The sequence below is a fragment of the Panthera tigris genome, chromosome C1 (assembly GCF_018350195.1).
Source record: "Panthera tigris isolate Pti1 chromosome C1, P.tigris_Pti1_mat1.1, whole genome shotgun sequence".
Taxonomy (NCBI): Eukaryota; Metazoa; Chordata; class Mammalia; order Carnivora; family Felidae; genus Panthera; species Panthera tigris.
Window position 1 is genome coordinate 151,099,375 of NC_056667.1, and position 144,179 is coordinate 151,243,553.

At 35.8% G+C, this 144,179-nt stretch overlaps 1 long non-coding RNA gene across 3 annotated transcripts; it reads left to right on the plus strand.

Moving 5' to 3' along the window:
• Positions 1-7,160: 7,160 nt before the first annotated feature.
• LOC122241360 lies at positions 7,161-64,994 on the plus strand. 3 transcript variants are annotated; one of them, XR_006221450.1, is made up of 6 exons: positions 7,170-7,237; positions 28,443-28,554; positions 28,692-28,865; positions 31,631-31,743; positions 61,340-61,497; positions 64,893-64,994. It is a non-coding gene; the product is annotated as an uncharacterized LOC122241360 (long non-coding RNA). The 3 variants fall into 3 exon arrangements; XR_006221449.1 differs by lacking the exons at positions 61,340-61,497; positions 64,893-64,994 and adding exons at positions 37,514-37,578; positions 41,200-41,606; XR_006221452.1 differs by lacking the exon at positions 28,443-28,554 and having other exon boundaries at positions 7,161-7,237.
• The last annotated feature ends 79,185 nt before the right edge of the window (positions 64,995-144,179 follow it).

The following is a 144,179-nucleotide window of genomic DNA, read 5'->3' on the forward strand; positions in this document are numbered from 1 at the left end:
TGCTGTGGACATTCATTCAAAGACTCATTCAAACACAAAGAAAATGGATAGTATGTTTATATGTCACCAGTTGGCCAATGAATTACATGCTGTGTTTCTCAACTTTCTGAAGTTGGCAGGGCACATAGGTACAATCTTATTTTCTCCCATAGATAGCTCAAAATAAAGCTGAGGTTCAAGGAGATGACCTGACTGCCACAAGGATGTACAGGTTGTAATTGGCATAGTCAGACTTGAATTCAGGTGTGTTTCTCCCAGGTTTCTGGAGAGTATGTAAATGCTGTTTTATTCCTAGAATGTGAACATGCCTCTGAAGAAAGCTGGCCTACATTGAGCTGTTCCCTATAGCTAAGCTGTTATCTTGCAGTTGTTATAAGTGTCATTGTTTTATTCTGTGGCTAGGAAACCAAAATCTTCTTCTTTATTCCACATAATGCAGAAGAGAGCGTCCCCGGATTTATGGTATTTCTGAGTAGTGACACAGGGCCTGCCATGACCTTTCAGTGAACTTGAGCCTGTGCAGCAGGTTGGGGAGCCCCAGAGTGGTCAGGTGACCACATTGCCATCTGCAGTTCTGGACTGGTCATCTGGCCAGTGCTGACCTTTCGGAACATGATCCAGTGAAATCCAAACCCTGAGAACGGCTGGCAGGCAAAATCTGCTCCTCAATGTCAGTTTCACTGCTGAGTTGTTTAATTGTCCACTACAACTTGTAAAGGGCCCATCAGGCTCAGGTCATGAACCTCCCATTTAGCATTAATGGATAATCAAATCCTATTTGATTGGAAATGCTTTTGTCTTAATTGTATTTCCTTCATAATTATAAATACCTAACACTGTACTAACATAAACTTTAATATAATGACACTGCTTTATAAGACTGCCTTTAAGAGGCAACACCTATTGTTGAAGCTGCTCCATCAAGATAATATAATTTTATTAAAATTATATCCTAAAACTACATAACAATGATAACAATGGTGTTCTAGTCGATTAACATAGTGGATTCTAGTAATTTGTTATCTGGCAACTTTTTAAAAGGCAAAGCTTAAATTCTTTTTCTTACATGACATTGATCTCCTTCTATGTCAAATAACCTGCAAGTTTACCAGCTCTTTGCCCAGTGATCATTCATTCATTCAGTCACCAAAAACTTTATCAAACATCTGCCAAGCGCTATACCATGCTATCTAGCAGGACAACAAAGATGAATAAGACCGTGTTCATGAGGAACTTGCAGCTTAGCTGGGATAAAAGACCTATATGGATATAATTATAAAACAATATGGAAAAGAAACTAGGCTTTTTATGCATATGGGAATCACAGAGTATATGCGGCTGATACCTTCAAGAGTAAAAAGCTAAGGAAAGCTTAGGACATGTTGCATTTGAGCTGCTAATGAAAACCCAGAAGGAAATGGCTAGAAGGCAAATAAATCTCAGGAGTAAGGTTAAGCTAGTGTTATACATGTTGGAAAGAGCTTCATATAAGTAATAATTGAGCCATGGAAGTTTATGTCAGAAAGAAAAGAAGAAGTTCAAGGAGAGACTGTTAAGGAAAACTTCCATTTAAGGTTTAGAAGAAATTAGAAATGGAGAAATAACATGAAAACCCTAACAGCATAATTGTTATTACCACTAAGGAAGGGAAGAGTTTGAAGGTAGTGAAATACAGTTATCATGATACTTGAATAGCTAACAACAACACTAACATTAACCAGAAACCATACAAGTTGGAAAACCCATTGTTCTGGAATCGAATTTGAATAGCCTAGGTTCAAAGCCCTGTCAAATACTAATTTCCTTTGGATCCAGAAGCAGTAATTTATTCAGTCTAGACCTCATTTTACCTAAACCTAAAATAAAGATAGGATGTGAGGGTTCTAAATACCTCCCTTTTCATGAGGTCTTTAAGTATGAGAAAACTGGAGTTTGTTTAAGAAAAGCTATTCTGTGCGTTTAAGATGTATCATTGTTCCAAGGAGCTTATACCTATTTATAAGACTAAGACTATTGAAAGTGAGAACCTTCACCTAAGTAGGCGGCAATTATTTAATTATGTGACAGTCATAAGTTATATATATCTGCACATAACAGGTTCTTTAAAAACGTGTACCACATAACTCTAAGGTAATTCTCCAAAGAGGCTATTAGTCTGTTGTGTCACAGGATATTATGTTATTAATAATACACAGATGAAAGAAAATTGTCCAGTTAATGTGGTTAGCTAGAGACACAAATTGAGAGGCAAGATTCATTGGTTCTATTTTGAGCTCTGCCACTGACTCGGAGCTTTCAGAAGTCACATATTCTTCAAAATAATATTGATCCCTCACAAGTGTACAGGATTTTAAAATCAGATAATTTTGAAATTCTCTGAGATCTCCTGAGCAGCAGCATATATATTTTTTTTTCAATTAGCAAAGGATCTTACAAGTTTCAAAAGTGTATGTCAGGTATGTTCTATTATGCACACACATTACAGAGAAGAGCTTTGAAATATTTTACATTTAGAGAGAGGCATTCTCAACAGATAAATTTGCTAAATGAGCCATGAACATGATCTCATCTGCAAAGGAGTGGGATCTGAAGTAGATATTTAAGCAATAGTTCTAATAAAAGGTGATAAGGAAATAGGTAACAAATATGTTTTAAAATAAATGTAGACCCTAAATGCAAACTTTTGTGAAATATTTAACTGTTATTTTAATTTGGAGATACATCACAGTATCAGATGATGTCTGTGTTTTCAAAGTTCATCAGAAAATACAGTCTGGGGAACTGGAAAGACTGACGAATTCCCTATGAAGGCTGCCAATTAGAGTCATGTATGGGTGGGCTAAGGCTCCAGGAGTTTTCATTTTACTTCTGTTTCTCTGTTGGAGTTCCTTTCAAGCTGTCAGAGCTTGGGAAGAACCTGGGCTTTGGTTTTTTTTTTTAATACCTTTCATTTTCCTACATGTAGCCAAGTTTTGAAAATTTAAACATGATAAAACTCCATGGGACATGACATGATTCAGTTAACATTTTGACTGTGTAATGATCCACAACTTAATACCAATAAGAGATTAAGATAGAAAAGGTGGTTATTACCGGGAAAAAATTATTATGTGAGGTGTGGAGAGACAAAAATGTCATGTTTCCCTTAAGTTGCATTAGGGTTCCTTAAAATTGCTTTCAGGAATTGGAGGACAATTCATGCTGTGATTTATATTGAGGGAGAGGGATATTATCGACAGCAATAATATATATCAAGTTTAAAATTATATATTATATTTAAAATATAGCAGAGAATATATAATTGTACATATAAATATGCACATAAAATTGTGTATATATATGATATATATACACATATATTGTGGAAGAATGTTTTGGATTTTTTAAGCAATTAGTACTAAATTTATGTTGTTCATTTTTTAAATTTATTTTCCTTTATATTTTATAGTCAACCATGGCAGGATTTTTAGTTTTCACAATTGGATAATATTTTAATTTCAGAACGATAGCTCCTGTGGGAAGGGAAATAATGCTGTAATAATAGGCAGCATTCAGAGCAGGGCCTGTCCATTCTTACACTTCCTTTCCTTTACCACCTCTCTTCTCCTCTCTTACTTTTTACTCTGCAGCCCCATTCCTAACCTTCTTTTCTCTTGAACCAGTGGTAATTTTTGTGTTATTAGAGTATTAGAATCTATTGAGGGAGTTTGGTGAGAAAAGACAAGGAATATGAACACTCATTCACAAGATTATTGTTGGAGCAATGTTAGTTCTGTTGATATTAACAAGAGACTGGATATAACCTGTATCCATCTAGAGGGGATGGGTTAAACAATGGCATAATCACAGAGTGGAATATTGTTTGATTGTATAGGAGACTTTAATAAAACTGAAAGTAAGGTAAAGACCAGTGTTTACATGGGGCGCCTGTGTGGCACAGTTGGTTAAGCGACCAACTCTTGATTTCAACTCAGGTCATGATCTCACTGGTCATGAGTGAGTTCAAGCCCCACCTTGGGGTTCTCTATCTCCCTTTTTCTTCTCCCCCCCTCAAAAATAAATAAACACTAAAAAAAGACTAATGCTTACAATATTGCTATCTTTTGTATATTAAAGGGGTTAAACTACTAAATCACATTAATATTTTCTTGCATTTGCAAAAATAGTCTATAAGGATAAGAAAAAACAATAAAAATGATCGTTTATGGAAATATATGAGGATGAGGGAGTAGTGAGACTTCTTACTACATTTTTAAAAAATTTCTGAGCCATATGAATTCATTACCTTTTAATAAAAATGCAGAAAGCACTTAACAAATGTTTGTTGAATGAATAAATGATTGAATGAATTAGAAGTCTTGAACCTAGTTAGCTATGCTGACAATTTAAAAATAGCTTGTTTAATTTCCTTAGCAACTGCCACTGTACTCTGAATCTTTAATTCCCTAAAACTTTGTGGACCAAGTTCTCATCAAAATGCACAATTCATTTGGAATCCTACTTTGTTCCAAGGCATCTTTATGCCTGTACTTTGTTTGTATTTTTAAAATAGAGTTGAAGCTACTCTAGAGTGGAAATGATCTTTTGTGTTTATTTTTATTCTTTCTCCATCATCTCAATATAGGGCAATAATCAGAGCTAATGTTCAATAAATCATCAACCTCTATAAATTCTATTAATGTGTCATATAAGTGATGCTTATTATAGGACATAAAATTTAGATATCTTTTATCCTCATTCAAATTAATTGAGTCATATCATTTTACAATGATATGAGTCCTGGTGATATGTCGTATATTCAGAAATAGTGGCTTTTGGATGCATTCCAGGTTACAATAAATCCCGAATTTCCTTCGGATGACCAATTCGAATATGTGGAGATAATTGATAGTGCTTTGGTGTGCCTCAGTCCTCATGCTAATATTAGGGATCTCCTCTCAGTGTAATATGCTTTTATTTTCCTTCCTTTCTCTTCAGGGAATTTGAAGTGTTGCCCTGTCACTTAGAAACCTTACTCTATCACTCATCACAACTAAAATAATCAAGCAAAAAACGAACAAAAATTGAACTTTGGCCAATTTTTAGAACTTTTTTTCTAGTGTAAGGCATAGTGTTTATTTCATAAAAAGTTTCTGGGTTTCTGTATAAAGTCTTTTACTTTGTCATATGCCCCAGAGACTTTCTTTCATATTGTCTTAGGATCCAGGCTCATGAGAACACTTCATCGTAAAGCTTTTCAATTTGCTTATTGGGAAAAGTCTTCATTTAGTTATTTTCAAAATTCTTTCTCTTGCTTTAGAACGAAGACAGATCTTCACAGTGGTTGTTGTTGTTGTTGTTTCTAAGTTTATTTGTTTTGAGAGGGAGAGACAGCATGAGCGGGAAAGGGGCAGAAAGAGAGGAGAGAGAATCCCAACCAGGCTCCAGTTTGTGAGCACAAAGCCCAACTCAGGGTTCTATACGATGTGAGATCACGACCTGAGTCAAAATCAAGAGTTGGATGCTTAACTGACTGAGCCACCCAAGTGCCCCTCACAGTATTTGTTTTTAATCAGGGTAATGTTAAGCAAGCAATAGGCACTCAATAATGAATAAATAATAAGCTTCCAGCGTTGAAATTTATATGTAAAGGCTAATTGTATGCAATACACTTAGTCACTGGTGAAAAATTATTGTTGGAAATATTATCTTCCCTTGTTTTAGCTAAAGCCTATAGTAGATAGTTTATGTGAAGATGAATAATACCTATCATAATATTTGTTAAATAATAGACTTGGTTAAGATATTTGGGCATAATACTTGTGATGAGTGCATTTGCAAGAGTTTAGAGAGTGCAGTTCCAAAATGTTTTATGGAGGAAACAACGTTTCAACAATTTTATAAGAATTTGAAACAATATGACAACAGAAAAGATAGAATGGCCATTCTATGTGGGGTTTTCTGTAAGTTCGTCTGGCTGGTTAAACACACATTAGACTGAAAAATGCAGTGGAGCTGAAAAAGAGAGAAGTGTGATGTAGAGGGCACAATGAGAATTGGATCTCAAATAGAGAATATAAACTTGAAGCCACAAATGTGTTTCATTTAGCTCACATTGAATTAGTTCCAACTCCTACAAATTGGAGATTTCACGTAAGAATCCTATTTTCATCTTCTTTTAACAAAACACAGGGCAACCCTGGGAAGCTTGCCTCTTGGCACCCACTAGAGCTAATTAAAGGCTATCTACTTTACATGGGGCATGTTCTCTAGAGTTCTCCGTAATTCCTACTTGGCTGTTCCCCGCCCACCCCCCCCCCCGCCCCAGTTAAGTTACTTGTGTGAGCCCTGTATACACTTCAGTTGAAAAGGGGTTTATCTTTTATCAACTAGATGGTATCAGTTTCCCTTTCTGTCTGAATTTATATGGTTTCTGGGTTGGGATAGTAAGTAGTACCCAAACCAATATAACCACCATTATCATCAGGAGAGCTTGTTAAAAATATGGCTTCCAGTCATCTCCCTTCAGTAGATTTAGTGGGGCGCACGAGAGACATATATTTAACAAGTGTTCAGATAATTCTAATGAATCTGTTCTCTAACAGACTTTGGAAATTACTGAATGGGGATAGAGCAGCAGGTACATTTAGTCGGCTCTTGAGTGTGAGAAACTGAACCTAAGCTGTTTCTAATTTATTCACAAATGTGACTGTAATAGCTTTGGCTCCTTGCCAGTGGTCCTGGGAATCTTGAGTTATCCCATTGGGTACTCTGATAATGGATGTTACATGAATACTGAATATAAATTTGAAGAAGCCTTATTATCATTTTTAAAAATACCTATCCTCTATGCACCAAAAGCCAAATATCAGAGGAGAGCTATGTCATTGTAATTAACCATCACTGTCTATTAAGTCCCTGTCATTAAGAATTTTCAAGATGGAGGGTATCTAGTCTAAATCATTCCAATGAGAAAATTGAGGCCCAAGGAATTAAAAGACTGATGCAGGGTCACAAAATTCAGCAGTGGTAGAGTTTGTCTGGAATTCCAATCTCCTTCTCCTTCCCCGTCTTCTTTATCTTTGTTGCATCACAGTGATTCACAGCATGTAGGTACAAAGGATGGATTTTGACATATATGTTCTAGAAGACCAACATTGTTTAGGGAGTATTGCATTCAGTTACAGTGTTATGGATTACAGATCCTGTTAACGTCTTCTTCCACCTTCTACTCCTTTTAGGTCTAAGAAGAACTCAGGTCTATAATTTAGCCTACTTTTACTAACTAACTCAATGTATTTAAGACTTTTGAATATTAGAAAATAATACATATAGGATAATATTAATATTCTCAGTAAGAGATGAAGCAAATATTTTGAATAATTAGTACTAGTTTAGGACTCAGAGGGGAAGATGGTGGCATAGGAGGAGGCGGGCTCACCTCGTCCTGCTGATCACTTAGATTCCACCCACACCTGCCTAAATAACCCAGAAAACCACCAGAAGACTAGCAGAATGGACTCTCCGGAGCCAAGTGTAGACGAGAGTACACAGAAGCAGGTAGGAAGGGTGGAGAGGAGGTGTGCGCTACCGGACTGGCTGGGGGGAGCCTGGTGGTGGAGGGGCAGCCCGACCAGCAAGGCAGAGCCCCTTGCAAAAGCTGAGGGGCCGGATGCCATATGTTCTGACATCCAGAGGGACTTAACATCGGGAATGTTAAAAGTCAACGGCTCTGCTCTTGGAGAGCGGGGAGGGCGAGAGAACACTGGGAGGGAGAGTTGTTGAGCCCTAGCAGACAGAGCTCAGCTCGGCGGGGGGTTGGGGGGTGGGGGGGTGTGGACAAAGGTGCTGGCAAGCGCCATCTCCCTCTCCCATCCCCCAGCCGAAATTCCAAAGGGAACCAGTTCCTGTCACCAAACTTGCTTGCACCATGCAAACACCCAATGCTGTGCTTCGGTGGATGCATCCCTCCAACGGGTCTGCCTCCCTCCTGGTGCCACAGAGCCCCTCCCGCAGGGAACCACCAAAGGCAAAGCGAGCTAAGCCTGCCCCTCCCACCCCTGTGCACTTGGTGGATCCACCCCGGCTAACACACCTTTGGACAGATCCCGTCGAAGCAGCACCACAAGCCTGGAAGTGTGCAAGTAGCCCAGACAGGGCCCACACCACTCCACAGTGAGTCCTGCCCCTGGGAGAGGGGAAGACAAGGTACACACCAGTCTGACTGTGGCCCCAGCGGTGGGCTGGGGAGACATCGGGTCTGACTGCAGCCCCACCCACCAACACAAGTTACTCCAGACAGCACAGGGGACGTGCCCTGCAGTTTGGAACCACTGCAGGGACTACCCAAAATGACGAGAGAATTAGAGAACTAAGTGATGCAATAAAACAGAAAAATATCCATATCATAGGAATTCCAGAAGAAGAAGAGAGAGAGAAAGGAGCTGAAGGTGTACTTGAACAAATCATAGCCGAGAACTTCCCTGACCTGGGGCAGGAAAAAGGCATTGAAATCCAAGAGGCACAGAGAACTCCCTTCAGATGTAACTTGAATCGATCTTCTGTAGGACATATCATAGTGAAACTGGCAAAAAACAAGGATAAAGAGAAAATTCTGAAAGCAGCTAGGGATAAACATGCTCTAACTTACAAAGGTAGACACATAAGAGTAGCTGCAGACCTATCTACTGAAACTTGGCAGACCAGAAAAGAATGGCAGGAAATCTTCAATGTGATGAACAGAAAAAAATATGCAGCCGAGAATCCTTTATCCAACAAGTCTGTCATTCAGAATAGGAGAGATAAAGGTTTTCCCAAACAAACAAAACCTGAAGGAATTCATCACCACTAACCCAGCCCTACAAGAGATCCTAAGAGGGATTCTGTGAGTGAAATGTTGCAAGGACCACAAAGTACCAGAGACATCACTACAAGCATGAAACCTACAGACATCACAATGACTCTAAACCCATATCTTTCTATAATAACACTGAACGTGAATGGACTAAATGCTCCAACCAAAAGACATAGGGTATCAGAATGGATAAAAAAAAAAAACAAGACCCATCTATTTGCTGTCTACAAGAGACTCTTTTTAGACCTGAGGACCCCTTCAGATTGAACGTGAGGGGATAGAGAACTATCTATCATGCTACTGGAAGTCAAAAGAAAGCTGGAGTAGCCATACTTATATCAGATAACCTAGACTTTAAATTAAAGGCTGTAACAAGAGATGAAGAAGGGAATTATATAATAATTACAGGGTCTATCCATCAGGAAGAGCTAATAATTATAAATGTCTATGCGCTGAATACAGGAGCCCCCAGATATATAAAACAATTACTCACAAACATAAGCCACCTTATTGATAAGAATGTGCTAATTGCAGGGGACTTTAATACCCCACTTACAACAATGGATAGATCATCTAGACACAGGATCAATAAAGAATCAAGGGTCCTGAATGATACATTGGATCAGATGGACTTGACAGATATATTTAGAACTCTGCATCCCAAAGCAACAGAATATACTTTCTTCTCGAGTGCACGTGGAACATTCTCCAAGATAGATCACATACTGGGTCACAAAACAGCCCTTCATAAGTATACAAGTACTAGTTTACATGGACAAAGGCAGCTGTCTTACTAAATGGAAACACATTTAGAAATTAAAATTGGTAAATTAATGTAACTTTTCCTATGAGCCACCAGATGTCACTATTATAGGCATTTTGTGTCACCTTATATTAAGATTATTAGAGATTTTAGCCTCAAACAATGTTAATAATTTTGAGTTCATGAGCATGGTGTATACTTTGCAGAACATTTTATATTTTTATAAAACATTTTCTATTACTGATTTTTTTTATAAATCTTGATGTAAAGGAAAAAATGAAATCGAGAAATAAGAAAGATTGATTTCAGCCTAGAAATATTTGAGAAATATGAAACACTTGTGAAAGTCTAGTCCATCCCCCAAATCTGACAGTTTAAAAAATCATCTTTGTTCAGAATTGGAACTTTAATGCAATAAGTTATTTTACAACAATTAATTCGATTCCATTAGTTATTTATTTTTACCATTTATTCATTTTTTAGAGATGGAGGAAGACAGAACATGAGTGGGGGAGGGGCAGAAAGAGAGGGAGACACAGAGTCCAAAGCAGGCTCCGGGCTCTGAGCTGTCAGCACAGATCCGATGTGAGGCTCAAACCCACAGACTGCAAGATCATGACTTAAGCTGAAGTTGGACGCTTAACCAACTGAGCCACCCAGGCGCCCCAATTCAATTCGTTTAAAAACCAGTAACTACAATTTGGAGACACTTAAGTGGATGCTAAAGGAATAAATATCAATAAGACATAAAAATTCTTGTCAAGGAACTTAAAATCCATTTGAGATACAAAAGCTAAACAAAGGTAAAATTGTAAATACATGGAAAGGGAATGGAAGGAGAGTGTGTCATTTAAATTGAATATTGAGGGGTGCCTGGGTGGCTCAGTCGGTTGAGCGACCGACTTCAGCTCAGGTCATGATCTCACGGTTTGTGAGTTCGAGCCCTGCATCAGGCTCTGTGCTGACAGGTCAGAGCCTGGAGCCTACTTCGGATTCTGTATCTCCCTCTATCTCTGCCCCTCCCCCACTCATGCTCTGTCTCTCTCTGTCTCAGAAATAAATAAACATTAAGTTGAATATTGAATAAGTAGAGTTTTTTTTTAAAAGGATGAAGGAAGGAAGAAGAAACATAAAAAAAAAAAGACACAGTTGTGCAAGTACCTAGTATATTCAGGCAGGCAATTGCATGACTAAAGAGTCGGAATGACGGTGGACAGTAGTATGTCTTGAGTCTAGGAGCTAAGTTGGGTCTAATTGATGAGGGATGTCAAATGACATGCTGTCCTTTAATTTTCAAATTATAAAGATACACCTTAATAATTTTTGATCAAGGGAGTCATGTGATCTAATTACTGATTTGTAGTCACTGGCCCCATGAGTGTTGATGCATGAATTGGAGGTGCAAGAGGAAGGAGTTAGGGGGGCTTTTGCAATACTGAAATGCTTTGGATGGGAAAATGAAGGGTATAATATAAAGAAAGTCAATCCTAATGAGAGTTACAGAGGCTATGAAATTATTGTGCAAATTTTAGTCTTTTAAAAAGTATTACCACTAGCCTTTTTGGGGAAGGCCTTTTTAGGAAGTCTGATAAATTGTCACTGATGGAATTGTGGGCTTTTTTTTTTTTTTTCCAATAAACAAAATGCCAGGTATTGAAAGGGCCTAAATTCTCTAAAGATTCATGTGATTATTACTAGTACCATTACTACGGTTATTATTAACAAATATCTGCAGTTTAAGAACATCTATACCTATCCTACAGAGATAGTATTAGAGCACTGTAATTCTTATAAACTAATGACTTCAAATGCCAGAAATAAATTAGAATAAACATTTGAATAGAAACAAAAACGTTGACAAGAAATCTTAAGACAATACTGAAATAACTTCTTCCTCAAAAATCTATCCCCAGCTGTTCTCCCACAATGGCTAAAATACCCACTTCCCAAACCATTAAAGATTTGGTCTCCTTAATTAAGGTATTACGTTTCTAGAACGGCATTCATCCGTGCAACAAACATTGATTGCCTACCATGTGTCAGGACTTTGTAGGTTTTGGGGGATACAAAGACTAATGAAATGAGATCCCTGTGTTCAAGGACTTCATAGCTTTAGGAGATAAGTATGTAAATATTTTTCATACAATGTGAAGTATACTCCTCTTTCTTCGAGAAAGAATGCACTAACTGGAGGAATGAAGGAATTGGAAAAGGATGCCCAGGAAAAGTTATGGTTGAGGTGTCTTAAAAAATGAGAAAATCCTCAAGGCTAGAACAAGCCTAGTGAGCTGACACCATATGGAATAAAAGGACCATAGGAAGCTATTAAAGCAGCCCATTAATTTATTGCTAAAATCAACAAGTAGAGGGACTATCTATCCCATTTTCCCTGAAGTAGTCCCAGTTTTGACTTACTGCTGCCCTCCTTTACTCTTAAAAAAGTGCTAGTTTAGACAATAATTGTATTTATATGATAAAACATACAAATAAAGCTACAGTAAATACAGCTGTGAGCCAACTGTCACCAAGACCAGTAGTGTAGGTAGATCTGAAGGGCAAGAGTTGATTATGATGGCAGAATTGGCAAGGAATCAGTGGCCGGGAAAGCCAAGAGAAATGGAATGAGGATCAAGATACTGAAAAATACTGTGCACCTGAAACATGAAGGGAGAGTTGGCCTATTTTTCTAGTGGGATGTGAGGGAAAAAAAGATTTGGAAGGGATACAATGCAGTGTTTAGGGAGTTTTAGGAAAACATGAAAACTTTATATATCTTCTTAAGAACTATAAAATAACAGCTAATATTTATACTGTATTTACTGTACTATATGTATAATAGTAACCACTTCATAAGAGATAGCCTCATTAAACCTTACAACAGTTATGTGAGGCATATGGTACCCATTAAGCATGTTCACTGAGTATTTCAAGCTCTTCAACTTCTGGGCGCTTAGGGAGATTTTCCTTTGTGACCTTGGGGGGTTGAGTAGGGTCCTAGGACCAAGAACTTGTAAGCAGAAGTATGGTTGTTACCTGTGGTCTGAACAATCCTCTATGTGAGAGTCCAGAGCTCTCTTTTCCCACTATCTCAGCAGCCAAAAATCTATATGGTGGTTTCTCCATCAACCAAGATCCTGCAGTAAGGATGAAAGCAACATGGAACAGAGCCCCCAGCCAACCCTGATAGACCTGTAACATGAGCAAGAAATCGCTTCTGTGGTCTTAATCCCTTGAGATTTGCAGGTAGTTTGTTATAGCAACATTATATAGCCTTCCTGGATTGGTACAAGAAATATATTATTTTTGTATCCATATTACAGATGAGGAAACTGATGCCTAAAAAGTCAAGTAACTTATTCTCAGGTTACAGAGTTGGTGAGTAGATGAGCCAAGGTTGGCATCCAGCAAGTCTGAACAGATGTAAGCCGTACAATATTGAATCTAAAACATCTAAACCTCAATCCTACTTATTCTAAACGACCCATAATTCTAATTCACATCCTTTCTCCTTTTTTCCATCCTTGAATTAGATCATTATATCCTTTCACCCAGCACTGGCACAGAAAATACTCTAAGAGCAAGAAAAAAACTTAAGGCTATGGGTCTGTTTTTCCTTACTCTGAAGTCAAGTTCAGACCTCTAATGAACAGGCAAAATGTGGGTAGGTACACAGCGTGAGCATTGGGAGCTGTTACAAGCAATAAACTAGTAATATACCTAACAACAGGGATGGGTACTAAAACATACAAGGTGAAAGTAGGACACAGAAAGAGTTATAGAAAAATATCATTTATGGGAAAATAAATGCACATAATACCTTGCACACTTTACAAGAACGCAATATAGTAAAATGCTACACATGCAAATGGTTGCCCAATCAGGGAATGACGAGTGTGGTTAAGCAACAAACAGGGATTAAAAGGAATTTTAAAACTTAAGCAGATGAGCAACCCACATACTCACCAAGATCAGTGACTTACAGAGACCCAGAATGATTATGTTTTATGAACTGATAATATGAATAGCTCAATTTTGTGTAAACCTCAGTGTTAAAAACAGAGGCAAAACCCAAACTTCCCAAGAGCTAGAGTACTAGCTCTTCCCCCCCCCCCCATAAGTTTCATTTTCAAACAGTCATCATTTTGGAATAATTCCAAAGGAGCATACTATTTGAAAAATGAAGAATTTTTATAAAGAGCAAGAATCATGGATGCACACAATGAGGTGTGAAAAATCTTGGCAATTGCACATTACCTATCCCACTACTCAAACTGGCTCAGACCCTAGTCGTCTACTGACAGATCAGACCCTTCGAAAAGCATAAAAATCTCCACAGAAACTCTTAATTATCCCATGCACAGATACATCCATTCGTTCTGCCTAGTGCATCATTCATGCCCATAATTTGTTTTTCTTTAGATGTTAATTATTTGTAGGTTATGTAGAGCTTTGTAGGAGTCTGGCAAACTTAAACACCAGGGAATTTAAGTTACAGTCAGATGCATCTCAATGGCATTGGGGAGTTTTTGCTCCAAGGTGATGTATGAAATTGTGACAGGAGCTGTATCTCAAGCTGTTTGTCTGGCTAGACCTGGAGATTTGGGAGGCTGGTACCTGCTTTTATTTATTTATATGGAGGGTTACGGAATACAGATGCCAATGCCGACTGAGAGTTAAAGAGAAGAGAGGATAAGAGCTTAGGCTTAACCTACAGGGGACCTGAGGAATAAAGAGCCCCAGAGTCCAGCGTGGAGAAGAGAGAAGAAAGGGGAGGAAGAAAAAAGACTAAGCGAGATCAGGCCTAATGAACCTTTTCCTGAAGTCAATGAAAACGGGGAAGTGGAGCCTCAGAGGCAAGACCATGCCCAAACAAAGCAGGGATAAAGTGGATCAGCCACAGTGTCACCAAATTTGTCAAGAGTTCAAAAACCAGCAAATCAAAATGTGCAGCGAGAGAAACCCTCGTGCAGAGCCACACGCTATTGTTATTATCAAGGTGAAGACACGACAGGAAACACACGACGCGCGCGTACACAAACACAGATGCGCTCACACGCACTTAGTTTTGATGCTCAGAGAAAGGTGAGTATAGATTTTATTATAGTCGGTGGTGATATTCTAACTTCATCCAACAGAAGATGTGGCTAAATACTTTTTGCTTCTATGACTGAGCATGATGAAAAGGCTGTTTTCCACTGTGAAGGAGTTAATAATAAAACTGGAAGCTCATTGATACCTTTCTGTCCTAGAAACTGCTGAGAAATCAAGTTACAGAAAATGCCGGGCTCCAACGTTACCTCAGGAGAGCAGAAACTGAAGGGAGCCTGAGCAATGCAAGTGAAAAATCTCAGTATTTGCTGTAAGTGGGAAGTAAATGGATGTGTTCACTGGGAGCCAGCTAAAACAGCCTTACTTCCTGTGCAATTTTGATCATTGGGAATTGCCAGGATATCAAGCAATTTTAATTAACAGAAACTTATCTACTTGTCATATTTGATTTGCAAGAAAAAGTTGTTTTGGATTTGTTTTATGAATATAGCATTATAATGAATACATTATCTCCCAGTTACATTTGTATGGTAAAAAAAAAAAAAATGACATTTGACTCTCCAGACTCTTACTGTTCAAAGCATGACTCATTGTGGAAATAAAATGCTTTTCTTTTTTTTATGATCTCCCTTTCCTAAATCGTTTCTCTAGGTCTTTACGTCTGACTAAACATCAAGCTGGCCAAGAATGACACATTTTCTTGCATAAACTAGATTTAAATTTTTTCTCTTAGAAACTTCTTAATACCAAAGAGGCACACTCCAAATACTCACACACCATGTTGCATCATAAATGTCACGTGTGAATCTGCTGGGAGACAAGATAAAAATAGAGGTTGGAAAACACTGAGTAACGTATGGAAGTGTTGACTCACTATATTGTACACCTGAAACGAATAGAACATTATTTTAACTATCCTGGAATTAAATAAAAAGAAAAAAACTAACAAAAACGTAGAAGCTAAAAGAGACCTCACAGATGGCCAGACCTGAGCTGGGCTTCTCTCGCACTCAAGAGACTTACTGGCTGCCTCAAGTCACCATATTTCTGAAGGGCAATGAGCCTTGCTTTTTTTTTTTTAATTTTTTTTTAACGTTTATTTATTTTTGAGACAGAGACAGGCAGAGCATGAACGTGGGAGGGCCAGAGAGAGAGGGAGACACAGAATCTGAAACAGGCTCCAGGCTCTGAGCTGTCAGCACAGAGCCCGACGCGGGGCTCTATCTCACGGACCGCGAGATCATGACCTGAGCCAAAGTCGGACGCTTAACCGACCAAGCCACCCAGGCGCCCCAAGCCTTACTTTCTTTTCCACAGGCACATGCTTAAATACAGTGTAGTTGAAGACACCCAACACAGTACATAGAAAGAACCTAACTCTCGTCCTGAAGTCACCATTCTTAATTAGCAAATCTGCTGAAGGAAATCGTCTAATCCCTTGAGAATTGTTTTCTCACCTATAAAATGATTGCTAAGAGTGGTCATTTTTAGATTTAATATGCTATGATTTTAGTTTCTATTCTGTCTCTTTGCATGACTTACACTAATTTTGGAAGTTTGTGTCCAACTTTTATTAAGACATTCTCAAGGTGCCTGGGTGGCTCAGTCAGCACCTGACTCTTGATTTTGGCTCAGGTCAGGTCATGATCTCACCGTTTTTGAGTTTGAGCCCCGCGTTGGGCTCTGTGCTGATAGCGCAGAGCCTGCTTGGGATTCTCTCTCTCCCTCTTTCTCTGCCCTTCCACTGAGCACTTTCTCTCTCTCTCAAAATAAATAAATGAACATTTTTTTAAAAAGGCATTGTCATAAAAACCATATTCAAGGTAATAATATGTCCCCTGTGATTCTGCAAATTAGAGAATGGAAGACTGTGATCACATTAGTATCCTGGACATGGTACATTTTGAATTAAATACTTGTAGATTGATGCTTAGAAAATACCACCTTTCTGCTGTGCCCCGTTCCTTCTCACCCCATGATAACATTTTCCTGATATAAGAGGTACCTGTGCCAGACTTCAAGGGACTAGAGAACAGAGGAGAGAGGAAATTTCCCATTACAGGCAGACACACTCAGGAAAATGGCTGGTTGAGTCTTCCGCAAGTACTCTTTAGTCTACATGAAAATACTTTAGTGTATGGAGACTAAGAGCGGTGATAGTGTCCCAAGAAGCCTCTGCCTCCATCACAAGGGCTAAAAGAATCTCAGTAACTTAGGGAAATGATCTTTTTGTAGCTTCTATTGCATAGTATTTAAATAGGATCTGAAATAATTGAACTAGAAAATAGAAAAAGGGGTTGATAATCAATTTTGAGATTTGGCTAGTAAGAATTATGATGAGGGGCGCCTGGGTAGCTCGGTCGGTTAAGCGTCTGACTCTTGATTTCAGCTCAGGTCATGGCCTCACACTTCGTGAGACTGAGCTCTGTGTTGGGCTCTGCGCTCACAGTGCAGAGCTTATTTGGGATTCTCTTTCTCCATCTCTCTTTGCCCCTACCCCACTCTCTGTCTCATTAAATAAATAAATAAACAAACTTAAAAAAAGAATTATGATGACAATAGCTACTATTAATTTGACAGCTTGTGTGTGCAAAGTCCAGGTATCTTACATATATTATTTCTATTTATAATTAAGATCCTATTAAGACAGATATTTTGCCCCTATTTTATAGAAGGCAAACCTGAAGCTCAGAAAGTCTAATAATTAGCCCAATTTTCTAGATCTTATAGAAATTAAACCTGTTTAAACCTGCTTTTTGTGACTCTAGAGTCCATGTTTTTTCCTCTACTCCATATTGCCTCCTTGCCATTAAGTTACAACTATGTTTTATGAATAATGCTTTCATGGCAGAACCTTAATCTATTTAATATGATAGATCCTACTTCACCATTTTTTACTAATAAAGATTCATTGTCCTCAAAATAGTACCAAGTGAATTTCATTTCTTTCTTTACTTACTTAGTGTATACTGACTCTGTGCAACGTGCTACTGTGCCATAGTGAGAATATTAGAAAGTGAGCCGGGCCTAGAGTATTGTAATAAAAACTCAACATTATTATACTAGTTGTGAAGAATATATACTAGAATTATATACTAGTTGTGAAGAATACATGTAGAACTTCATAAAAATAAGCAAACAAAAAAATCAACATAGGAATTTAGAGCGAAAATACTTTAGTACAGAGACAGTTCAGAAGTGAAAACCAGTGTTCTGAGAACAGGTAAACTACTAAAATGGATTTACTGAAATAAACCAAATACTCACTTTCAATTAAATATTAAAAACTATGCTGTGAGATAAGAAAAGAACACTTTGAGAAGAAAATGTTGAGAAATAAAGACACTACCCAAAACATAGTAGATCAATTAAAACCACGATGGAAACAATAACTAGATGACTTATTTTTCCTAGGTGTGATGTTAACGACCCTCTTACATCAAAAATAATTTTATACTCATTGCCAATTTATTTTCCATAAAAGCTGATGAAAGAGTAATAGAAAAACTAAAAACAATGTTTTTTTTTTCTAGCATCATTATATTTGGGTAGATTGAAATGCACCCCTCTTTCTTTCTTTGGAGTATTCTAATGGTATGTGGAAAACTTTCTAATTCTTTTACATAAGACACAAATATTAAATCTAAATATCATAATCAAGAGGTATTAAATATTTTCCAATAAGAACTATATATTCCTGTATTATTGGTTAGAGAGGGGAAAGTTTTTATAACCAACCACTATTCTTGGCCATCTCTGCACTTTTATTTTGTGAATGCCATTTGTAACCATTAATTATTATGAATGAGAGCAAATGGAATGATTATTTGCAAAAGGGATACATGAGTACTTGGGACTTGGTTTCAGAGCACAAGGCATTTCTTTTGCTGCATGCAGTTTTGGATAGAAAGACTGTTTATTTCAAAATTCAGAAGATAAAATAGTACCAAAACCCAGAAATTGATTTTAGAAAGCTGTCAGAACGCAGGCATATGGGTAGAAAAGGCTTTGCCTGCATTTTAGGTTACAACGTTCTGACACCTACAAGCATCTGACTTAGCAGACTTTTTTTTTTTAAGTGGTGCTTAAAAGTGTTGGTATGGAACATAAGTAGATAATGCAAATATGTTACCGACCCCTACCAATAGTTGCAATTATGCAAATTTAAAAACCTTCATCTTTTATAATTAGGTGTAGTGGGCTTATGTCGTTAAATTCTCCACTGGCTAGCTCAAATTCCCTAATCTGTTGAGCAGCTTTCTCCTAAAAATAATGCACCTCAGCTAGACAAAAAATATGCATTCTGCAAAGGAATGACAGAATATTTATGATGAAAGGGAAAGACATGACATCCAGAATAATTGTTAGTGACAAATTCCTTGTTTGTCATTTAAGAAATGTGTTTTTATGAAGAGTTGAGATTCTTTGACAATAATTAAGCGTATAGTTGAATTGGTCTTAAGAGTATGAAATTTTAATGAACATAAACTGTAAAAATGAAAATTTTTGACTTAAGTGCTAGACAGGAAGAAGGTTGCCTACAGTAAAATTCATGTAGAATCTAAAATTATCCTTAATACGTAATTTACTTTAGTTATTTACTATCGACACTTAAAGAAATCTCATCATCCAGGGGCGCCTGGGGGGCTCAGTCGATTAAACGTGGCTGGGTGGCTCAGGTCATGATCTCACAGTTTGTGAGTTTGAGCTCGCGTCGGGCTCTACGCTGACATCTCAGAGCCTGGAGCCTGCTTCGGATTCTGTCTCCTTCTCTCTCTGACCCTCCCCACTTGTGCTCTCTCTGTCTCTCAAAAATAAATAAATGAAAAAAAATTTTTTTAAATAAAAAAAAAAATCTCATTATCCATTATAAGCACATCGCATAACCATAGGAAATACTGTTTTCAGTGGAGTTGTACATATATTATAATTAAAACTTATATATTAAAGTTTACATATAATAATAAATATCTACATGTAAAACACACTAAATCTTTTGTTTCATAATAGTAAATAAAGACTCTAGAGGCATGTTGGTATGTCTAACTTTATCATTAAGAAATTATACTAGCTTGAGTAAGAATCTGTGGATTTTACTTTTATTTCAGGGATAGTTCTAGTATCTTGGTAGGCTACACTCTAAATAAATTGCATATGCTATCTTTATTTTCTAATTTAATACCTATATTTAAGGATCTAGAAGTTATTTGACAGTGGGAAAAGGAAAGTAGAAAAAAGCCAATTCAAGCTTATTTTCCCTTAAATGAATCAATCATTGATAGGAGATGGTAAGGATGAAGGGAAGGATGATAGGAGAGGAACAGCTATGGTGATTTTTAAGGAGGAAAAAGTATTCAGTTGAAAACATCCAGAGACTTGTGGGCCATGAGACAATTTTGGATAGTAACTTTCAAAATAAGGTTTGTGGTTTATTGTCTAGATTATTTTCCCCAAGCATTTTTTCTACTAGCTCTCCAGGGATTAATGGAAGGAGATCCAATTTGGCTGGTGATTAGAAATAGTAATCCACTGTTAGTTCAAATAATGAGGGCTTAGATATAATAGAAAGACTTGGTAAAGGTAGATTTGATCAGTTCCTATTTCAATCATTCCCAGAACAGTGAATTCACAAAAACTTTCCACTAAAATGTCAGTAATTTGTACCCATTTAAAAAATAGTTGGAAAACATAGATTACCCAATGCCAGTTAATTGTGGTGTTATATTACAATGCACATACCTGGTCATGTACTTTCTTTGATTATAATTACTCCAAAACAACATGCTTTATTTAGTTCTACCCTTAGATTCAGTACAGAATCCACCTGTTCCTAATACTCCTTTGCATGGCCCCAGTAGATTGACCACATTTTAGTTTTAAAAAAAGAAAAAAAAAACACAATAATTTGCAACAGAGTGAGCAGAAAAAATGACTAGTGAACAAGAATTATTTAAAAGTATTTATTTGTTACTTAATTCAGGGATTCACCAATATGAAATTAGGGCAAAATCACCCATATTTGCTTCTGTATCTGGTTTAACACAAGGAAATGAGTCTTTGAAAACCAAACCAAACCAAACCAAACCAAACCAAACCAAACCAAACCAAAAACCCATATCATCAACACAAGGTGGCGCTATGGACCAGTCTCTTAGGAGGAAGAGTTTGTGTTCAAGCATTTCTCTCTTAACTCTGAGACTGATTTATATAAATCCACCCCATCCCTATTTTTTTTTAATCTATTTTGTTTCTTAAAAATCTGATAATGCAGTGGGGAATTTAGTTTTCTTAATTTAAAGAAAAATGCAAATCTGAAGCTCACTAGTAAATGTTTTTATATAATTAGTAATCACAAATTAAACTTCTAGGTTTCCTACCATATTGACAATTTATGTATATATTTATATATTGTCCCCACTTTTCTCCAAGAAGGACACCATGATTGTATTCTTATTATCTCATGAATGGACTCCTTCTCTATGTTGACATAGCCATCCATCTTTCTGTTCGGATTTGCCTAGAATCTGATCCATTCCTGCTTTAGTTCATCACATATAGTTACAAAGATCATTTTACTGAAGGGCCATTTCATATCACCACTATTTCTATAAAATATTTTCTTTCAATCAAGCATCTTCAGTGGACATCCCGTTATGTATCTGTCTAAATATAAATTCTTTTTTTTTTTTAATTTTTTTTCAACGTTTTTTATTTATTTTTGGGACAGAGAGAGACAGAGCATGAACGGGGGAGGGGCAGAGAGAGAGGGAGACACAGAATCGGAAACAGGCTCCAGGCTCTGAGCCATCAGCCCAGAGCCTGACGCGGGGCTCTAACCCACAGACCGCGAGATCGTGACCTGGCTGAAGTCGGACGCTTAACCGACTGCGCCACCCAGGCGCCCCTAAATATAAATTCTTAATTTGATATTCAACTCCATCTCACTTTAATTCCAGGACACTGCTCCTCTCTCTCGCTCTCTCTCCCTCTCTTTCATCTCTCCAGCCATACAAGCCCTATTTTGTATCACTTAAAAGTATTGTGAGAATTCCTGTCATTTGTTAGAGCTTTTTCCTCATTTCCTTGTGATATGAGCCCCCCTGGGACCATCGTTCATTGGTGTCAATCAATTTCCTTAAATTCTGTCATAAGGCTCATCTTCTTGAACATGTCTAAAGCCACATTCCTCCAAAACATAATTCTTCATTTTGCTCCACAAACACTAGTCTTATGTGAAATACTTATAAAATATTTAAAGAGAGACTATTATTTACAAAGCATAGTCTACAGTTGTTGGAGCCTGTTTTTCTTTTCTTAAGAACATTATAGCTTTATTATTTTGTGTTTCCCAATCATTTCAAGAATAGGGTATGTACATTTAATTAGTACTTGTCACAAGTTCAGAGAATAAATGTGTGAACCCAATCTTCTAATAACTTAAAACTTAGTATTGACAGATACACACACACACACACACACATATTTGGGCAACAACATTGTTTAAATTATGAAATATGTATATACTAATAAAAAAAGTACATATATTCAGTACAAGATTTGAGGGTAAGTATATTTAAAAGGAGAGTACAAGAGTCAATATTGTCATTTAAAATTTATTGAGGTTCTTAATCATGAGCAGTATTCAACAGAATACAGAATTGGATAAAGATCTAGTGAGGCAGTCCTCCTCATCCCATTTCTGCTGTTCAAACAATGAAGATAGCAGCCAAAGAAAATAACCCAACATTAAAAAAAATTTTTTTGAGAAAGAGAGAGGGTGAAAGCATTTGAGCGCGGAAGGGGGGGTGGAGAGAGAGAGAGAGCAAGAGAGAGAGAGAGAGAGAGGGAGATAGAAAGAGAGACAATATTTGGCAGGGTCCATTCTGGGCTGGGGGTGAATCTCACCACCATGAGATCATGACTTGAGTGACAATCAAGGGTCGGACATTTAATTGACTGAGCCACCCGAGTGTCCTGAAAATAACTCAACTTCTAAGTATGAAACACTTAAGATCATACACATTTAAGATTTTTATATCATAAACTACATGCTTAGCACATATAACCACAAAAAATTTTGGATATAAACTTTTAAGATTGTAAGGGGAAAGGTCAAGTGTCTCTTCAGTGCCTCTTTTAAAATTTAGTTGCAGTATGAGTTCATGTCACGTGCTGAAAATGATATTTTAATTTAGAACCATTTTTCACTCACATTGTATGAAATAATATTATTTAAATGCTTTTTATACATATTCAACATCAATTTCCTCGTTATCAATTGAGTTGTACCTTTGTCATTTAGAAAGATTTCCTGGAAAGCTTTATCTTCTAGTTTACACAGTTTATTTGACACAGAAAGTTTTTGAATCAATATACGATGCTGTCATGGAACTTTTATCCCAATTTATAAGTTCCTATTTGATTAACATTAGGAAAGTTTGAGATTTTTGTTGTCGTCTTTATTATTTTTGCCTATTTTTTAGTAATGAAACTTTTATAGTATGTGAGCTCTGTAATATAATCATTTACTGTCTTGCTTTTTAAAATGATCTCTACAAGATTTATGTAAAATGGCATCTAACACAATTGAAAGGTTTTAGTCCCAAAGATAATAAGTAGATCTGTGTTTGGCCCCTTAAAAAAAGTAGAGAGATTATAGGTAACCTCTATGATCGTCCAAAAATGACATTGTTGATGGTTATTTCTAATTTGCCTTATCAAGAAAACCTTGAAACAATTCAATTTTAAGGTAATATTCTCCCTAAGAGAAAATTGGGGGCGAGGGAGAGGTACTCTTTGTCTTTAGACACAGTATGATTTTATTCTACCAGTGGAACCGCATTTTCTCAATTGTGTTTGGAGAACACATTAAAAAAGAAAAAGATTAGTATGCAATTTATGTTGGCTAAAATTGGAGTTCAGTTAGTATATATATACCATTTGTAACCATTTGCAAATATAAAGATAGATGGGGCAATAAATGTAGACAGAGCAGTTGCTACTTGTTGAGTTACTACAGAGGTAAGGAAGCATAGTGGTTCTGTGCACTTACCCTGGAATGAGCCTGCCTGTGTTTGAATATCACCTCCACCATTTACTGCTGTGTGATCCCGGGCAAATTGTTACCTGCTCTGTGCATTAGTAGTAATGTCAATGCCTACCTGTCAGAATTGCTTGGAAGATGATACAAGTTGATAAAGTAACTAACTAGTGGCTAGTGTCTAGTTACAATGAGTGCTACACAAGTGTGTGTTAAAAACAAAAAGCAAATAGTAAATTAAACCGGCAATGCAATCATCAATTTCCACGTGCTTTTTTTCCCTTTCTTTTTAAATTGCATACAGTAGAAAAAATGTCTATGTTTGGAGACTTTTAGAGTGGACCTTTTTACTCTGGTATACACTGTATCTAATCACTTTGTGTATTTTAGGTCTTGCTTCTTTTCATGTCTTCATTTCTAATGTTTTCACTCTTTTCTATCACATGGCCATTTTTCTAATGTGACTTTATGTTGACTTTGTTCTTTGGGATATTTTACGTCTTCCTGTGTCTACATTTAATTCTAAGTTGCAAGTTTCTCACTTTAAATTTTAATATACAGTTTTATTGAAAAAGTGGATCATGTGGCCATGTTTTGTACTTTAACAAAAATTAGTAAATTTTAATCCAAATGAATAAAATTGAATTAGATCATAATTCTGATTCCGTTCGACTTAAATAATCATTGATGGCATATTTTTAAATTCTGCTTATACTTAAATTCACTTTAAGGGCATTTTTACATATGAAAGAAAGTAATTTCATCTTTCTCAGGCTCAAGCTAAATTTCAAACATTTTCTAAAAATATATTGTGGCAGGAAATTCCTACTGAGAATCCTTCATGCTCTGGTACATTCTAAAACTCATCAAATTTATTTTCCAAATAGTTAAAATGATAGAACAGATTTGAGCCGAAGAGAAAAATACTATTTTAGAGCCTTGAAAGTGGTTTGACACATCCTTGTTAAAATAAATTTAGCATATGGACAACGAATAATGTTTCTTCTTTTGATGTAACAAAAACATGAAATTTTTTTTTATCTGTATTATAATCACTACTATCCCATTTAAGCAAACAACTAATCAGGACAATACATACTTCAGACACTCAGAGAAAGAAGATCACCTTTGCTTATTTCCACTATGATCTAACATCCTTTCTAACTAGCTTCTCCAAAGCACTTCACAATAACTATCTATTTCTGCTATTTCCTACTGGAGCTTTTGTTCATAATGTTGTTTGGATTCCACAGATTTAAAAAAAAAACAATGGCACTTTTGGCTTATTATCTGCCAACAAACATGCCTGTCAAACAACTAGGCAAACCAGTGACATTCTCCTCTGACATGCTTAGATTCAAATTGTTTGATATGGTTTATAACAAAGCCACTAAATATTCAATGTTGGATTACATTTGTAAATGGCCTATTAAAGTGACAGGAACATTCAATAAATAAAACCAATGAATTAGTAATATCCAATCTTCCAGTTCCTTTTCAAGTAATTCAAAGTGTTTACTTTGTCTAGTATTACTTACATGCTAAGAACTTCCTTTTATTCCATCCTTTGTTACAGACTAAGTATCCAGACACCTAGAGCAAGAGGACTGCATCAGGATTGTTCTGCACTTGAAGTCCATCAGCCCTCTCAAGGCAATGAGGCCACAAAAGGGGCCCATACCGTATGAAGCTTCCGGGAGGAAACTAAAGTGGCAGCGATGTGTCCCTGAGCCCACAGTAATGCAGTTGATTGGTTGCCATTGCTACTTTAGCCTATCTTTCTAGGCCTTGTCCTCCGATGGGCCAATGTAGCCACCGGGATGCATAGATATCCTGCTAACAAGTGTTCGAGTATCTAACTCAGTCATAATTAAACCCTTAATGGCAATCATGAAAATCTCCTTTCACTGGTTAGGTAATTGCAGACACAGAGAATCAAAGCTTAACTATAATTGTAGGCCTTGTTGCCAGCTGAATATTGAAATGTGTTAGTATCGTGATTACTTAATGTCCCAACGTGGCTTGTGGCCAATGCTTAAAGCACACTCTAGAAAACTATAACAAAAAGCATAAACAAAGCTTAATTCTCTAATAGCATCTTAATTCTGCTTACACTGAGCATATGTAAGCTTTGATATTCTGAACTTAAGCCATGGCACAGGGTAGATGCCTACAGAAACTAAGTTTGAACTAGAAATGATGTTATAAAGATTGCCCATCCGGAAATAAAATTGTCTGATTATATATATCCTGGCTTTTGCCTTTGGCAAATAATTTTCATCGTAGTTCATTCTGTTACCTGTTAAAGACTCTATCACTCCATGATTTCCACTTAAGAAAACATCTCAAAACTCAGTAACTTGAAACAGCCATCATTTATTCTTGTACGTGTATCTGCCATTTGGTTAGGATTTGGATGATCCTGGCTAGGCTCAGCTGGGCCGAGATAGCCTTGGTTCCAAGACGGAACGTGGGTCAAATTCTTCTCGTCCTTCTTGGAGTGGTGCGTTTCCTGGGGCATGTTTTTCTCACAGGAAATGCAAGAAGGACGATGGTAACCGCACCAACCATGCACATTTCAAGTCTTTGCTTCCTTCACATCTACTAAAATCCATTGGCCAAAGTCATTCATATGGCTGTACCTAATGTCAAGGCATGAAGAAATATATTTTGTCTCTAGCTGCAGGAACTACAAACTTACATGGAAATGAATATGAATTCAGGGATGTGTAAAGAATGAGAACCAACAACTGTCTACCATAAGCGCTTCCTTAGTGATTTTCAAATTGTATCTGTGTAGCTCTAGAGCTTTCTCAAACAATCCCTCTCTGTAGGCAGAGTTACACACATTCCAGAGAATATATGCTGTCATTTCTTAAATTAAGTCTCAATTTCCCACAGACTGACTATCCACTTTTCAGGTTCATTGTGGTGAAAATAATAAATGCACCCTTCTAAAAAAATTGAAAAAAATAAATGACAATAACTCAGTATCTAATGTAAGGATTCATGCATTGTACGGAACTGCAGTGTAACCAATAGTTGCCCTGTGGTGTCTGTGGCAACGTACAACTACCTCTTTCTCTGAACAAATGTATAAGCTGTTCCAAGTAATAATATCACCTCCCTCTGCCGACGCTTTACTTTGACAACAAAGTATGGCTCATGTCAAACAAAGGAGAGCTCAAGTGTTTCCAGATTCCAGGAACGTGATACTTGAACAATTAAATGTGGAAGGAATTTCTAGGAAAGTGGAGAGATGGAAGCATATCGCTGCTGCACTCCTTTTTGTTCCAGCCTAATATTAGAAGGGACTAGTGTGTTAGAAACAGGTGATAGGAACACACAACTTTTAACACATTTTTATCCTTTTGACACTCAATGTTTATCCTTTGTTGTTGTTGTTGTTAAGTTGTTTGTAGGTTCGTGATAAAGCGGCAGTGTTCTTCTTCTTCTTGGGAACACATGTAGAACACAGTCCCCCGACTCTATTCTACATGTGTTCGGTTGGTGTAATGGGGGTGATGGCTTTCTGGCCAGTAGATTGTGAGCAGAGGGGTTATGTATCACTTTTTAGACAAAGACAATTAAAATGTGTGTACTTTCTACTCACTTTCTCTTTCCTCATTCAGCTTCTTAATGTAGAAGAAAACAAAGTTCTAGAAAATGGTTGAGCCACATAAGAAAAAAACCTATTTCTGTGAAGTAGAGCTCCATTGCCGACCATACAAGACTTGGATGTCTGAAAAATAAATCTTTATTGATTTAACATACCAAGAATTTGGAGTTGTTCATTCTAGCCATTAACAGATGCTGACCAAAAGATAAAATGATGCTGAGAAAGGGATGTTAATGTAAAAATATCCCAAAATATTCAGCAGGAGGCTAAGTAAGTGGGCCTTGTGTAATGAAGAACCAATCAATATTGGAGGCCAGTAGGCTGGAGGCTTTTGATAATCTTTGGCAAAATGTTTAGTAAAAATGCTGGCATGATACTTTGAAAGGCAGATCTTGTGCCATTGAGCAGGCAGCTTTAGAAAAGGTGGAAAGAAGCGTTGCGTGAGCATATGTTAGAGGACTATTGGTGACTTTGGCAAGTTATTAAATGAAGTAGATGAGCTGGTTAACAAAAATAAATGAAACTGAACTAAGAAGATCAAAAGTTCTGGAACCCGCTTCTAGACATTAAATAGTAAGAGATGGTATGGAAAAAGATTGAGGGATGGGGCCTTAAGGATAACTATCACTAAGCCAAGTGGCAAAGGTGAGAGTTTTGTTCTAGATGGCCTCAAGTTAGCACCATTAATTTGAGGCAGAGAAGCGGGGGGGGGGGGGGGAAGAAGCAAAAAATAAATCAAGCTTAAGAATTGTCTAGGTTACTGGCACATGGATTTTATTAAGGGTAGATATGTCTTATGCCTGTGATGTTTTTGCCAGTCTTTCAAAATATCATGAGCCCAGGCTTAACAAACACTTTCTTTGTTCAAGCTGTAAGCAAAGTTTGGGTCCTCGAGTTTACTTCATTAGAAGCAGTCTGCAATATATGCATGGCCTCCAAGGAGGAAACAATCCCCAATGTCTACCTCAGATATGGTATAGAGAATAATTGACAGAAACAATGGGCAAATGAGTCCCTTCCAGAGAGCATCACTAGTGTCCAACTAAAGCAATTTTCTCAAATGCCTGGACAGATGACATTCAGTATGTATGCCTATTGATTATGAGAATATCAGGAAATGTGTCTATTTATTTCATAGGTCCCCGTGCAATAAGGAGCCACAACTAGACGGACAGAGTACTATCCATTATTTGGATAGCATAGGCTTACACTGAATGCAAAGATTGGATTGAGTTCTTTCCTGGGGAGAGGTATGCGTGTGTTCTATACGTGGAGAAAAAGAAATAATATTTCATGACAAAAATGACTAACTGTGGTAGATGTTGCTAATTTTCACATGAAATAGATCCTCTTCTTCTTGGCATATCACTAGACTCTCTTTTTCCAGATTCCCTTGCAGTTCTTTAGAACTACGCAACTGAGGCCAAGGAAGAAGAAGTGAAATGTTATCCCAAGATTTAGGTGGTTAAGAGAGAATGTGCCTTCTCCCTCATCTCTTTGCTCATCCATACCACTGAATGCAGAGAAAAATGAGGCCTTAGGAGATGTTGGATTACAGGAGGTAAGGGCCCTGAATCTCTCAATAATACCATGTGGCAAATCCAGATTGAACGATGACATGAGAGAACAATATATTTTAATTGTATTAAGACACTGAGAGTGTGGTTTCTAGTGTTAGGGTGGCTTGCCCCTCCTGCTTTAGTGCTTATAATCCATTATTTTTTATATTTTAGGTTGATATATTTAAAACTATATTAGAAGGCAGATATAATTTTTCATGCACAATAATTTCCATAAAATTCTGTGGAATATATTTTTAGCTAGGGAAGGAGTGCTAAAATTGAAGGGAGAGTGGTTAAACTAAGATGTTAAGTAGCCAGTGGGCAAAAATAATTATTTTTAATAACATCATTGCATTCACAATTTGGAATGGAACTCATTGACTAATCTAATGCCTTATGTGGTACAGCCTTTTTATTATTCAAATAAAAAAACTGAGCCATAGAGCAGTAAATTAATTTGCCCAGGTTCATAAAGGTAGAAAACTGAGACCCAGACCTGGGAACCAAACCTCCTACTACCTAACCCAGTGTTCTTTCCACTATAACACACTTTTCAATCCATTAGACATTGTATATCAGAGAAACTTACCAATTTTGACTTTTGTGAGATATGTTTATTAAAATAAAATATAATTTTCTTCCAAAATTAATATATATATTTAATGAAAATCCAATAAAAATCCCAAAGAGATTATTTTAGAATCTGATCTATTTTATTAGAAAGATTAAATAGACATCAATATTTAGGAAATGGTAAAAAAAAAAAAAAAGACTAATAACAGGGTATCTGCCATACAAGATTTTAAACTTTACTATAAAATTACACAATTGAAACTGTGTGGTGGTACTATTAAGATAAACATCAGCTAAATAAGATAGTATAACATAACCTAGACACAGATTCTACAAAGAAGTCCATATATTGCAAGAACTGGCAGTATAAATAGGATGAAATAAACAGTCTGTGACTATCTTCTGCTTTTCATAAGCAAGTCCAGCCAAGCCCTAGATGCTCCTTTTCTAGGTGATAGACTTAAATGAGGGAGGAGCAAACAACCTCTACAAAATCTTGCATTCAAATCTCTTTGTGTAGAAGTGCAAGTTATTCTCTTTGATTCTCTTAGCGGCTACAGGAAACTGATTGCACTCTACCGAGAAGTTCGGAATTTTCGTGAAATGTTACAACAGATTCCCCTTTTTGCTGTGACAGAGGTTCACATAAGAAGATCAGAATACTCCTCCCTCCAAAACATTGCTAAGGAATAAAGGAACAATAAAACCTGCTTACTAGTCCTTAAGTGGGAGTTCAAAATATTCTCTCACAAGTACAATAGCCTAGAGAGAGAATTCATCCTTAATTTGCATAAGTCCTAAGACAAAGAAGTAGATATACTAAGCTTACAAGGAAATGAAGAAATCACTGTAGAAATATCAATAGTTTTTAGAATATGATCACCAATCTTCTATTTACGAAAATGACATAAAAAGCAAACAATATAAAAATACCAATATTTTTATTTAATACGCAAAGTAAATGGTTAATATGAAAAAAGTTCATATAAAATCAACTAGAAAATATACATAGGCCAATAGGTGAGTAAAAAGGATGTGAAGGAGAAATTTACAAATGAATAAATATAAAGGTTTTGTTACAGTAGAGAATGCACATGTTTTCAAGATTTTAACAAAATATTTGAAATATGTATTGCAAGTTTTTAAAAGGTTGAAACACCTGACTATTAATTTGTTTTGGAATCTATCCCAAAGTAAAAATGCCTTAAAGAAAAAAAGATGTGCATAAAGAAAGAAAGAAAAAGAAAAAAGATATACACACATCATATTTTATCAGTAAAATTGAAATTTTAAATTAATTCAGACAGAAATCAGCCTGAATTAACCTGTATAGGAGAAATGTTAAATAAATTTCAATGAAATATTATGTAATTAATAATATGGGAATTGGAAAAAGTTTTGAATAATCTTTATTTGTTTCAATTATATGGAATATATGGGAATATTGACAAAATATAGCACAGGTAAAAGCTGGAAAAATCATGTATTAGTATCTGAATTCTATAAAAGGATACATACATCTAGGAAAATATATCTGCCAACTATAACAAAGTCAATATTGCTAAACACTGTAATTATGAGTGGGTGGTAATTTCTTTTCTCTGTTTCTCCAAATTTTCAAAATATACATTGATTACTTTCAAATTCTGAACACTTTAATATCCTTGCCTTCCCCCATACAAGTCTATGCATAAATACTATCAGAGTTGAAAGCTACTTGACTAAATAAAGATAGCATGGAACTATATTCTAGTGGCCATCTATTTTCAGAGTTATTAAGGAGATATCATAAAATTTATGAGTGATTTTCTACTTTTATGTCCTTAAATAATCTTTTTTAGATTAAACCAATTATTTGATTTTATAATTAAAATCCTTTTCTCTTTCTTTTCTTCTCCCATTAAACTAGCAGAACTCCTATTAAGATAGTGTTAATTGCCATCTTTTACATCTCACTGAAATAAAAAATTTGAATGTTTCACTTTGTGTGTCAAACTATGTATCTCAGAATACCGGTGTTTTATTACCCCATGGCAAAGCAGTACCAAAATTCAGTTAGAGTCGTACAGGAGATATGAAACATGTGTTTATCCAATCCCTGTTGATCTCTTCAATCTTTATCACATTGTTTCAAAGATGTTAAGATAACTGTATTTACCCATTATACTTATTGCTCTTCCAATTTTCTCAGGTTAGAAAGCTGATATGCAAAATCTCTAAATTGCACTGGCAACCCTCCAAGGAAATCTACTACAGACAACCAAAAGCTGGATGAGAAGAAACAGAAAGAAATTTTTCAAATAGGTATTTACAGAACTTTTAATAGCCAACTTACCTTCGGTATTATTCCTAAGACCTCTTGCATGACATTGGGAGCAGTAAGAATTTCGAAGTCTAGAATAATTCACAGCTCAGTACAATCTCAAGGGCAGCTATCCTTTGTAAGATGTAATGTGGTTTTTACATACGTAAATTAAAGTTTTAAAAACTGCGTACCATAGAAAAAATAATTTGGTGAGATATGATCTGTTGCTTTGATGCAATGAAAAGGTGTTTTCTTTTGCTAGGTTAAACAAGAGTAGTAGTTGTTGCTAATTGCAAGAGTTTACAGAAATTTTAATAAGCTAATGCACATCCTAAACCTTTCCCAGACTTAACACATCATCCTCATCCTAAATTCTAATTAAAAAAAAAAATGCCCCCATGTGTGTCCCCCTGAAAACGGTTAGGAAATACTTATCCTTGGCAATTCTTTTACTACCACTTTTAATGTAAAGAATCTTTTTTTTTTTTTTTTTCCGAATTTACAACTTTTTTCAACAGTATGACTGCAAGTGATCTAGCCTGGACGACATCTACTCCCTCCACCAAAAATGATCAAAAGTATATATGGTGCGAGTTTTTCTATCTCCTAAGAGTCCTATACATTCTGGCTCTGGTTTCCTGAGACGAGAAATGGGGAAATGCCCACAAGCAAAGTGAGGCCTAACTTAAGTCACAGAGATGGAAATAACTTTCAGCATATACCCACAAGGACACAGCCAGCCACCATGAAGAAGTGGATGATTGTTTAGAGTAAAAACAGTTCTAGAGAACCGAGTTGTGCCCTCAGCACACGTCACCTCCTCCTCTCTGCTTTAGTGTTCCACATGACGCCAACTCAGTCACTCTCTCTCTGCATCTACAGCTCCTGCTGTCACTTGCAAGCTGGTCCTCATTATTCTCTTCTCTATTGAGGCGTTTTCTTAACCCTGAGTCCTACATCCCCATAGTTTCTGCTTACTGCTTCCTTTCTGTGTATCTCTCAGCAACTTTAACCACCCTATTGTCTTCAGCCTTTCTTTGAATGTCCCATTCAAACTTCACAAAGGACATGAAAATCTGATTGGGTCTGTCAGTCTCATCCATTTTAAGGCAGCTGAGTTGGCGAAAGTGCTCTCGCCAGGAAAATGTACACTCTGCTGGCCAGACGCCATGTGGGTGCCTTTGTGTCTAGCACGCACTCTGGGACCAATTGTATATGGTAAGAGTGGTGATGTCCCCCACATAAGGAGCCCCTCTGAGGGAATTTGGGAACAACAGACACCTTGGAATCTCCAAGGAAAACCACGAAACTGACAGATGGCTTAGGATGCCCCCTTTTGGTATTATTTATGTCCTCTTTTGTACTGTCTTTAGTACATCCCTTAAACGTTTATGTTGTTCTGTGTATATCCTCATGAGGAATTAAAAAGAAAAGTTCCCGCTTAAATGTGTATAGAGTATTGGTAAATGCCTAAGAGGAGAATGAGCACAGTAGATGAAATCCTCATTGAAGCCTTAGTAAAAAATGTGCAACTAATTTGAGACACCTCCTGTAAAAGAAATTAAAGGTGTTTCTGAGGAAGATCCAGCTTAGTGAACAAACGTGAGCCATGAAATTGGATGATCAACCAGTTGCTTGAAATAATGCATTGATTAGGTACTCTTATTAATAAGGCAGGAGGTCTCATACCTCCAGTAGTATTTTTGCTGCTACGAATTGGAGATGTGGAAAGCAACGTCTGGGACTGAGGAAGATCATTTCTTTCCTTAATCCTTACAGAAGAGTAGACCAGAGATGTTGAGGCTGAGAAGATACATTACCCTCCAACGCAGGACGTCAATAAGGCGTATGCACTGAAATGGGTTGGAAACCATCTAAGGCCAAGAAAATGACAAGCAGGGAATGTTAAGAGCCTTGTGCTCTGTCATCAATAGTTTGAATGCTCGAGAGAGGTCAAGACCCATAAGATTAGCCCCTTCTTCTGTCACACAAAAATTGAAAGGCTGGTTTAAACTGTGCTTTTATAATAGCACTATAAAGTAAGGTCATTCTTCCATGTATGCCAATAAGAACATTCGCATCTGCAGCAATTTGTGCTATGGTAAGCCATAAAAGCAAAAGAGCACTTGGCCATATATATTCTGAGAGAACCCGAGTGCCTGGAATCAATGAAACAGGAAAGTCACCGAGTGAGCAAGAACGCATCTTGAAAAAGTGGCCGTGGCACGGGAATCGTGTTAATTGAGTTCCTTCTCAGGCTCAATTTGTACCACTGGTGGCAACATTTCCTCTGAGGGGGCCGGTGATCGATAACGTGACTGACAATGGTAAAGTAAAAGGAAGGAAGTGTTCTCTTCCAAGGGCAGTACAGGTGTGTCCATGGTGTTGATGTTTACAGAGCCCATTTCTCTTACGCCAGCCAATCCCACACAGCCTCTGTCCTGAACATCTGGGCACTATACATACCCTGATCTGAACTTAAAAAGGTAAAGATTCACACCAGTCTACCATCTTCACCCACCGAGATCAAATCAATATTCATGGAAAACGAAAAGTGAACGTTAATGCAACTCTAAGCAATCATAGTTCCAAATGCAATCACCTTGGTTTCTAAATTTGGCAATTTATTTACACGTCAGCCAATGGAGGAATGGACTTGAATATTTCTCAAAACATTTAATACTTCTCAATATCAGGCTTATTTGGTTTTATTCCGTATTTGTGACATACCTGACAGACTGTTCAGTGCCTAAATTAACTAACATGTGTTCAGATGCCAAGACTTCTTACACATAAACCTAGGATGAAAGACACAAAATATTCTTTCAGGGGCTGAGAAGGAGTTTTCCACAAATTTATGTAAGACATAAAAAGTCTTTGATAAGATCTTTAACTTAAGACAACTTATCTGAAACGGCTTCCACGTGAGGAATATATGAGAAACGTTAGAAGCCTAACAAGTTATTCTCATTACATTTGCTCATATGGGAGTCATAGTAGAGTGAAGTTTATAAAGGAAGCAAAAAGGTGACATTTTCAAATTGTTTTCCAGATGACTCTTTATAAAGTGAGTTGGCAGCTTTAGCATAATTTGAGCTCAACAGGTATGAAGAGCACAACACAATCCCAAACAAGCAGCATTGTTCCCTGGGATAACAGTCTTTTAACAAAGTAAAAGCGGTTCTGAATGAATTGTAAAGAAAAAAAAAATCTGTCCAGTGATCAGAACACAGAGGGTTGTGGTTCACTGGCTCTGTCTCAAAGGACCCAGGAAACTGGGAGGGGCAACCACTTTCCACACTCCACAGGCCACATGGAAGCTTGGCGGATGAAGAAAAAATCCCCAGGGCTGGTGACTGGTCAATTACGAATTGTAATTCAACTGTCCCTACAGTTGCCAGAGAAACCAACTTGGGAACTGTGGTACCTTTTGAGACACGACTAAAGAATGGCCATGGCTGGTTAGAATACAGTACTAACAACAGTGTTTGATCCATGTGCTGAACAGTACAATACAGGCAATTCCTTGCACTTACCAACTGCCTTATTAGTAAAAAAGGGAGCAAAAACATGTGGCTATATCAACATGCCATGGTTCCCTCGTCCACAAATGACTGCATCTGGTGTTAAACTGAAAAACTGATACTTCAGAGACATGAATCTGCCACATTTCAAGGATATGACATCAATGAGAACAAAAATGTGAAAACAAAAAACAATTCCATAGAGCAGGTAAACACCTTGACAAATATGAAGACTTTCAATCATGTCAAACTGTTTTAAAAATGCCCACTTTGCCATCCCTCTCCAGATACTTAACGCTTCCTAACACAAGAATAGAATAAATACAGGAGAGAAATCAATACTCTGCACGTCTAAACTGTTCAAGCCTGCCAGTGCAATCAAACTTTCTTCTTTTTCTCTGCAAAGAGCTCAGAGGTAGTTTCTCAGTTCAAGGATGAAACATTCTCACTGCTCCTTCTCTAAATATAAATATAGATAACAGAGACATTAATTTCCTGAGAATTTAGCTGAAGAATTGTTTTTAGTTGTGTTCTCAGCAGCAGTTTTCTCTGGCTAGATTGAATGATTCTTTTACAAATGACCTTGTCAGTAAAGCTCCTAATAATTGCTAACTTTTTAATACTTTGTAATTGGTAGAAAAGGCTTTTCTCCTGATTTAGTGAGAAATAACTTAATGTTCCTTTTTAAAAAGGGATTATTTTCCTTGAACTTTAATATGGAAGCTGTTAAATTAGCAGCCCTGGAGGCTGGAAACTTCCATTGAGCCACAAAACCCGTAGAGCAGGAAGCTTTCGTACAAGCCTTGGAAATGCCAATGAAGAGCCTGTAATCTCCATCCCCAACTGATATAGGCAGGAGGGTTTTGACAGATCCAGTTGGGGCAATAATTTGAAGTTTGGAAAGGAAACATACCTGTCCAGAATAAGGGCCATCCACTAATGTATTTCCAAGAGACTGTCTAATTATCGTCGGGTACCAAGTAATCTTCTGAATAGACTGGGGCCCTCCTCCTCCAACCTGCTTCCCGAGTCACTGATGTTTCCACATTCGTTGCCTTTCCCGCACTTTAGACAGATTTCATTAAAATCAAGCTGGGTTCTTTTTCTCTCTTTGATGATCAGTGCTTCTTAGCATAATATTCAGGGCCTTTGTCCTCAGACACCCTTGCAGGACCATTCCCTCCCAGAACTCTCATGAATTCCATGGCTGGCTCCAGAAGGCTGGAACTTCTGAAGACAGTCTTCATGGTTGGATGGCCTGAAACTGTTAGTCTTTTTGAAAAGAAATTTCTTAATATTTATGGATTTCTAACAATGTGATATGTGCCAAAAAGTAGGCTAGGGATATCAGCAATTTGGTTTTTGATGGGGAAATAAACCCCAGAATTCAATGTATAAAGACTCAGATTATCAGTTTTTGGTATCAAAAATTGAGAAAATTTTTCTTTGGCTGATTTACAACACGTGGGCATTTTTTCCTGAATATTTATTATTCTGAAGAAATGGATCATGAAATCATATTTTTAGCAAACTTATTAATGTAAGAGGAAAACAACTTTTTATATTATCAGCTATATTAAATAACTCCTTGATTCTGTTTCTGGGGTTATACATGACACATGCAATTTTGAGGTCATAAGACATAATATATATTCTACCATTCTTGAAAAAAAATACTATGTGCCTTCCTATTGCCTTCATTGAGTTAAAGGTTTGGATGTTTTAATTTTCCTTTAAAATATTCTCCACTAAAAACTATTTCTCCTGTAAATAAAGAATATGAAGATTTGTTATTTATTTAAATATTTTTAATGAGTGACTCTATTTAATCAGATTTCTCTAAGAAAATGAAATACAATTGAGGAAAATATGTTGAATTGATTTATTCTGTTGCTCACCTATATCCACATGATATTTTCCAATTTCCATACCAAGATACCAGAAGGCGGGTGTTATTCTTATTTAATTATTTATAATTATACATTTTCTTTGAATACGTAGTCTTCCCCCTCTCTCCCTACCTGTGGTAAAGTCTTGTATGCATATTGCAGGGAGAGTGATGGTGATAATAATTATAAGTAGGACCTAGACAGAACATTTGGTGTAATGAATATTGAAAGGGTTCACACATATTAAGATCTAGGATGGTTATTCTTTCCTTAGTTTGAAAATTACTTTAAAAGCAAAAACAAAACAAAACAAAACAAAACAAAAGCTTTCCCTTTTTTCCTCTATTTTTTTTCAGGTTTATATTGTATATTTAGAATCCCAAATCAAATTTCTTATGAAAAGAACTTAAGATACACTCTGGTAAGTAGTGAGAAGTGGCTGGAGAAGCAGAAGGAACCTAGTATACTGGGTTAAGGGGTTTCTGTTACATCTCATTAGCCATCATGAAATATTGGGCAAAAACCTTGCATATTCACATTTTCACTTTAGAAATATGATTCTTGAGTCAATTTGGAAGGATGATTAGAATGAGAGACAACAGGAAGTAGAAGTTTTTCTACCGCAGAAGGTAATAATCTATATCATACACTGTAGACTATACTAATTATAGACTAATCTAAGCAGGAGATGGTGAAGGTTAGGTATAGAGAGAGAGCATTGAGATATTTGAGAAGAGTCACCAGACTTGATGACCCAACAGATGTGGGGTGGGAATGAATGGATGACCAAAGCTAATCTCAGCTAATCTCAGGTTTTGACTTGAGTGATTGGACAGAGGAACATGCTATGCAGTAAGATGAGGAAACTGGAAAGAGGAGTAGACTCATTTGGGGAAGACAACATCACTATATGGAGGTTTCAGTTGTGAGGTACCAGGTAGGATATCCCGATGAAAGCCAATAAAAGCTATTGAGTGAAGCCTTCCTTCCCTCCTCATTTGAAAATGTACACATTATTAGGAAGTGCTTCACTGAAATGTTTTGCCATGAGAGTTCGATATTCCTCCAGCTTTGTATTGGCAGAGTAAGAACTCAACAAGTGTACATTAAATTGAGAAAATAAATGAATGCGTGAAGGAATGAATATTCTCACTTTGTCATCTCCCACACTAACTGTAATTATTTCCTCATGTTCATATCTCCCAATAGCTGTGAATTTCTAGAGATGACATCCTTATAAGCTCCAAAATTTAGCAAGTGACCAGAAGATAGAGAACATTCAATTAGTGCTTATTTGTTGACAGTATGAATTAATTCGTGAATTACTGAAGGAGTTAATCAGCCAGCTTGTCTCAGAGTTTACTATTTGTAAGGGGGAGTAGTAGACAAAACCATTTAGGGAAGACATTATCTCTTTCCAATCACTGGTGTACTTGACTAGTTTGCTGAAGCTGGCATAACAAAGAATTACCGACTGGATGACTTAAATCAACAGAAATTATTCTCTCAGGATTATGGAAGCTAGAAGTCTGAGATTAAGGTATTGGTAGGGTTGTTTTCTTCTGAGGCCTCTCTTCTTTGCTTACAGATGGCTGTCTCCTTCCTGGGTGTTCACATGGTCTTCCCTTTGTATGTGATTGTGTCCAAATATCCTCTGTTTCTAAGGATACCAGTCATTGAATTAAAGTCCATCCTAACAACTCATTTTAATTTAACTACTTTGTTAAGACCCTATCTCCAAATACAGTCACATTCTGAGGTGGTAAGGGTTAATACAATTCACTCCCTAACAGATACCATTTGGAATTCCTGGAATCTATATGGCCTGTCTAGCAATTTAAAGACAGCTGACTCTATCAGACATTACCAAACAACCTAACTCTAATTCACCTTAATGTTTATATCCTTAAAATACCCTAGTTCCTTGGTATTCTATCAGTATATCAGTCAATTGGAGAACCTAAAATAGTATATTGAGATGACTGCATGAATTTCTAAATACTTTTCTGAGTATAAGTACCTAAAGATGAGAAATGTATATTGTGAATAATGTATATTTGAATATTTTGAAGAATCATAAATATCATGTGGATAATTGGGATTTTTCAGAGTCACTACAATTATTAGACTCGTTTTCTATATTTCAGTAAGGAAATAACTCATACTTTTTAAACAATAAATATAGAGCAATTAAACATATTTCTATGATCAGTGATCTCATTTAGTGATAAATCATGATTGAGGCAGCAAGGGTTTATTCTGAAGAACTCATGCCATTTTTTTAATGCCATTTTTTTTTAACACTGACCTCAGGGCAGACATTTCTAGTTAAGTGCAAGTGTCAGATGCAGAGCTGTTGTACTGATTATAAAACAAAGGTGAGGCAAAGGAGGAAGAGGAAAAGCTCAGTGTACTGGGGGAAGGCAGGAAGCCAAAGGAGGGAGATGCCAGACTGGGTGAGCCTGCTCGTTTCACTAGTCACATCTTGCACTGTGGACAATGTTCCACTTCTCAGCAGAAGCAACCTGTGGGACTCAGGAGAGTCATGAAATTTAATCTGCAATTCCTTAAGTCCCATTTTGTCCTTAGTTGCTGATGATTCTACTTTTTCCCCCCTCAAATTAAGCAGTGTAAGCTCTTGGAACCCAGAATTTTTTTCCTATTAAAGAAATTATTCTACTGTAACATGTAAATTCCTTATATCTCTGTAATGAAGAGCTCAAACTTAATTTTTCGTTAATGTAAGATTTTTTTTTGCATCTAATTTGATGAATAATGTAAGCTTTGGAGACATATTCTCTTATTCTCGTTTAACCCCCTCATTGGGCCGACCTAATTTTTTTTTCCAATCCTTACCCATTTTACATAAACTACACTCCATGTAACAGCAAGATGGATCTAAAATCAGCATGGATGTCAGATAGGAGAATATCCATGTAGAGTAATTTATTCAGAGAGCCAATTTAAATGCCTCATTTAAATTTCATGGAAATGGTCTTGCTTGTCCAGCAACTGGCTGTGGAATAGGTTAGGAGGAGCTTATTTTCTGGCCCCTCATTTTCTCTATCTCTTTGCCACTGTCTAAAATCCAGCTTGTAGGACTCTATCCAAACAACACACACACACACACACACACACAAATCATTTTTAGGCTTGGGTAATTCCTTCAAGCCAATACATTTCCCTTGCAAGTTTGCAAGTTAACTGCCATTTGCTAGAGTAGATCCGGTCTAATATGCCTCAAGTCAACTTGTGTGTGGTTCAAATGGGGGTTCATATTTCTGTTCCGTGTCTACGTGCATTGTCTGTTAGGAATTCTGTCTGCTGGTTGCACAGCAACCTAACCAGCAGAAATTAGGTTGGACACCAAGGCACTGATTAGAGTTATAAAAAGCATGGATTTATTTCTGTTTATCTTAGACTTTATTTGGCTCTAAAAATCCAGTTGACTGAAGCAGAGGTTCATTTAAGTTCCTTCAGTGTGCAAATCTTATCACCAGTTTTACAGCTTAATAACTGACGATTTTCTCCTTTTGTCTTTAAATTTCCCATATTCACACATCTCTTTGAAATGGACATTTTGAAATCTTTCAAAAAGGGTGAAACATAAACCCTCTTAATGACTAACTTTATAAAGCAGAGGACAACCTTGGCTTTGCCCAACATAGATCATAGAGACCTGTGGTATGCAGAGAAGAGGTAGATAACTGGCCTTCAGCTCCTGGGAAAATGGACTCATTGGGAAGTCCCTCTGACTTCTGAGACCCAATCAAAAATGCAACTCACTGCTGAATTGGAAAACCTCAGCCAGGTCATCCTCCTGTTGTAATAAGGAAGTCTTTATATTCTGATGACCATGGTGTTAAACCTTGTTTGTACTTGGTCTTCCTTGCAACATTTTCACAGTTCATCTTATTAAATGGTTGGGCCACATTTAACTCGACACCCACTTTCTCCAGACCACAGTGTTTGATCATAGATTTATAGATCATTTAACACGAGCAACAGCTATTTCACCAACAGTCTTGCTGTCGTTAAGCAGCAGCTACTGTCAAAGTTCAGGAACAGGCCCAGCAGGATGATGAAAAGAATCAAGACACAGTGCCTTTCCAACTGTCACAACAGCAGAGAGAAGCATCTGGTGCCCAGGACAGCCAGTAGAAAGGGCGCCAGCAATGGGGGCTCTGATTCTGCAGGCTTTTAGGAGAAGTTCCCATCTCTATCTCAATGGACAAGGCAAGGAACCCCATCAAATTCCACAAAGGACAGATTAGAAAGTTATTGTGCCAGAAATCCCCTGGAATCATCAATCTCAAAACCAGAGGAGATTTTCCTGAAAACTGAAAATAAACAAACAAAACTTATTAATGAATAGAGACTGAGAGAACAAAAATTGTTCACACACAAAAAATTTACTTTAAAACATCTTTGCTTCTTGGAATCCATATTTATGGCGGAAATTAATAAACCTCTTTTATTACATATTCATGTATTATCTGGTTTGCATCATTTCTTAGTATAGCTGTGTCCTCATCTCTGACATTCTTTCCTATCATTGTGATATTGTGAGAACTAAATTAGAAAGTGCATGGAAAGTGCCTTGACTGGAGCCTAGAACCAAGTAAATTTTCCATAAGTGGGAAGATTTTTGTTTTAAGCTGTTTTAATTCCAAAGAGCAAGGAATTATTTCCCATAAATTTAATTAAATGGTCCTACATTAGCAAGTACTAAACTTCTAGAAAATACAGTAATTATTCCTACCGAAGACATAGATTGGACTCCCAAAATTTGTTTATGAGTCAAATGGAATAGATTATTTCACAAAATGTTATAGGTAGTCATAAAGGCTCGAGGCCAGCCTGTAAAATCATTACTTTTTGTAAATTTAAGCTAGTATAATCTTCCAGGGACAGAAATACATCCCTCTTAAAGATACCACATTTTTAAAATATAATTGATTGAAAGGAAATATTGTTGTTAGTATTATGTATTTTTAATTTTGGTTCTTCAGTAAAGCAAAAAGTTTAATGAAAAGCAACTCAGAAGAAAGTGAGGTCTTCTGTGAAACTTTTACATGAAATGCATTTAAGGGCTTTGGGGATATATTATTTTTATTTTGTTTTATTTTAACAGTGACAAATTATTATCCTGCTTCATATATTTCTTTTGCTTTAATCTAATCCTTGTGTTTCCTCAATAACATAAATGAGTCATTTAATAAAGATAAGAGTCATATCTTGATTATAATGTGTTTTATTTAATTTCTTAATTCCAGCGTTAGCACATAGCTGTAGATGTTATATATATGTATATGTGTATATACATATATATAAAAAGTATACACATTTTATATGTTTTATATATATATGGTTATATGTAATATACACACACATATATGTGGTGATATCTAATAAACTAAATCAATAAAAGAAGCTTTTTTCCCTCTGGAAAGCAGGCAGGGACAAAAGACAATAGAGAAGGAAAGCTAATATTATATGAAAAACTAAGAAATGGAAGTGTAGAATTTATTTTATTTTAATATGAAGAAATTAAAGAAGTATTAAGAGTCAGAGTATCATATATTAGGCAACAGAGACCATAGGACCTTGACAATTTAGCAATTCTATCTTGCAACTGCAAGTAACACCATGACCACCTGACAATGACTTAAACCAGAGCTTCTTAAATTTTGATATTCTTTTTAATTGACTTTATCTTGTTAAAATGCCTATCTGATTGGATAGGTCTCAGGTGAGTCCTGAGATTCCACATTTTTCAACTTCCCAGATGATGCTGATCATGACCACACTTTGAGTAGCAAGGGTTTGAGACACATTGTAGTAGCATTGTATTATTGTAATTAACATTGTATTAGCCAATATTTGACATTTATTGTTGACTAGATGAGAAATCTATAGTCATGGTTAGTGGTTAGTTCATGAACTCAATGTTATCATCAAGAAACTGGAGAATTCTCATTCTCTGCTTTAATATTTCAGCATTTATTGTCATATTAATTATTGATCTCACATGGCTGCTACAATTCCAGTCATTATGTTCTCACACAACCACATCCAAAGGCGGAAGCATGCATAAGAACTTTACAGTAGTATCTCTCTTCTCTTACCATGTTACAAAACTTATTTCAGAAGGTTCAGAACAGGTTCCCCCTAATAGCTCATTGGCAGGAATTGGATCATATGGCCGTTTCTACCTGCAGGAGAGGGAAAGGAAGTGCTAGACTTTTTAGCCCCTGGAGTGAAGGTTGGATGAGGGAGGAGGGGGTTGAGAATGGCTATTAGGTAGCCAAGAAAACAGTCATGTATAGGAGGTTTCATTATGATTGCCTTCTGGGTGGAGTAGATCATCTTCCTTCCTGGAGTGCAGGAAAGAAAGGGAGACCACAAACTAATGGATTCTATAGATACATTTTCATTAGTCCATTCTTCATATTTCAAGAAATGTCTGAAGCATATCTGGCAGAAGGTGTCAGGTTATTTAAAATCATTTATTTTCAATTGCAATGTTTAACGCAGTATAGGTTTAACTGAGGTTTGTATAAAATAAATTGGATCTTTTTGGCTTTTAGCTAATAGGTCTCCATTCCTCCAGCTCACGGCTTATGCATTTGACACAGTTGTACATGTGAGTATGAGCCATCCTATAGCTTTTTATTCACAACACACATAACAAAATTTAAAATCAAAGCATGTTAAAGATGCACAATTGTTAAAGGGGACCTGGGTGGTTCAGTTGGTTAAGCTTCTTACTCTTGATCTCAGCTCAGGTCATGATCTCACAGTTCTTGAGTTGGAGTCCCATGTCTGTGCGGCTCTGCCCTGACAGTGTGGAAGCTGCTTAGGATTCTGTCTGTCTCTCTCTTTCTGCTCTTCCCCGACTTGCTCTCTCTCTCTCTCTCTCTCTCTCTCCAAATGACTAAGTAAACTTAAATTTTTTTTTTAAATGCACAATTGTTGAAATAAATAGAGCAGATGGGTAGAACAAATTACTTGCTATTTCAGGTAATTTTAACTCTTTAGGTATTTTTAAGGGAAAATATACAAAGCCCAAAATGTTTCAAATGGTTTATTTAATTTTGTATTTAATTTTGTGGTAAAAAGGGTAAACTTCAAAGACAATAACTTTATACATGATTGATATATTTCAGGGAGAAGCATAAAGAAAAAAAAACACTAAATGCTCTAAGAAAAAGTGGTAAAAACTTCAACTCATAATAAAGTGTCATTTTTTTACATAAACAATTTAAAATGAATAGTTTCAGATAATAGTTTTACATAACATTGACCCAGATTATTGACCTGTAACATATGCATTTAATACTGTAAACTTCTCTTAGCCCTGTTTTCATTCATCTCACAAATTTTGTTTAGTTGTATTTATTTTTATTTGGTTAAAGATATTTTTTTTGACATTTTTTCATTTGTGAGAGAGACAGGGAGACAGAGTGTGAGCGGGGGAGGGGAAGACAGAGGAAGGAGACACAGAATCCAAAGCCGGTTCCAGGTTCTGAGCTGTCAGCACAGAATCCAATGTGGGGCTCGAACCAACAAACTGTGAGATCATGACCTGAGCCGAAGTTGGAGGCTTAACCGACTGAGCCACCCAGGTGGCCCTGGTTAAAAATATTTTAAAATTCCTTTTCAGATTTCATCTTTGACCCATGTGTTATTTAGAAGTGTGCTATTTAATCTCTATGCATTTTTTAATTTTCCATGTATCTTTCTGTTGTTATCGATTTCTAAGTTAATTCCATTGTGGTGTGAAAGCAGACATTGTACAATTTCTTTATTTTGTTTTTTGTTTGTTTGTTTGTTTTCTTCCATGTTTTTACTTAAATTCCAGTTAACATACAGTGTAGTATTAATTTTAGGCATAGAATTTAGCGATTCATCAGTTACATACAACACCTGGTGCTCATCAAAACAAGTGCACTCTTGGGTTCTGTGTGCACCTGTGGAACCTACTTAAAACACAAACAAACAAACAAACAAACAAACAAGCAAACAAAACAAATGCACTCGTTAATCCTCATCACCTATTTAACCCCGCACCTTGTCCACCTCTCCTCTGGTAACTATCAGCTTGTTCTCTATAGTTAAGAATCTATCTCTTCGTTTTTCTTCTCTTTCATTTGTTTTGTTTCTTAAATTCCACATGTGAGTGAAATCATATGGTAGTTGTCTTTCTCTATGACTATTTCATTTAGCATAATACTCTCTAGCTCCATCCACATCATTGTAAATGCAAATTTGCATTCTTTTTTATGGCTGAGTAATAGTCCATTGTATGTATATGTGTATATACATCTTCTTTATCCATCATCAGTCGATGGACATTTGGGCTCTTTCATAATTTGGCTATTGTTGATAATGCTGCTATAAACTTTGGGGTGCATATAACCCTTTGAATTAGTATTTTTTATCGTTTGGGTAAATACCTAGTGGTGCAATTACTGAGTCATGGGGTACTTCTATTTTTAAATTTTGAGGAACCTTCAGACTTGTTTTCCAGAGTGACTGCTCCAGTTTGCATTCCCACCAACAGTGTAAGATGTTCCCCTTTCCCTACATCGTCATTAACACCTGTCGTTTCCTGTGTTGTTGATTTTAACCATTCTGATTGATGTGAGGTGATATTTCATCATAGTTTTGATCTGTATTTTCTTGATGATGAGAGATGTTGAGCATCTTTTTATGTGTGTGTTGGCCATCTGTATGTCTTTTTTTTGTTTTTCATTTATGAAGATGTGCTTTATGGTCCAGAATGTGGTCTATTTTTTTGAATTTCTATGTGAGTTTGAGAAAAAATATGTAGTCTGCAATTTTCACTACCCACATCTCTCAATTTTCATTGGCCAAAGTGAGTCACAGGGTCATGCTTGAGCTCAGCAGAAAAGGGAAATATAATATTTATATATGAAGGAAATAAATTCTGGTGAATAATATATCCTCAAAATAAACCCTCAAAAAAAAGTTGTTTTAATTCCAAAGAGCAAGGAATTTGAGGATTTTTTAAAAAATTCTTGACTGAAATCTGCCAACAATTTTCTCATTCATTTTATGATTAATTTACTAAATAAATATTGATTAATCATTATTCCAACTACCATGCTGAACATAGGGTTATAGGCTTAGCCTTTAACTTTTTGGAGCATATAGACTATCAACTTGAAATCTTTGCAGCCAAGAGACATAGATGTGGCCACTGCTTCATAACAGAAGAAGTCATATACATAGCACATTACCATTAGTAATCATCAGCATAATAATTTATTAATGTAAGAAATATCAATGGATGATCAATTGGTAAAACTTAAATGTGAAACAAGGTATTTACATAGTTTAATATTATATCCTCACAGCATACTTGTTGATTACAAAGAGAAAAATAATAATTTCACATTGGAGAAATATATCCTTAACCAAATGATCCAAGTTAACATCATAGTAATTGGACAATTAGCATCATATGCCTTCTGACAGGATGCACTAAAGAAAAACATCACTTCTTTGGTATTACGACAAAATTTTATAATATGATTATAGCTATGTGGACATATCAAACAAGCCCAAATTGATGTCACTCTTTAAAATGACTGACTTAGGGGTGCCTGTGTGGCTCACTCAGTTAAGTGTTTGACTCTTGATTTAAGCTCAGGTCATCATCTCATGGTTCATGAGTTTGAGCCCTGCATTGGGCTCTGTACTGACTATGCAGTGCAGAGCCTGTTTGGGATTCTCTCTCTCTCCCTCTCTGTCCCTTCTCCATGTGCTCTCTTTCTCTCAAAATATATGAATAAACTTAAAAAAAAATAAAATGACTGGCTTAAAGTCTTCAAACATGAATAGGTTAAAACATCAAGGAGAGATAGAGACACATTCAGAATGGCAGAGAAAGAACCTTCAAAAATCTGCTCCTCAATGAAGTCAATGAGAAGACTGACAAAAATTGTGAAAATCAAACAGTGGGCACCTGGGTGGCTCAGTCGTTTAAGCATCCGACTTCAGGCTAAAGGTCATGATCTCACGGTTTGTGAGTTCGATCCCCATGTCAGGCTCTGGGCTGACAGCTATGAGCCTGGAGCCCTCTTCAGATTCTGTGTCTTCCTCTCTCTCTGCCCCTCCTCCACTTGCACTCTGTCTCTTTCTCAAAAATAACTAAACTTTAAAATAATTTTTTTAAATATAAAAAAAATCTGTTCCTCAATAGAGTCAATGGGAAGACTGACAAAAACTGTGAAAATCAAACAGAATAAAACTCTAAATGCAAAAGGTAAAACTATAAAATTCTGAGCAAAACAAAATAGGTCCTCACAGCCCTGGATCTGGCAACGGGTAATTAGATATGACACCATAAACAACAGTAACAAAAGAAAAAAATAAATAAACTTTATCAAAATTAAAAAACTTTGTACATCAGAGAGCATAACCAAGAAAGTGAAAAGACAACCATGGAAGAAATATTTGCAAGTCATATCTGACAAAGAACTAGTATCCAAAATATATGAAGAACTCTTAAATTCAACCATAAAAGTCAACCCAATTAATAACTGGGCAAAGAACTTGAATAGATATTGCTCCAAAGGAGATACACAAATAGACATTAAGCACGTGAAAAGACACTCAATATCATTAGTTAGAAAAATGTAAGTCAAAATCACAAGAAAATACCACTTCACACTAATCATAATTCAGAAAATAAAAGGTGTTGGTAAGAATGTAGAAAAATAAGAAATTCTTTACATAACTGGTGGCAATATAAAATGATGCAGCCACTGTGAAAAACATTTTACTGGTTTCTCATATAGTTACACATCGTATACCACCTGACCCAGATATTCCATTCCTATGTATATAAGTAGAATAATTAAAAACAGGGACTCAAAAAACTGCGTTCACATAAAACACAGTACTCAAGTGCACAAGATGATCATAGTAACATATTCATGTTAGCCAAAAGATTGAAAAATCCCAAATGTCCATGAATGGATGAATAGATCAACAGAATATGGTATATACATACAGTGGACTATGATTCAGTCATAAAAAGGAATGAAGTACTAAAAAGGTCTATGACATAAACAAACCTTGAAAACACCATGCTGCATGAAAGAAACCAGACACAAAGGTCACGTATTGTATCATTCCATTTATATGAAATAGGGAAATCAATATAAACACAATACGGATTAGTGATTGTGGGGGGCTAGAAGTGTGGGAAAATAAGTATTAACTACTTAGTGGGAAATAATAGCCTGTAGGCACTATACCATTAGTTGTATGTGATGTTCATGCCGACACATGGTTCCACAAGGCTGCATCCAGCCAGTGACTGAGTAAGGCAACATTACCAGAACCAGACCATTTTTGCTCACTGAAAGATTTTTTACATGAACAAGAACCCACTGACAGAAAAAGTGCCTGGGTATCTAGGAGGAAGGACATTGTAGCAGAGGAACCTTATAAAGGAGGTGTTATTAATACCCCCCATTGTAGAGATGAGGGAACAGTCTTAGAACATCTGATCACCATGCCCTGTAAGTAAGAAGCAGTTTATGGGAATCTGATGCAAAGCCCATATTGGTTGAATACCCTAAATTGATTACAGGCATACCTCACTTTACTGTGCTTCACTTTATTGCAGTTCACAGGTACTGTGATTTTTGCACACTGAAGGATTGTGGCAATCCAGAGTCAAGCAAGTTTTGCGCCATTTTCCCAAGAGCATTTTTTCACCTGTTTCTGTGTCACAGAAACAGTTTGGTAATTCTCACGATATTTCAAAATTTTCATTATTATATTTGTCATGGTGATCTGTGGTCAAGGATCTTTGAGGTTACCGTTGTAGTTATTTTGAGGGTCCCCAAACCAAGCTCGTATGAGATGGAAAACTTAATTGATAAATGTTGCATGTGTTCTCACTGCTCCACGGATCTCTCTCCATCTCCTCGGGCCTTCTGATTCCCTGAGACACATCAATATTGAAATTAGATTAACTAATAATCCTCTGATAACGTTAAAGTGTTCAAGTGAAAGAAAATGTTACAGATCTATTTATATTTTTGTGTGTTTTCTTTAATTTTAAATCCAACATAGTTAACGTACAGTGTTATATTGGTTTCAGGTGTACAATATAGTGATTCAACAATTCCATACATCACCCAATGCTCATTGGGACAAGTGTGCTCCTTCATCCTTATGACCTATTTTACTTATCCCCCCACCCATTTTTCCTCTGGTTACCATCTGCGGTAACCATCCATTTGTTCTTGATAGTTAAGAGTATGTTCTTTGGTTTGTCTCTCTCTCTCTCTTTCCTTTGCTTATTTGTTTCGTTATATATATACCACATATGAGTGAAATCATATGGTGTTTGTTTTTCTCTGACTGATTTATTTTGCTTAGCATTATAGTCTCCAGCTCCATCCGTGTCATTGCAAATGGCAAGATTTCATTCTTTTTTATGGCTGAATAGTATTCCTGTGTGTGTGTGTGTGTGTGTGTGTGTGTGTGTGTGTGAGTGTGTATCACATCTTATTTATTCATTCATCTATCAGTGGAAATTTGGCTATTTTAAATAATGCTGCTGTAGACATAGGGGTGCATGTATCCCTTTGAATTTGTGTTTTTGTGTTTTTTGGGTAAATACCCAGTAGTGCAATTACTGGATCATAGTTCTTTTTTTAATTTTTTTAAAGAAGCCTCCATACTGTTTTCCATGGTGGTTCTTTCAGTTTGCATTTCTACCAACAGTGCAAGAGGGTTCATTTCTCTACACATCTTCACCAACACTTGTTGTTTCTTGAGTTTCTGATTTTAGCCATTCTGACAAGTGTGAGGTGATATCTCATTGTAGTTGTGGTTTGCAGTTCTCTGATGATGAGTGTTGTTGAGCATCTTTTCATATGTCTGTTGGCCTTCTGGATGTCTTGTTTGGAGACATGTCTTCTGCCCATTTTTTAAATTGAGTTATTTGATTTTTGGGTGTTGAGTTGTAGAAGTTCTTTGTATATTTTGGATACTAAGCCTTTATCAGATATGTCATTTGCAAATATCTTCTCCATTGAGTAGGTTTACTTTTAGTTTTATTGATTGTTTCCTTCACTGTGCAGAAGCTGTTTACTTTTATGTAGTCCCAATATTTTATTTTTGCTTTTATTTCCCTTGCGTCAGAAGATATATCTAGAAAACTTTTGCTATAGCTAATGTCAGAGAAATTACTGCCTGTGTTCTCTTCTAATATTTTCATGGTTTCAGGTCTCACATTAGGTCCTTAAAACATCTTGAATTTATTTTTGTGTATGGTGAAGGAAAGTCCAGTTTCTTTCTTTTGCATGTAGGTGTCCAGTTTTCCCAGTTCCATTTGTTGAAAAGATTATCCTTTTCCCATTGAACATTCTTTCTGGCTTTGTCAAAGATTAATTCACCATATAATTATGGGTTTATTTCTGGGATTTCTTTTCTGTTCTATTGATCTATGTGTTTCTTACTGTGCCAGAACTGTGCTGTTTTGATTACTACAGCTTTGAAATATAATGTGAAGTCTGGAATTGTGAACATATCTCTTACTTTAAACCAAAAGCTAGAAATGATTATGCTTAGTGAAGAAGACGTGTTGAAAGCCAAAAGAGTCTGAAAGCTAAGCCTCTTATATAAAGTTAGCTAAATTACAAATGCAAAGGGAAAGATCTTGAAGGAAATTAAAAGTGCTACTCCAGTGAATACACAAATGATAAGAAAGCAAAACAGCCTTATCGCTCATATTTGAAAGAAGTTCTATTATGGATAAAATGATATCAAACATCATTACATGCTACAGAGAAGTTATTTGTGAAAGGAAGAATCGATCAGTGCAGCAAACTTCATTGTTGTATTAAGAAATTGGCACAGCCACCCCATCCTTCAGCAACTACCATCCTGATCAGTCAGCAACTATCAATATCAAAGAGTGACCAGGGGCGCCTGGGTGGGTCAGTCGGTTGAGTGACCAGCTTTGGCTCAGGTCATGATCTCGCAGTCTGTGAGTTCAAGCCCCGCGTCGGGCTCTGTGCTGACAGCACGGAGCCTGGAGCCTGCTTCAGATTCTGTGTCTCCCTCTCTCTCTCTGCCCCTCCCCCACTCATGCTCTGTCTCTCTCTGTCTCAGAAATAAATAAACATTAAATTTTGTTTTTAAAAAAGCATGACCTTCCACCAGCAAAAAAAAAAAAATGATGACTCTGGAAGCTCAGAAGATGGTTAGTATGTTTTAGCATAAAGTATTTTCAAAATAAGATACATATATATTTTTTTAGGTATAAGGCTATCATATACTTAATAGACTACAGTATAATGTAAACATAACTTTTAAATGCACTGGGAAACGAAAAATTCATTTGACTTGCTTTATTGCAACATTTGCTTTTATTGCAGTGGTCTGGAACCAAACCCACAAATTCTCCTAGGTAGGCCTGTACTTCCCACCATTTTAGGCTTCTTGCCAGAAACATTTCTTGATCCATTTCTGAAGAAAAATGGGAGAGGAAAGAAGTAAAGCAAAACTCAGAGTGGCATGGAAAATAGAATGAAAAGTACAAACTTGGGGGCAAACACAGCATTCTTGTAGTAAGGACCACCGGGTAATAGAGGAAACAAGCCAGGAAAAATGTAGTCTTCATTTCTGTTGTGATCAATGCATCCTTTGTTTGGCACCTGCTCACTCATCAGTGTTAGGTCTTCTCAGACTATAGATGCTCATCACCCCATGCAGATACTCATCAGAACCACCTTCTTCCTTCTAACTTCTACTTCCAAACATCACTGTCAGACCACTTTCTATATGATCTTTCATTTACCTATTGAAATCAATGTCTAAATAGCTTGTAAGATACTAGAGGGCAGGCCCTGGGCTGTTGTGAATAGAATCTAAAACTCTACCACAATCTGTACAGACAGACAAACATTTTACATGCACATGCAAATACATAATTACAAATGTAAGTTATATGGATTGTTTTAAAACAATGTCATATACATTGTCGCATTTATCATTGTTACCCAGCATACCTCCAATACTATTTTGTTCTGTTTCCTAAACCCTACACCTTCATTCATAGGATATTAGAAATCCTGACCTTGCAAACATTCAACAACTTAATTATTTCAAAACTTTGTTTATGGTTTTATCTTGGCTTTGAACACCCCACCAGTGTTCTTCAAATTTTATATTTCCACTTATCCTCCAAACTCAGACCTCTAAATCTTTTCTTATCTTCCTCAACCATAATAGTTCAGTCCCTTTCTCCAGAATATCCACATTACTTTGTTTATATTGATTATGGTAACTAACACACTGACTTCCATTGAAGTTACTGCTTTGCCAAATCTTTGTCCTCAGTTTTCTTATTTATTCAACAAATACTGTATGACATTTCTTGAGGGCGGTGACTTTAATTTTACCTAGTTATGTGATTCTTTTCAGCTTTTAGCTCCATGAAACTATGAACTCTTTTTTTTTAACCTTTTTACTACTACCTGACACATTAAAATATTAATTAGAATAACAATATCTGAGATGTTTTAGCAATCTTATTTCAATATTTCTTAAGAAATGTTTGGAGTGATTATTACTAAATTTACTTTATAGGAAAAAAGAGAAGTTCTAGGGTGGATTAATACATCTAAATCCATGCAGGAATTACGTCTCAGATCTGGGATTTGAATCCAGTTATGTTTGAGAGGAAGTTCTCTATTTTTAACCGTTTTGTGCATGGTCTCCCAAAAGCAAGTACTCAGAAAGTGGGGAATTTAACTGAATGTTGACCATTTGATAAACGATAATTTGCTATTAAAGAATTTCATGAATTATGATGAATAAAATACTATTTCTGGTGCTAATGATGGTGGAAGAAATATTCAATTCCATCTAAATTTATTAAGATTTATTACATAAATAGTCAACCTTTAAAACCAAAGCACTTTTTATAAACTAGATATAGTATATTATTATTACTTCTTGACTTTGGAATCACTTTAAGACAATATTCTAAATATTCACTTGGAAATGAGAAGACAAAAAGATAATAATGAAGAAATTGGGGAACAGTAAGTTAAATTGTTAGAAAATAGGTTATACAATCCATACAAAGACCTCATCAAAAGGCAGAGAAACCACTCAAGGATTACATTAAGTAATAGGGTTAAGAAGAATATGGTCTGAAAAAATTGAGTATCTTCTAATAACTGTAAGTACATGAGTTTCTAAAATGCCATACATAATATCCATGAAATTATGTTGCATAATGTAATAACACGTTATGCTACCATTAACGCATTATAACTATGTCATTTGGAAGGCTAATTTTTTTTGTGTAAAACCACTTAACTACATAAAATTGAAAATAATGATTATTGTAACTACTTTCACTTTTCATCTTTAGAAGTTCAGGATTAAATACTCCATACGCAGGTATTTTATGGTGATGTGTATTTTTATGGAGTGGTCATAGAGTATTCTAAGTAATAATTGTCTTAAAATTCCCAAATACATAAATCATAAGATCTTTTTACATATTATCATTATGAAGAGTCAAGGTAAGTCACTTAACACCTACTTAACAATGCATATAGAGTTGAACATAAAATTTGGATAAAATCTAAAAAGAAAACTACAAGTTTTAAGAAGAGGAAGGGAGGTAAAATTTTATGGGCTAAACACTGTATTTTATATACAGGATTTATTCCCAATCCATGTAAAATAGGATATTATTTTCTCCAGTTTTTAAATTTTCTCCATTTTTAGGAATAAGAAGAATGAGGCTCAGAAAGTTAAAAGTCTTTTCAATATCACAGAACTAATATGTAGCCAAGAGAAGTTTCCCAAATATCATGTAACATGTATTCATCCAGTTAACTTTACTTGAACATTTATTAGATATCAAACATGGCTTTAGATGTTGAAAATTATAAAGATGTTTAAGATATGGTTTCTGCCCTTAAGGATCTCACCACATAGTGAAGAGGCACAGATAAATAAACATATACTGTAATGATAAATAGTGTAAAGGATCTATTTGTAAGACACTATAAAAGTTGAATCTATGAAGTGTTCCTGCAATTGGATATCATGACGAGGAGAACAATAGATTATGGAGAATAAGAAAAGAAAGAACTGCGTTTTCATTTAAAGTTTGTCTGCCATTTTTCCTCATCTCCCTTCTAATTTATGGCTATTTAGGTTTGAATATACGATAAAAAACTACTCTTTGTTAGCAAAGAACCTTGAGAGTGTGCCTGATAAATACTACACAATACATTTCACATTCAAAAGGCTAACAAATTAGGATTTTTTTTAAATCCCAATTGTCTGCCTTAAAGAATAGGCAAAGACAATGTAAAGGCTGGCAGTAGAGTTTTCAGATGGAGATTAAGTAGAAGAAAGCTTAAATATGATTTAGTTTGATAAATACTCTTACTCTGGTTATCATATTCATCTCCCCAAATCTCAAACTCCAAGATTTCCTATATCTTTTGTGTTAGGGCTTTATTTTTCTTGAGTAAAATCATTGATTATCCATATGTTTATGATATGAATGCATTACAGATGGCATATTTAAGCTTATAATATTTATATTACCAGCTACAATTTAAATGTTTAAAATTATTTGTTAATATATTCTTTTCATTGATTTATGATTAGGATTCTTTATTCTTTCATTTTCCTCTATCATATTTGTCATTGCTTTCTTGTTTTCTTATAGTCTGAACATATATCAACCCAATCTATTTTTCCTTTTATTATTTCTCTTTCTTTCTTCTTTTTCTCTTTCTTTATTTTTTGCATCAGAGTTGGCAACATTTCCCAATTATTATCAGCTGCAAATTTAATTAACATGCTGTTTATTTCTTCTTCCAGATAATTAATAAAGTTGTTAGAGAAAACTTGGATGAACACCAAACACCCCACCAGACAGCTCCCCTAAGTCGGATGCTCTGCCATTTATAATTACCTTTTTCTTATGGTCCTTAAGCAAATTTTCAGTGCTCATTCCAGAGCCAATTTAAATTAATTTGGAGGGAACTACTTTAAGAAATACACCAACTGTTTCATAAGTCCTTTCTTAGAACTTTGATTCTGTAAAATATTTATACTTTATTACTCATGCCAAAACCATATTAATGAAATTGAACATTTAAGCACAAGGAGAGCAAAGTCTGAAAGTTCTCAATGAGAGAGCGTGGTCTCAATAAACATTTAAGACAAAGCTCTAATTGCATTATTTATGAGTTAAATGAGAACATGAAAGAGGCATTTACTTTTCACCTTTTGTGCCACTGATTTCCCATTTCACTTAATGAAATTACTAGCTGATTTCAACTTTTATTAATCATTTTTGGCATTTAATATATCTATAGTAATACATTGAAAAGTCATTAACTTTTTGCCAAAATTGAAGAAGAGTATTTCAAGAAAGCTTTACATTAATATCATTTCAACAGCTCCCAAGTGTAAAATTTTAGCACTAAACCAGGGTTATTCTCATAATTTTAAACTTATGTAAGTCAACACATCCAAATTTAAATATCTTTCTTAGGTTTTTACATTATGTGTTAATACATAAGTATATTATTATTGTACATGTTACCATCTTTGATTCCTATAATCACGGAATTTTAAAGCTAAGAGGTATGCAAAATAATAATACAATTCTCTTGTTTCATAGGTGAAAAAAAGATACTGAACTTAGAAATGATAACTAGCCCGGGTTGATCAATCTGGTACTGTGATCATAGAACCATTCTCTCTGAACCAAAACTTTAGAGACTCAGATCTCTTAGATATCTAAAAGTTTTCATTTTCTGAACATGTTGATTGTGGCAGCAATCCAGAAGAAAATTGTGTATGTACGTGTGGATTAAGTAATCAACTTACATATTTTCCAGAAGCCAAAGAGACATCACAATCAGAAGATAGCATTGTAAATAAGGGGCAGTAATATAATTAGATTGTTATAACACTACAAATCTATAGTACATGGAGGTATAGAATGCCTGCTCAATTACTGGAAATAGACAGATATGCCAATGGTCATTTGTCATTGTTAAGTTCAAGCTAAGTGTACTTATTAAAAGAGGAAAAGTTCCAGGAACTCAAGAAGCAGGGCCGATAAAGAATCTTAATAGCCAATAATTCCTTCTTGTGTCTAATCACAATAGGCAACCAAACATAATTTAGAAGTTTTAGTTAAGTCTTCTCTTGTCTTAACTCACTAAGCAGTTATAGTTACTTAAATATCCATAATAGACTAAAAGATTTCCAAAGGAAATAGCTTTGATTTTCTATTATTAAATTTAACACACTATGTTTAAAACACATCTATTCCTTCATTTTCCCACATGAGAGCCCAATGTCATACATTTAAATGAACTACATAAGACTTTGATATTAGACAGTTTTCCTTAAGTGTGAGAATCACTTGCCAAACTCTTCTCCTTCATCCCACCTTTCCCAAGAAGGTATTGACTTTGAGGTCATAAGATGTGTTATAGATAATTTTCACTTGCAGCTGTATCCTGGAATATGCATATAATATTATTAGCCACAAATCTGGTAATTCAAACGGTGTTCCTCACAATTACTTAATACCATACCAGAGATCTATTTTTTTAAGTGAGAAATCTTCCCAAAAGTCAGAATTTAAATTGTTTTTGACGAAGTTATTAAGATGCAAACCAACCATAGGATTCAAGACAGAGAGCTAAGCACGCACTGTAATTTCTTTCATTAAGACTCATTGAAATGAATATAAAGTAGTACAGAGATGAAAAACTACTTTAAAATTCTGAGGTATAAGCTATAGAAAAAAGGAGGACAAGAAGATCAGAGGACTAATCATTTTGCATAATTTCTTAAAAGCGAAAGCATACTGAGGCGCCTGGGTGGCTCAGTCGGTTAAGGGTCCGACTTCAGCTCAGGTCACGATCTCGCGGTCCGTGAGTTCGAGCCCCGCGTCGGCTCTGGGCTGATGGCTCAGAGCCTGGAGCCTGCTTCCGATTCTGTGTCTCCCTCTCTCCCTGCCCCTCCCCAATTCATGCTCTGTCTCTCCGTCTCAAAAATAAATAAATGTTAAAAAAAAAATTTTAAAAAAAGTGAAAGCATACAGAATCAAACCTATGATAAAGAAGGTCCAGCTAATTCATAAATATTATTCAAATCTATCTTCTATCTATCTATCTATCTATCTATCCATCCATCTATCTATCATCTCTCTGTATACATCCTAGAATAGAATATTGATTTTCCAGGTTAGAACTTTTTAGAATTGATAGGTAGAATGCAGTGTGGTGTGGCAAGTGGTTTGTCTGCTACACCAAAAAGAAGTCTTCCAGTTATTAACAAGCTATCCCTCACATAGGTTTTGTGGTCAGTACTCTTAAGTCAGGTGAAGGGCCAGTAGTAGTAAGAGAAGCCCACATCAACTATCTATATTAATCAAATTAGTTCTCCACTCATAAATGAAAAATAATCACTAAAGAATCATAAGACCTAGGAATTATCAATAGTTTGAAAGAAGAAGACTGAGATAAAGAAATAGAAATACTAGGATCAGTAGGAGCAGAGAAAATGGAAAGAAAAGGATGTTAAAAGAATTCCAAAGTTACCTCTCGAAGAGCATTGAGATAACATTACATCATTATACAAAAAACTGCTTCTATGGAAGAGGAACAGAGAAGAGGAAATAGTTCTGAAATTGAACTGATGGCTGAAATAATAATAATAATAATAATAATAGTAATAATAATAAATTTACTAAATTTACTGAAAAATTCTCTGAACATAGAATAAAACATCAAAAAGATTGAACACTTAAAAAAAGATTGAATACTAGAACAAAAAATAAAAACTCACATAAAATAAATCTAGAAGGGCAAATGTTCTTCAACAGAATTTAATTAATTTATTAGCCAACTATATATATTGAGTGCTTACTATGTACTACATATTGTCCTCATGGATTTTGTCATGGTAATGAATGAGAATCTTTGCCTTCATGGAGTAACTAAGACTCAAGACATTCTAAAAAGAAAAAAAAAACTATATACAGGAGAACAGAAGAAATACGTAACCAATAGAAAAATGTTTTCCAGAGCTTCTCAATATATAGGGAAAGTAATTTTGAATTGAAAATTCTATACCCAACCTGGTGAGTGAAGTGGTATGCAGAAAAAAGCTTAACAAACAGTACTCTAAATAAATAAATGAATAAATAAATAAGCCCCAAACTTAACAACCAGTACTGTAAATAAATAAATAAGTAAATACATACATACATACATACATACATACATACATAAGCTAAACACTCCTATCATGGGAAATTTCAAGCTACCAAAGTGAGGTCACAGGGTTCGGAAGAGATGCTAAACAGTCAGCATTTGTGAGCTGCTACGAGTCAATTCTGGCATACCACTGGGGGCGCAGTAAAATAAACAACACTTTTTTGGAAACGCAAGTTCCCAGAAATTTACTACTCATCCACTCTTTAAAAAAATATTCCTAGACAATGAAAATGAAATTTAAGAAAGAGGAAGATATGAGATCTGAAATATATTGGTCTTATCTAGGAGTGCTTTGAGTCCCTTAAAGAAGTGTCTTCAAATTTCACCACTCATCCGGTAGTGCAAAGAGTATATATTTCTATTTTTTAAAAATTTTTGAGCTTATTTATTTACTTTGAAATAGAGTAAAACAGAACACATGAGTGGGGAAGGGACAGAGAGAGAAGGAGAGAGAGAGAACCCCAAGCAACCTCCGTGCTATCAATGCAGAGCCCGATGTGGGGCTGAAACTCACAAAACGTGAGATCATGACCTGAGCTGAAGTCAAGAGTCTGATGCTTAACCAACTGAGACACCCAGGCACCCCTATATTTCTATTTTCAATGTTAATGGTAAAACCATAGGATTAAAAACTCTTGCTATCCAGGAAAGTCGTAGCTCCAAAGTTTTGGGGTATAAGAAAATAAAACATGTTTGACTTTGACATTTAGCTTACCCTCTCTAAAAAAATAGATTTAGCTCAAAAAACTGTACCAGCTTCTTTATGGAACCAATATTTACTGTATTCTGTACTCTATAGTACTCCCTATTATTTTAATAATAACAATATTTCAAAAACTATTCATTACCAGATCTCAGAATTAAGTAGATATGAAGTATAGAAAACTAAATTACACTATATAAATATACATAAAATATATTTTTTGTTGTACTATACTATATATATATATATATATATAAATCATGAAATAAATGTACAACTGGCGACATCATACTCATGACAGAGCTAACAAAAATTGGGAGGGGTTAGAGAAACGATGATGGAGAATGAGATGGAGTGTTAATGTCTTCTTATGCATAGGGGAGTTATATATAACACCAAAAAGCTATGGATCAAGAAGTAAAAGTTTAAGTTTTTATGCTGTAATCTATATAGCTAAAAAGAAAAATATTTCACAAACTTTGGAGTTTAAGAAAAAGATAATTTAGCAAGCTAAATTCCTTACCTTTCTTAATGAGAAGATAGTAGAAGTCATTTTTTGTTGATAGATAACTAGAAAGTTTAATATTTAGTTTTATGGAAGAAAGCAGCCGGAGTTAATAGGAAACTCACTTTTATGTGAGTTTAATTTCATGTCTTTCTGTACTTTCAAATATTTCTTTTTGAAGTGTAGATACGTACATAGGAGACACATTTTCAGGGCAAATAAAAGCTACATGGACAAGATGGCAGCCAGTCTCGTGGAATTTTCTACTCATTAGCAGCAGTATCCTATGTTGATGGTTCACTGCATTGTTCCTTTGCAGAATATTACCAATTTCAGCATGTACAATTTGTTGTCTGCATCATGCTGCTTGACAGTTTCAAAAATATTCCATATGCTCAAAATAGCTTGTGTATGGTATATAGAAAGTACATAGTAAAAAACAGATCAAACAATTGATTTCCCCATTTATTAATACTGTATAAAATATTTCTAAAACACAAGCTTCCTACTTTATGTTATCCTGTACACACACACACACACACACACACACACACACACACATTGAGTTTGTTTAAAATAATAGCCCATAACTTGTACCAGGAGTTATACCCAAGAAAACAAAGGAAATAAATTGTGTTTTATTTTGATATATGCTGCTTCATTATTTAACCATTTGGAATTTAGACTACATGATTTAAAAGGAAGAACAAAACATAAGTATTTGGAATCATAGACAAAAAAGAGTTGGAAAAACACAAGTTGAATGCTCAACCTCTAGAGTGTGGTCAAAAATGAGCACTATGAAACAATTACACATCATATAAGTCTGACTTAGTTTTAGAGTTAAACGGTACACGTCATGCTGTTTTTGAAAAAAACAACTTTTAACTTTCTTAAAAAACATTTGATGCACTCAGATAAATTGTATTATCAGGAGTCCAGGAAACTAGGTAAAGAAGATGGCCTTGGGCTAACTACATACACTAAGATATCGAATTGGTCCTTTCACATAATTACTGTTATGCTTAACTTTCAGATATCTCCTCTACAAACCTCTAAGTTCCCAGGAAACAAGCAATGACATCTTATTCATTTTCTAAGAACCTCAATAACTAGCAGATATATACACAAAATACAGTTAATAAATATTTATTAAATAATAATTGAGTTCCACACTATGTTGGGTCATATAGGAAATATAAAAGAAAATTAAACCATTTCCAGAACTTGATACAAATTAGAAAAAAGAGAAATCACATTACATATATTTTAAAATTAGAAAATATTTCTAAGAAAAGAATAGAATATGAGTAAGAATGGCCAGGTATATCTCAGGCTATATTTCAGTATAATAAGAAATTTATATTAGAGAAAAATAATCATCAAATGTGTTACTCTGTTAAGATTTTGTGGAAGAAGGGGACTAGCCTGTATCTTACAGGTGAGCAGAATTGGTTGTGAACGTGTGGGACTGGGGGAAAACCTCATAGAAAAGCCCTCCAGGCAGGAAAAAGTGTATGTGATTGGCTGGGGAGGGGGTTCCATGTCAAGAAACAATGAGAAATCATTTTTAAGACAAAGTTTGTGTATTTTCTATTTTCTTTCCTTATTAAATACAAGGACTCATTTTCTGCAGACTCAGCGTTGCATGGATTCTCATGAAACACAGGACGTAACTTGGTTATAAAACCAAATTGTTGTTGGTCTGTGGAACGATGTGTGCTTACCTGGGAGGTATTGCAGCAAAGTTACATACTGTGTCTTCAATATTTATAACATCTAAACAACATGTTCGTAAGTATACATTTTCTTTGTTCACTTTGAATTATTAAAATCACCTCAAATTTCGGAAGAATAATTTTTAAGATGTTTATTCCAGAAAGGAAGTACATGTTATTGTTTAAAGCTTAGGCTGCTGATCAAAATTCCAGCCACTGGCTATGTGACCTATGGCAAATAAATTATTTGTGCCTCAGTTTCTAATCTAGAAAATAAGAATAATAGTATTCAATTCAAGGGGTGAGTTAATTAAGGTAAAGTACTTAGAACCCTACCTGCCATACAGTATAAGCAAATCATAAGAATAAGCTATTTTAATGTTTATTTTAAAATAATAATTGTACGCAGATAACAAACTATTAGATAGACATTGAAAAATAACTGTCCCATCTCTGAATTGCTTCTCCCAGAGGCAACACTGTTTGAAAATCCACAGGTATCTGTAGTCCTATCCAGGAACCAAGTAGATCTTTCCACTTTTCCAGTTTTCTTTTTTATGTCCTTCAGAACGTGTTACAATATTATAAATATAGGTCTTGCACAATTCTCTTTAGGTTTTATTCTCGGTATTATGTCTTGTTGTAAATATGAAAAAAGATAACTTAGTCATTATTTTCTAATCCAATATATCCTCAGTATGTGAGAAATCTATTGACTTCTATATACCAATTTTATGACCAGCCAATGTACTGAATTCTCCTAATGCTTGTGACCATGTTCATTTATTCAATGCTATTTTTATGTTTGATATGAGTGCTTTAGCCTCAACTAAAATTCTATTCAGACACCTGTCTTCCTAATCATCCCACCCCATCCCGTGGCTGTTCAGAATGGCGGTCTCCAAAGTGGACAAGCCATTCTAAGGATATAGAAAAATATCAAGTCTTGTAATGAAATTTATTTTCATCTAATAAACCAAAGGAAATTACGCTTTTCTAAAGATTAACACTGGTCCAAAGAGAGGGGTTTATTCCTATGCATTCCATCCTGGGGAAAGAATGAGTTTCCACAATGTAGTTGAAAGAGATGGCCTCACACCGCTGTTTGCCTTCAGTGTATTATAACAAATCACAGCTTTCATACTGTAAGATTTTTTTAAAAAATGGAGTTTATTCTCATATAAACAATCCATTTAAAAGGTAGAATCTTTATAGTAATTTTGAATGACATGAAGAATGCCATGAAAATGTTCACTGGTTATCTTATGAAAAAGCTCCTAGAAAAAATGTACTATATGTCTTTATTTTATAAAAGAGGTAAGTATTCCAAATTCATTGATGATGACAAGTGGCTCCAATGGTGTGATAATTAGCTGGCTTTTTTCCCCCAAAAGAATAAAAAACACTCATTTTATCTCTTTTTTTTTTTAAATGTGTATTTATTTATTTGAGCGAGAGTGCAATTGTGGGAGGGGCAGAGAGAAAGAGAAAGAGAATCCCAAGCAGGCTTTGAGCTGCCAGCGCAGAGCTGGATGTAGGGAGCCCCAATCATGAGATCATGAGATCATGACCTGAGAGTCATGAAATCAAGAGTTGGACACTTAACCAACTGAGCCAGCCAGGTGCCCATAATTATATCTTTTAAAATAAAGATGTTTTAATTTTTAAAAATCTTCATTTTTATAAAAATATATAAAAAATAAATTTTGAAAATAGGCATTTGGAGATAATATGTAATTTTGGGATTTTGTGGCCAAAGTGATATATCCTTTCTAAAGATGCATCTTTTTCCACTTGAAAAGAAAATAATCTTAAGAAGAAAATTTGCTAACATGTTTTGAAATTTCCTAAAGCATTTCAGCAATATTGAAGCTATTCATTAAAAATATTAAAGTATGGGGCACCTGGGTGCCTCGGTCAGTTAAGAATCTGATGTAGGCTCAGGTCATGATCTCATGATCTCATGGTTTGTGAATTCAAGCTCACATCGGGCTCTGTGCTGACAGTGCGGAGCCTGCCTGGGATTCTCTCTCCCTCTCTCTGTCCTTCCCTGCCTTGCTCTCTCTCTCTCTCTCTCAAAATAAATAACTAAACTTAAAACAATATGTTAAAAGGCTACTCAATCCAACTAAATGCAAAAGGAATTGTCATCAAACAGATGGAAATTTATTATCAACATTTAAATTAAAATATTGGTGTATTTTGGGATGGAATTTGAAAATCAGTATAACGATTTCATAAAAGCATTTCTTTTATAATAACTTTGTGAGGTATTATTTCCAGCTATAGTAACAATTAAAACCAAGTATCAAAATAAACTGAATCTAGGGCCAGTTTTTGGACTTAGTGTAAACTAAGACTTTAAACAAGATTTCCAAAAATAAGGAAGCATATCCAGTTATGTAAAATTCACTAAAATAGTATAATCAATATCATTACTAGAAGCAAAGTATGTTTTTCCCTGTGAATAAATAAGACATTAATATATTTTCTTTATTTTCTCTCATCCTTAGTATCCTCTTTATGTGTATCTTAGAATATTTTCTGAGTAGAGTAGATACACATATATAGATAGATAGATAGATAGATATAGATATAGATATATAAAATTTATCTATAAATGCAAATATATTAAGGATGCTTGGCCAAGTGGTTTTACTGATAGAAGTGGGAAAAATAAAAATTCAAACTGAGTGGAAAGCACCAGTCAGTGTGATATATATATATATATATATATATATGTATTTAATGGGACCCTAGTGGCTCAAGAGTGAAAGTCTCTTTCCAAGGACCTAACTTACTGTCAGGAAATCCCCTTGCTTAGAGAAGAATACAGCTTATCTATTGATAGGCTAAGATAACATTGTGCTTTACTTGCTTTTCTCCAAAAGCTCAGATTCTGAAGAAAATAAAGAGAAAAGAAGGGAGGTCTTCTTACAGTTTTGGTTTGATAATTCATTTGTTAGACATTTATTTAGGTTCTGAAATATTTGGCCACTGAGTGGCACAGAATATTTTAAGTCAGATTGATCTAAAATAAGAGAAAATTTAAAGAAAATTGGATATATTTTGACAAATGACTGACAATAAAAAAAAAAAAAACAACTTGATGCTAAAACAAAATTTTACATATGAAATGTAGAGTTCCAAAGGACAATGACAATATTATATCCGCCGTGCCCCTGGGTATCTCAGCAAGAGATATAGATACAGAACATTCCATAGTATTTCAAGATCACTTCTTAATAAGAAAATAATATATTAGTTAAGAATTTATTTTTCTATTAGGTGTGAATATACAAGGACAGAATTCCACAAACAGCATGATAAAAAGAGACATTTTATTCAATGTTCTATCACTACAGATAGTAAAATTCTCAAAAGATAACTTTTAACAGTAGCAGGTTATATTCATGATGAGCATGCCATTTATGTTGGTGAGCTTAACTATATTTTTCTCTTTCCTCTTAGATTCTACGTTTCCTGAGAGTAAGAAGGTGATCTTTGCATGTTGGGTAGCTCTCTACTGAGTTGAGATTGACTCAAAAACCTTAATTGGTTAACCCCTACTTTTGCTTTTACTCTTGTGGCAACTTGATTATCAAATAAAGAAATTAAAAAAAAATGTACTTTGGAGTACCAAGTTTGAGAAGATAAGGATTTCTTGGTGACAAAGTTCCAGATCAGACCTGTTATAATACAACTGTTACCTCAAACATTTATTATATTATTTATATTTCTGTTTTTCTTCACTCTTTTTTTAAGAGGTATTTATGTCCAGCCCCCTTTTATGAGAATTCAGAACTTTCCTAACAGGAAACTCCAACTCGCTCCCCGCGTTGTCAGAAACGGGTTCAGAATTCAAGCTCTCTTCTTGCACCATATCCAATAGCAAGAAGGGTTCAGGGGCTGATATGCAGGTAGATGCTCCCCTGATTTGCACTGTGCTAGTTGTGAAGTTAGGCTAATACCTATCTCACGGGGGTATCCAGAGGATTAAAAAAATAGATTTCTATAAAGCTCTTTGGAGATGCTTGGATAAAAGGGGCCGCCGAGGCACACGAGGTTCTTATCTCCCCAGTTGCCACGGAGCTTGCGATTTCCCATGGCATGTTGTATCAACCTGAGAAAAAGCAAGGGTGAGCTGTGGAAAATAGGAACATTGGCAACTGGAAGGGACAGATAGCACTAGCCCATCTGAACTGCATGGGCTGCCTCCTGGGATGCTAGAAGATAGTCAGGATTGTAATTAATGGACAGGGATGTTGATCCTCTTTCTGGGATAACTGTGGCATTGCAAATTGGTGAAATTACACAGTGTGTATTCTGTAATTTTGTTTGACTAAAAAAAAAAAAATTAACTAGTAAAATAGCCTCTAGGAAAACTCAAAGGAAGCATAGCATCAAAACCTGTAATGTGAACAGCTTAGCATTGAACTTGAAAGGTATCCTGCAGTTAACTATTTCATTTATGGGCCAGGAATTTCTATAAACCAAGTTAAGTAAGCGTTCTTTATAAAGATCTTGCTGGGTTTTGCTATGGATAAAGATGTTGAACAGGAATTGCTAGAGAGAGAAAAGTCTTTAAGTTATGCTGTATATTGTTTTAAGTGTCAAAATACATGCCATATTTTGAATCCCTTTAATTCAAATAAGCCATATTTTGGTTTTTAAAAAGCTATTGATTTCAATTGCCTCATTTTATAAATATCACCTCTGAAAAGCACATATTTCTCTCTCCTACAGAAAAATTAATTAGGTATTCCATATTGCTATTATATGACATGATGACATTAATTTCTCATATATATGTGGGTGGGGGAGGAAGGCGATAGAAAGAATAATTCTTATTTTTTTCTCTGATGGTGCTAGAAATCACTGAAGGAAAGTAAAATGCAGGGGCTAAATAAAAATATGGGGGTAGAGAGGGAAAATCAATAAATATCTAAATTATTTAAAGAAAAGCTACTACCGGGTGTCTTACTGTCATGCATCATACCCTGGATCTGAAAGCAGACAGGTGAATTGTCTCCAGCCTGCATTGGTTTGGACACTCTCTCCAGCATGCTCATTAGCAGCTCCAAGTCTAGGCTCCCTGTTAGTAGAAAGGCAGGGATCACAGCAGGGAAGTTATATCTCAGGCTTCTCACATTCCTGCTCTATCTTAGCAAAGCTTTACAAAGCCTTTTCTGGCAGCTCATTAGTAGGTGCACTGATGCATAAGAGACAGTCATTAGAAGTGTTTTTCAACATTGGCTTTTGATCAGGTGACTAGTAGCATCGTGGAGACATTTACTTACATTGTTTTCCATAAGAGATTCTGTTGCTATATTGAGAATGACATACATAAAAATGTTGAAAACTAGCTTGACCTTTCTATGACAAAAGGGGAGAAGAAAAAGAAACTCCATTAGTTCCCTGAATCTTGCCTTTATACTGTCAACTATGACGTAATAGATGCGTGGACAGCTCCCTCAGTAACTGCTGTCTTGTAGCTTTAATAATCTAAGCCAAGTTCAAATCTACCATTTGATTTAGGGTTATGACAAGGGGACACTAGTGTGAGCAAATACAAATAAAATATCACAAGCTTTATAGAGTCTCTTCGAACGCTAGGCATTTGTTTTTTCACCACAAAAGCTGACTTTCCAAATAAGGGCAAAATCCACCATACCGCAGCCTAATACAGCTTTGTAAAAAAAAGTTAGCAGACAAAATTCAGATGGCTGGTTAGTCTCTAAAGAGAGCTTCCATTGTAAAAATTTGTTAAGGCTCCAGGAACCATTTTTCATAAGTAAAAGGATAAGACACCACACGTGGAGAAAGTGTATACGGTCAAGTGAACCCCCCCCTTACAAAATAAGACTGAATTTGCCATTCCTTTAAGAGTGCTCTGTTTATAAAATAAAGCAGGCTATCATGGGTAATTGTACTTTTGCTCATACATTTTCGTTTCATTGATGATTATCTTTTACCATCAATATTGTCTTCCCTTTTCCCCAAAACACTGATTTTGTCAGGCCTTTATTTGGTGACAATTTTTATTTCATCAGCTCACAGAGTACACTTTTGGCCTTTGGTTCCTTATGAACAGAAGAAAATCATGGTAAGTACATACCCCGACATGTAACTCAAAAGGAGGAGAAGCTTTCTTTGTCAAACTTTACTGAAACAAAGTGCATCAGCTTAATCAGGTCTGTTCTTGGCAATGTAGGAACATGACATGCCAATTACATAAACTTTCAAGTAAGTGAAGACTCCTGCTGACTAATTCAGTGTTGATTGTTTTCCGCTACTTGGCTTTGACTGCTTGTTAGGACTTAAGGGAAAAAAAAGAGAGAGAGAGAGGGGGTGGGAGAGAGGGTAAAAATCGTAGGAATTCTCTCCTTCCGTCAAACATTCTTATGATTGCCAGCAATTAGTTAAGCTTCTTGGCGGTAAAATGACAAGATGGAACTTGACCAAATACAATGTGTGGAACTCACAGGCATCTGCCCCAGCTGAAAGACATTACAATGTTTGTTAACCTTACGGGTCATTCCTGATTCACTTCTGCAGACAGAAAACAAGATTTATATAACACAGATCAATACTGCCCTAAGACTTTCACCATTGAGGATGCTGGATTGAGGCACTTCTCTTTATCAGTTTACCATGACACTAATGTATTTTGCCTGTTTTGCCTGGGCAGTGATGAATCTGTTGGCAAGAGAAAACAAATAAGTTTTGTTGTTGAGAGACATGTTGTCCATGATTTGTCTCAGCAGACATGCCAGCTTGCTGGCCAATTCATTTCCTATTTAATTTAAGTGGCGTATCTGTCTTCCCCTTTCAGGTATGTCTTTTGTCTACTGCACAACCACACTGACGGTGCACTCAGAGAGTTTGCAGTAGATCTCTGCAAGTAGATTGACACAGCAGAGCCAGGAACCCAATCTATAATTTTCAGAAGAATCTCTCTGAAATATAGAGCCACCATCTAATCTCGCGTCTGGCGTGAAACCTACCATCTTACTCGGTGTCTGGCATGAAAGAGTATTTTAGCACCATTTTACCAATAGTTCATGAATCTGATGATTCTTCCAAATTGTAAATACACGGCAAGTATTCTTTTAAAAATCGTAGTTTAAGGGGCACCTGGGTGGCTCAGTCCGTTAAGTGTCCCACTTTGGCTCAGGTCATCATCTCATGGTTTGTGAGTTCGAGCCCCTTGTTGGGCTCTGTGCTGATGGCTCGGAGCCTGGAGCCTGCTTCGGATTCTGTCTGTCTGTCTGTCTGTCTCTCTCTCTGTTTCTCCCCCACTTGCTCTCTGTCTCTCTCTCCCTCTCCCTCAAAAAATAAATAAACATTTAAAACAATTTAAAAATCAGAGTTTATTTCCTAATGGAGAAGTATTTTATTTACTTTGAGAGACCACGTAACTTTAATTGTGAAATATATGTGGAAAAATATGAAAATACTCGGGTGTGTTACATGAGGATATGGTTCCTAATTTCTTCATTACCTCAATTAGTTTTACTCAGCGCTCTCACCTTTAAGACATAGGATACTATTTAAACAGCAGAGAAACAAAACACAAGGTCATTCATTTTAAAAGCAATGTTTCTATAGTTTAATTGTAAGTGAAGCTGCTTTGAAAAGGAAGATAACATACCCTATCACCAGACACCCATGACACCTAACTAAACATTAATAGCAAAGCCAAGGAAGAAATGACGTTAAATTTCAAATCATGAAAAAGCTGACGCTCTCGGAAAATGTGTCCGGTGGTGGAACCATAGCACAGGAACTCCTAACTCTGACAGTCCTTAAGCAGTGGAACAGTTAACAGAGCACAGCACGGTCCACAAATGTGCCAGCTAAATCTCTGTGTCAGAACACATTAATTATAGCAGTCAGTTTACCTTTCTCCCTCATAACATTTTTGATTAAAATTTCACACATTACAATGATATGTGTCTTTTCTACAAGCTGTGAAATTTACTCAGCCATCAATAGGTTTGGATTTTGTTCCTAAGAAGCTTATAGTACATAAAAAGTTGACTTATGATCTCTGAATAGTGAAATCAAGGACAGTTTCTTTTGGATAGACTCAGAATTTTATACCAGCAGTGGTGTCGCAGAGCAAAACATTCATTAGTAATATTGTACCCCCAAAAGCAATAACTTCTCTCTTAATATGTTGGCTCAAAATTTATAACTGCAAGGCTTAATTAAGCTGTAGATTATGTTTTGAAAGGTATAGTCAACGTAATGAATCCCTGAAGGTAAAATATAAACAATAAAAGATAATCAAAACATTTATCTATTTAATGGATTTATATAGTTGTGTTGTAAATGTTATTTAACAGATGTGCAAAGATTAGTAAAATAATGCAATGATAATTGTGAACACATTCAAATCATTACTGTCTAAATTGACATGCAATACTTCTGTGTTAACTCTTAAAACTGCAGAATACAAGTTCATAAGTCTGTCAGTTTGAAATCCAATTATTTTTAAAGGTGGAGCACTATAGTTTAGATTCTATACTTGTCCGATTAGTTATCTAACACAAGACTGTTCTCTACTTAAAAATTGAGGATTTAAGAAAGTAACCTTGAATGAAGATTTCTCCAGTGTTCCATCATTTATCAGATCTTAAGATTTCCTCTACATCAATCATGTCCTGGAATTACTCTTCTTATGAGATTCCTTTTTTTTAAAATGTTTATTTATTTTTGAGAGGGAGGGAGAGAGAGAGAGAGAGAAGAGAGAGAGACAGAGTGCGAGTGGGTTAGGAGCAGAGAGAGCAGGAGACACAGAATCCAAAACAGGCTGCAGGCTCTGAGCTGTCAGCACAGAGACCAACACGGGGCTTGAACCCACGAGCTGTGAGATCATGACCTGAGATGAAGTCGGATGCTTAACCGACTGAGCCACCCAAGTGCCCCACGAGATTCTTTTTTTAAAATAATCATTTATATAGGAAATAAGAGCATGCAGTGTGCATTCATAAATACACGTAAACACATACCTAGCCCCCCTCCTGCATACACAGATAATATAATATGTCATACTACCTGGAATTGCTAGAGAAATCGCACGTTAATTTTTTTTCACTTTAAAACACAATAAATGACAAATATTTTTCTTATTGAATGAAATTTCATATTGATGTATTAAACCCCTAACTCCTTTATTATATAAAAAACAGTTGAAATATAAGCACCATATTTCAAATCTTCTCTTGAGTTTAAAAGTTCTATGGATTTGAATGCCAGTGAGGATCTGTAGATCCTCCTCTCAGACATGAATGTTCGAAACCTTTCCTTCATAAGAAGAGCACTTCTTTTGATAAAAGAGCTAATTGGACCCTAATCAGTTTCCTTAGATCTCACTTACAGTTTTACAAAATTCAATAGTTTGGCTTTAAAAAAGGAAAATTTCTCAAAGAGAGAATATACCATATTTCAAATAATCTATATTTGGAAATGGGGTGAATTATACTGGTTAAATTCTTTTAAAAAATGAAGATTTGGCTAACTGTAGGTCATTGATTCTAAGGCTTTGTAAATTATAGACTGTAAATACCTTTTTAGCATCCATGAATAACCGAAGTTGAACCATTTGTGAAGTAAAACTGGTCCCTTCTCATGACACCTCGCCATATTTCTAAGTGTGGGAATCCACAGCAATATTCCCACTCCTGGACCAGGGATGATAAGGCTCTGGCTTCCTTCTCTTCAACTCACTGCCCAATTTTCCACTGAAGAAGTCCAATTCCATTCATGATGAGGCATGTCTGTGTTAATCCTTATTCCAAGAAGGTTGTTCTAGTTAACCTATATCCTACTCACTGTCATTTAAACTTATCCTTTTCATTCTTGCCATTGAAGGGGATAAACTACTAACGACTATTTTTCATAAACTTGAGGGAAAGTGGTAGGCTGCCTTTCAGTCTTTCCTTCTCTAAATTATTTAATCTGAATTTCCTTATTTTTCCTCTATTAGCCTGCTTTGCAATCTTATGGTTATTTCTACTTATTTCCTCCTTCACATCATCTTCAATTTCCCACATTTAGCTTAATGTGAGGATCCCAAATGCTAATGCAGTCCCAAGTTTAATGCCCCAGTGTACAAACATCAAATTGGCCATGGAATGACTGAGTTTAAACATGTTAACTGAGTTTAAACACGTTAACAAACACACTAGTAAATACAAATAAACTTCCATTATATCCAATTTGCATGTACTTTCCAAATAAAATAGAGATTGCTATTTATCTAAGAGTCAATATTTATTAAGAATGTTGGAAGTCACCATTCACAGAGGTCACACCAGGACTTTCACCAAGCAATATAACCAATATCAGGAATAATATAAGTGATGTTCTTTCCCAAGGAAATGATACATTTGAGTATCATTGAGATGGGCTGGGGAAAGAAGCTGTGCATCATCAAGACCTTTCTTTCTCCATCCAGACAGCACTGCAGAGGTCATTTGGGAGAGACCCACTTTCCCCATCACTAACTTAGCTTTGCCCTCCTTGGGAGATGTGTATAGGCTTCCGCTCTTCCTTACCCTCGCTGGGTTATGCAGAACCTGGTGCTTTCCAATGTGCTATTCCTAGAAATCCTGAGTTCCTCCTCCTATTGCTCTGGCACTCAGAAGCTTGGACAATGTAACTCAGATCCTCAATTTTAGATGCTCTAAAAACAGAAATAGGCAGGCTTTGGTACAACAGAAATTTAAAGGCTAGATTAATTCTAGAACTTTCACTTTAAATCAAAAGCATTCTTAGTTTATCCAAAGAGATCACGGTGGGCCAGAGGTTCCAAAACTTTAAATGTCAGAATCACCTGGAAGGTTTGTTAAAATACACATTACTGAGCCCTGAGCGCAGAGCTTCTGATTCAGTAGATGTGTGATGAGGCTTAAGAATTTTTCTTCTTCACAGCAAAGGAAATAATCAGCAAAATGAAAAGGCAACCTCCTGAATGGGAGAAAATATTTGCAAATTACATATCTGATAAGGGGTCATATATCTAAAATATATAAAGAACTCATACAACTCAGTGGCAAAAAACACAATCTGAGTTTTAAAAATGGGCAGAGGATCTGAATAGACATCTTTCCAAAAAAGACAAATTAACCAACAGATAATGAAAAGGGGCTGACTGTCACTAATATCAGGGAAATGAAAATCAAAACTACAATAAGATATCACCTCATCTTAGAATGCTGTTATAAAAAAGACAAGAAATAACAAGTGTTGACAAGATGTGGAGAAAAGGGAACACTGTTGGTGAGAATGTAAATTGGTGCAGCTACTGTGGAAAGCAGTTTGGGGTTTCCTCAAAACATTTTAAAATGGAACTACCATATGTTCTATCAACCCTCTTGTGTATATCTATCCAAAGAAAGTTAAAACACTAATTTGAAACGATATATGCACCCCCATGTTCATTGCAGCGTCTTTTAAGATATCCAAGACATGAAAAATATCCAAGACATCAAAATATCCATTGATGGCAATGGTTAAAGAAGATATATATACATATCTATCTATCTATCTATCTATCTATCTATCTAATGGAATATTATTCAGCCATAGAAAAGAATGAAATCTTGCCAATTATGACAACATGGATGGACCTTGAGGACATTATTCTGAGTGAAATAAGTCATACAGAAAAACATAAATATCATATGATCTCACTTATATGTGAAACCTAAAAACAAAACAAAACAAGCTCATGGATATAGAGAACAGACCATTGGTTGTGTAAAGCAGTGCATTGGGGGGGTCCATGAAATGAGTGAAGGGATCAAAAGGTACAAATTTCCAACTTTAGAATGAGTAAGCCATGGGGATGCAATTCACATCTTGGTGACTATAGTTAACAATACTGTATTGCATATTTGAAAGTAGCTAGATGGGTGGATCTTGAAAGTTCTCATCACAAGAAAAAAAATGGTAACTCTGTATGGTGAGGGATATTAACTGGATCTCTTTGATGATCATTTTGCAATATATATAAACATTGATTTTTTTAAAAAAAGTAATTTCCACTTCTAACAGCTCTCAGATAATGATAATACTTGTGGCTGAGGACCACAAGTTTGAGAGTCACTGGTGTAAGCTATGCTTACACAGGCAAATTCTAGAAGAGATGAAATTTCTAGGACTTCATAAAACTCTCTCTCTCTCTCACACACACACACACACACACACACACACACACACAGTGAAAATACTGGGAATGAACTGAGTCCTTTTTCTCCTTCATTATCTTACTTTTTTTAACCTAGGCTTGGAAAATAATTTGGTCACTAGGGACTCAGAATTTTGTTTGTTTCCTTGTCTTCCTCAGAGCTATGTTTTTGTAGGCAAAGGTTAGTACAGGCAAGGACCTAGTTTTAGCTGATACTATCTGCGCCTTCCACTGCCTTTCCTCCCCTGGTTTCATGTCACACCCTTACTCTCATAGAAACACAGAGGAAGCAAGAGCTCTGTAGCAGCATTGCCCATGTGTGCCTATGAGAACAGTAAACCTGGATTTTAGTTCTGAAAATATTTTACATATCCAAGTAAGCATCAGAGTTCTAACGTTTTTCCACAGACGTTTATTAAATTCCTCCTCTAGTTTATAATACGGCAAATTATAATGGGTACAAAGACAAATTTGGGGGTCTTTGAATAACTTCCACTTGTATCACTTTACTATTAAAAACTATTTTTGCCTGTATTATCAGGTGTGATTCTGTGAGGCAAAGATGAAATTTAAGTAATTCCTGGGATTTGTACATCTTGATTTAGTTTCACCAAATAGACTCCAAGACAAGGATTTGAGAGCAAATAACTTATTCAGAAAGTCATCACGAAAGTACTGTTGAAGGAGTGGAAATGTGAGACAGAGACGGGAGGAAAAGCCAATAAATTAAATGCGCATAGATGAACAAGCTCACAATAAAATCCACAATCTATATATTAATCGGTCAAGGAAAGATGACAAGACTTTATCAGCCAGGAGACATTTGTGTGCTTTAGTGCATTTTTTTTAACCACGACAAAGATTTTGAACATTTCTTAAATGCCTCAATAAGACTACTTTTGAAAATGAATGATAGTTTCCCCTGCCAAGTTTTGCATCAAAGCTGACCATGCTGCTCCTACTTTGGAATTTTAAACAAAATCTAATTAAATCAACAAAGTTCGCGGGATGGGGTTAGGCTGTTTCCTGAGTGCACATGACTCTCCAGCTCTGCCTGGAAGAGCGTTCAGCCTTGTTTTCAGCTGACTTTGTCTTCTGGCTGGCCCTTGATCACTCTTAATGATCCCCAGCTGTACCAGTTCCCTGCCTGCTTTAACCTCAATTGGCCTGGCCTCACATCTCCGCAGCGTCTGGAGGACAAATGAAGCCAAGCTGACCAGCACCTCCTTAATGTAGTCCCAGATAATAGGTGCTAATAGACATTTAAATCATTCCTTTTGTTCTTCTATACGTGCTGTGAAAATTAATATGGGCATTGTTTTTTTTTTTTTAAATCAGGGATAAACGATAATAAGGTGGTGTGCCTGTCAATCTGGTTTCCACCTCTCTCACCTACTTCGTTATTTTAAAGATGTTTACAAACCTGCCAGCATAGCACAGAGGCTATGACTGAAAGGCCATAGAAATGTGTTCAGAACTGGCCACAGATGGGCTACGGCCCTAGGGCCTGAGTGTACCACTGTCTATATCCTACCTCGTTCTAAAACTGACCCTTTCCCCAGGATGCCTTTTTATGAAAATCATAGATCATATAATAATAGTAGTAGTCGACTCTATTGGCTTATTTTAAATTAAAGATTAAGAAAGCATCACAAAATCAAGCGTTAGACATGAAGATTGGCAGGGGGTAAGTTTGTCATATTTGACTATTACCTCATTAACAGAAAGGAATCCGGACCCTCTGTTCTCTACAGAGATATTAACAGATATAACTTAGCTAAAGGCACGGAGGTTATATGCAGTCCAGAAACGATTCCTAATGAGTAGTCAAAATGCACACAGGCACACCTTGAATGCTGTATGTTCCAGGTCATGTCAATCAATTGCCTAACTTTGTTCAAATTACTAGTTTATATGTACACACCCTCCCAGAACCCAGTGTAGGTCCTTATTAGGAATTGTTGTTTTATTTTATTTTTATCTCTTATTTTTGTTGTTATTTTAAGATCCAATTATTTTTCTGAAAACAGCAACAACACAGAAGAAATCAACATCCTCGGTCACTCTCCTCAGCTTGGGAGAGAATTTTGAATTGCCAACAGCTTCTTCGTGGCTACTATCGTCATCAGCCACAAAGTCAGCTTCTTCACGCTGTGCTCTAGACACAGTATTAGAATATATTGACAGAGAAAGGAGAAACCACGGACTTGAAGAGAACTATTATCAAATGTCATCCAGTAATTTTCCTAAGAACTTTTGTCACCATGGACAATGGTAATATAATGAACAAAGCTTTCTTGAAAAAATGTACCTGGCTGTTTTTCTTTAGACAACTGAGGATAAATTGCTTGCAAAGTTGAAGATACATTTGTGTTTGTCAAATTCAAGTTTCACCTACATTTATGCTTTTATTCTACAGGAAGCCATCCTGGTATATATATGTATACACTTTACACATGGGTACATGTGGAGTATATGCATCTCTGTCATTGTGGTGTATTTTGAAAAATGAGTGTGTAGGTATATACATAAATGTATGTAGTATGCAACCACATTATTCTAGTTGAAACTGAGTTCCAAAGTGTTACCTGTTCGTACTCTGAAAAAATTTTAGAGATAATCACCCTGTGAACAATGGTTCCAGATGGATTTACACTGATTTTATAATTTTTCTGTGAATTTATTTTTGGTCTTGTGAGTTGTGTGAAAGAAATATAGAACTGTTAAATAATGTTATTTAATGTGAGTTTAATCATCCCACTCCCTTTCGTATGGCAACCAGGTTTTTATTTCATGTACTTATGCTCCAAACTCAATTCTGCACTTGGACATTCATGCCATGAAACTCCTCGGAGAATCAAACCAAAATCACCAAGAATGTAATTCAAGTTGAAGATTTTACATAGCTGGCTGGCAGAAAATTTGCCTATAATCATATGCTTGTGATATCACAGTTGGCTTCTTGGTGAATAATCTTCCTGTCAACACTGAATGGGTGGTGTGTGTGTGTGTGTGTGCACGCGCGTGTGTGTGTGTGTTTGTGGTGTGGTTAGTACCATGAGTTGCTTTGCCCCAGCCCCTGACATTGTTTACTTCTACCTACTTAAGTCAAGTGTACTATGTAATGCACTTTAAAGCTAAAATGCAAAACACTATGTAAATGCAAGATTTATTCACCTTCCATAAGCTGATGAAGGCAACGTCTGAACTTGCCTTACCGAAAGGATTTTTGCAGCAAATGGTTCAGAAAACCCTTCATTCAGGTCTGCTGGGAATAATGTGTCCAAAGTAAATACCCAAAAGGCCTTCCTTCTACTAAGTTCACCACCTGAATTATCCTTTCTCTGTGAAGGATTAATTTTCTAAATGCCTATGAATTTCAAACTAGAAACTGCATGGTACAAATTAATAAAGAGTTTAGCTGTAGGGCAATCAGTGGCACTTTTTCTAATCAAACACAATATACCCAATGTACTCTTTTAAGATTCTAATAGTTCACCAAATATATTCGAAGTGACATGGGCATGTCATCACACAAATAGCCTTATTAGAAAAACAATTTCCGAATTAATAAAATCCGAGACTATCATTGCCAGGATGTAAGGAGCATTTGACGAGTGAGAACCAGCAGTGTGTCTGTGGAAAGCGTCAGTTAAACTCTCCAAATGCACTGGCATCTGAGAACACTGACTTCACTCTTGCTTTGAGTTTAAGACTTACCTAAAATTACATCCTTAGTGATTCAGGAAGACTAAGATTAGCATGTTTGCTTGAGCCTCTCCTCTTGTCTTTCATCTGCCTCTTCTTTCCTCCTCCTCCATTTTCTTTTCTTGTATAACCTCAGATGCAAAGAACAAGTTAAATCCGTCAGCTCATGGCACCTGATCCTATCCCATTTCTTCAATGTGTGTCGCTGTTTTATTTTGGTTTTAGTGGTTCTCCATCATCCCTATTTTTCTTTCCCTTTTCCTCTTCCTACTATGTACACACTCCCATTAAAAGTAAATTTGTAAGGATATGTAAGAATACTTAGAAAGATCTCTAGGTGTATATTGGAATTTTTACTTTTATGTAATACCTATTATACTGTTGTCCTTGCTTTTTACTTTTCTGGGTTTTGCCTTTTTAAAAAAAATTTAATGTTTATTTTTGAGAGAGAAAAGAGAGACAGAGTGTGAGTGTGGGAGGGGCAGCGAGAGAGGGAGACACAGAATCTGAAGGAGGCTCCAGGCTCTGAGCCATTAGCACAGAGACCACCGTGGGGCTCAAACTCGCAAACTGTTAAATCATGACCTGAGCCGAAGTCAGATGTTTAACTGACTAAGCCACCCAAGTGCCCCAACATTTTGTCTTCTTGTTTGTTTTCCTTTTTTCACTCAGCAATAAGTTTTAAGATTTCCTCTTCCTCTATGTACTTCTAGTTTATTGCTTATGAGTATCCCCACTTTTCTTACCCATCTTCCTACTGATGGACCCTTAGATTGCTTCCAATTCACACACACACATACTCACTCATACACACATATGTGCGCGCGCACACACACACACACACACACACACACACAGTGTTGAAGTAAGCATTCTTGTATTACATACCCTATTAGGAACCTAAGCAAGAGTTTCTCTGGATGGCATACGTACTCAGGAATAGAACTGTAGACCCATATGGTAGAACTGTAGACCCATATCTGCACATTAAATTTCACTGAGTACTGTAACCTATCACTGTAGGTACAGTGTTGCTATTTTAATTTGCTTTTCTCTCTTTACTAGTAGTACTACTAATATCTCCTTGCCCATTTTTCTAGTTTTCCTTTCTCTTTTTATTTTACAAAAGTTCTTTAACTGATGTAAACTACAGCCCTGTTTTGCATTTTTGGAATGTGTGTGTATAAGAAAACCTTATGCACTTTAATATCACAATATCATTAACATTTACATAGAATTTGCAAGATCGACATACCTAGTTGATAGTGTCTTAATACTCTTATTTGAAACCTTGGAAATTTTATTGTAAATATTCTCTGCCTTATTTATATATTATTATTGGGTCTGCAGCTATTATTAGTTTTTACATTTGGAGATTTCCATTCTAGTAGTGACTGCCTTTTAAAATTTTATTAACATCTGAAAAATGGATATACTTAGAGGCAAACTATTAGAAAATGAAATCCAGTGGAATAGATATTAGTTCTAAACTCTATAAAATATCTTCCTTCATGTTGTTGGTTTTCTGTTTACCTTTTCAAAAGTAAATATTTCCAAGTTCTAAATATATATATTCTAAATATATTTTTTCTCTGTGTTTATATATATATGTATCTATATCTATATCATCTATATCTATATCTATATCTATATCTATATCTATATCTATATCATCTATATCTATATCTATTTCTATATCCGGAGATTACATCTTAGAGACTGGAAGCGAGTAGATGTTGAAAATAAGCACAGTTTTATTAAATGACTTCATAAATACTGGAAAGGAAATTTTCTTTTTTGACTCTTACAATTTCCTTCATTTTGGATGAGAAATTCCTGGGCTTGAGTTTTTGACTCTTGATTTGAGATATTTTGTGTTCTTAAGTAAAACTCAGAATCCATACAGAAAGGCTGGAAGAACAGGATTTAGGACAGTTAATTCTGACTGTTACATGCATTCCTTCATAACCATGGGTATAGCCGGATGGCAGAACATAATTAGGAAGGGGTTCTCTTCCCCAAAGGAAAAATCCCGTTATTACCTTGTTGTGAGGGGTACAGGAGAGTGTGGAGAACATGTGAACATAAAGCATACAACAGCAGGAATCCTGGGTGAGGAAGATGGTGACTCAGCCTTGTGGAGACATGGCCTTTGAGTGATTTTCCCACCCGTGCATAAGGATTTGCTTTGATCCTCCCAAAATCCAGCAAATGGATCTCTCTTGTGACAAGTAACATACATGTGCAAGAAAATTATTTGTGATGAAGGGTGTGATCCATAACCCTTGACTACAACAAAGCAAACAATTGCACCCAGTAGTGAACTCATGACCTTAGATTCATTAGCTGAGTGTTCTCACCAATTGCACAACCAGCCATGAATATATACAGGAAATGGGTCCTGCTGAACTTCAATGCCACTTCATAGTCAGAACTCAACTGTAGAAATTACCCAGACAATCTGTACACCAAAGAGCATGAAAGAGGGATTGCAGTACAAGAAAATTAGGGTCTAATCACTCTCAAAAATTTCAGTTCATGAATATGACACTGACTACTAGCAGATTCAACTCTTAGAATATAAAATAATTTGTGGTTTGTGAGTCCTTAATTTATTTAAATTGATATGTAATTTCAGATTTAGTGTTATTCATAAATCATAAATGAAAACTTATCAAGAGAAGAAATTTTATTAAGAACCAAGAAAACTCTTTATGGATAGTTTTGTTTACAACCCTAAACTGTTTCTTAAACTATAAAGAAATAATCAATGTAAAATATTATTTATTATGCTATTTTACATGTTACAAATATTATATAATGTAATTTGATTTTATTGAAAATAAAATATATTTATTGAAATGTAAAATACTATCACTGTCAATATCATCTCTTCTTGTAAATTAAATTGAATTAATGACAGTATAAAAGAAAATCACAATAAAATATGTATCTATAAAACCAATTGTTGAACATCAGAATATCTTCTACAAGAGAATAACATGTCAATCATTAAAAATTCAATAAACTACATTTTTATAGTGATTTAAAGAACAGTGTTATATTTGGAAATAGAATATGCTTTTCAAATTTTCCAAGGAAAAATTGGCATCTTAACATTAATAGTCATGAAAATTTGAGGGCTTTTGGGAGATCTTAAATTATATTATTATGCCTCCGTTATCTGCGATGTACAGGATGAGTAATTCTGATTCAGACCTAAATCTGGTTCGATCATATTAAATAAACATGTACATAAGACAAAAATAGTCAAATATTGGAGATTTCACATGGTTCAACATAGCAATTTTGTCTTTGATTTTTGTTGGCTGTTGGTCACTTTCCTGTTACATAAGCATAACTTCTCAATTAAGAAAACTTGTTTCCTGGGGCACCTGGGTGGCTCAGTCGGTTAAGAGTCTGACTTCGGCTCAGGTCATGATCTCATGGTTCATGAGTTCAAGCCCTGCATCGGGTTCTGTGCTGACAGCTTGGAGCCTGGAGCCTGCTTTGGATTCTGTGTCTCCTTCTCTCTCTGCCCCTCCCCCACTTGTGCTCTGTCTCTCTATAAATAAACGTAAAATAAATAAACGTAAAATAAATAAACGTAAAAAATTCTTTATAAAAAAAGATATTTAAAGAAAACTTGTTTCCTTTTCATATGTCTCTTTCTTTAAAAATCAAATATAAAAGAGTAGCTCCCAGTTAGTGAAGGTGTGTGAACCAATGGATTGTAACAACGTATTCAAATATAGATAGAAACTAAAGAAAGCCTTTTAGACATTTTCAAAACTGCATAACAAATATAGAGAGCTGGGTATTGGTATTTGATTTGAAATTTTTTACTCAATTATCTTAAAAGTTTGAATATTAGGAATCCTAGACTTCTAGAATATTAAGAATTCTAATTTTGATATTAAATTTAAAAGTAGCTATACACATAACATAGTTGACAGCTGTATAAAAATATTTCATTTTATTTGTGTGCACATAACTGATTAGGATACATAAGTTTATAGAGAGAGTATATATGATAAGGTTGTTGGTCAGGCAATGTAAACAGAGGAAGGTGGAAAAAATAAGAATCAATGGTTTTCAAAATGGGATGGTTTACATTATAGTGAATACTGTTCTCTTCCACATGCTTTTTGTTGTCGTTTATTTGTTGCTTTTGAGCCTTGGAGGTTTGAGACAAGAAAGATCATGAAATAGAGGTGTGAAAATTCAGATGGCAGTTAATTAGTTTAGTTAGACTGTTAACACGCACATAATGGATTTTCAGTTTTTTCTCTTTTTTATCCTCTGACTTCAGGCAATTATACACCAGCGCTTCTTGAATAAGTTATTGTACATGATTTCAGAAAATAGACTGCTTGCACACTTAAGCCCCACCTAATTAATTCAATTTATTGAAATTGTTTATTCGTCTTAAGTCCGGTTGAGTCTACAATGACCACCATTGAGCTCATTCATATAGTGTTATCTTTGATGGTGAAGTAAGTCACCTTTTTTCTTTCCATTGCTCCTGAGGAAATATTGTATATTGAGCAGTTTACAATTTAAAAACACTAACTTTACCAAAGAGAGATTATGTTTATTGATTCTTACATAAATGTGTCTGAGAAATGAGCCACATTTGGGTCTTGAATTTTACATGAGTATTTTAAATTTTGTCTTGACATTTTATAATTTACCTTTTATTTTTCTAACACATTGGAAAAATCCAAAAATGGGAATTGAGTAAAACAATCTAAAGTTTTCAAAAATAAGACCATAAGGATGGGGACTTTGAGAAGTGGTTTTATTTTCTCATATTATGGGAATATGTACAGAAGTTTTCCTGATTCAACATAAGGGACTCTCTTGTTTCCAAGAGTGATAGCTCTCATTGTAACTTTTCCTTTGTGTTTCTGAATTACAAAACACTGCTCCACTCAAATTCTTCTGCATCATCCAAAAGGCTATTGTTATAACCCATTCCTAGGGTTGGGTATGAAAGACAGACCCCAGGAGCCTCAATTTGGGGGGAGTCTAAGATTTCTGCAACAATCAGGTTTGACATCACTCATTTATTCAACTTTTTAAGTAATTATCTAAACTTTTTAGAGTTTGGTTTCAGAAAATAGAAAGCATCTAAAATATCCTTCACACTATATAAATGAATTAAAAAAATGAACAGTCTTACTGGGGGATATGGGCATAACATTTAAGTAAAGACAATGATAATCTGACCATTCTACAATTGTCACATAACAAAAAAGCACACCATCCTCTACATTTTGTAATGATTGTATGATAGGGAAAGATAGAATAAAGTAGGCAGAGAGGGAAAGGTTAGGACCCAAGGAGTCTGGGTGGGGTGCAGAAAAACACATATTTTGAAACAATGCTTGGAGCATTTGACTACAATCAAAGCCCAAACCCCCTCGGTCATAACGTTCCTGATCAACCCCCCTGGGTTGTAAGGTTCCTTTTAAGAATGTAACAGACACCGCCTACTCCCCCACAGCTCCCCCCAGGAATTTGACAATCAAAATGCCTAACTAAAATAAGTAAACTGTAAAACTTATGTTAAACAAGGGACAGTATAACCATGGCCTGATTCCTCACACAATGGAATGGAGCGAATTAAGAACGGAAAACCCATCCCCTAGAGTTATCAAGCCAATAAGGGTAGAACCTGAGAAGCAGCGATGGGGAAGGGGAGGGTGCCACCAAAACCCTATAAAGCAAAGCCCCTTGCCTATAGTCCGGAGGTATTCACTTTCGAATGGCCCCTCTCTGTAAAGAGAGCTTTTATACTATTCTTATTTTCTAATCTTATACTCTAATAAACGTTTGCCTGCTGCTCATTTTATTCTCTGTCCACCTCTTCATTCTTCAAAGTGGTGAGACAATGAAGCTGGGCATTGAAGTAAAGAATCCTGCAACAACTGCATCAGTAAACTTGAAACAACTAAAAATTTGTGGCCAACCAGAAGATGAAAAACATACATATCTACAAATGAAGACATTCATTACTTTAGGAAGGGGTAACTTTCTTGACTCAAATCATCAAGAAATCTTGGACTATTTTCAAAATAGACAACAAGCCTACCATGGATGGCCCCAATTTTTTTAACATAATATAAATGGTGTAATAATCAAAGGAACTTTGATGAAAGGAAAAAAAAAAATTCTCATGTATTCTCAGAGTTCCAAAGAAAGTATTTTATAACATGATTAGAGTCCCTGAATGAATCACATTTCTTACTTGGAAAAGAAATGGGGACCTGGGTTAGGAAGGAAGCAGGAAGATTGAAAAGGGGGAACATGTTTTTTTTGTTTTTAGTTTTTTTAAATGTTTTGTTTTATTTTTGAGAGAGTGAGACAGAATGTGAGCAGGAGAGGGGCAGAGAGAGACAGAGACACAGAATTCAAAGCAGGCTCCAAGCTCCACGCTGTTAGCACAGAGCCTGATGTGGGCCTCAAACCCAGAAACCACGAGATAATGACCTGACCCAATGTCAGATGCTTAACCAACAGAGCCACCCAGGCAATGTTTTAAGAAACATTATAAAGAAACTACGGGATCTGGTGATTCACCAAGTAACATGTAAGAGATGACAAAGAAGGACATATTACAGGTCACTCTAAATTTTCTCCTACTCAAGCATGTTTATAACCATTTTATCTCTTTTCCTTCCTCATTTTGTACCAAGCAGTGAAATGCAGATTACATGTAAATTTCGTCTGATAATGTGCAATGGCATTTCCACTGATTTCTTAAAGAAAGTCTCCAAAGTTTAATGTTTGTTGAATTTGGGACGATGTTGCTAACACCAGGTAAAGATGTCTAGCAGGCAGGACTGATGCTCAGGAGACATTATGTGTTCACTTATCAGGTGGACTTAATAAGAGAACAGATGTAACTAGATATGGTGCCTAAGTTTACTTTTAGAGCTATTAGTTACCGATTTCAAGCCTTCTCCTTGGATTAATTTCATGCCAGAGACTAACATATTACTAAAATATCTTTTTTTTTAAGTTTTTTTTTTTTTAAGGAAAATAATGTATCATTAAATACTTGACTTCTGGAAACACCTTTGTCCATACTCCTATTCTCAAAAGCCAGGAAAGACACAATTTGGGAGAGCGTTGATAGTGACAAATTCAGTTATCTCGAAGACATATACAGGCTGCCCAGGTCTTGCAATCTATTCCCACATAGCATAATGCTGTCTACATTGACTGGGCCAGAAATACTTCATTTCACTGGATCACAATCTTATAAGACAGCCTTGTCATTTTAATTTGTCACTCTTTGTCTCCTATTTCTCATTGAAGTCTCATCTCTTCAGCCAAGTGCCATAGGCTACTTTTCCCAGGGAAAAAAAAATGCTATCACACTGAATAGAAAAAGGAAAGTCACTAACAGAAAGTTTGTGTCTAAAGACACTACTATAGATTCCATTCCCACAGACATAGCAGGTGGTATAAATACAATCTAAACTGAGACAGAAAAATGAATTGTTGCTTCTATTCCCTGTCTCCAGTGTTTCTCGGAATGTTATATCTGCTTCTTCTACACAGCTATTGATTTGGTATCCCTTATCATCCACAGAGCAAAAAGGAAGGGGGGAAAGGAAATAGAGGATGGGAGGGTTAATGTCTGATGCATGGTCTGAGTCTGAAAAAATATAGCAATTTTGAATTATTAAGAACCATAAGCTTATCTCCTTCAGAAATCCTTCCTGCTGATTTAGAAAATAGGTCCCATTTTTATTAAAGCTCCACCCTGTTTAAGAAATAGTGTACAGATAGGAGACACTTTTATTATGTTTTGTCCTCTTTTTTAATTTGATCTAAAAATTTGTGACATCGATTACATGCAATATAAAGGTCATATGTATACTAATGGTATATATATCACTCTTTTCACTTATTTAAAAAAAATTAATTAAAGAATTTTTCTGATTAATAAAAATGCCCTCCTTCTCCTTATTACACCTTGGAACAACAAACACGATGCCGACTGAGCTTCCCATAATTCTTTAAAAAGTATCCACTGGTTTTATAACTAAAGACTGAAAGATCTATATGTCTAACATATGTTCTTTACATAGCAACTCATCCCTTCTGTTGGGCTTTGTTTAAGGACACTTTGCCTTTGTAAGAAAAGGATTTAATTAATGGCAGCATTTTACATTTTTTCCTGCAGTGGAGAAGATAACTACAGAATTAGTACTTACTCTACCTGGGTTTTAAGACACAGGACTTCCAACCCCAGCGCAGACACCTGAGGATTTGGCAGGGTTGTTAATTCCGGTTGGCCTTCTAATTCAAAACTAAAAAAAAAAAAAAAAAAAATCTTCAAAATCAAAGCAAAACAAACAAAAAATGGAAGCCTAACTTTTACACTCTCTATGTAAATTACTTTGCATCGTGCCTTACTTTTCTTCATATTTCTTCAAAAAAAAATGCTGAGAAATTCTTATAAGGAGCTATATAAGAGTGAATGAAGACTAATGTGGAATGAAATGGCCCAAAATTGTGTGAATGCCCATTACCATCTTCATAAAATATTAATGACAAATAAGCATATTTTTTTAATTTTTTTTTAACATTTATTTATTTTTGAGACAGAGAGAAACAGAGCATGAACGGGGGAGGGTCACAGAGAGACGGACGCGGGGCTTGAACCCACGGACCGTAAGATAATGACCTGAGCCAAAGTCGGACGCTTAACCGACCGAGCCACCCAGGCGCCCCACAAATAAGCATATTTTTAAGAACTAAGGTATAATATTAGACTCATAGGTATTTAGTTGTTATATGCCTTTCATGTATGTGTTCCTTGTTTGAAATTATTTGCTTTAAGGTCAAAGACCACATAAATGTAAGCAATCCTGCATGCTATTAGGTACAGGTAAGATACAAAAAAGAGTTTTTATGTGATAATCTGATATTAAAAGTAAAGTGTGTGCAATAAGTCAGAGAGAAAAAGGAATAAGTTCGAGCTGGATATTAAAGACTAGAATACAGGATTTAATTCTAGTCACACTTAAGACAAGGAATTTAACTTTGATTTGGGGGCTTCCTCTCATGTATTCCCTTTCTGTGGCTCTGCACCTGATTGTATTCCAACACTGTGGACACTTCTCTAATTTATGATGCTAGAATGTTGCATGAGAAAGTGCTGTTATATCACTTTTTTACCCTCCAAGGATGTAAAACACAAAATGAACAAATTTAGTATTTAATAGAAATGTGCACAGGTGGGCATTAAACAAATGTTTCCTGATAAAGATAGCTATACATCTGTGTGTTCACCTGCTCAAAGAACTACCAAAGCATCAGGAAACACTAGAGTGTGAACTATGTTTCTAAAAATGATGGCATCAATGGGTTGTCTAAGAATGTAGTTTGAAAAAAAAAACACATAAAATTTGTTTTTTTAAGTTAAGTTTTGCTGAACATATGCACTTATCTAGTGACTCTTTTCACTTGAGAACAATAGCATAAGCAATTTGCATCACGAGGTATAGGAAATAAAACAAGATGAATGAGTAGCCATCAAAATCCTGGATCAACACATACTGTGGTGAGCATTGAGCAATGTATAGTATTGTCTTTGTTTTGCACTTGAAACCAGTGTAACATTGTGTGTCAACTATATTTTAATAGCGGAAAGGAGAAAAGAAAGAAAGAAAGAAAGAAAGAAAGAGAAAGAAAGAAAGGGAAGGAAGAAAGGAAGGAAGGAAGGAAGGAAGGAAGGAAGAGGGGTTATGTTATCATGTCAATTACTTTTCCTTTGTAACTTGGCTTTTATAGTTGCATAATAGTCTATTTTATGGATTTACCATATTCTACTTACCCAATTATCTACAGATATGTGATCAGGTTATTTACAATATTTTAATATTGGAAATAATATAGTGATGAAAATCATGTACATTCTCTTTTGTATACATTTCAGTGTTTTTTAGGAAAATTTCAAAGAAATAAGCTAACAGATAAAATTTAAACACATTTTTTTGATGTTTATTTATTTTTGAGAGACAGAGAATGACCAGGAGAGGGGCAGAGAGAGAGGGAGACACAGAATCTGAAGCAGGCTCCAGGCTCTGAGCGGTCAACACAGAGTCCAACGCGGGGCTTTGAACTCACGAACTATGAGATCATGACCTGAGCCAAAGTCAAATGCTTAACCCACTGAGCCACCCAGGCACCCTGGTTATCCACATTTCTTAGGCTTTTGTTACATATTGCCAAATTGCCTTCCAAACAAGATGTACTAATTTTCCTCCTAAAATCTATAGACAAAGGGTGCCTATTTTCCTAGATTATCATTTACATTGGGTGTTAATTGGGAATTTTTGAAGAATGATTCTCTTTTTCACATCTCTGTAGTTGGCATTGTTATAATGTGAATAATGTGAAATAATGTGAAAAGATGACTGACAATGCCTATTTAAACATGCATAAATACTCAAAGAGAGAACATATAAAAGCCCTGGACATCTGCATGCTATAGTACATATGATATTAAGTGCTTAACCATTTATTTGTCCATTTATAAAACATGTTGTAGTAGGATTAAACTGCATCCCCAAAGAGACATTAACTTGTATTATACTGAAGTATTTATTATTGCAGCATATGTAACAGATAATATTTGTTTACATTTTTAATTACTTACATTTTCAGCCAAGAAAATCTCTGAGGATAATGCTTCATTTACAAGAGTGTCCTGGCAAAAGACAACATAATGTAATCACATATTACCAACAATTCCATGACAACGATGCAGTGGTTTTAAAATGACTTCCAAATAAAAGCTTAATTATAGCAAGCTATAAAAAAATTAAACAGAAGATACAATAACGGCACTAAAATTAAATTAAGAAAAAATCACACAGTCCATAAAGATGTGAATAGAAATGAAGATAGTGAAACTAAATACCTGGCATATTGTCCATTATGTTCTGGAATCCCATTGTTCAAGTCTAATTGCTCCTTCCTCAGAACTCACAATGCTGGATACAAATGAGCCATAGGGCTATACTCAATAATCAGAACTGATGCAATGTTTGGAGGAAATAAGGTACTTTTTATTGAAAGTCATTTCTGCTTTTTCTATTCTAGTGAGATTGGGGGTGGGGTGGGGGTTGGAAGCTGGGGGAGCAGAATTACATTATTATGAAGGACAGGGACTATATCATTACCCATTTTTTAATTTAAAAATGCACTGCATTCAAGGTTGGGGGGGATGGGTGAAATAGGTGAAGGAAATTAAGAGTACACTTGTCATAATGAGCACTGAGTAATGTATAGAATTGTTGAATCACTATATTGTAGACCTGGAATTAATATAACACTGTATGTGAGATATGCAGGAATTAAAATAAAAAAAATGAACAAAATCAATGTTTAAAATGCATAGCATTCAGTAAGTAGGCTGAAAATATCTAAATTGTAATCTTTCATATTGGGTTAGGAACATATTTGTATTGAATATTTTCATATATTTGTATCTGGTGCCTCATAGCTCTAAAATTTTAAGGATAGTGAAAGAGCCATAGTGAAAATTTCAACTCATAAGAATTTGGTAAAGTATAATCAGGAATATATAACAGAAGAAATAGAAAGCCTGTATCTTTCTGTTAGTGGCTATAGCTTTTTCCCCTTTAATATGCATGATGTATTTCTGATTTATGAATTGCAGAAACTTAGTAGAGTTTGTCTCTTCACAAAGATGTGAAAAAATGAAAGAATACAAACTTTGCTCTTCACATTGGATTCAACCACCTTCTAGTATATGAGATATGAACTGATTGATCTGGCTGCACTTTATTTATGAGATCACTCTCCATATAGCACACATCTTCCACGTAATGTATTTATTGCAATAGTATCTCTGAGGTGATAAAAGGAGGTCTGGGACAATGTGAGAGAAGTTCTGGAAAAGGAAATTGTGCTGTGATTCAAGAAAGGGTTATTGATCTGGCTAGATGCATTTGGAGGACATAACCAAAATCAAACACCAAAAGGAGAGCCATAATCATACTTTAGGAAATTATTTGGCTTCAATTGGGTGTGCTATCTCTTTACAAAATGCTCAGTGGTATTTTGTACACATTTTTCTTCACTTGTTGATGACAAAGAACCAGCATGATTATCTGAGTAGAACAAAAGAGAATGAAGTACAAATGACTTTCTTGAGGTTTTTTTAATTTTAATCAGATCGGAACTAGAAAATATATTAGATTTTATTTAGTACATGATGTCATAGATTTGTCCTAGATTTCCCTAGGGTCTGTGAGGACCCACTTGGAACTCCAGAGTTTATAGAAAGATTATTTTAGGCTGAAGACATTTGAGGTTCAACAGATGCAGAGAGAAACCTTCTCAGAGCTTCCCTTATCTGACAAAAAGCAGAAACTTCTGAGAAATGAGGATTGCCATAATTTGCCTTTTTGAGGTACATTCTACTCCCTAGGGAGAGATCAGGAGTAAACCTACCATAAATCCCCTCACTGGGGGATTTTTATGGCTCAGAAGAAGACACAAAGACCACTCATAGCTGCATAGACAAACATTATCACAACTTTTCTTATCTCTCATCAGTTCTGCTAAGGGAAAAAGAAAATCCCTATATCTTTCCTAAAGAAACCAATTTGTTCTCCCCACTGGAGTCTTTCTTCTTCCTTTCCTTCCTCTACTAAGGTATATAAGTCCCAAATTCTAATCACCTCTTTGAGTTACTCATCACTGAGCATTCCTACCTGTATGTGTGTTGCATACATAAATAAACCATTTTTCTCCTGTTAATCTGTCTTTTATCGGTTTAATTAGCAACTTCCAGGTCATAAACATAAGAGTGTAGACGAAAGGTCCTTTTCCTCAACTGGCACTTATTGAAATTCACTTTTAACTGAAATCGGTCTATTGAATTAGAATCTCTAAGAAAAGGTTCTTCGAGTAAGCTTTTTAAACAAAAATCTAAGTGACTTTTATCAAGAAGTTATGGCAACTTTGCATTGTGAGCCTACTGCCATGGACCAATGGATTCATCATAAAGGGGAGTAAGCTGAGAACCAAAATGTACAATTTCCAATTTGACACAGGAAAATAAGAAGAAACAAGGTATAGGTTTTATTACTAATAAGATCTTCATCTTTAATTCAATCCACAAGTCAAATTTTACAAATTTTGTCTGCCCTGACTTAGTCAGTTCTGCCTATGCAAACAGATCTAACCAGAAGAACATAATTTCTTCCCACTTTATCAGGAAGAACAATACTATCATCATTTATTGAATGCACATTATATGTAGGTTATCATTTCATTAAGCTCATTTAATAACTTAACAACCCTATAAGGTAGGAGAGTTATTAACCCCATAAGGAAACTGAGATACAAGTATATTAAGTAATTTTCCCAAGATCATAACAGTAATAAGTGCCCCCAAAGCAATTTGAGCCAAAAGAGACGGGTGCCAAAGACATGCTTCTGCTTAAAATTATGATCTTCTGTGCACCCAAAGAGCCAAAATTTTCTTGAGAGAAACAAATTCATTTCCATTTCTCACAATATGAAGCTATAAATGTGCAAAGGAATATGTCCCAGTAGAGAAAAAAAAAAGTCTGATAAAATAATCAAAAATAAAAGGATAATTGAGGAGGAGGAGGAAGAGGAGGAAGAGGGGGACAGGGAGAAAGAGGTGAAGACGGTATAATAGTGGGAAAATAAGAGATTTCCTAAGAAGCAAGAAACCATAAGAAGCCAGTCTACAGTAGTAAGGAAGCCTTGAAGCCTTTTGTCTTCAGGGCATTTGCTGACACCTCTGGCCAAAGGCACCATCTTGGGAAAGCAGGACAGCACAAAGCTAGGACCAAAGGTAGCTGGAGGTCAGATACTATCCTCAAAAAGCCAGGCCGTCAAAAGTATAAGGCCTTCTATTCACGACCTAAGAAACAATTTATCACTTTAAAGAACACTTATCTGTTTGGGCTTTGCTCCTCACAAAATTCAGAGAAAATCTGGGGGAGAGTTTCCCTGAAAATTTCTAATTATCCCTTTACATTTATATGGTTTGGGAACTGGAATTCAAATTCTTATTTGGTCACCCCAAATCCCAAGCCAAATGTTTAGTTCAAAATGTTACTCAGTGAATAATTCCCCCTACCTCCTAGGAGAAGCATATATACATTTTCTATGAAAGGTCTGTCTTTAACCCAGTCCTCAAAGAATTCTCACGGATAAAGTTTATAGACACAGTCTCATAACTAAAAAGGTCACTAAAACATGTAGAAAGAAGACATTAGAAATGAGTATAAGCATAAACAAACAACAAAAAAAACCCTTTCAGAATCAAATTCATAAAGACTGCAGATATTTGAACTAATAGATATAGAATATAAAATACAAATATTTAGCATTTTTAAAAACAAACCACAGAATTATTTAAGTGATGAGGAATTAACGACTGGGAAATTTGAAAAAGCATGAAGTAGAATTTCTGGAAAAGATAAAAATAATAAATGTTATTAGAAGTTCATAAAATAACTAAGAAGAACATTTAGACAAAGCTAAAGGAAAAATCATTAAATTGACTGATATTAAAAGAAGCCAGGGATAACAGAAGCTAGCTACCAAGACATAATAATGGCACAGATAAGTGGCTTCTCAACAAGAACAACAGAGGAAAAGAAAGAGGTCAAATAATTTCTCCAAACAGTAAAAAAATGTAAGTAACAAATTGCATGTTCAGAAAATTAAAAAAAAAAATTCAAAGAAGATAAAAATAAAGATTTTTTTTACATTAAGAGAACTGAAAGACTCCAGAAACCGATGTTGCATTGTAAGTTAACTATATAAAATTTAAATGAAAAAAAAGAGAGAGAGTCCTGAGACAGGTTAAAATTAAAAGACTTTCATTAAAGGAAATCTTGCAGGATGTACTTGTTTCAAGAAGAAAGGAGTTGAAAAAATAAATAACATTGCAGAAAATGTTAAACTAGACATTTATTTTGTAAAGCTGTAATATAGTAGGTACCTCATGGGTTGGTATAAAATCAAGACAGACTAAAAATCATGTACAATAGACTATTAAGCAGTGAGTGATCAGAGTTTCAACATGCTAAATGCTAGCATTATTCAGGAGAAGGGGGAAGATTTTTATTAACTTTAGATTTGTTAAACTTTATATGTATGTTAAAATTCCTAAATTAATGAAAATATAACATATTACAATTTGGTAAAGACAATATTAAAGTTATTATTTGTAAATTATATGATTTTCTACAAAAAAAAATCCATGACACATTATAGACAAATTATTGGGATTTAAGAAAGAATTTTCTTAGGTTAAAAAATATTAGGCAATTCAATACATGAAGGTATACAGACCACTGCTCTAACCCCTGAGCTATTGAACCAACCGCATGAAGGTATATGAAGTACAAATATATAAGAGAATGACTTAGAAAATGTCATTAATATAAAAATAAATTTACAAAAGCATTAAAAAATAACGTACTATCAATTAACCCAAAAACAATGTACAAGGACTTTATGTACAAAACTATAAAATATTATTGAAAGATATTTAAGACCCAACTAACTGAAGAAGTGGACCATGTATATGGATAGAAAAAATAAATTCCATAAAAAATATGAATTCTTGCCAAATCGATCTATAGAGTCAATGCCAAAATCACAACAGGATTTTATTTTATTTTTATTATTTTTTTTAATTTTTTTTTTTAACATTTTTATTTATTTTTGAGACAGGGAGAGACAGAGCATGAACAGGGGAGGGTCAGAGAGAGGGAGACACAGAATCCGAAACAGGCTCCAGGCTCTGAGCCGTCAGCACAGAGCCTGAGGCGGGGCTGGAACTCAAAGACCGTGAGATCATGACCTGAGCCGAAGTCGGCCGCTTAACCGACTGAGCCACCCAGGCGCCCCAGGATTTTATTTTTAAATGAATGTTGGTGATATGATTCTATGATACAAGATTAAAGACAAAGAATACCCAAGAGGTATTCTAAGAGAACAAGTTGAATGGCTTCGTTATTAAATACCAACATTGATTACAAGGTTAACATTTAAAACAGTGTCATAGTGGTGCAGGAATAAATAGACCAAGGTAATAGTTTGAGAGCGCTCAAAAATCTCCTGAATATGTGGCGACTTAAATGAGAGAGGTGGATATTCACATCGGTAGAGAAAGAATGGACTCTTTAGTAAACAGTGCAGTTCTAATTGGTTATCCTCTCAGAAATAAAAATGAAAAATAAATGCTACTCTAAACCATACACAAAGTCAATGACAGGAGGACATACATTGCCAAAATGTTTTTAGAGGAAACTATCATCTAGTTAGGCAACATGTTTTAAGTAAAACATACAAACACAAAACTTAAAGAAAACAAGTTTTGACTTTGTTAAAATTGAAACTTTATATTCAATGAATGACATAACAAGGTAGAGAAAACACAAACTACAACTAGGGCTGGAGAAAAGATCATTGTACAACACACAAAAGACAAAGGATTAGCATTCATAATATATAAAAAATTCCTACAAGTCAATAACAAATAAAAAGATCAACATCTCAATAGAAAAAAATGGATAAATGACATAAACAAGCACTTCAAAGAAGATAAAAAACAAGTGGCATATGAATACATTAAAAAGTTATTCAACATCTGTAGTAATCCAATAAAGGCAAATTAAACATAATGATATCTCACCCATGGTATTGATAATAATTAAAACATTAGTGCATTCTAAATCTTGACCTTGATTTGGAGTAATGAATTCTCACATATGGATGGAATTTTTAAAAAACACAACTTTGCAAAAACAAGTTGTGTTATCTAATAAATTTGAATATATACATATCCTTTGATTTAGCAATTTCAATTCTAGATATATAGCTTAGAGATATCCACAAAAATGTTCATAGCAATACAGTAATACGAAAAACAAACAAAATTTTAAAACCTGAAAACAATCCAGATGATATTTGCCAAGAGTATAAAAAATTAGATAATGTATCTTGAAACAACATATCTTAAAAATCAGACTACTATTTGAAGCAAAAGTGAATGATGTACAAACTGATAAATCTTTAAAAGTCATAAAGTTGAATGAAAAAGAGTAATTCATCAAAAGATACAGACATTATGATTTCATGTATATAAAGCTCAAAAACATTTATGGTGACTATACATATGATGAAACTGTAAGACAAGTGAATGGTTTCTACACATTTTATGTATTTTATGTGTGATTATGTTTCACACCAAAAATCAAAACCAATGCAAAAAAAAGGATGCCCTGCAAGTAAAATATTTATTGCCTAATGATCATTCTATCCTGCCTGCCATGCTCTTTAAGCTGTAGAATTTCTACATATGATTCTTTCAGCTCAGCCTGCTACAAGAAAATTGTAATCGGTTATCATAACATTTCATTTTCTCTGATGAGTCTTACCAATGTCATGTAAGGACACAATACTTATGTATTTGAGATGTAAGAAGATGTGGCTTGAGGGTCCCCACTGCTTGTATTGTATTATGTTATTTTAAATAGTAAACATAACTCCAAAATTTAAATAGCTGCTTAAAGAGAAAAATCACAACGGAGACTGTAATGCTATGCACATACTATTAGCCCTTCCTGCAATAATCAAACCAATGTTTTGTTTCCTGTCATTTTATTTTATTGTTTTTTAGAAGGTATAAAGATGACAATCCAAACCTTTCAAACAACTCGTGAGACAAAATTTGAAGAGAATATAAAGCCAGTTTCCAATTTTTGTTACTAAAATACATTACCATCTGCTTGGAACAATTAACAAGTGACAGTTTTCCTTTTAAAATATTTTTCGGCTTCTTTTAAAATTTTCTCATGAATAGAAAATCTAACAGAATCAGAAAGACAACCAAAATAGTAAAGGAAACATCCTGTACCCCAGTAAATACTCAAATTACATTGGACTCACAAAAAAACCCAATATCCAGATAAGGATTATATTTGACTAAGTAATGAAATTACTTTTATTTAATGAGTTAATACTGATGGTCTTCCCCTGACTCTTATTTTCAGCATGATAATTTACTTTAGTTCCTATTGCATGCATACATGCATATAGAAATGCATGAATACATACACAAATACATATGAACTATCAAATAAAAGTTTAGGTAAGGCTATAACTAATCTAGTAGTTGAGATGAACATAAAGCAAAAATCATGTGCTTGTAAAGAATTCTAAGACCTTGACTTCACAGTGCAACTGAACTTTTAAAAAGCCCCAAGCCCTAATAAAGCAAGGATTCATTATCAAAAGTTTCTATGAAAAAGAAAAAAAAAGTTTCTATGAAGAGGAAAAACAGAAATATATCAGTGACATGAACGACTAAAAATAAAATGACCTCAATCTTTAAAAGGAGAACATAGAATTAAGGAAGGATCTGGTAAAGACCCATCTAATACCACATACCCTGAGAAATAACTGTTGCCTTCAGAAATTACCGGTCCTGGCCACTTACACTGCGATATATCCCTGGTCATAGAGGAATGTGAACATTCTCGCTCTTGTTAACAGTAATTGAAAACTGTTGTAGCAACTTGTGGTTAAAATTCTGAAGGAGGGCAAACTTTTAAATAGGTTTTTATTTTTAAGAAAATGAACATAAGTTTTGGTTACATCTGTATTAATTAGGACTCTGTAAATTGTAATTAATGAAAATGAATTCAAACTAGGTTAAAATATAAAGGAAAAAACAGAAAAATCCAAACTTTATAAATGATACACAGGCATATTACAACCCCAAAGGAGAAATTATGCAGCTCATCTCCGTGAATGGCAAATTTTGCTGGCAGTTTCTCTCTGGTAACTGGCTTTCTCTGCCTCTCAGTCACCACCCTACAGTGGGTAGAAGAGAGTCGCCCCACACGTCTAAGTTTACAGTTGCTCCTAACTGAACAAGGATATATCAGTATCAATTATGAATTCCCTGGAAAGAAAATTCTTCTTTCTTGTCAGTTTGGAGAGTTTTTTTTTTCCCCCCTTTTGGTTCAATTGAGTAAAATAGAAAGATTGATTAGGCCCTCAAGTTCAACTGACAAAAGGCAATTGAGGTAGCGGCTGTTTGCACAATGGAAAATACTCTATGGAGTATTTATTATAATGCAAGCAGGTCCCATTCCTGAATCCAAATTCAGGAATTTGGATTGCCTCAGGAGCTCTATAATTAGACCTACTTTGCTGTAGTAATTGTACCATTACGACACTGTCCAGATCAACACATCTATACTAATGTATATGCTTTGGGCTTAATAGGGCAGTTGAATTTTATTTTGAAGGGAATCAAGTAGTGAGTTTCCTACTGTAGTGACTGCCCTGTGGGAAAGATTCATGAGACAAGTGCACCTTTGGTAGTCCCCTGCCTGACTATATGGCTGATCCAATTACCTGTGAAGGTCGTAGGGAAGTAACAACTAGAGTTTTATTGTTTATGCTGGATTTATCTTTGGTGTGTACTTTCTTTCACAGATAGTGAGCTATTTAGAGCACACAATTTTCAGAAGCATTATAGCATAGAAATACTGGTTTTAGAGACACATCATCACTGTCCAAGGCAAAAGCTTTGTCATTTAGTCGTTGTGTGGCCTCCATCAGATTACTTAACCTAGCTGTTCAGCAGTTTCCTCATCTGTGAATCTGGGATTAAATATAGATTAAACAAATAGGGGCACCTGGATGGCTCAGTTGGTTAAGCGTCCAACTTCGGCTCAGGTCATGATCTCGTGGTCCGTGAGTTTGAACCCTACCTCGGGCTCTGTGTTGACAGCTCAGAGCCTGGAGCCTGCTTCAGATTCTGTGTCTCCCTCTCTCTCTGACTCTCCCCTGCTCGCATTCTGTCTCTTTCTCTCTCAAAATGAAATAAACATTAAAAAAAAACAAGTCTCGGACTAAGGCTGATTGACTGTGAAGTTAATTAAAGTTAATTTTCTGAGTTCTTGACTTTCCAAGGCTCATCTACCTATCTTTGCATTCTCTTTTTCTTAAAGCATATTCCAAATGGTATAGATGTCAAGCCCAATAGAACTTAGTTCCACCCCTGGTCAAGTAGAGTGGACCCAATCCACATAGTCATTCATAACTGTACTAGGAGGATTTCTTTAACCCAGACTTCTAGCAAGATGACAGAAAGAAGGGTTGACAATGATTGGGCAGAAGAAGAACCAATGATTTGGTTAGAAGAATCTGTTCAGTTTATTTTACACAGTATTTTAAGAATAACTATTCTTATTCTCTACAAGAATAACTAATAGTAACTTTCAGAATGTAAGTGTCATTTAGTATGGTCATCATGACCGTAACAAAGTGTAGAAAATGTTAATTTAACTGCTGACTCTAAAATCCCCCGAAAAGAGTTATCTCTGAGAAAAGACAAGTTCTTGAGGTTGCAGTGGGACTCCCAGATGCTGGCTGGCTATCACTACTAGATGAAAGAAGGAAGAAATTAGAAGAGTTTTCTCTATGCAAAAGAAGGGAGAGGAAGTTGAGGCTCCACAATCTGCAAAAAAGATGTAGAGGACAAAAAAGAGAGAGAGAGACGAGCTGCATGCTGTGCACAGTGACTCCTCCCAGAGACCGTTGCAAATTCTCAGTAGAGTCATTTAAATTTGTAAAAGTTGTGGAAGTGACTATTTATTTTGAGAACTGAAGAAGCAGCTGAATTTCACCCATGGTTAGCTTATGAGAACACAGGGTCTCTAAAAATGTTATCACCCTGGGAGTACATAGAGATCTCAGAGAGCGTGCCATAGCATATATGCCCCCAGAAGCCAATGCTGAGACAAGGATTCTAGGGCAGGTAGTTTATCTCTGAGGAGAAGAAACCACCAGTCCAGCAGGGAGGAAATGAGAAAAGGAAGGGAAGGTGGCCCCCATAATGTTCCTGATGAAGCTATTCTAACACTGTGAGTGGCTGAGCATAATCCCGTTGGGGGAAGGGGAACCAATGTGATACCTCAGAGTTATCCCGGCTGAGGGGGTATTAATATATCATTCCTGCCAATTATTGGTAGAGAGTTATTCCCAGGGGGTACTCCTTGGCACCTCTGTCCCCAAGAAATAGAGGTGTATATATTGGTGCTGGAAGTTGAATGCTGAGTAAGGGCATGTTGGCAGGGCACAAACATCATCTACTCTAATGGTTTTCATTTCCATCGGCTCTGGAGTTGACAGGAGTGTTGGGAGAAGTTCACTAGATTTCTGAAGGTCAGAATGACTCCCCGTGTCTTTGACTTTCATGGTGGTATTTTATTTTGTTTTAAATTTACACTCAAAAAGGATTGATTCTTTTTAAGAAAGTCTTTATAAAGATATGCCTAGGAAATGTGTTATGTGAGAGCTTGTCCTGTACTTTTCTTCTAAATCATTCAGCTGATAATGATTCTCTTAAAATGTCCACATATAGAAAAGTTTTCCTGTATTGGGATGGTTTCTCCTTTCTGTAATGTCATTAAAATTAGTGTAAAACCTCCACTCTCCAACATTTAAGACCTGGTCTTTAATAAAGGTATTTAAAGGCATCTATATTGCCAAAGAATTGGCCCAGTTTACAGTGCTTTTAGTTCTGTTTCCATTTCTGTAGTTTCATAATCTGCAATATTAGGATTTTATTCTCCTTTCTTTTTGGAAAGAAGGAACAAAATTCCAGATGCATCCTGAACAGAAAAGATTCCCAGAATTACAAAGAAACGTAGAAACCATTCTGTTGTCAGTATAACATATTTATATATTATACTAAACATATTTATATTAAACATATTTATATGTTATATTAAACATATTTATATGTTATATTAAACATACTTATATGTTATACTAAAAATAAGCACACTCCCTACTCCAATGCTACTCACTCAAAGATTAACTGCATAGTCATGTTACACAGCACTGAGTAGTCTTTGCAGGCATCATGTTTGATATGTGTAAATATCCAATACGTACCTATAAACTGATGGGTAGGAAAGTGAAAAATTATCACTGGCTTCATTTATTTTGGAATGATACACAGGCTTAATAAAAACAGAACTGTGAATGAATTCAATAATTTGGGGGAATATACATTATCCTTTTTTCAGTAACCTTCTAAAAGTTATTGATTTTTAGTTTTCCATCTAGTGTTTCATTTATCTTTTTATTTCCTCATAGTTTCAATCCCAGCATTGAATTTTCTTTGGCCTGAAAACATTTTAGTTCCTTTCCAAGTGAACAATGACTTCCTTTCTTCTATCTTTTAACTTCCACAATAGAATCTCTAATACTGGGGGCCATCCCAGCCTCCATGATTATGAAGACAGTTCTGGTTCTCTTCCTTCATAGTTCCACAAGGGTTATCAACCTGCTTTTTCTCTACTTCAGGTAGAAGTTTTCTTCTGAACCAATTATCCTCCTATCTTTGTCCTCTGAAGAATTGGTTTTCCACTCCCAGCTATTTTCTCTCTTAGGGTAAGCTTTCTGTCTGGGTCATTTTGCTTATTTCTCTACTCTCTTAAAAACTAGATTCCTCTGCCTTAGAGGATTCTCAGCTTCACATGCTATTTGACATGTTTAAAATTTCTTCGATTCTAAGAGAATTTTGTTTTGCTGCTATTTGAGAAGTGCAAAGCAGGTCATCAGTTCAGGAACACAGAAACGTACGTTACCTTGAGAAAGAACCCACAGCTGTATTTTGCAGGTGCTATAAAAATCATCTTGTGGGGAACTATCTAACTAGTGTGTTTCATTTCCCCTTAACCCCTAGTAAGTACAAATTCCAGAAGTTTAATTAAACTTTGGAAACACTTCACCAATGACTGAAACGTTTTTCTTCATTATCTTTGACCCATTCTCGCAGTTTGTTGGTTATATCCTAATATTCATCTTCCCAACAATGCAAAAGATGATTGAGTACATACATGGAAAACTGATCTTGGTGAAAGTAACTTTTTTTCCCATTTTATGGAGAAATAATTGGCATACATTACTGCATAAGTGTAAGGCATACGGCAGGATGATTTGAATTACATATGTCATGACATGATTACAATAGTTTCAGGTAACATCTATCTTCTTATATAGATACAATAAAAAGAAATAGAAAAGAAAACAATGAAGAAAAATAATCTCCGTGTGGTGAAAACCCTTAAGATTTACTCTCTCAACAATATTTCTGTATATTATACAGCAGTTATCATGTTGATAACATAGTTATCATGTTGAACCCTATATCCCTAGCGTTTATTTATCTTATAACTGGAAGTTTGTACTTTTTGACCACCTTCTTCCAGTTCCCCCTCCTCCCACCCTCTGCTACTGGTAACCACAAGTCTAATCTCTTTTTTCATGAGATTTATTGTTTTTTTTTTCTTTTAGATTCCACATATAAGTGAGATCATACATTTGTTTTTCTCTAACTTATTTCACTTAGCATAATGCCCTTAAGCTCCATCAATATTGTCACAAATGGTAGGATTTCCTTATTGTATTATGACTGAATAATATTCCATTGTATGTCTAACCACAACATTTTTACCCATTCATCCACCATTAGACACTTAGGTCATTTCCATGGCTTGGCTATTATATATAATGCTGCTATGAAAAAGGGGGTACAGATATATTTTCAAGTTAATGTTTTTCTTGCTCAATCATATGGTAGTTCTATTTTTAATTTGTTAACAATTGTCCATTCTGTTTGACATAGTAACTGCCCCAGTTTACATTCTGACCAATACACAGGGTTCCCTTTTCTCCACATCCAAGCCAGCATTTATCTCTTGTCTTTTTGATGATGGTCATTCTAACAGAAATGAGGTGATATCTCATTGTGGTTTTAATTTGCATTTTCCTAATGACTAGTGATGTTGAGCATCTTCTTATGTACATGTTGGCCTTTTGCATATCTTTTTTGGAGAAATATCTATTCAGGCCTTTGCCCATCTGTTAATTGGGTTATTTGGATTTTTTTGCTATTGAATTGTAAGAGTTATTTATATTTTGGGATTCATTATCAGATATAGGTTTGCAAGTATTTTTTTCCATTCTATAGGCTATCTTTTCATGTTGTTAATGATTTCTTTTGCTGGGCTGAGCTTTTTAGTTTGATTTAGCTCCACTTGTCTATTTTTTAGTTTGTTACTTGTGCTTTCGGTGTCATATCCAAAAAATCAATACCAAGACCCATGTCAAGAAACTTTGTTCATAAGTTTTCTTCTAGGAGTTTCATGCTTTTATATGTTGCATTCAAGTCTTTGATCCATTTTGAGTTAATTTTTGTGAGTGGTGTAAGATGTGGGTCTGATTTCATTCCTTTACTTGTGAATATCACATTATCCCAGCAACATTTATTGAGGAGACTATCTTTTCTTTATTGAGTATCTTTGGCTACCTTGTCAAGTATTAGTTGACTGTATATGCTTGGGGTTATTACTGGACTCTTGATACTGTTTCATTGATTTGTCTGTTTTTATGCCAGTACCATACTGTTTTGATGACTATAGCTTTATAGTATAGCTTGAAATCAAGAAATCTGATAACCTCCGGCTTTGATTTTGTTTCTCAGGAATTCCTTAGCTATTTGGGATCTTTTATGAGTCTATATAAATTTTAAGAGGTTTTTCTTTTTTTTAACTTCTGTAAAAAATTTCCATTGCAATCTTGATAGAGATTGCCATTGATTCTATAGATGACTTTCAGTAGTATTGACATTTTAACAATATTAATTCTTCCAATCCATGAACATGAGATACCTTTCCATTTATTTGAGTCTTTTTCAATTTCTTTCATCAATGTCTTGTAGTTTTCTACGTCCATGCTGAAGATCTTTCACCTCCTTAGTTAAATTTATTCCTAAATATTTTATTGCTTTTGATGTTATTATAAATGGGATCAATCTCTTTATTTCCTTTTCAGAAATTCTATTGTTAATGTATAGACATGCTAAGACAATTCAATGGAAAGATAATTCTTTTAACAAATAGATTCTAGAGGGGTCATTTGCATATTAAAATCATTTAGGATGAAGGCAGGACTTCAGTTGGAAATATAACAATTGGTGAGATATCAAAGTGTTCACTGACTAAATGGGAACACCCAAGAGTTCTGCAGTTGATGTTGAACAGGAAAATAGAGGTGGTGTAAGAATGTGCCATGAGCCTCAACAGAGGCTCAGGAGAACCTAAGTTTCTCCTCAGGAGAGCTTTAGTTTCTACTCAACAGTGTAAAAGATAATAATCTGGAAATAGCACTGGGAAACCAAGTGAATATTGATCAAACTTCCTGCTTTACATATATGAAGATATATCATCTATATAAAGAGCTTGAATATTGTTAGATGTACAGTGATGATAATAATAAAGCATTTTATACACAGTAAAAAAAGTATAGAAATGTTACTGATTTCTGAATGTTGATTTCATATCTTGAAACTTTATTGAATTCACTCATTAGATATAATAATTTCCATATATTCATGAATTTTCCAGTTTTCCTTTTGTGATTGGTTTCTACTTTCATGCCATTGTGGGCAGAAAAGATGCTTGGCATGATTTCAATCTTCTTGAATTTGTTGAAACTTGTTTTCTGGCCTAACATGTGGTCTGCACTAGAAAACTTCATACAACAAAGAAAGTATTCAGTATGAGATTATCAACCAAACAATTCATTTTCCAAACTGAGTTTTAAAAGGAATAAAAAATATATATATTTTTGAAAATATTAGCTAGCTCTAGAGTTCTTAAAAATATATGGATGAGAACTTCTACGGTAGCCACAGAAAAATTTTAAAAAAAAGGAAAAATAGTGTTGTAGAGAATAGGACAAGAGTTTTAGCAAGTATCTTCCTGGGATAAATGTCCTCAGAAATTCTTTATAATGAAAAATGAAAAATGAAAAATTATGTGAAGGCACAAAAAGAAAAGTATAGAAAAAAAGATGTGTTGGATGTAATGGTTCCAGTGAAATAAATTTAAATATATATTATGAATATGTGAGTATGTGTATGAACATATATTTAACTCGAACAAAAAACTAATATCATTAGGAGAGAAATTTTAAATATATACATCTTTCAGTAATATAAAGTTGTACATAAGTACTAAATAAAATCAGATATTAATTTTATAAGATACAGTTTATATTTTTAGATGATTAAAAGTTAAAAATAATAGACTTAAGAACACAAAACTTAAAAGTTCACAGGCATAACAAACAATGGGATAGAGATTTAGAAACTCCACAACCAAATGTAGGAATCATAGAATCATGGAATACTAGAGCTGGAAAAAAATTTAGAGATGAAGAAATGTCATAAATCTGAGGTTTCTTCTGAATGGCTTACATGTTGAATGGAAAGCTTGCCTCCCATGACATGTGGTATTTTACTGGAGAAGAAAGAAATAATATACAGTAGAGGGAAGAATCATTTGTGGTTGACTTAGAATGTTTTACAAGAAATAAGAAGGGCATGTTTAAATTACTTATAAGAGAAAGTGTCCTAAAGGCAAGAGCAATTTAACAATGGAATAGCCACCCAAAGAGGTCATTGAAGAAACATCAATAAGACATTCAGAAAGAGATTAAATATAATTCTAAAGGGAATAATATAAGTGTCTGGCAATAACATGTACTAGGTACAGAGGTCTGAATACAATGACCTGTCATTTTCCCCATAGTCCCTATGTCTATGATTCACGTAAAATAATCATGAGAGCAAATAGAGGTAAGGTGAACATCAAAGGGGGAAAACTCATGAGACAAAATAAAATAGGGCTACCAGAACTTACATGGTAGCACAGAAGAAAGCAAATCTTTTTTAGCTGAAAAATATTACTAAATAGCATTCTGCTGGTACATTTTGCTGCCTCTGTCTAGGGAAGCAATGGCAAGACACGTGCCATTCTGTCAAAAGCATTAAGATTTTTTTAGAATTTTTTTTTCTAATCTGTAACAGCACAGTCTGCCTTTGAGTTTTTATGGTCTCATCATGGAATGGATGCCCAAAAAAAGGAGCTTTTACAAAAACGTGTATAGAGTCAGAACAAATATCCAGTGCATTTAGTAACTTGTGAAGATTTATGCTGGCAGGAATAATGTCACAAAGCAGAGTCATAAAATCAGAATGTTTCAATTGGAAGAAACTTTAGAGATCCTTAAGCATAAAGCTTCATGTGGTTGAAAAACAGTAGCATGGGCTTCTTCATGCTCAATGCTAAGGCAAATATGAGAACACGAACACCCAAACCCTTATCCATGTAGTAATGAGCACTCCAAGAAAATACAGGTGAACAATAACAGTATCTTACTATTCAAAAAAGCTAAGCAGGAAATCAAACCCAGAAATGATAATAGGAAATAATGTTGCTTTTTATTACATTAAAATTTTTACTTTCTATTTGTTAGGAATCAATATGAACAATATTGAAAATCCAGGGTCGGAGGCTTAACTGACAGAGCCACCCAGGTGCCCCATTAATTTTCTAAAGAAAGCAATTATGATTGAAAAAAAATGAAGATACAAGGATATTTATTCCAGTACCATTTATGTAAAAGCAAAGTGAGGTAACTTTGATGAATTTTTCCCAGTGACTTCTTGATGGCTCCGAGTACTTCTCTATTTCTACATAAATCATCCAGTAACACTTCTAGACTTACAATCTTGAGTATGAAACTCTCTGTCTTAATTTTATAAGATTAATTTTATGTTGTCAGACACTCATGTTATCTTTAAAAATAATGAAAGAGAAAGTTTATGTACAATGTAGTGAACGCAGTATAATTGGCCATTATGAAATAATTCTTAAAAGGGCTTTGTTTCTCCAAGACGTTTCAAGAAAATATTTATGTTCAGATGCATATGATATAGTCACTGAATGAATATCTTTTGAGGCACATTCATAATGTTTCATCGTGATTATGCTATTTTAAATAAATTCAAGTTTTAACTTATTCAAAAAAGTAAAGGGTGCATCAGTATTTCCTGAATATGCATTTTAAAACTGTAATCTAAAGTAGTATACAAAAGACCCTTTGATGGTAATTCATGGAAACTGGCTTAGCTCTTTGGTAATTATCTTTGGTAGATTCTACTGTTAAATATAAAGTAGAAAAAAATCCTGTCCATTTACCTTATATTCATGTTGTCACTTAATTCTAAGTCCTTAGCAGGAGCACTGAAACAAAATATTGAAAGGGAAACAATCGATACAATTTTTTTGATGAATTTAGAATTTTTTAATTTTTAACTTAAAAAAAGGTGATTCTTTGATAGTAGAATTTCTTCTTTAATTTTCTTATCAAATGGAAACTTGAAACTGTGGTGTACCCTTTTTATATACATAGTATGCATAATTCTGAGAATGGATTTTCATCATTAAGTATTATAGAATTGGGATACATACTGGCTTCTCTGACAAAAGAGAAGCTAAGAGGCAGGGGACCCTGTGGTCTTTTCTATATCAGTTACTAAGCAATCAATGAAACGAATTTTACTGAGGGTCTACGCTGATCCTATCACCAATTTAGACATGGAGAGCATTGTTTCTGTCAGAATGAGTTTTAGATTACAATGAGATAGTGATGAAAGTTAAAAAAAAAAAACATTTTAATCTGAATAATTACCTTTATAATGAAGATATATGTAAGGTGTATAGGAGCCTAGGATGATCACTTTTGTTTGGTGGGGAGGGGGGGGACTTACAGAGTGACCCACAGAAACAATTGCCTTTGATCTGAACCCCAGGTAGACAAGCTGGATTTAGGAAATAGGCAGTACTGGTGTTAGCATTTCAAATGGTAAGCTCAGTTTGAGCAAAGACATAGCTGTTTGGAAGAAGATGGTATATTCTGGAAATGCCAGCATCTCAATATAGCTGTGCCAAATGAAGAGTGGCAGAAGACAGAACTGCACCAGTTAGGCAATGGATTGTTCTTGAAATGGAAAAGATTCCTGTACTGACAAACATGGCAGGGTAGTTGGGGAGGAGAACAGACAAGTAGCTTGGACAAGGGGGTGGATGTGGGGGAGTATACACACTACCTCAAGAACTCAGATATTCCATATCTATGAATCTCAGTGTGTTTGTAATTCATCCAAGGTATTTCCAAGGCACCTTGGTTCGAAGTCATTGAGCAATGGATTATAGAAGTTATGTGTGTGTCTATATAAATATATAAATATATATATACACATTCATCATTAGTTTGGTTGTACCTCCTTGGTTGTACCTCTTGGGTGGAAGCAAAAGAAGTTTGTGAATTGTGATTCACCTCAGCTATCCTTCACCTCCATTCTTGTGACTTCATAGGCACTGCCGTAACTATAAACCTTGGAATCAGTACAGGAGTTTGAATATTTTGGAAGCAACTTCATGACTTGGAATCCATGTAGCTTCTTGAGTAAGACAGTTGTGTGTTTCAAACCTGGGTACTATGATTACTCTCTGAGCTCTTTTTTTTTTTTCCTCTGCAAGTGTGGTTAAAATAACCACTACTTTACAGAATAGTTGAGAGTTATAAGAAATAGAGAAATGTATCTGACATTTAATAGTTAAGTGCTATTCTGGTTACCTTGCTTCTCATTACTGGATAGTTATGATGAATTCAACCTAGTCTCTTTGTTTCCCTGGACCTAACTTGGAGATCTTGGAGTTCTAAAAACTGCCTTAAAAGGTGAGGCGTAACCTGAGAGTTCAGTAAAGCCGAGTAGCACCTTGAGACTTTATTTTAAACAGAGTTAAAATGAAATACATATTAGATTCTCTACTTCCCTAAGGGGCAGCCATTCGATTTTATATTCCTACACACTAGCCTATGGATAAACACAAGAAGACAATGGTGCAATTTTTCTGTTTTTATATTATTATAGAAACATCTTGAAAATGCTTTGAGTGTGAATAGTTTTCTAAATATAGCTCTGCATTACTGTGTCCCTTTCATTTAATATGGAACTTATAAGCAAAGCTATAGAGGCATAGAGTATTTTCATCAATCTGTATGACCAAATATATGTGAGCATACTGGCCCATTTGGGTTGATTCCCCCAATCTGCACATTCCTTCCTCCCCCTCTCAGGAAATATCTATTTTATGACCAGAAATGTGAAAATTTAATTTCAGTAAAAATGTAATGGTAAGTAAAAACACCCAACTGTGCCTCAGGCACAATAAAGGGAAATCCTGTTTCCAGAATCCTAACTGTTAAGATAGCACAGGTACAAAATGTCAAATTGAGGTTTACTTGCAAAAACAAGAAAATTCTAGTCTTTAATTAATCACATCAAAATAATTTCAAACCAGTTAGAGGACTTGAAAAGCTCCCAGAGTAAGCAGCTCATAGTTATGTTTCTTCCCCTGTAGGAAATACTTATTTGGTATCTAAGTTCATCTCATAAGATAGCTGCATTTGTTCTCATTTTCCCAATGTATGATCAAAGCATCCATGAACAAATACAAAATAAGACACGCCACTAAAAACTATTTTCCCCTCAATAATTTGGCTCCTTTGACATAAATGACTGGAGAAATTATCTGGAAGGATTTTTTTAATTATTATAAAAAGAAGAGAAAAAAAATATGTGAAGGGTAGAAAGATCTAAGGAGAATTTTAATTTCAAAAACTTTTTAAACTGTAAGATCTCATAAGTTATATAATTCTTAGTTTTTCTTTTATTAAACAGAGGCTTTATAATTCTTTTTCACATTTTGCCAGTGATAAAAGATAGATAGCAATGGGGAACAAATAATTATACAATGTATTTATCAATTTATCATTTTATCCCATTTTATAGTGCCTCTCCCATTATGGGAACTATAGATTTTGTATCTAGCTCTGCTTAAGACCAGGCTTTGTAAGTAATATATTTTCTCATTTTAATTAAAGCGAGCAGTTGTATTAGTTGTGTGGGCTGAGGCTTCAAGAGGGTAGAATGGAATGCATTCATAAGAAATGTTCTTACAACATGAAACCTTAAAAATCATTTGTAACCATCCTTGTTAACAATGCTTGTGTAGTTTATAAAGACTCATGTCTTGATATGACTGGAAAATAAGATCACAATTAGATACAAGTAGGCATAAATATTGTAAATTAATATGTTATATACATTATAGTAATATACATGTAAATTATTCCAAGAAAATAAGCATTACTGGCTTTCATCTCAGAAAATTCACAAATATTTTCATTTTATCTTTATAAGTCATGTTAATGTTTAATTATATTTTAATCAACAACTTTAAAATGTGGTTTGTAAACATTTTGGAGCAATTCAAAGTAATACTAAGTGAGATAGTGTTTCAGTTTTATTTTTCACTGAAGGTTCATGTACTGGCACACAAATAGCTCATGCCCTTCGCGGTTAGGGTGAAAGAGTACACTATAGTCATCACTAATGATATGTTTTCTCTTCTTTGTTTCCTCCACAAACATTGGAAAAAATCAGAAGACTTCAATATAAAGATGCCAATTTGAGTATTTATCTTCCTCTTTTCTCCATATCCTATTGAAAAGTCCAAGAAAATATGAAAATAAGAAAGATAGAATTAGGATGGGAAACCAGATTAGGTATCATCAAATAAACAGATTAAGTCCCAACGGGTATACAATATTAAACGTCAACCCTGGCATGTTATGGGTTGAGTTGTGTCCCCCTAAAATTCATATGTTGAAGTTCAACCCTTAATCCTGCCAATGTCACTGTATTTAGAGACAGTGTCTTTAAAGATGTAATTCAAGTTAAATGAGATAACTTGCATGGGACCTAATAGAATATGATGACTTGTGTCCTTATAAGAAGAGAAAATGAGGACACACACATACACACACACACACACACAGAAAAGACCATGTGAAGACACAGGGAGATGATGCTCATTTACAAGCCAAGAAAAGACTCTTCATCTCCAGAAGTGGGATGAAATGAATTTCCTTGTTAAAGTCATTCAGCGTGTGGTAGCTTGTTATGGGGGCCCTAATAGATTAATCTGACAAAGAAAGGAGCTACTTCAAAAGTAATTGGAAGTATATTCCCCAAAAAGGTCTGGAAAACTCTCAAGCACAAAATAGTGGCTGGAAAAATGCCTATAATCCCAGCTTGGGAGAGTGGAAGCAGAGAGAGATGATGGAGAAGTCAAATTTAGTTGAACCCCAAGCAACCGAATGCAGCCTTTGTCCTAATTTTAATTTAAAGTAAACATTGATGGCTCCTGACTGAGAGATAAAGACATGCGAGAATGAGGCTAGCATCTTAATGGGTAAATGTGACTCGCAACAAAAAAATGACTTTAAACAGACAAAAAAAAAAAAAAAAGATGCAGAAGTCCAGTTAATTTCCACAGCAGTCCATAGCATTCTAACTGCGAATTTCAACTCTGACCTGGCACAGGCACTTGTAAAATCCAACCGGCAGATGCAGAAGAAACTTTGGGGAGCTGCCCCAACAAAGAATACGTTGAAAAGCTTTGGGAATCTCATAAGAACCTTGTGCTTAAAGTTGCTTCTCTCGAAGTCTACTTGGCACAGAGAACTGACATAGTCAAGGGGAGACTTCAAGCCTGTTGAGTGTGGTAGACTCACATATTGGATTCAGTGCACTTCTCACATCTACAAGTCCAAGTGTAGACCAAGCACCAAAAGGAAAAGAAAAACCACACGATCAATAGCCCCTGAGAGGGATACCAAGAGAAATCATCAGAAATGTTTCCCCAATTAATGCATAACAGAAGCAGTGATGAGTAGTAGTAAATGCAAGGAAAAAAATACATTTAAGGATCATATATCATATTGTTTTCTAAATTTTAATTTCTAAGTTCTTAGATTCTAATTATTAGCTTCTAAATTCTTATTCATAAAGTTTACTTTGAACTTCACAGTTGATTATAATCTTTTAAAATTATTTGACTAGAAAAGATGTAAGGAACAATGATATACTAGAATTGGCCTATAACAGCTTGCTAGAGTAAATTTGGCATTCTTTTCCTAATAACACACCTGGTGGCATTGATGTCCATAGCTTAAACATGGCCATGGCAGAAATATTTGCACAATGAAAAATGACAAATTCTAAAAGTCAAGGATTTTGTTATTTTTCCAGAGAGTGAGCTATTAAACATTTATCAGTACATATAATTATAATTATACATATTATATATAATATATTTATTATATATATAATTTTATGATGTTTGAAAGAATGAGAATAAGTGACCCAATTCAGCATAATTAATAAAATATAAGATATCTAAGATCGGATATAATAAGCAGTGTATGGACATATAGAAAAAAGCCATAAAAAGTTACTGAAGGACATAAGGGAAGACATACCAAATATTTGGTGGGAAATCTACATTTTATAAAAGATGTCTCCCCCAAAATCATTTTGTATGTGGCAATTCCAATAAAATAGCTACAATTTGAGAGGTTGCTTAAAGTTTATTTTGTTCATGTAAAAACAATAAATGCTAAAGTATAAACAAAAAAAAACGTTTAGACCAAAATGATAATAAATTTTTCTGACCAGATATTGAAATATTTTATAAACTCATTTTATTAAAAGAATATGATGCTGCAGAGGAATGATCATATTTTTGGAACATTGTGGAATACAAGAACAAGTAGATACATATTTAAATTTAACATACAAACAAATGGTGGTGTTTCAAATCCATGAATGAAAGGGTGCATTGTTTTATAAATGATATTGGAAGAATTGTCTACTTTTGTGGAAAAAAAATTAGATCCTTACCTCATGCCACTGTAGCTATTAGGTTGAAGAAGCAGGGCTTGTAGGCTATAATTATAAACATTGTCTTGTCTCTTTTTTTCCTTTAAATATAATCTGAGTTCTGCTGATATCTGCTCACCCCCATTGGTGACCCTTTGGGACAGGACCTAAGCTGACCCCACGTTCTATGCTTCTGTGTTGAGGGGCACGGGGTAAGGAGCTTCTGATCATAGGTAACACTCAGAAACCTCTGTACTGAGAAATTCTGGGAATGCAGATCAGCCACTCAGTAGCAATCTGCCCTTCATTCTAACATCAAAGAAGCTAGGAAGCTAGTCACTTGCCCCTTCAGTTCTCCATCCTGCACCAGACACCTACCCACTGTGCCCTGAAACTTCAGAAGACAGTTGAAGTACTAGTTAAGTGGTCTCCGTAAAATGAAGGGAGCCCCACCATGCCACTCCTCCCCCTGAAGATGATAGCGAGATTCACGGGACACTGAGAGCTTTATCTCAACAACATCCACCCCTTTAATCAATGGCTGCTGACCTTCCTCTATCCTTGATAGAGTTGAGAGGTTTAAGAGTCCTGCAACCCTCGTGATATAAAACCGTAATGGCTGCATCTTGTTCTAGATACTTAGACTAAGGTATCGTTTCTTGGTGCCTCAACACAAACTTCAGTTGTGGTATCACGGTATGCGTGTTTATTTGAACAATTCAAAATGGATTCAATATACTATGAAGGATTAGAAGTAAAGTTTATATTAAGATATATTAATAATCTTGAATAAGAAAGGTGCTTACAATAAAGAGTAGAAATTAAGAAAAGAACTGATTTGACTATATAAAAGACTACATTGAAGGTTATATAAACTGTATTAAAAAGCACATTGCAAACTCGGAAAATGCATATCTGACAACATATGTGACAAATAAATGGTTAATATCGTTACTGCATAAAGATTAGCACAATAGAAAATGGCAAAAGAGGCATAAACAGGCAAGTCACTAAAGAAGAAAGATGCATGGCCTTTAAATGTATGAAAAGATATTAATCTCACTAATAAATGAATGCAAATTAAAACAACAATGAGGATTTTTGTCTATCAGGCTGGCAAATATTATAAAGAGTGATAGTTGTTAGTATTAAGGATTTAGGGCAACCAGCATTCTCACATACTGCTAGTAAAATTAGTACATTTTAACAAACTTTTGGAATGTAATCTGGCACAATTTGTCAATTTATAAATATATCAATGTATATCATGTGCATTGCCTTTGACACAGTGCCGTGATGCACCACCCGGACCCCCTTTCAGAAATGCAGGACTAGTTCCCCCAGCTGCTGGGAGTGCTGCCGGCAGACAGCCCTGAGCTGTCAACAGGCTTCAGAAATCACTCTGGCTGAAGAGAACCACCTTGCTCAAGGGCAAGCCGGCCTCCTTCCTGGGGCAGCCTACATCCAGTGACTAATCAATTTTGGGACCGTCCACCTCAGTCCAGCTCCAGGCAACTCTAAGAGGCCACCCCAGCTTAAAATCTCCCTGGAGGATCTGCTGAGGGTTTCCCTGAGACTGCATGACAGTCAACTTCTCACGGTCCTGCTTCCTTCCCTTCCATTCCATAGGTATTGACCCCACGGACACAGCATAAGATGCCTAAATGCAATCTTCATCTCACAGTCTGCTATTGGGAGACCTCAACCACTACCCATCTATTCTACATCTAAGATTTTATCATAAGAAAATGGCAACATAGGCATATGAAGGTGTAAGGGGCAGAATACCCATGGCAAATGACTCTATAAACAGAACAAAGCAATAAAAAAAACAAACAAACAGTAAGCTAATTATCCTTAATAAGTGTATGGTTAAATACAGTTTAAAAACCATACCATGAAGTTAAAAAGCCAGCTATGGAATGACACACATATGGTTCAATTTTTAAATCTACCTATATGATATGTTTAGATCATATATTTATATATTACATAAAAACATTTGGAAAGATACCTCAAACCCTCGACCATATTTATCTAGGTGTTTATGTACCATCTTTCTCTGTTTGATTTTGATTGATATGTCAAATAAAATCATAAACAAAACCCAAGTAACCAACAAAACCAGGATCACTAAACAAAGATGGGCTAAAGGTTTAGGCTTGAGTCTCTGTATGGATAAAGGACCCCAGTGGCCAAACTTTACAGGTCAGGAAAGTTAGAAAAGACCCTACATATTGCAAGTTCACAAAATATTTTGATTTCCTTGATTGAAAAGTATTTTATTAGGACAATGGTTAACATTTCCATAGAAACACAATTATTTTTTGTTTTGTATGCCCTTTACTCACATATGTGTGGGTACCACAGCAGAAGATGAAAAAAGGACAATAAGCTATGACTTTACATGTTTAGATTCAAGCCTTGGTTCTATCTCCAATTCAGTTTATAACCTTAAGCACTTCTTTTTCCTCATCAAAGGTGAGAGGAGAAATGGGACAGTGCATATCTTTGTCATAGTTCTGAGAACCAGATGTAATGGCATCTAGAAAGATTTTTTCATTCAAAACAGAGAAAAGTGATATACTAAGATAAAGGTAAGATATCGACAAGGGAGAAGATGGCAGCATAGGAGGATGCTGGGCTCACCTCATCCTGCTGACCACTTAGTTTCCACCCACATCTGCCTAAATAACCCAGAAAACCGCCAGAAGACTAGCAGAATGGACTCTCCAGAGCCAAGCGTAGACAAGGAAGAGGTCCATGGAAGAGGGTAGGAAGGGCAGAGAGGCGGTATGCACTTACATGGACTGGCGGGAGGGAGCCGGGGTGGCAGAGAGGCAGCCCGCCCGGCAAGGCAGAGCCCCTGAGTCTGGCTTGCAAAAGTGGAGGGGCCGGATGGAGTGTGTTCTGACAGCCAGCGGGACTTAACATCTGGAATGTTATAAGTCAACAGCTCTGCTTGGAGACCAGAGAGTGGAAGGGCTAAAGGACAACAGGAGGGAGAGTTGTTGAGCCCCGGAGGACAGAGCTCAGCTTGGTGGGGAACAAAGGCATTGGGAAGCACCATCTCCCTCGCCCATCCCCCAGCCAAAATCCCAAAGGGAACCAGTTCTCGTCATGGAACTTGCTTGCACCGGGCAAACACCCAATGTTGTGCTTCTGTGGATCCATCCCTCTGATGGGTCTGCCTCCGTCCTGGTGCTGGTGCCGCAAGGGTCCCTCCAGAAGTGGACCACTGAAGACAAAGCAAGCTGAGCCTGCCCCTCCTGCCCCTGTGCACCTTGCAGATCTACTCTGGCTAATACGCCAGATCCCATAGAAGCAGCACCAGAAGCCTGGCAGTGTGTAAGTAGTCCAGACAGGGGCCACACCACTCTACAGTGAGTCCTGCCCCTGGGAGAGGGGAAGATAAGGTACACACCAGCCTGACTGTGGCCCTAGCGGTGGGCTAGGGCAGACATCAGGTCTGACTGCGGCCCTGCCCACCAACGCAGGTTACTACAGACAGCACAGAGGAAGAGTTCTGCGTCACTCCAGGGACTATCCAAAATGATGAAACGGAAGAATTCTGCTCAAAAGTAACTCCAGGAAGTAGCGACAGCTAATGAACTGATCAAAAATGATTTAAGCAATATAACAAAGTTAATTTAAAATAATAGTCACAAAATTAATTGCTGGGCTTGAAAAAAAGTATAGAGGACAGCAGAGAATCTATTGCTACAGAGATCAAGGGACTAAGAAATACTCATGAGGATCTAAAATATCCTATAAATAAGGTGCAAAATAAAATGGAGGCAACCACAGCTCGGATTGAAGAGGCAGAGGAGAGAATGGGTGAATTAGAAGATAAAATTATGGAAAAAGAGGAAGCTGAGAAAAAGAGAGATAAAAATATCCAGGAGTATGAGAGGAGAATTAGAGAACTAAGTGCTACAATCAAAACACAACAATATCCGTATAATAGGAATTCCAGAAGAGGAAGAGAGAGAGAAAGGGACTGAAGGTGTACTTGAACAAATCAGAGCTGAGAACTTCCCTGATCTGGGGAAGGAAAAAGGCATTGAAATCCAAGAGGCACAGAGAACTCCCTTCAGATATAACTTGAATCAATCTTCTGTAGGACATATCATAGTGAAACTGGCAAAATACAAGGATAAAGAGAAAATTCTGAGGGCAGCTAGGGATAAACACGCTCTAACATATAAAGGGAGACCGATAAGACTAGTGACAGACCTATCTACTGAAACTTGGCAGGCCAGAAAGGAATGGCAGGAAATCTTCAATGTGATGAACAGAAAAAATATGCAGCCGAGAATCCTTTATCCAGCAAGTCTATCATTTAGAATGGAAGGAGAGATAAAGGTCTTCCCAAACAAACAAAAACTGAAGGAATACATCACCACTAAATCATCCCTACAAGAGATCCTAAGGGGGATTCTGTGAGTGAAATGTTGCAAGGACCACAAAGTACCAGAGACATCACTACAAGCATGAAACCTACAGACATCACAATGACTCTAAACCCATATCTTTCTATAACACTGAATATAAATGGACTAAATGCTCCAACCAAAAGACATAGGGTATTAGAATGGATTAAAAAAAAAAAAACTAGGCTCATCTATTTACTGTCTACAAGAGACTCATTTTAGACCTGAGGACCCCTTCAGATTGAAAGTGAGGTGTTGAAGAACTATGTATCATATTACTGGAAGTCAAAAGAAAGCTGGAGTAGCCATACTTATATCAGACAAACTGGACTTTAAATTAAAGGATGTAACAAGAGATGAAGAAGGGCATTATATAATAATTATAGGGTCTATCCATCAGGAAGAGCTAACGACTATAAATGTCTATGCACTGAATACGGGAGTCCCCAAATATATAAAACAATTAATCACAAACATAAGCAAGCTTATTGATAAGAATGTGGTAATTGCAGGGGACTTTAATACCCCACTTACAACAATGGATAGATCATCTAGACACAGGATCAATAAAGAAACAAGGACCCTGAATGATACATTGGATCAGATGGACTTGACAGATATATTTAGAACTCTGCATCCCAAAGCAACAGAATATACTTTCTTCTCGAGTGCACATGGAACATTCTGCAAGATAGATCACATACTGGGTCACAAAACAGCCCTTCATAAGTATACAAGAATTGAAATCATACCATGCATACTTTCAGACCACAATGCTATGAAGCTTGAAATCAACCACAGGAAAAAGTCTGGAAAACCTCCAAAAGCATGGAGGTTAAAGAACACCCTACTAAAGAATGAGTGGGTCAACCAGGCAATTAGAGAAGAAATTTAAAAATATATGGAAACAAATGGAAATGAAAATACAACAATCCAAACGCTTTGGGATGCAGTGAAGGCAGTCCTGAGAGGAAAATACATTGCAATCCAGGCCGATCTCAAGAAACAAGAAAAATCCCAAATACAAAATCTAACAGCACACCTAAAGGAAATAGAAGCAGGACAGCAAAGAAACTCCAAACCCACCAGAAGAAGAGAAATAATAAAGATCAGAGCAGAAATAAACAATATAGAACCTAAAAAACTGTAGAGCAGATCAATGAAACCAAGAGTTGGTTTTTTGAAAAAATAAACAAAATTGATAAACTTCTAGCCAGGCTTCTCAAAAAGAAAAGGGAAATGACCCAAATAGATAAAATCATGAATGAAAATGGAATTATTACAACTAATCCCTCAGAAATACAAGCAATTATCATTGAATACTATGAAAAACTATATGCCAACAAACTGGACAATCTGGAAGAAATGGACAAATTCCTAAACACCCACACATTTTCAAAACTCAAACAGGAAGAAATAGAAAACTTGAACAGACCCATAACCAGCGAAGAAATTGAATCAGTCATCAAAAATCTCCCAACAAATAAGAGTCCAGGACTAGATGGCTTCCCAGGGGAATTCTACCAGACATTTAAAGCAGAGATAATACCTATCCTTCTCATGCTGTTCCAAAAAATAGAAAGGGAAGGAAAACTTCCAGACTCATTCTATGAAGGCAGCATTACGTTGTTTCCTAAACCAGACAGAGACCCAGCAAAAAAAGAGAACTACAGGCCAATATCCCTGATGAATATGGATGCAAAAATTCTCAATAAGATACCAGCAAATCGAATTCAACAGCATATAAAAAGAATTATTCACCATGATCAAGTGGGATTCATTCCTGGGATGCAGGGCTGGTTCAACATTCCCAAATGAATCAATGTGATACATCACATTAATAAAAGAAAAGATAAGAACCATATGATCCTGTCAATGGATGCAGAAAAAACATTTGACAAAATTCAGCATCCTTTCTTAATAAAAACCCTTGAGAAAGTCAGGATAGAAGGAACATACTTAAACATCATAAAAGCCATTTATGAAAAGCCCACAGCTAATACCATCCTCAATGGGAAAAACTGAGAGCTTTCCCCCGAGGTCAGGAACACGACAGGGATGCCCGCTGTTGCTTAACATAGTGTTGGAAGTGCTAGCATCAGCAATCAGACAACAAAAGAGAACCAAAGGCATCAAAATTGGCAAAGATGAAGTCAAGCTTTCACTTTTAGCAGATGACATGATATTATACATGGAAAACCTGATAGACTCTACCAAAAGTCTGCTAGAACTGATACATGAATTTAGCAAAGTTGCAGGATAAAAAATCAATGTACAGAAATCAGTTGCATTTTTATACACTAATAACGAAGCAACAGAAAGACAGTAAAGAAACTGATCCCATTCACAATTGCACCAAGAAGCATAAAATACCTAGGAATAAACCTAACCAAAGATGTAAATGATTTGTATGCTGAAAACTAGAGAGAGCTTATGAAGGAAATTGAAGAAGACATAAAGAAATGGAAAGACATTCCCTGCTCATGGATTGGAAGAATAAAGATTGTTAAAATGTCAATACTACCCAAAGCTATCTATACATTCGATGCAATCCCAATCAAAATTGCACCAGCATTCTTCTTGAAGCTAGGACAAGCAATCCTAAAATTTGTATGGAACCACAAAAGACCCCAAATAGCCAAAGTAATTTTGAAGAAGACCAAAGAGGGAAGCATCACAATCCCAGACTTTAGCCTCTACTACAAAGCTGTAATCATCAAGACAACATGGTATTGGCACAAAAACAGACACATAGACCAATGGAATAGAACAGAAATCCCACAATTAGACCCACAAAAGTATGGCCAACTCATCTTTGACAAAGCAGGAAAGGGTATCCAGTGGGGGGAAAAAAGACAATCTCTTTAACAAATGGTGCTGGGAGAACTGGACAGCAACATGCAGAAGGATGAAACTAGACCACTTTCTTACACCATTCACAAAAATAAACTCAAAATGGATAAAGGACCTGAATTTGAGACAGGAAACAATCAACAGGGTTTTCTCAAAACCCTAGAGGAGAAAGCAGGAAAAAAACCTCTCTGACCTCAGTCACAGCAATTTCTTACTTGACACATCCCCAAAGGCAAAGGAATTAAAAGCAAAAGTGAACTATTGGGACCTCATAAAGATAAAAAGCTTCTGCACTGCAAAGGAAACAATCAACAAAACTAAAAGGCAACCAATGGAATGGGAAAAGATATTTGCAAATGACATATCGGACAAAGGGCTAGTATCCAGAATTTATAAAGAGCTCACCAAACTCCACACCCGAAAAACAAATAACCCAGTGAAGAAATGGGCAGAAAACATGAATAGACACTTCTCTAAAGAAGACATCCGGATGGCCAACAGGCACATGAAAAGATGCTCAACATCGTTCCTCATCAGGGAAATACAAATCAAAACCACACTCATATACCACCTCACGCCAGTCAGAGTGACCAAAATGAACAAATTAGGAGACAATAGATGCTAGAGAGGATGTGGAGAAACGGGAAGCCTCTTGCACTCTTGGTGGGGATGCAAACTGGTGCAGCTGCTCTGGAAAACAGTGTGGAGGTTCCTCAGAAAATTAAAAATAGATCTACTCTATGACCCAGCAACAGCACTGCTAGGAATTTACCCAAGGGATACAGGAGTACTGATGCATAGGGGCACTTGTACCCCAATGTTTATAGCAGCACTTTCAACATAGCCAAATTATGGAAAGAGCCTAAATGCCCATCAACTGATGAATGGATAAAGAAAATTGTGATTTATATACACAATGGAATACTATGTGGCAGTGAGAAAGAATGAAATATGGTCCTTTGTAGCAATGTGGATGGAACTGGAGAGTGTGATGCTAAGTGAAATAAGTCATACAGAGAAAGACAGATACCATATGTTTTCACTCTTAAGTGGATCCTGAGAAACTTAACAGAAGACGATGGGGGAGGGGAAGGAAAAAAAAAGTTAGAGAGGGAGAGAGCCAAACCATAGGAGACTCTTAAAAACTGAGAACAAACTGAGGGTTGATGGGGGGTGGGAGGGAGGAGAGGGTGGGTGATGGGTATTGAGGAGGGCACCTGTTGGGAGGAGAACTGGGTGTTGTATGGAAACCAATTTGAGAATAAATTTCATATTTAAAAAAGGGATAAAAAGTAGCTATATGATTCAATGGGGTTTTTTTTTGTTTGTTTTTTTTTTTTTTTTTTTTTTTTTTGCCATTTACAGATTTGTGTGGTCTCACCTAAGTCTTCCAGACCTATCTGTATGGGGCATTATAATACAGGTCTAGTTCCCACATAACATGTATGAGCTGGTTTGCTAAAGCCAAATGGAGAAGCTACTAGTGGGGTCACGTATCACAGAAGCAATATCATTTCTAGGCAGTACAATGTGTAACTGGGAAAATAGTATCCAGTCCAGGTTCTGCAGCAATTCCTGATATGGCCTTTACTAGTCACTTTCCTTTCTAAGCCAGGTATCTGGTTAAAAATAATAGACAAATGGGGATCCTGGGTGGCTCAGTCGGTTGAGCATCTGACTTCGGCTCAGGTCATGATCTTGCAGCTCGTGAGTTCGAGTCCTGCATCAGGCTCTGTACTGACAGCTCAGAGCCTGGAGCCTGCTTCAGATTCTGTGTCTCCCTCTCTCTCTGCCCCAACCCACTTGAATTCTGTCTCTTTCTCTCTCAAAAATAACTAAACAATAAAAAAATAAAAAAAAACAATAGGAAACACATACATACACAGATGCAGACATACATACATTCATATGTAAGTATGAACATATATAAATAATTGGAAAATAATAAAGGTATCAAACAATATAATCTCTAAGTTTTCTTCCAGCTGAAAAACACTTTCACCCGTGTTCTTGGACATATTGTTTATCTTCTTTTAGCATTTGGTTTCTCTGAGCTTCAGCAACTTAATGAGTAAAATATGGGAAGATAGTGAAAGAAAATGATCTCTGAGATCACACTTGACTGAATGTGTGTGTGTGTGTGTGTGTGTGAGTGTATCACTTTGGCAGTCAGCCTCAAAGTAATGGACCTGAAGTGGGGAGTCTTTCATTCATTCTTTCATTCATATATTTAATAATCCAAGTATTTATTTCATGTAAGGCAGTGTGGTGAATATAAAAGTAAATAAGACAAAAGCCCTGCTTTCCTGGACTAATATTTAAATAGGAAAGACACAAATTATATGAAATAAGGACAACATAAAGTAAAAACTAATGAGCAATGAAAGAGAAGAATAGAAAAATAAAAAAAAAAACATTTTGGAAATTGAGGGTACAAAGAAAATACTCCCATCTGGAGGAGTCCTGGAAATTTCATTAAGAGTATGGCCTTTGAACCAAGTCTTAAGGATAGGGATGCAATCATTCCAAGATTATTTGTATACATATGAGATCACAGAAAAAAAATCAAGAGTGGAATCAATTATACATCCAGAATTTCCTCCTCTTACTGGCTAGTCACACACTAAGTAACTTGGTGTTTATTATAGGTTTTAAAACTTTCTTGCCTTTTATTGACAGTAAATTAAGTAAGAATGTAATTTCCTGGATTTTTTTCTTTGGGTTTACTTTTGAAAGAACGCTATTTTACAGCCTAATTGATTTCTATAGAAAATCTAAATATCAATACTACTCTAAAGGTGACTCTGGGGTCTCTGAATAGGTGCTCTTATGCTGTTTATTGATAAGACTCTTGATAATAAAACTATTTGGATGTGAAACACATCAAACATGTTAGCTTCTTTCTTAGTTTATTGCCCTAATAGACAAAAAAAAAAAAAAAATGTAGCCAATAAAGTGAATCTGCTTTTGTTTTTATTGCTTTGTCTTTGAAATTGTGGCCCTTAATCTTAAAACCAGTGAGAGAGTAGTTACAGATGAGGAAAAGAGGTGGTCACATTGGAGTGCAATGTTTACTTGTGAGAGGTAAGCAAGCCAATTTTAGTAAAATAAAACTGACCTAACTCTGTGCTAAGATCTCAGACTTAATAGCCACTCCAATTCTCTCTGACATTTAAAAATTATAAGGCACTGCAAAAAGAAATTCTTAAATGTCAGAATCCTCATAATTTCTTCAACTTTTGCTACTGAATTCTTAAATCCTCCCCACACATTACCCCCCTATTCCACCTCTCCCCACCCCCCCCCACCCCCAAGCCTGTGAGGGTGGGGAGGCTGGAGAGAGAAGCTGGAGGCATGTAGCTCTGCTGGGGCAGGGCCAATGCAGACTGAGACACATTTCCTATCTTTATGCTCAAGCCAGCTGCTCTCGGAGCCTCCTTAGGAATCATTCCACTGCGTCACTGGACACATTTTAAGGTGAAGTTAATGGAAGGAATTAGTCTGGGGAGCTGAGGCCCCACAGGTCTCTTCCCTATGTTTCCTTCTCATTAATCTATCAAGGTAACTCGATTTTTGGTTACTGCAGTTGTGGCACATTGGCCTTTAACCGAGTGAAGTCTGATTCATTGGAGGGCTGAAATAACGGTAATCATAAATGAGATATCAGGAGCAGAGAGCTTAATAATAATAAGAGGATGGAGAAGGAAAATGAAAGGTAGAAGGAAGACAAGAGGAGCAGAAAGAGAAGGAGACAAAAAGACCTATAAGACTTATTGCATACTTACTAAAGTGAAGACACTCTGCGGTCTTGTAGAAATCATGATCACGGCGCAGTGAGGATGCGCAGTACGTTTTGCATACAGTAACCAACGCTTGGGGCCCAGAGGTGTATATAACTTGCCTATGGTCACATAAGTGGCAGAACCGGGATTCAACACCCCACACTGTGTCTCTCAGGACCTCCCCAGGAAGGTGGTGGCTGTAATGAGGTAGTGCTTATGTTCGGGAAAACTTACAGAAATATTCCACGATCTAAAAATACTAACTCTTTCCACGTGACTTATTGAATGCCTATCAGCATAATGACATCTTTTAATCAATACTTGCTAATTTCACAATCAAAAAGCACTGAAAGAAAGAGACATTCTCCTTTGCTTTTCTTAGTATTTTATATGAACTCATTTCTTATAAATTCCAATTTTAAAAACCATGAAATAAAGGAAGACCCCGTTTATTTTTTTGTCCTATCAAATTTTCATATGCATTCTTGGAAGTGGTTCTTGTATGTATGAGGATGTGTTTGCATGTGTGTGTGAAATATATGTATGTATATATTATATGTATACATTACATATATACAACACTATAATTCATAAATTATTGTTGGGCAACATATCAGTCAATTTCATTTTCTCAGTTTTACATTCAGAAGAGCCCTGCTGATTCTGTTTTCAGGATTGGTTTTTGCTTTTTGTTTTTTTTTTTAACATTTACTAACTGCCAACAAAGGAGATTTTATTTTCTACCAGTTTCCTCAACTTAGAAATATAGTAATTATCAAATTATCATATGCTAAAAAAAGGAGATTTAAAAAAGGAAACCTTATTTTCTTGTCACAAAACCACTACATTATAATAGGAATGTTTTCTCTTAATTTTTAAAATATTGCCTAATCAAACTATCTAGAGACCCCTGTTTAAGAGAGTGACCCTTATAGCAATGGAGGGATTTTATATTGCCTTGTCAGAGGAGATGAATTGTATTTTCTGTAAATTCTACTGCAATTGTGTCCATTTTCTGATTTTACTTTAGTTTGGTTGTTAGCTATAAAATTACTGATAAGTAATAAAACACAGGTCACAGTATTAAGCCCTTGTTGCAAATACCACCAAATCATAACAAGGAAATATCAACTGAAAGCCACAATTCCTAGCATTTACCTATAAAATATAGTTTAAATAACAGGACCCTTTTTTTCCTTCTTGCCGTGGTTTGTTAAGATTTTATATTGCTTCCATATCTTGCCATCCAAATTAAAACAAACTAACAAACAAATGAATAGCTGTTTCTAGGAACTTTTTTGGTCTTTCCACTTGAGAATAAGTTATCTTTAGTCATTAAATATTCATAGAGGGTTTTGGTCATTTCATTTTTTGTCTGGCAAGGAATTTTGTGCCATCTAATCACTTGTCTCCATAATGCAGAAAGGTGAATGCTTGTAATTGTTTCTCTGACTAATTCTTCCCAATCCATTGACCTTCTTTTAAAAAGTACATTATAGTTGTAGTCTTATTTATGATGGTTTAAGGCTTCATGTAACTCTTATGAATGTTCTCTGACTTGTAGTTCTGTATAAGGCTATAACGCTCACATATAGACCAAAACAAACGGGCCAAATAGTGAGACCCGGGGGAGGGCTTGGGCAAAACCAGGGAGAGCAAAGGCGGAAAACAATGATCCTGCAGTTATAATGTTGCCTTTTCTTCTTATTACCTGACATCCCCTCTTACTAAAAGCTTATTTGACCAAATATTTGTTCCGTCCTCCTCCTATGATTTGACATCTCAGTAAATTTACGGCCAGCATTTCTCAACATGCATTTCTAAAGAACAGTTGGCTCGAAGAAATGCTAGCAGATGTTACTTGAAAAAGGGTTCTAAGATCAAAGAAGTTTGGGGAATACTAAACTATGGAAAGTTAAACAGGTTTCTTTTCTCAAGGGCTTCTTAGAGCTTTTAGTATGTTACTATTCACTGTGAATTACAATGAGAAGCATATAGATTTGCAACGTTTCTTGAATGTGTTTGTCCTTTGAAACTTTTTTCATATAGTATGCTTACGAGAATAATGTTCCACAGAACCCATGTTGGGAAACACTGAAGTAAGCAACTGCAAAGTCATTGCTGGGTGCATCTTTAAATAGGGGAGGCCAGCAGAGGGGTTGGTAAGTGGAAAGCTTACCTATTCTATTTCTGACACAATTGGCTAGGATGAGAAAGGAACTTGAAACTGTCACAGGACCAACAATTAATAGAAAAGTGGGCATTTTTCCTGGAAATGCTAACTCCAAGGTGATACAATATGCCAATCTCTTCATAGGGATGCCTTAGCCTCATTCTAACCTCAGGACATCAAACTAGTCACGATAATTATGGTTATTGTATAAACTGTCTTAAAAGGTGATGAAATTCCTGTCACTTAAAAATAATTTTTTTTTAATGTTTACTTTTGAGAAAGAGACAGAATGCGAATGGGGGAGGGCCAGAGACAGGGGGAGACACAGAATCCGAAGCAGGCTCCAGGCTCTGAGCTGTCAACACAGAGCCTGACGTGGGGCTCAAACCCACAAACTGCAAGATGGTGACCTGAGCCGAAGTTGGACGCTTAACCGACTGAGCCACCCAGGCGCTCCGTGTCACTCTAGATATTTAAACATAAACTGAATGACTACCTTATAGCAAGGTAAGGGTACAATTGGTTGGGTAAATACTTTAAAGAACTCTTCCAAATTTGACAGTCTTTGGTTTTAAGATTATAGGTTATAACAATCTGTTCTTGCTCAGAATCGCCATGCCAAACTAGTCGTACATTTTTCTCGTAGAGATTGTTAAGAAAGTATCAAATTGGATTATTTTGTATCTTCTTCAAAAATGGTTTAGTGGTTTTCTCAAGGTGAACACTAGGAATGCAGAAGGCATTCACAGAGCACATCTATCCATGCAGATTAACAGGGATAGATTCTTATCTATGTTTCTTGTATTGTGTAGAAAATCTCAATACTGCTTCACCCTAAAAGTCTGAAAGAGCTTCATTTGTCTCCACAAATAAGAGAATTGAAAATAGTGTCCTCAATTCTACTTCAAATAAAGTCATGGACCTTTATAAGATATCATATAACTATAAATACACATATATTTTTGAAGATGATCACCCTAATGACCTTATGAACCTTGCAATTTATTTTTTAAATATTTATAAATGATCAATGTGAACTTGTTACATTTTTATGTTTTTTGACTATCTGATAAAACAACTTCGTATGACAGCATCTCTATTCCCTCAACCATTCCGTTTTTCTTTTTCTTTTTTAATGTTTTTATTTATTTTTGAGACAGAGAGAGACAGAGCATGAACAGGGGAGGGGCAGAGAGAGGGGGGGAGACACAGAATCTGAAGCAGGCTCCAGGCTCTGAGCTGTCAGCCCAGAGCCCGACGCGGGGCTCGAACTCCAGGACCGCGAGATCGTGACCTGAGCTGAAGTCGGACGCTTAACCGACCGAGCCACCCAGGAGCCGGAACCATTCTGCTTTTCTATGCCCAGGTCCTAATGTTAGGATTGTTAAAGGATTCACTAATCCACCTGCTCTGGTCAAGGGCTGACCGGGAAAACAAGCTCAGTACTCGGTGCAGGCTGTCACTGCAGAACGTATTTCTTGCTGTCCCTTAGTCTGCAGTGTGAGGGGGAGGGATTGTTAGCCTATCTCCTCCAAATCAATGATGCCTTTACTCTTTCATGTTTTGTGTTTAATCCCTGTAAATATCCTAACTATATCTTTGATAGTTCCTCATTCTCCCACGATGTCCCTCACTCCAGAATCATGTCTTCAGACTCAGTCCCAGAGCATTTATTCCTCAAGTTCTGGATAACATTTTTCATCCTGTCATGTTACCTCGTTTAGTGACACAACAAGGCTTAAAAACAGTGTATGTGCCTATGTATGTATGTTGTTGTGCACAATCACTTAACCTATTCTATTATTCATGTGAGTACTAATAAGGGTGGGTTCCTAGCAGTTTTTTCCTCTGATGGGGTATGTGTATAAAAAAAAAAAATCTGGAATTGGAATTGAGAGTTAGAAGCCCTGAGTGGGACCAACAATTTAACCTCTCTCTCAGTCTGTAAGTCACTAGAGGAAAAATCTTCACACAGTATATGCAATATGTGCTTTTAACTCATATATCACCAATAGCATAATTCTCTTCAAGGCATGCTCCTGAAGTTTAACAAATTCTCAAATCATGAACTTCAAATTTAACAATTTTACAGTCAAACCCACTTTCTATACTGTTGTTCTAAAATAGTATCAGTTAGGGGTACCTGGGTGGGTCAGTTGGTTAAGTGTCCAACTTCAGCTCAGGTCATGATCTTCTGGTTTGTGAGTTTGAGTCCCACGTGGGGCTCTGTGCTGACAGCTCAGAGCCCGGACTCTGCTTTGGATTCTGTGTCTCCCTCTCTCTCTGCCCCTCCCCTGTTTGTGCTCTGTCTCTCTCTTTCAAAAATAAATAAACCTTAAAAATATTTAGAAAGTATCAGTTAAATTTTAAAAAGAGTCTGGTGTCAATTTTATTTTTTGGTAAAATAAGTAGTGATTTTTCCATTTAGATTTGAATTTTCTATTGAATATATTTCTATTCTATCCTGCTTGCGTGCCAGGCTAGATGCTCCATGTTATCTACGTCTTCCTAGAATGTACTACATAGAAAGATGGACAGTGAACAAAGAATACCAGCCACAATAAGGTTAAGCATGAGAAGCTCAGATGATTTCCTCCAAGATGGCATCAGAAACATAACACCCCCAAACTCCCAGATTTCCTCACTCTCTGGAACACCTGGTTCACAAAGGATGCCTCATCTACATTTTGTGTAGATCTCATAAGGTTGTGAGAGAGTGTGTCAGTCAGAGTCTAGTCAGAGAAATGGAGGCAAAGAGAATTTCAAGTAGAAACTTGGTTAAATACACATTGAGGGACTCGAGAGGCAACGAGAATACATAGGGTTAGCACAGAGATAGTAACTGCAGGGAGAAGCTACCTCCCTAGGGATGGGACAGCAGGGGGAAGAGGTTGCGGGTATCAGACCCTAGAAGTTCAGATCAGGAATCCTACAGTTTGACTCCTTCTGAGGAAGGAACACTCTACAGCCAGACTTGAGACCTCTGAGTGGGTCTAGGAGCATGGTTCTCAGAGCATGGAGAAAAGGACAGAAACTGGAATCAATTACCAATACTCAGGAAAGGCTGAAGTACCATTAATAGAAACATTATACAAAACAGAGAGGAGAAAGTCTACTCTTCCTCCTCCAGCAATACGGTCCCCCTATAGAGTCCCCTATTAGCAGAACTTAATGGAGAAAGTAAGCAAAAGAGAGGTGAAGTCTGCAGGGTCCTAGCCCCAGTATTACAAAGCATAATGTAGAAGAGTGGGTTTGTAGCTAAAAGAGAAGAGCTTCAAAATTAGCACTGGGAAACCAAAGAGCAAGGACCTGAGGGTTAGAAAAGTAACAGCTCACTTTGAGGGTATTTTGCCTCCAACCTCTTTCCCCTTCCCGTCCCACCCCTAAGGAAGTAGCTGCTTCCCGCACTTATTCTCTCTGTGTTTCCTCTATGTCATCCTGTCATCTTATCAGTTTTCCAATACCAGTACAACCAGTTCTCTATTTGAAATTTTCATTGGTTTCCCTTTCCCACAGGGACAGGCTTTGCTAGACCTCCTCTGCCTGTCTAAATTCCAAAGACTCTAACACTGGATGGGGCAAGCCCTGTTTGGTCACTGTAACTTAAGCTACCCTGCTTGCCTTAAAAAGTCCTCTCTACCTCAGTCTGGATCCTGACCAGTTCTCCTAACCTATGCCTGATGTTGACTTGCTTGTCTCTATTACTAATTAATCCTACTTTAGATCCTCTGTTTCTATCAAAAGCCATGTTACCTTGAGCTTGATGGATTTCATTTCTGATCTAGGTATGGAAACATCTTATGGGGACTTCCAAAGACATTTATCAGAAAATTGCTTTGTAGCCCTTTCTAGCCCCTCACGTTTGGAAGGTTTATGTGGGAGAATATGTCCTTGAATGGTGGGGGAGAAATTAAGGGGAAACAACAAAAATATATTAACTGGTTGGTAACTTACTCATTAGTTTGCACACACTAATTCATTTAATTTTCCAAATAACCCCATGCATTAGATATATTATTCCCATTTAACAGAGGAAGTTCAGCAAACTGAAGGAATTTATTCTAATCAGAGCTCAGATTCAAACCTAGTTCTACCTGATTTCAAAATCTATGCATTCACAGATTTAGTATTTTGGGTGGAGCACCGGGTCACAGACACCAGCCTGACTGGAAATTTCCCAGCAGTGATTCAACTCAGGTAAAGATGAAACATTATCTCCATACCCTATACTGACTTCACTTTTTATATGTAATTATTGGCAATCCAATATTAACCCAATTCAACAAAGATTTATTGAACCTCATATGTGTGGCAGGCATGGGATAATGAGAGTTAACACAGTTATCAAGGACTTACCGGGTACTGGGTGCCGTTTCACATGCATACTATATGCTTCATTAATTCTCAGAACGACTCTATCAGGTGGCTGCTATTATTAACGACCTCATTTTACCACAATGTAACTGAGGCCCAGGGTGGTTAAGTGGCATGGCCAAGACCTCACAGGTGGGAGCCGGCAGAGCCAAGGAGAGAACCTATGTAGGCTCTACAGCCCATGGTCTTAACCATTTTCTCATGTGGAGGAAGCTGGAGAAACAAAAAGAAATAAGACAGGCAGGGAGATCAGAGTCTAGGTGGTGGAAAATGGAGAACCAGAAGAAATGCAATAAACACACTTGTAAAGATATATCTACTGTAAAGAAAGTAGCGATTCACGTTGCCTAGGAAAATCAGAGAAGATCTAAAAAAATGAAGGTACAGTTTTAGTTTTGGAAGCAGAATCAACAGGTCCTAGTGATGCGATGTGGAAGACAGAGATAGGAGCACAGAATGGCTCTGTGGAGGGGCAGATCTAAGCAGGTAGATTCGGAAATTCATGTCAGATCATTTCATTCTGAGTGGGTGATGAGAAGTAGGCAGCCAACTAAAAAAACAATTAAAGGCTTAGACTTGGGATAAGAGTCACAATGGTTTCATAGATTTTGAAATTTCCAACACAGAAATTACACAGGAGTGGGTGCGTTATCACAGGAAGAATATGTAGAGACAAAGAAATGGAATTTTCTTGCTCTTCTGGGCAGAAAAAGACCAACTGGGTAGTTAAGATGAAAAGGCATAGAACTGAGAAAGGACAAAGCAGCCTTGACATCCAGGAGTTGGTAGCCTGTTTAACAGCTGGGCCTTGGTGTTGCTAGGAGCTGGCCTGGTACCATCAGCCAGGCTTTGGTTTCCTCTGTTGAAAATACAGGATTTCACAGGACATCAACATCAGCCAAGGCAACTCTGTGATCATGACAGACAAGACAAAAACGGGACTGCTCTGTAATCACACCCAAACACAGACAAAAGATGAACATTTTTCAAATCGCAAAAATGCTCAAACATTCCTCTTCCTGGCTATTATGAGTGATTGCTGCTTCTTTACCATTACAGCTTTAGCTTCACTGTAGTCTCTCCCCTGATAAACCAGGAATTAGAATACCCAAACATAGAACTGTCCCCTCTTACTGACAGCACCCAATCCATAGAAAACTACCCCTTACTTGGAACCACCCAGAAATCACACAGCCAAAGCCTGAATCTTATACATAATAAGACCTTTCTGACGCTGCTTACTGAGATACTTCACCCCAGGCCTGAGTTCCTCCTTGGCTAACGGGGGACTTGGGGCTTGCCAATCTGTGTGTCCCTGCCCTGCCCTGCCCAAAAAGGTCCCAGCCTACTCCCAGAAAGAGTTGATCACGGAAAGCCGTGGAGTCACCCGCAAGCGCATTGAAGCCGAGTTTGGAAGAATGGGGTCTCGGGGCAGCCCTGCAGGAAGATGGAGCTCCGGAAACGTCTCATGGGCTAGGCACAGATGCCATGCCTTTGTGTCTGTGAAGCCCAGGTCTGATGCTTGGAACAAATGTCCAAGGTGCCCCCTCTTCTCCGGTACTTCTCTGCCAACTTCCCTTTCAGGACCCTCACCCTGGAGAGTTCCATGCCCCATGTCCCGTCCAAGACTTCCCTAAGTGCTGCTTTCTGATTAATCACCTAAGCGCCCCTTGAGCCACTTACTGACTGTGTGATCCCGGGCAACAGGCCTGACCTCTCAGCTTCAACTTCAGAGGGTTGTTTAGAGTTTAAAATGAGACTTCAGAAAATGGTAAAGAAGTCAGCTGGCACATGTAAGCCCTTAGGCCGAAGTGTTGACCCCTCCCTACCATGGCCTGGAGGGAAGAGCTGAGCAGAGACAGCCTATATACGAGGCTCAGCACCCCCACCCTAGATTTCCACATACATACACGCAAAGGTTTTCTCCTGTCAAAACAAGTAACAACCAGAACTCGTAAAGCACAGTTGTGTTCCTGGAGGTCTTTGGCTGGCGGTCACTGAGAGAAGAGAGAATTCCTAGAGGTTTGTTTTCCCCATCTTTTATCTGTTTTGTTTTGTCTTAAGAAGTTGAAATCAGTAAACATTTCACATCACTACTGTTGTTTGACTTGATTTAAAATAGTATGCACTAATTAGCCAAACACCCTTTTCACTGATGGAATATCTATTTGGATGATTACTATAAAAGCAAAATGAGAATAGTGGAAAGAGTAGAAAATCTTATTGTGAATATGACGTAACTTCTCAAAAATGTTTGTTCAAATTAATAAAAATATTGATCCTTAGTCACTACTGATTGCAAACACCCAAACTCTAACCATAATTTTTAAAAAGCAACAAATCACGAATAGATTTAGACACGCATAGAACTATAATATTTTGTCATACAAGTGAAATAAATTAGTTACAATGAGCGTGTCTTACTTAAATTGTCAGTCATTATTAGTTTCTTTCATTTTTTCCCACACTAATATATTTTTGTTTTTATCATTTATGTGAATGGAAATATTTATGTAAGAAATCCGGTGGACCATGAATCCTGTTTCTTTCAGTAAAAAGTAGAAACATACGTTATTTTTCATTGTTTCTTGACATGATATAATGTAATCAAATGTGACTGATGCAATCTGACAAATCCAGTCACAATATGAAATGTCACAGGAAAAGAAGGGAAAGCTACTATCTTTACCCAGACTGAAGAGGAAAAAAAAATACTTACCATGAAATATAAAAACAAAGCTTTCGGAACATAAGCCAATAATACACCAGCATGGAGCTTGCTCAAATATCTTCTATACAGCCCTTTGGAGATCTATTTTATCATGGATATTAGGCTGGTGTCAGAGACTTCCGAATTTCTTTTTTCCTAATGGAAAGTATTAGAAACATCACAATGTGGGGCCCTTTTCCATTTTTAAGCCTGTTTAAATACAGCTGGGAACGGATGCTTTTAAGGACCTCTCTTTCGTGGTGTTCATGGCCCCAAGTTTGTGCCTTCTCATAGGCTCCAAGGCAACTCTAAATGGACTACGCTTCAGTTCAGCTGTTTTTCTGAGACTGTACCCTGCCTCTGAACTGTGCTAAAATAACCTTGCATTATCCTAATTAGGATTATTCACAATACACACATATTGCAAAGGGCCATTTTCATTTTCAATTAGTTGAAAAGGATTAGTTGCAGTGATACTCATATGGTCCTGAATGCTATTATTATTAAACCCAATATTTTTTATTGCTGTTAAAATTACACTCCTTACAGATATAACTTAGCTAATGGAGTAAAAAGATGGTCTCTTCCTGACCAATCATTCTCTTCTGAAGAAGATTGTGAAGGTAACAATAGATAAATGGAAGGAAATATATGTGTGGTAAAGAGGATGTTTAATCACAAGTAATGGCAAACCTAAAATTAGTTCCAATTAAAAAAGAAATGCATGAAAACCAGTGTGAATGTAGCAGATAAAGCGTGGCATGAAGGAGAGATTATTAAGCAGTAGCATGTAACAGGACCCCAGGTGCCGTACGTCCTCATTATACCTATTCTTGAGCAGGGACATACTAAGTTTTGAGCTTGAGCAAACCAAAAACAAATTTTCGTATATATGTATATATATACTCTCTCTTTCTCTCTCTCTCTCTCCCCGAAATAATTTCACGTGGTGGCTCCACTTCAGCAAGTCCATGTTTTTTGGAGGAAAGACCATAACAACTCGGTTTTCACTTCCAAAATACAGTGGCATGTTAATTGCTTGATCAGCCAAATGAAACTAAATGTAATTAAGACTAGTGTGGGGTTAATTTGATCCATAATTATGTTATATAAAGTAAATGAAAATTGTTTCTTTCCTAAATTGCAATTCATTAAAATTACAGATATTAAAATAAGATACTATAAAATTACATGAAGCATGTACACATTAATAGCCATTAGTAATAGCTTGATATTTCTATCTAAGCAACAGTTTATTAGAATGCCAAAAGGTGATATTTGACCACTCACATGAGTGATTTTTTTTTACTCTGTTTTTCTGTTTTTCTAAGAAATTCGTCTTTTTAATGAAGCAAAGTGCTTTAATCTTAGTGTGTTTTTGCCATTTTCTAGATATTTATCAACTGCTAAAACACTTTTGGGTCAATCCTCATTGAACGTTTCTTAAAATACAAACAGGTATTTAAAAATTCAAAGTGGCTAGTAGGTATGTGCATTTCATACAATGTCAAATGCATACAGTAGAGGTAAAGCATTTGGAACATTTTTTTTCCCAAAGGGCAAATTCTGATTAAAATCATACTCATATATCAATTTATGTAATGTTTTGTCTTAACCTCATTAAAAAAGAATTGAACATTAAAAAAACATGAATTGAAGGAGAAAGAACCAAACATTTATTGAGTGTCCTGTTTTCGAGCACTATGCTATGCCCTTTCAATACCTTTTTTTACCTCTTTATGAAGTCAATGTCATTTCTTCTTCTTTTACAGGTGACAGAACTGCGCTCGGAGCGATTAGGAGCTTGCCTGAAGTCTTGGAGCTACTTTGTACCATTTGCTCTGAGGTGGGGAAGAGTACCTTTCTGTGAGACATGACGGTAAAACACAGGGAAAACAATTAATTTGCTGGGATACAACATAGTATTTCAGTTCTCAATCTGTTTATTTCTGTGAAAATAGAAACCAGAATGTCGTAACGTATCATCTCTGTGCCCCTTCACGTGACTTTAAGCACCAGTTTGCAAATAACCCTATCATTCTGAGTCCCCAGAATTATCTAACGGGGTCTCCTTAGTAGCAGAGAAGCAAATACTGAAGGCTAGTGGATCTATCCTATTGAGCAGTAACAGATGCCTCACAGACAATTCCACTGGGCACACACGGAAAAGGCTCATATTCAGGGCAAGACAGAAAGCATCAGATGATTATGATACTGTCCTGTGGGAGGGAAGAGAAGAGGGGTTGGAGGAAAGGATTGTATAAAACAGTAGAAAGTCTGCTCCAGATTCTGCTGGCCTTCTTAGGTGTCATAATGCTCTTTACATCTAGCCACTTTGGGATTGAGGGGGAAAGTGGTGACTTAAAGATCTGATATAATTTTAAAAGAAAAGCATTTACAGTAGGATTTGCTCACAACACATATCAATAGCAGTTTACCTGCTAGAGATGAGAAATATTAAAAACAAGTCGAGCTGAAACTTGAATATGGCACAATCCATTTACTTATTGCTGTGAAGCAAGGTATCCTCATACCCAGGAGAACCCGATACACTATCTTTGTTTGCACAGAAAAGTGTCACTGGGTTGCTATTAATAGTACTATGTAAACATTAACAAATGCTTCTCAATAATTGGTTGTACTGCACTAATAAGGATAACCGTCCTTAAATTTCTCGGAAATCATCTGCATTTCCCTTTAAGTTAAAGCCACATTTCATCCATGAAAAAAACAAAACTAAAGGATAATCGTACTTAACAAGTTGCCAGAACACATTATTTACAGTAAGTGTGTATGCTTAACAAACCAAATATTTAATATTTCATGCATGAAAAATAGGCCGACATAATAGCCATTAGTATTCCAGGTGAGGCAGAACATGCAAATTTACTCAGCTATTAAAGAATGAGTCATATGCTATTTAATATATCAAAATAGTTTATGTATATTAGAGTAAACAGTGAAATCACAATAGGAAAAAAAAAATGGATTTGGTTCAGATGTTGAGCTGCTGTGTAAACCAATTATCTATCCGGAGGGAAACAGCTCTGTCTACAACTACTTAGGCTCTAGGGCCTATTACAAACCCTGGAGTGGGTTGTTGTTTCTGTTCTCGAGGGAATTTACCACGTCACACTAGAAATAGCTGACAATAATTAGAAAGCCTGCTTCTGCCAGTATTGCACACATTTTTAATACCTTCCTAAGTATTATGGGAGATAATACACAAGGTCTTTAGAATTCTAGTCATGCCACAACAAGCCATGGAAAGGACAACCAGACAATAGCCCCAAACTGGACTGTGACAGGCTAATTATTGTGGCTTCATTAGAAAACCTCTTTTTACATAGGTCACCTGGGAAGTGTAATTAAAAATGCATTATTGGTGTATTTTTTATTGAAGCAATTAAATTAAAAAGCCAAAAAAATAATTATATGAGGAGCAAATAATAATGTTGGTCAACAGCGTTTATCTAAGAAAGAGAGAACACGTTAGTGGTTCATTAGCAGTAAATGTGTTAACGGGAATCTGTTTGAAAAATGAGCCATAGAATGGCTTTTAAATACGCAGATTAAAGGATTTATAATGTCAAGTTTAACACAGAAATTACAGATAGTATTACATAACCATGAGTAATAGCACCTTTAATCTGACTTAGTAAAATGATTTACATCATACTTTATGCCGTTTCAATTGTATGAGTATTATATGTGCTGCATCTCAGAAGATAATTTGCCTTATATTTTTACACACTTATGGATCTGTTCTTCTTGCTTCCTAATTATGTGGTACATCTAAATAATTAGATGTTAAAATATGTATCTTCCAGAGACAGAATGTTTATCTTGGATATCTGTTCTATGTAGGAATACCAGAACGTGACACCATTTATTTAGGAAAATTTTTATAAAGCCCTAAATATATCCTATCAAATCACCCCTCTCTCATCTCACAGCTTTCCTGGTACTTCTCATCATCATCATCATTACCACCGCTATAATTATCGTAATTGCTAATAGTTCATAAGTACTTTTTACTTGCCAGGAACTAAACATCGCCTATATTACTTAGAAGTTTAATTCTTCAAATAATTTCAAGAGATTAATATTTTGTCTCCATTTCAAAAATGAGGATAATTGATAAAATTTAATCATTCTCTCTGGATATAGCTGTAAGAATTGCACTCCCTTCAGTAGACTGTCCTAAACACATCATATTTTTTTCCCTCTATCCTACTGGAAATCTCCCATATCTTAAAACTTGTTATTTTTACTGAGTATTCTTTGAATGTATAAAAGCGATAGATAAGCATCTACTAAATAAGAACATCACGTGCAATCCTTTTCATCCCTTTGGAGAGGAAAATCAAATTCAGAGAGGTGGAAGAGAGAGTAACATCAATTATGGAGGGCTGCAAATGCCAGGGTGCGCAAGTGAATGAGTGGATAAATGATACAACCTTGTTGTTAAACATGGGACTCTTGATGCAAGAAAATACTTTTATGTTGACAGAAAGAAAAAGGGTTCCATTTATTTTCTATGGTGAGACTGAGTGTTGGTCTAGGAGTAGTTATTACCTACTGATGCTAAACTATTTAATCTTGACATATTATGATTAGTTTAATTAACAGTTTTAGTATTGTTATGTTGCATTAGATTCTTTATTAATGTTATTATTGTTAATATCAGTAGCGCCCAATTGTGAATACCTGCTGTAAGCCAGGCTTTGTGCCAGACGCTTTACATGCATTATCTCCAAGCTTCTACACATCACTGAATCAAATTATTCTTATTTGAGAGATGAAAAACTTGCAGTTCAGGAGGTCAAGTGACTTTTCCAAGGTCACGTGGCTGACAAATTAGGGAGCTCAGATCTAAGACCCTGGCCTATCTGACTCCAAAATTGCAGGCATTCTCTAGTATTTCACTTTGATTATGAAAGAATTTATAAAAGGCATAAACAAAATTTAAGATTTTCACATAGACATCTTCCTTAAGCCACATTTTCAATTCAAATTAATTCAAAATTCATAGAGCTCAAATAACCAAAATAGTTTTCTGAGTACTGTATATCGATAGTTGAATTTATCAGAACAACTGTAACAATTACAGGATCTGAGTTTCTGAAAAAACAGATAGATGAACTAGCATCACTGTGAATTCACTGTTAAGTATATAGCTGTGCAGTAGATTTGCTTAATTAGAAATCCAAAATCCACTGAGTGATATACATAACTGTTACTTTGGCTATTAATCAATACCCCTGCCCTTAATGTTAAATACATGGAAAGATACTGATTTATCATTTGTAAAATAGGAATGCTAAACCCTAAATTTTACTATGAGAACTTACTTTAAACAGCATGTTAATTTTTTAGTGTATCATGTTTTAATAGCACATTTGTTGTTTATAGTAACAATAGTAACAATTGCTCTAAATTTTATAAAACCAGTTGCATATATTGATTATCAGAGTACTGTATAAAATTGGATCAAAAGAAGTCCTCCAGTCACAAGGTAGGACCTCTTTAGGGTTTTTCTATGGAAACCTCAAACTAATCTCTATGTTTTGGCATAAGATGAGCTATTCATGACAGCAGAGTCCAGGATAATAGAGTTAATACAATAATGTTAGATCTTGGAGCATATGGCAATACATTGTAGGATTATAATGATTATAATTAAAAAGCTTGTTTCCCATAAGGTAAATAACTGGTATTTTAAGAAATGAGGTAACCAGATAATCACTGGGTAGATGCATTCTCTAAATGGTTACCTAGCCCTTCATTACAATGTTGTTCTACCTTCTCTAATCCAAGTGGAGAAAGATATCATTGCTGCAGATAGTCACAGATTGAACGGATGTTTAAATATTTTTTAACATTTATTTATTTTTAAGAGTCAGAACGTGAGTGAGGGAGGGGCAGAGAGAAAGAGGCAGACACAGAATCTGAAGCAGGCTCCAGGCTCTGAGCCGCCAGCACAGACAGAGCCACCCAGGAGCCCCCAGATGTTTAAATAAAGGACTCAGTTTGTTCTCAGTTTTTAACAGTCTCAATGGGGAGTGGGAGGGAGGGTAGGGTGGGTGATGGGCATTGAAGAAGGCACCTTTGGGGATGAGCACTGGGTGTTGTATGGAAACCAATTTGACAGTAAATTTCATATATTAAAAAAGTAAATAAATAAATAAAAATTAAAAAAAAATAAATAAAAAATAAATAGAGGACTCAATGCACTAAGCACTTTAGTAAGTTCAGAATTAATTGTTAAAGACCAGTTTCTAGATTGCAATAGCTTTATGCCAAAATTCGGAGTAAACATACTAGAAATATACCAACAGTCAAGTTGATTCCTCTCTATCATCTGTTACCTCTCTCATCTGTCATCTGTGCCTGATCTTATGCTAGTATTTTATAAACAAGTCCCAGGACCAGCCCAGTACACAAAATTGTACATAAAAGGAGCTGAAGTTAACAGAATTGTTTCTGAGCCAGCCATTAACACACTTACTTTTTAATTTATTTATTTGGAGGAAAAGGGGTCATTTTTGATCGCCCCTTAGGCCTTCTATGTCATATTTACAACTCTTCTCTTTGACCTTCAAATTTTAAGTTGCTAAAAATAGTTTTCTTGACATACCAGCTCTGACTCCCAGGCTTAATATAAATATTAATAAAGCTACCTAGAATTTACTACTTGCCAGACACTACGTGCAAAGTGCTTTGTATATCTCATTTGTACTTCACAGTAAACTATGAGGTAGATATGTCTATTATCTCTATTTTACCAATGAAAAAAATTGAACCTCAGAGAGGTTAAGTAGGGCTACACAGCTCACGAGTGGTAGAGTTAGAAAGCAAAACTGGATCTGTTGACTTTAAACCCTTTCTCTTTTTCATTATGCACTACTGCCTCGACTAGACTACAAAAAAAAAAAAAAGAAAAGAAAAGAAAAGAAAAAGAAAAAAAAAGAAAGAAAGAAACAAAGAAAAGAAAAGAGAAGAAAAGAAAAGAAAAGAAAAGAAAAGAAAAGAAAAGAAAAGAAAAGAAAAAAAGGAAAGAAAAATCTTTCTAATACCGTTAGGCTGACATCCCAGGAATAGACCCTATTCCTTAGGATCAGTTTTATAGGCAATGCTGATGAGGAGAAGTTCACACACGAATCCCACACTCTAGTTTCTCTCATGAAAGCAAGCAATGTATTCAATTTGTAAATTACACTGGGTCCCACAGAAACATCTGGGATACCCTAGTTGAAGCTGGGAGTCTATATAATTTTGGGAAATTTGGTAGGTATAAACCAAAAAAAGTTTTTAAAATTCACTTTAAAGCTTCAAAAAGTTCTTATCTGACAAGAGATAAAGGTTCCAGGGCAGATTCATTCTGAGAAATCCACCCAAATGGTTCTTTTAGAGATACAAACAAAAACCAAACACCATCTGCTGACATGGAAGCAAGAACTCCTTCAGGTATGAGAATATAAATATTGTCTATTTGGCACCAAAGGAACTTTAGAGGAAATATGTCTTATCTAGGAGGCATGAAAGTGTTGAGGAGATGTCATGACATTATTGAACAGGATTTAAGAAGGGTGAGGGCCAGAAGTTGATGGATCTGTCATCATAAGAGATTTTGTGAGACTTTAGACAGAAGTAGAACTTCTTCAAAGTACAGCCTATGAAGTGAAGCACAGAATTAAGGAAAGAAATGTTTAGTCTTTCCTCCTCTGCTCCAGCACCTTGGTGGTGATAGGCCATTTTACATGGCATCTCTCTTTTTCTTTCCTTTCTTTCTTTTTTTTAATATTATATGTTCTATAGAAAAGAAGTGAACTGGAGGTTTTTCTTTCTCTTTTTTTCTTTTTTTTTCCTTTTAGTTATTTATAGTTATTTATTTTAGGTTTTCTTGGTATAAATTCTTTAATCCACAAATGATAAAGATTTTTTAACCACTTATGTATTTTTCATGTGTTATCATAGTTGCTGTTATAGTGATTCTTTTAAAATTGTGTGAAGCCATTAAAACAGTGAGTTTTTCAGCAGTTTGGGGAAGGATGGACTTGAGAAAAAGAGGCTAGAAGGAAAGTGAGTAGCTAAAATGTTATTCTGATAGGATGATGGTCAGGACAAGGGCAGCAGCTAAGGCATTCAAAAAAAAAGGAGCTTATTTGAATAAAAATTTCTTGGCCTTGTGATGTTGGAAAAATTTAATATTCTCCAAAATCTCAAATCTTCATGATAACTCTAATTTACTATAACCAGAAACTTGATCGTATTAGAAAAATTAACATTTATTCATTTTTGAGAGACAGAGCATGAGCAGGGGAGGGGCACAGAGAGAAAGGGAGACGCAGGATGCCAAACAGCTCCAGGCTCTGAGCTGTCAGCACAGAGCCCAACGCTGGGCTTGAACTCACAAACCGCGAGATCATGACCTGAGCCGAAGCCAGACGCTTACTGACTGACTGAGTCACCCAGGCGCCCCGATCATATTTTTAAAATAGATACTAATATATTTATCCAATCAAGGTAAAAGAAATTAATTAAAACGATCAGTTTACAAAATATCGAAAGATTAATGAGTATACTAAGGAAAATTAAGATGTTTAAATGTACATCTATGCACTGATATTTAACTTAGTGGTGTCAAAATAATTCTTAATATTTACTATGCTTACAATACTTTCCCAGTTTTCAAAGTGACTTTACGTATATTACCTAATTGATTCTCACGGTTGATTCCGTGAGATAAATTATTGTAGTGATATGCAGCATATTTCTAGCACTTTGCAGATTGCATAACACAATCACTTACATTACTGGTGCCCATATTTCCATCAGTCATCGTATTGCTCTGTTATGGGGTTTCTCTGCTAACTGAAATATATTTCCAATAGCAGTGCATCAGATTTATTTTACTGAACGTGGTTTATCATCTACAGTGCACAGATATTCAATGTCAATCCATTAAGTTAGATTATTTTTAGCTACAACATTTTTGACATGAGTGTTCTCGTGGTGATGATTGCAGTCAATTTCTAAAAACTAATACAGGTATTTAGCTTTATAAGAAACCGCCAAACTCTTTTTCAGAATGGCTGCATGATTTTACATTCCCACGAACAATGTATGAGTGATGCAACTTCCCCTCATCCTCACCAGCTTTTGATATTGTTACTATTTTTTCTTTCTTTCTTTCTTTCTTTTTTTTTTTTAGCCATTCTGACAAGTGTGTAGTCATCTCTCTTTAAGGTTTTAATTGGCATTTCCCTAATGGTTAATGATGTTAAACATCGTTTCATGTGCTTATTTGCATCATCTGTATATTCTTTTAGGTGAAATGTCTATTCATGTCTTTTGCCCATATTCTAATTGGATTGTTTGATTTTTAATGTTCAGTTTTGAGAGTTCCTCTTGTATTTTGCACACAAGTCTTTTATCTGGTATGTGGTTACGAATATTTTTTTCCTACTCTAGCTTGTCATTTCGTCTTCTTCACATGGGATTTTGCAAAGCAAAAGTTTTTCATTGAGATGAGATCCAATTTATCAATTTTTCCTTTTGCACACTTAAGCATTTCTGTGAGAGCGATGAAAACATATGCTTATACAGAACTTGTATGCATATTTTCATAAAATATTTATTGTATTTGTATTTTTCTGGTCTTAAGGAAAATCAGAAATTAGAATAGATTTAATGTGTTCCCCCACACACACCCCTAGAACCTAAGTCCAAAAACAATCTCACCCGGTTCTTATATGGCTTTTTCGTCATTTTTATCAATCATCTGAATCCTCCCAAGGGGGAAAAACAGTTGTCACATGAAATTCAGTGAAGTCAAAATATATTTCATAAAAGATTTGGCTTGAGTAATGTGTGATTTATGGTCACATGGAGAATAATTTTGATTAAACGGCATTTATTTAAAAAATAATGACTATATTTGATATCAATTCAACAATGTTTATTAAGCATCTACTAAGTGCAATACCAAAGATACCAAAGAACAGTCTAATACATGATATCTTTTAGCTAGTTAGTCCATATCAGAGTAGAGATGGAAACAAAGCACTGCAGTGAGGTAGAATAGGGCTGGAGGTTCTGAAGGGAGAAATTAGCAATGCCTGGAGGGGTGACCAGGGAATGCACTACTGATCTTGAGATACAGCATGGCAATGCATCTGGTTGAGAAGTTAGCATTTCAGTCCCAGGAAAAAGTATATTGTTCAGCAGCCAACTCTTGATTTCAGCTCAGTTCACGATCTCACGGTTTGTGACATCGAGCCCCACTTCGGGCTGTGAGCTGACAGTGTATGAAACCTGTTTGAGATTCTCTCTCTCTCTCTCTCTCTCTCTCTGCCCCAAACCCACTTGCTCTCTCAAAATAACCAAATATATATATATATATATATATATATGTATATATACACATGTGTATATATATATATATATCAAAGTGTAGAGGCACCAAACATTATGAAATATTTAGGAAACTGCAAGTCTTTGGTATGACTCCTTACAGCAAAAGGAGTAAGTTGGCTATTGTGGAAGATAAAATTGATTAAAAGGTTCTACATGAACCAGAGTTTTCTGTTGAATGTCAGACTCTTGATTTCAGCTCCAGTCATGATCCCACATTTGTGGGGTGGAGCACCCTTTCAGGCACTGAACTGAGCACGGAGCCTGATTAAGATTCTCTCTCTCTCTCCCCACCTCTGCCCTGCTACCCCACTCATTCTCTCTCTCTCTCTCTCTCCCTCCCTCCCTATATATATACATATATATACATATACATATATACACATATATACATACACATATATACACATATATGTATATATGTGTATATATGTATATATATGTATATATATATATATATATATACACAAAAAAGAGAGAGAGAGAAACCTTGAATGATCAATCAGATGGGACTGGAGAAAGGTGAGGTTAGAAGCAATGAGACTAGTTAAAAGATGATACTCAAATCCATGTGAGAAATATGGGGCCGATGGAAGTAACAGTTGGTAGGGGGTATACTGAAGATATATTGAAGAGATATTTAGAAAATAGAAAGGATAAGATTGGGGACATATTGTGTATGGGTGGTGAAAAGAGAAAGGGACCAAGATAGATTCCCTGGGTTTCTGACTTGAGTTCTCTCATAAGTATATGGTTTCCTCACTTGAGCGGTGAATGCAGAGAAAGACAGTCCTACCTAAGGAGGAGAGTGTGAGGTTTGCCGTATCTCTTGCACATTGAGGTACTGTAGACCAGCACCTCATAAACTGCAACGTGCTAATGTGAATCATTCGTGGATCTTGTTACAAGGTAGATTCTGCTTTTGAAGTCCTGGGGTAGGGCCCCAGACTTTGCATTTCTAATAAGCTCCCTATGCCTACCCCTCCCCTATTTAGAAAATATTATCAAATGATTTTTTTAATATATTAGAACCTGCCAGAGTTTAGTATCAAAGAGCCAATGTGAACTAGAGAGACACGAAGGCTGTTCTTCAATACCCAAAGCTTTTATTTTATTTCATCAGTGCAATGAATGCTACAACAGGATATAATTGGTATATTTGCGAGAAAGTGGTCAGTACGTCCTAAGAAGTCCTGTTAAAATCAAGAGTAGAATCTTTAAAAATTTCCAGGAAAAAAGTAAGTGAATTCAAGAGAGCCAAATCTATCTCTTAAGCTAGAGGACTTTAGTTTTTAACTTTGTTTTGTTTTGTTTGCAACATTCAGCTGAATTCTCACGGGCTTCGTAGTTTTTAGTGTGGTCCTGCCAGAAAGGTGGTAACCTGCCTGACCTCTCCACGTCTTTTCCAACCCTCAAATTTTATGGCTGTACACTCTTCTATTTCTCCTTTTATCTGTCAAGGCTTAACTTGTCTTTTCCTATTGCATTCAACTCAACAAATACCAAGCATACTGCATTTTTGTTAAGTTTAGTAATTGTTACTCATTTTCGTTCAATTATTTTTTTTTTTTTCGTCAAATTGTCTCAAAGTGTTTTGGAGCATGCCTGAAGGATGAACTAACCAAATGCCCACAAATGTATCCCATTTCAAGAAGCACGTACCAGTCTATATATTCCCTGTCTAATCATCTAAATGCAATCCTAGACAAGAAAATTACTAGGTTAATAGTAGAAAATGATCATTTATCAGGAGAGAATCAATGGCATATTGTTTGTAGCGTTATTTACCTGAGTAGTTTTGTTCTATCAAATATTTGTTCTGAGGCCGAAGTATGCCACAAGTTTAATTTTTACTGGAAAATATAAGGTAACTACAAAGGAAGGACTCCATTCTAAAAAGTAATTATGATTACTGAGACATTCTTGCAAAGCCATAAAAAACTACTTCCACTTCTCACTCAGGTATCCCTAAGTGTTTTAATATTTCACAATAATTAACTCATTAATCCTTACATCCTCTCTGTGGTATAAATAATCTGATTAACTTTGTTTTGCTGATTTTTTAAAAGATAATTGTAAAATGACTTGGAATTCTTGTTGTGTTTGGGGGTGAGGAGACTAGCAGTTTTTGGTTCTTCAGTCCTTACCAAGAGCATTTTACTACTCAGTGAATGAATTTCTGAGAAAGTGAAATTGACTGACGTTTTTTGTTTTTAGCTGTTTGTTGGTTTTTTAGCAGACTATGTCTTGCTTCCCTTCTTACTCTGTCAGCAATATTTCTTTCATAACTTGTTTATTGGGCTTCTTTCTAGGTCACCCCATTGCCAAAATT